A 144,179-nucleotide genomic window follows, 5' to 3' on the forward strand; every position below is an offset into this window, starting at 1 on the left:
AGCCAAGTACTCCTCTCCCAACAAGTCCTCGACCTTGAGCCCAAGACCTTCAGATATGGAGGAGGAAGAGGGGTGAAGGACATGCAAAGCCCTGAGGAGGCAGAGGAGGAATGAGTTGAAGCATCGTCTGTTGGTTCTTCAAGATGAGGTGCCGGAACTTTCTAAGAATGACAAGGCCTCAAAGTGGTCACCTTGAGAAAAGTGACAGAGTATCTTAGCAGGCTGAAGGAAGAACAACAGAAAGTAAATGCAGAGGGAGAGAAACTTCAGAAAAATCAGCAACAGATCAGACGCAAATTCTCTGACACGCCACCTAAATGATATATGGACTTTTAACCTTCTATACAGTGGTTAGCACAGCAGCCTCACAGCTCCAGCGGCCCGGGTTCAATTCTGGGTACTGCCTGTGCGGGGTTTGCAAGTTCTCCCTGTGACCGCGTGGGTTTTCGCCGGGTGCTCCGTTTTTTTCCCACAACCAAAGACTTGCAGGTTGATAGGTAAATTGGCCATTATAAATTGCCCCTAGTGTAGGTAGGTGGTAGGGGAATGGTAGGGATGTGGTAGGAATATGGGATTAGTATAAATGGGTTGTTGATGGTCGGCACAGACTTGGTGGGCCGAAGGGCCTGTTTCAGTGTTGTATCTCTAAATAAATGAAAATAAATATTACAGGATGATACAGATGGGCTGGTAAGATGGGTGGAGCAGTGGCAAATGGAATTTAATCCTGAGAAGTGTGAGGTGATGCATTTTGGGAGGACTAACAAGGCAAGGGAATACACAATGGATGGTAGGACCCTAGGAAGTAGAGGGTGAGAGGGAGCTTGGTGTACTTGTCCATAGATCACTGAAGGCAGCAGCACAGGTAGATAAGGTGGTTAGGAAGGCATAAGGGATACTTGCCTTTATTAGCCGAGGCATAGAATATAAGAGCAGGGAAGTTATGATGGAGCTGTATAAAACACTAGTTAGGCCACAGCTGGAGTACTGTGTACAGTTCTGGGCACCACACTATAGGAAGGATGTGATTGCACTGGAGAGGGTGCAGCGAAGATTCACCAGGATGTTGCCTGGGCTGGAGCATTTCAGCTATGAAGAGAAACTGAAAAGGCTAGGGTTGTTTTCCTTAGAGCAGAGAAGGCTGAGGGGGGACATGATTGAGATATACAAAATTATGAAGGGCATTGATAGATTAGATAGGAAGAAGCTTTTTCCCTTAGCTGAGGTGTCAATAACCAGGGGGCATAGATTTAAGGCAAGGGGCAGGAGGTTTAGAGGGGATTTGAGGAAAACTTTTTTTCACCCAGAGGATGGTTGGAACACACTACCTGAAGGGGTGGTAGAGGCAGGAACCCTCACAACATTTAAGAAGTATTTAGATGAGCACTTGAAACGCCATAGCATACAAGGCTCTGGGCCAAGTGCTGGCAAATGGGATTAGAATAGTTAGGTGCTTGATGGCCGGCACAGACAAGATGGGCCAAAGGGCCTGTTTCTATACTGTATAACTCTATGACTCTCTGTAAATTTCACAATTTCTATCCATGTGCAAACAATTTTGATGTTAATTAATTTTATGTTTTTTTTTCTTTTGGCATACAAGACTTGTCTTTGGAAAGAAAGGGAATGTTATATGATAGCCTTGAAGAGTGATGTCCCTTTAAGATTTTAGCATTCTCATGAGCCAAGTACCAGGATACAGTCACGTGATACATGCAAGAGTCACTCTGAAACTGTAACACCTAGAGTAAGGTTCTGTAAATTGCTCAGTACTGTATGTATATTAGCTGTGATAAATCTGTTTGAGATCTTCAGCCAGCTGAACTCCACGCATCTCATTTATGTTGCATCAGACAACATAAAGAATGCATTACACCTGGTAGGAGATGTTCTGATCTCTTCTCCACAGTGAGCACACAATGACCCAGGACATGGCTACTTCACACCTTCTTTGTTTCGGAAGAAGACAGTAAATTCTGGAATGTTTTAAGATGGGGTGTAATTGACACCTCTTAGCTTTAAGATTTGCCCTTTGTCTTTATCAGACAGTTTGAATACACAAAGGCCAGTTCCTTGTTCTTCAGCATCCATTTTGGACCATCGTTCACTTTTTAAAATAAAGGTTTATTTTTAAAAGACAAAGTCAATTTTCCATAACTCTTCAGAGTTATTCCATAATTGGTATCATCACACTTTTGATGTGCATGACAGTTGACAAGGCGCTTACACTAAATGCTTCCAAAAACATTTCCAAATCTGAGGAAGAAATCATTATTAAGTAATTCCCCACTAAAGTTTATGAAGCTTGAAACTCGCTGAAAGGCTCAACTGATCAGTGAGGCAAATAACTAGACTGTGCAGACCATGTAGATAAGCTTATCTCCTGGAGCTGAAGTAGTTGTCAGGGTGGCAGTAGGGGTTAGGGCAGTAAGAGTTTTATAATTGTCCCCAACCCCTCTTGGTTATCGGGAGAAACATTGGCTGGGTGTCTACTCCTAGTCAGTATCCAGAGACTGATATTTGTAGTTCATGTAAACCAGAAGATTTAATCCAGGTGTATCATCTGTAGCTCAGTAGGTAACACTCTCGCCTCTGAGTCAGAAGGTTTCAGATTACTGTCCCTGTACTGAGTCTTAAGAACATAATCCAGGCTGACTCTCCCAGTCCCAGAGGGAGCACTGCACTGTTGAAGCCGCAGTACTGAATGAGTGCTACATTGCTGGAAGTGGCAACGTTCAGATGAGATGTTAAACTGAGGCCCCAACTGCCCTCTCAGGTGAACATAAAAGATCCTGTGGCCACTATTTCAAAGAAGAGCAAGTGAATTCCTCGTGGTGCCCTGGCCAAAATTTAGCCTTCAACCAACATCACTAAAGAAAACAGATTATCTGGTCATTATCACATTGCTGTCTGTGGGACCTTGCTGTGTACATATTGGCTGCAGTGTGACTGCACTTCAAAAAAACTACTTCATTGGCTGTAAATTGCTTTGGGACGTCCTGAGGTTGTGAAAGGCGCCACAGAAATGCAAATTTGTCTTTTTCCGTATGTTTAATGACCAACTCAAACGGAAAGGAGGGTTGGAGAGAAAACTGGCAGAGAAAAATAGTGAAAGAAAAAGGCATTTATTATGGAATGATCAGGTTGGCTGAGAACGGTTCTGAAACCTACAGCAGTTATATAGTTTGTCTCAATTGTGAAAATAACATGGTTCAATTGACCATTGTAAAAGTAATCATCAAATGATGGGTTGTTTTGCGCTGAAACTTTCACTACTGAGAAAAATACCTTTCCGACGAAAGGCTGCAAATTGGATGCAGAGAAAGGGCATACTTACCACCTGCTTTGGAGATATTTGATACAGCGCGTATATTCCAGTATAGCGAGGCCACCTGATCACAGAAGCTTTAAATAGGAACTTGTGCCTGCTGAATGGTTACACAATTCTAAATCATATTTTAAAGAGAGATGCCTCATGTCATCCATTGCTACCTTACAATCATGTGAATCGTACTTACATTTTAAACAAGATATTTCAAAAGTCACTGAAACAGAAGAAAAGGAAGCTATATCATTAACCTTACATCCATAGAATTTATAGCACAGAAACAGGCCTTTCAACACAACAGATCCATACCAGTGTTTATGCTCCACACGAGCCTCCTCTCACCCTACTTCATCTCATCCTATCAACATATCCATGTTTTCCTTTCTCCCTCATGTGCTTATCCTTAAATGCAACCTTTTGTAAGAGTTTGACTATTTTGGTGATTTTAGTCAGACCATTTGAGGTGACTTGAGAATGGTAATGTGGATTCCGAAGGAAAGATTTTTTAAAAAGTGCTCATGATTAAGAGAAACACATCCACCCTGACAGCAAACACATATTTTCCACCTCTTTCCTATTTATCTCCATCTTCAGGAAAGGTGGACAGACTCCTTGCTTTAGCCTCAGTTTGTCCAGTGATTGAAAACATCACTTGTCTAGATCAGCAATCATCATAGATGTTTGACTAATAATTTTTCTGCCTTGCACATTAATGCCACTTGGCTAGCTTCTTTACTAGTGTTTTGTCTGTCTGGATTAAATAATAGTCTGGATTTTGCAAGGGTGGGGGTCGGGGAGGGGAATTGATGGTGAACTGTCAGCATTCGCCGTCATTACCCCTCTGAAACTGGCAACTTCAGAATGTAGGGCATTAGTGCAGAAATTCTGCAGTTATAATCTGTCACTCAGGGCTCTGCTACATGCTGCATTGTGGATTCCCCCATGGAGCTGGCAATCACTGAAATCAGTGAGAATTTCAACTTTCCCCTCCCACATTGCTGTTAGAAATGCCTTAAAAAGTTATATCTTTTTCTATCAGGTGTAACTGGCCTTTTGAAAAATGCTCTGATGAAAAAAATTTGATAAACAACTGTCCCTGAAAAAATAATTTTATAATTGTGGAGAGCTATTAAAGGATTAATTAGTAGAATTTCAACTAAATTTTTGAACAATTTAAAAAAACATGTTTTTTCAAATTATTCTACCTTCACCCCAGGTGCATGTCCCGAGCTTTAATTTGCTCTATGTAAAAGATGTTTGAAAGTGATTTTATTCCATTGCTTTTTGCTTCCTGTTTTTGGGCGGGTGGGGGGGGGGGGAGGGGGAGGGGGAGGGGGGGTGGTCTGTGAAAATCCTTTAAAGTGATTGGTTGCTTGGACAACCTGATGACATCACTCCAGCTCCATGCTAGGAATTCCCCAGTAAAGAATGCTGCAATCAGTTGCAGTACCACTGCACAGTGATAGAAGTGAAATTCTCGCCAGAAAGATTGCTAGATCTCTCAGTGAGACTTAATTCATAGTCAGCAGCGAGTGCCGTGCTTCACTCCTGACTGCAAACTCTGGGCCCAATGTCAATCATATCCCATCAGGCTATAATTGGATAGGAGTGTCCCTTACCCACCAACCTTGGGCCTGACTCCCAGTGAGATGTGATTGTGAGATGAATGAAGGATGCCTGAATTACTTTATTCCCATGAGTGAAGAGGGGCTCTATCATACAAATCATTTCTTTTAACTCCTGCATATATAAATTCAGGAATTGTTGTTCTGTTACTTGGAGAACAACCCAGGGCTGAATTTTAATGGCCCCTCGACGCCACGGGTCGGTAAAATGCTGCTGGGGGAGGTCCCCTCGACCCGCAACGACGAAAAGGGCCCGCCGCATATTACCGGCATAAGACCTAATGAATTGCAAATTCACCTACCTTCAGGCAGCAGCCATCCCACTCCGATATTACGGCCGCCGCTCGTGCTCCGCGCGCCTTCAGAACTCCGTACGGCGCTCCGGGCGAGAACCTGGTGGGGAGTGGGGGAATAATAAAATTATCAGGACGGGAAGGGTGGAGGTATGGGGAGAACACATTTTATTGGATGTGGGGATTGTGGGAAGGGGTTAGAGGCCAAATGAACAAAGGTTTGGAGGGAAAGTTTGGGAAGGGAACAAATTATTTTTTGAGAATAAATGCTGCTTAAGTGAACATTGGGGGGGGGGGGGCGTTGGGGAAGGGCCTCAACATATTTATTCATTGCCAATAAAACTTCCCGATGACTGCACCTTTAAAAATTATAATTACTTTGTAAGGGCTTAAAGCCCTTTAAAAATGGCACCGGCGCCGGATGCCATTGCCGGGGACGTGACAGCTGCTCACTTGCGTCATCGGGGGCGTACACTCCACCCCCTCTATTTAAATGAGGCCCCATGCAGCATACTCATAAAATTCAGCTCCCAGAGTTTGTTGTGATTTCTATATTAAAGAAGCAGTATATGTTTCCATTCAAAAGCTAAGTGAAACAAAACAGTACAAAGTACAGTATCACAGCTCATTTTTACACTTGAAGCAATAAGGCGCCAATCTTGCAGGGTCCGTGGAAAGGTCATCAGAAACATAGAATGATACAGCACAGAAGGAGGGCATTCGGTCCATCATGCCTGTGCCAGCTCATTGAAAGAGGTATCCAGTTAGTCCCAAACCCCTGCTCTTACCCCAAAGACCAGCAACTGTTCCCTTTTCATGCATCTATCCAATTACTATTGAATTTGTTTCCACAACCTTTCAGGCAGTGCAATCCAGAACATAACTCAGTGTACTTGTTTTTTTTTGGCAATTAATTTAAATCCGCATCCTCTGCTTACCAACCCTCCTGCTGCTGGAAACAGTTTTTTCCTTACTCTTATCAAAATCCTTCATGATTTTGAATAGGGCCTTCCTATCCACTCTATCTAGACCCCTCTTAATTTTATACACTTCAATTAAATCTTCCCTCTGTCCCAAAGAAAACAACCCTAACCTATCCACCTTTCCAATCTGCGGTGATCACGTTGGTAAGGATCATGGCTCACATGTCGTCATGTAGTAGGTGAAGGATGGTGACAAATTTCTGAGGGAAGCCAAATTTGAGGAGGACTCTCCAAAAATCCTTATGACTGACAGAGTCAAAGGCTTGCGTGAGGTCGAAAAAGGCCATGTACAGTGGTTGGTGCTGCTCCTTGCATTTTCCTGGATTTACCATGCAGTGAAGGTCATATCTGAAGTGTTGTAAGTAGTGGCTAGGCAATGTTAAATTTGGGTTTTAAAGTTTGTGGGTGGTAAGAGAAAGGCGGGACTGAGGGAGAGAAGGAATTGCAAAGTTCTAAGGTGCCAAGAATGAATGAGTTAGAGGAGACTGCTTACTGAATCTTGTTGGGTTTTTACAACAATCCCACAGTTTCAGGGTCACTTTTACTGATACCAGTCTTTTTATTTTTAACTGAATTCAATATCTCAAACTGCCCTGCTGGGATTTTAACTCACATTCCCTAGTTTAATAGTCCATGCCTCTAGATGACTAGTCCAATAACATAACCACTACACCAGCATGATCAAGCCTGATCCAGATTGTCCATTTTATATGGGAAATCTGAAAACACAGCACATTCACCATGAGAAAACCAGGGTGTTGCCCTTGTGTGGATCTACATCTCACTAACACTGATTGTAATATTCAAATAAAGCTCTCATACATTTCATGCTGTGGCACTGTAGTCCGGCCTAAAATCTCAGCCATAATGTAATGCACAGTACATGTGTGAAGATCTGTGGAGAGTAATCTATGGCTGGTTTTCCAGATTCCAAATGCCATAAGCTCTCTGATTCCCCAACACCACCCCTGATCACCAATGTCAGTCACTGTCTTGTGTGGATAACTGAAAAATGAGATAGGCTGATCGATGTTTCACTTTCCTTCAAGGTTATGATTCCAATTAAAACTACACAAGCGCATCAGTAAATTTTACAGTTCTGATGAAAAGTCACAGACCTGAAAGGTTAACTCTTTTTCTCTCCCTCCACAGATACTGCCAGACCTGAGTATTTCCAGCATTTCCTGTTTTTATTTTAGTAAATTTTAGCTATTCAACCAACTTTATCTCGGAGAGACTCTTGGCATCTGTACTTTAATGAAAAGTCAACAAGTTATATATCATTGTAGAGGGAACGATCTCAAAACTGACTATTCCTCCATGAGAGAAGGAAACCTTCCTTTGTCTGATTGGATGAAGTGGCACCATCACTGTGTCTAGGGTTCAAGTGCAGTTAAACTCACTTTACAGTCTGAATTGCATAAGGAAGTTAATCTTTACAACACATCTATTAACCAGCACACAGGAAGGTTTCACAACCCACGGAAAAAGAAATTGGGGCATATTAAAATTAGAGCTAGGCCATTCAAGGGTGATTTTTTAAAATTATTCTTTCATGGGATGTGAGCATCGCAGGCTAGGCCAGCATTTGTTGCCCATCCCTAACTGATCTTGAGAAGGTGGTGATAATCTGCCTTCTTGAACCGCTGCAGTCCATGTGGGGTAGGTACACCCACAGTGCCATTAGGAAGAAACTTCTTCACACAAAAAGGTGGTGGAAATTTGGAACTCTCTACCCATAAGTTGAAGCTGGGAAGGATGCCAACCCTGTGAGATAGACATGGAGTCTCCAGGAATTAAAAAGTATGATCCAGAACACTGTGGGAGGAAAATTATTGAGTGTCAGAAAAAAAATTGTGCCACTAAAGAAAATTTATTTAAACACTTTTACATTTAATAGTTATAGAAAACAAAATTGGACACAGAAAAAAAAGCAATTTGACTGACGGTCAAGAATCATCCAGTCAGGTAATAAAGAGAGTCGATCTGTTTTCCAATTGGCCATGGGAAGGCGGGACATCAAGAGGATTGGCCTAATAATTGGCGGGATTATGGGGCAGGGCATTTAGAGGCAGGAGGTCATGCGATGATACCTCTAGATCAATTGAAGATTTCAAAACAGAGATTGTTTTTGGGTAGGCACAGGGTATTAAGGGTTACAGAACCAAGGTGAGTAAATGGAGTTAAATTACAAATCAGCATGATCTCATTGAATGGTGGTACAGGCTCAGAGGGTTGAATGGCCTACTCCTGCTCCTATGTTCCTAGATTTTCTTGTTGCTGTGTCTTGAGCATATTGAATCTCCTCAATTAAGTACAAAAAGAGAGGAATAACTCAGGGAAGGGAGCCCACGCGATTGTCCATTCAATAGGCCAAGGGGCAACAGGAAGTTTCCCCAGCATGTCCCCATTTTTTCTGAGAAACTAAATATAACCTTTGTGAACAGACTGTGTTATGCTCAAACATTTTTTTTTTAAACGTAAAAAGATTTAGTTCAGTGCTTGTGCTTATTGTTCATTTGTTGATGTCATCTTGTCCCCAGAAGGTTGACTGCCATGAATCTCTACCTCGATCTATCCTGTGCTACCTTTACGCATTCTTCATTCATTGTATCAGTCATCCATTTTCTCCTCTCCTTCCCTCTGTTTTCCGTCAATCTTTCCGTCCAATAATTGTCTCTACCTTCTGCTTTAATGACGTGACCGAAATATTGTCTGTTGTTTTTGATGTTTTGCATTAATTTCCTCTTTTCTCCAGCCATTGCCAGCACTTCCTCATTAGGCTGTGTGTGTAGGATATGTGGAACATCCTCCTATATGTCTACATCTCGAATGCATTCAGCCCATCAGTAGTCTCTTTGCTTGTTGTCCATGTCTCCGAGGCATATAACATCAATGCCAAAAAAAAATAGCACCATAGCATTCTTTTCCTAAGACCAGGTTCAGTTTCTTTGATGTTAACATGTCTTTCATACTGACAAAGCTGGTCTTGGTTATCTCAATTCTCCTTCGGATCTCACAATCACATCTCCCATCATCTGTGATAATCTGTCCAAGGTATGTAAACCTTTTCACTTGTTCCAGGACTTGTCCATTTACTTCAGTTTTCATTTTCACTTCAAAGGAATGTCAATCCTGAGAAATGGAAGATCTCCACTTTTGACAGTCAAGCCCAAATTTTGCAAAGTTCCTACTGTTCCTTGCTGGGGTGAGTGTGGGTCACAAAATTGAGTTAGCATTCTCAATTTGCAGTGGAGAAAAATATTGACTTTTTGGAGGCTTTGTTGGTAACCAGTCTCATTATACCTAGTAACTTAAATGAAATGGATCCCAGGTTGGATTAGCATTTGTCCTTTCTGCTTCCTTTCCATTATACGAAACAGATGCATATGAGTGGACAATATGCAGAGTAGGAGATGGTTGAGGGTGCAAGGACGCAGTATTCCAGAGCTGGGAGAATGTGAATTTGGTGAGAGACACAATGCCAAAATTGAATAATAGTGGGTTCAGCCTGAAAAGGCAGACACAGAAGTTCATCATGTCAACACCAATGACATATGGAAGCTTGTGAGTGATTAAAAGGAAAGCTTCGGCCTCGTCTCTGTAACCTCCTCCAACACTACAAGATCTCTGCGCTCCTCCAATTCTGGCTTCTTTCACATCCCCAATTTTAATCCCTCCATTATTGGTAGCTGAGTCTTGGGTCTTAAGCTCTGGAATTCCCTCTCTAAACCTCTTTGCCTCTCTTTCCCCCTTTAAGTCACTCCTTAAAACCTATCTTTTTGACCAAGCTGTGGGTTACCTTTCCTAATATCTCCTTATGTGGCTTGGTGTCAAATTTTATTTGATAATGCTCCTGCAAAGTACTCTGTTCTACTCTGTTAAAAGTGCTACAGAAATGTAATTAATTGTTGAGTTTCACCTGCTACAGCAAGGAAAATTGAAATGTAGATTCCCATTCCTGTAATGTCAAGAAACAGCTGACTTCACTAAGCTTTCAACTTCCAGGCTGGAGAAGAGATTGGGTTGAAACAGATTTTCTATCTGGCACAGCAAGTTCTTTTCCAAATTTCTTTCTTGTATTTAAAAAGTAACTATAACCTTTGTAATGTTATTTTGATATCTGCAGTTGGTAACACAATAATGCCATTGTAAATGTCATGTTTACAAAACCTATGTTTCCCAACATTTCTTCACAAATCTTAGCAGTAATGATGATGCTTATTTCATAGGGTTGATAATTTTCTAACCACATCAACACCACCAACAACTTGCATTTATATAACACTTTAATCTAGTAAAAGGTCCCAAAGCTCTTCACAGGAGTGATTATCAGACAAAATTTGACACCAAGCCACCACATAAGGAGATGACCAGAATCTTGGATAAAGTGGTAGGTTTTAAAGCAACATCATAAAGAGAGGGAGAGGGATTTAGGGAGAGAATGCCTGAACTTTGGATCCAGACAGCCGAAGGGACAGCTGCCAATGCTGAAGTGATTAAAATCATATCAGAGATAAGAAAACACAGAATACAGTATTATTCATGGAACCATTGTGGGACTGGGTCAAAAGTCCTGCAATGGCATTTAATAAATTCAGAATTGTGCCATTTGTAGAGCAGGCCCATTCCTCCAGCCTCTTGTGAATATTTCTTGTTCACTGATTTTACTAAATATAATTTTCTGCAACCTACTTTTAAACTGATAGATTTTTTTGGGTAAGGGCATTAAGGGTTATGGAGCCACGGTGGGAAGTTGGGGTTAAGATACAGATGAGTTATGATGGAAGTGAATGGCGGAACAGGTTTGAGGGGCTGAAAGGACTGCTACGATTCCTATGTAACAAACTGTCCAAAACACCTTGGGGCTGATGTTTCTCCACCGTGCTGCCATCTTTACCTGTCCAGCTGTGCACCCCTAGAATAATTACCAGACGTAATCTGCACCTACTTGTGTTTCTGGGTTCAAGTCATTAACAAAAATCCAATTTATGGGCAGAGAACAGCTTCTTGTTGAGGACTGCATTAGCAGTAATTAGCTGGGACCTGTCTGATTTTAACTCATTCAAAACCCATTAATTTACAGAGAGTGAAAATCGGGTCTGTGGTGTCTAACCACAGCCCCAAAGATCAATGGGGACTTAGAAAAACAAAAAGGCCACTCACCTTTTCGGATGTTCCATGGTCTTGATGTCTGCCACTCTCATATCCACACTGGAGAGGTCGAGAGAGATGGTAGTGAGGTATAGCTGGGTGTCATCAGCATACACACATTTATGGATGATTTCGCCGAGGGATAGCATGTAGCTGAGAAATAGGAGGAAAGCAAGGATAGATCCTTGCGTACACCCGAGGTAACGGTGCAGAAGCAGAAAGAGAAGCCTTGCAAGTGATACTCTAACTACAGTTGGATGGATAGGAACGGAAATTCAAAAGCCAAAATACCACAGATGCTGGAAATCTGAAATTAAAAAAGAGAAAATGTTGGAAATACTCAGCAGGCTAGGCAGCTTCTGTGGAGAGAGAAATAGAGTTAACGTGTCAGGTCAAATGACCTTTCATCAGAACATAGGAATGGAACCAGACAAGTGCTGGATAATTGAAAAGAAGTGTTGCAGGTCGAGAAGGCTGAGTGGAGGGGGCAGGGATGGTGCACCAGTGTTACAGTCATAGAGGACGCCACTTGTGACTTGGATTCAGGTTATTTCAGTGCTGTGGCAGGGTCAGAGGCTTCACTGAAGAGTTTAAAACATGGGAGTTGAAGGAAGGATGGGCACAGGTTCAGGAGACGACAACATGTTCGAGATATTAATCAACAACTGCTGCGTTTCTAAAAATGGGAGTACATGTTCAGAAAATTGTCTCCAAGATATATGAATAATTCTGAGATGGTGCCTATAGCTGTGATTACAAAAGAGGCAATACTAACGAGATGCATGAAATTTGATTTTAAAATCAAATGGGCGGCACAGTGGCGCAGTGGTTAGCACCGCAGCCTCACAGCTCCAGCGACCTGGGTTCAATTCTGGGTACTGCCTGTGTGGAGTTTGCAAGTTCTCCCTGTGTCTGCGTGGGTTTCCTCCGGGTGCTCCGGTTTCCTCCCACATGCCAAAGACTTGCAGGTTGATAGGTAAATTGGCCATTATAAATTGCCCCGAGTGTAGGTAGGTGGTAGGGAAATATAGGGACAGGTGGGGATGTGGTAGGAATATGGAATTAGTGTAGGATTAGTATAAATGGGTGGTTGATGGTCAGCACAGACTCGGTGGGCCGAAGGGCCTGTTTCAGTGCTGTATCTCTAAATAAAAATAAAAATCACAAAATAATCCCAAAAGCATGGATTCACAGTCTATGGTGAAATGAAGAGAGGTGCAGTCATTTTCCCCCTTAAATCTAGGGTTCTGAGTGAACAGTTTGATTTAGCTAATAACAAGGTTCACTTAAAAGAACATAAGAAATAGGAGGAGACTATTCGGCCCCTTGAGACTGCTCCGTCATTCAATACGATCATGGCTGATCTTCTGCCTCAACTCCACTTTCCCCCGCCACTGCCCATGTCCTTTGATTACTTGAGAGATCAAAAATCTATCAATCTCAGTCTTGAATACGTTCTGGGGGAGATAAATCCAAAGATTCAGAAACCTCTAGGTGAAGAAATCTTTCCTCAACTCAGTCCAAAATGATCACCCCCTCTTTTATATGGAGTTTTTACATCTATGTTGCAGTTTTCATTATTTTAACAAACCAGCCTATATATAAAAGAAAATCAACAAAACAGCTTGTGTCTCCTCCAGGAATGGGTCCATTTAGTCTCTCGCCCTTGATGTTTTTGTCATACCAGTGCTGTCGCCTAGAGGGTGTTTGCTCCAAGTATTGCATTTGCAGAGTGCAAGAACGACAGCGGAAGGTTACAACGCAGTTGCAAAAGATGGCAGCGAACATTTGCGTCCGTGAAGCGAGATGAGATCTGCTGAATTTGTTTTTTTCCCCCGCGACCGTAGATCAGCATTTTTGCACAAACTAATGCACTGGCCAAAAGCGGCGAATGCAAAACAGAAAACCCCCACGATGCAGTAAAAAAAAAACAGCGATAAGAAGTGGTTTCTGAAGCAGAATCCAATGACGAAAGACCGGAGATGAGCATGTTGTAAGAGGCTGCAGTTTTTACACGCACTGATCGCACGGAGATGCAAAATAATCGATTTTATATGATTCATGGTGCACTGGTATTCGTAACAATTTATATTAAAATACTTTTTTTCTAAATAGATTGACCCATTCTGCGTGCATTCTGTTTTTGTATCTGTAATAGATTATTTTTGCATGCTTTAATAAAATTGTGTAATGGCGCGCGTGATGGTCATGTGTTAGTGATTGACAGGCAGTCAGCGCTCTGCCTTAATCGCTGTTCTTGTTTTAATTCTACGTTTTGTTTGCAACCAGCTCTGTAATCAAATAAGTGTTGACATACGGAGATTGCACATTTTTCAAATGCTGCAATGATTTGCATCATCTGAAACAATTATAAAATTGCAGCATTTGTTCCTCTTTTAAGTCATAACAGATTTACGGGGGGGGGAGAGGGGGTGCAGTGTTTAATGCACATATTTTAGATTTTAGCCACTGATTTAGTGACTAATGGAAGCCTGATCTGAGTCAATATAATTCATTATATGAATGTGTTAGTTTGGCATATGGACATATATTAAAATTTTATATCCCATCCCTCCCCCCTGCCAAGGAACAGCTTACACACAACACTTCAATCACTTCTAGGTCTGGTCAAGAAAAGCCATAGAACAGAGCTCATTCGAGAGGGTTGAAAACAACACCCTTTCTATTCATATTAATGACCTGCATAATTTATGGAGTCTTTCAGTGCGCATGGAAGGGCCTCCATATCTCTCAACCTCTGGCGAGATACCCTGTTCATTAAATTGAGAACATCCTTCTCGTTGAGAGCAAACGGTAGAGAAGGGGGATCTCCTGCCCTATAGTTTTAAGAGCCTTTCCTGGCACCGGGGGAACTTTGCACTGCAATCGTTTCATTGAAAGTTTTTAAAATATGACCAATTTTATAACTAAAGATTTTAGTCTTTTCCAACTAAGGACTTTGCCCAGGATTGTATTACCTCGAGTAGACATCTTTAACTACAGTACTGTTTAACAATCCGCCTTTCTCAACAATTCAGTGCCTGTAATATCTAATATCACGTTACAATACTAATGTGCAGGTCATAGAAATTATTAACATAAAAACACCGGAAAAATTTCATTATTCGGGAAGCACTTCCTTTTTGTGGTTAATTTGTTTTGCTTATTTTGTAATTGTTGAATATTAATTAACTTCCACTATTCCGTGGGTAAGCACAGAAATATTGCTTACGTTTTAGCTCAAATTATACTTTTTTGTGCTTGAATTGGCTTCGAGAAAGTCAAGGTTGCTGGGTCGAAGTGAGCAAATTTGCATTCCTGTGGATGCACCGGGAGGTGGTGATTGTTGAAGGTTTTCTGAAAGTAGGTCATTTTAGTTCTGTCTAGATAATTTTCGTCCTAGAACCGATGCAGATAGGAAGTCCATCTGCTGAGATAGTCTTAAAACTTAATTAAACTTGGTAGATTCTGATTTCGTGGAAATGGCATCGAGCATTATCTTCACGTCCTCTTCAGATATCCAGTGCAATTTATTAATCCGACTCCACGATATCATTATCTTAAGTTAATGTTTCATTGCAAAGTACTGGGTTATATTGATGCCTCATGGCTGAACAATACTTAATGAGAAAATTATTACAATAATAAAGGACACACCAATTGTAAAAGTTTTGCGTTGCATCTTTATGAAGGTTTTACGAAATGACCGGAAAACAAAATCGATTACAAGTACAGCCACTTACATTCACAATCAAATGTTGTCTTTGATTTTGAAATCATCAAACTGTATTTTGGTCCCGAGTACTTGAACGAATAGTCTAGTACAATCAGATGGGTTTTTACCCACTTTAAGCCGTTCCAATGTACGGGTTAAAGTATTTTAAGGTGGCCCATTGTCTTCCCTTGGGAAGGAAAAAAAAATGGCAGTTTTCCCTCTTATCCGGCACCCTTCGTTATTGCCTATTGGGTCAGCACCAGTGATGGTGGTAGCTTTTTTGAAGATCCATTAGCCCTCCTAACTGAAATAGTGTGAGTAGATGGCCCAGAGTCGTCTTCTCCCTGCTGGTGGGGGGAAGCAGATGGTGAGTGGGCTGAAATGAGACAATAATTGGGATAATTAACGTTTTTAAATGAGCATTAGGACATTTGAGTGGGCTCTTTTCAACTTTGAAATGAACGATAACTCTACATCCACTCCTTTGATTCGATGAGTAGCAGTGGAACGAAATGGACTTGGTCATGGAACCGAGTTGTTATATTCTTATCTATACATTTAAAAAAGGATCAGATGTTTTTCTCTTAAAAATACATGTTTTGTAGAAATTTATTTCCTAGATGCAAAAATTATTAATCTCATAAGAAAACTGCATGTTTATGTAACAAAAAATCCAAGCTATTTTAAAAATAATCAATTCACTATGTTCATAATTAAGTTTCATTAGTGTCATGCAGGCCCCCACCTGCCAAGGATGAGGTATTACTAATTTCACCAGGTGGACATTAAATTTCCAATTGTTGCTGGGAAGAGAAGGCCTGTGAAGGTTGCTAAGCCCCTGGCTGGAATACATTTTTGCATATTAACAGACAGTGTTTGGAACAAAGGAGCCATCCTCTGCCCCAATACAATCCACAAACAGATGTGGTCAAACCAGTTAGTCACATGACTAACCTGCTTGGCAGTCTGGGTTTTTTTCTGAATTAAACAGTTTGAATTGAGAGTCTGCAGAAAGCTGAATGCTCCTGGACTGAAGCAGACTGCCTCTCCTGTCTGTCTGCTCCCATCTCTTACTCACGGAACTCCAATACCCACTGAAGACACATGAACCCCAAGAGAGAAAAGTCTCCTGCAGTGAACAAGGTTTAAGAAGAATACTGGGTCGCAACGAAAAGCAAGATCTACCTACAATCAAGGACTCTACAGTGAGCTCGAAGCATAGTAACAAAAAACCCTCTTCAGAGATTGCTCGAACATTTCCACTTTATATTTCTTCTGCTCTTTCTGTCCCTATCTGCGTGTGTGTATCGCGTATGTATGCTAGTGTGGGCGTGTCATGTGTCCGTTAACTGAATTAGAGTTTGAGTTTAATAAATTTTCACTTTTCTTTAAACCTGAGAAACCATGTTGTGCTGGTTTCTTTGCCTTATAATTGGAAAGCAGTGAAAAAGGATTCACCAAGGTGGGGGGCTGAAAACACAGTGTGTTTAAAAATTAAACCCTGTTATTGTATGACCAGGTAAAGGTGGAAAGGGAACCCTAGACCTCTTTCTCACCTGGTCATAACAGAAATTTGGGTGCTAACGTTCAGAATTGATCCACAGACAAATGAGAGAAATTGGAAGTGGGAAGCCAAATTGTTCCCAATCAAAAAAGAGCAAGTTTTCAATACAGGTTTTCTTGTGATTGTGTGTGATTGGATACTAACATGTCTGCAACTGAAGCTAGTAGATCCCCAAGGCAGGGTGAAGTAACTTGGGATAAGTTAAAAGCACTGACTATAGAGGAGTTGAGGAAAATGGCTGAGCAGTGTGGGATCACTGCACATGGCAAGGCTAGGAAGTCTGAACTGCTAAGGCTAGTGGCCAACCATTTTTCCCTTGAATCTGAAGAAGCAGAATCAGGGTTGAAGCAGACACCGAGAGGGTATTGTTAGCAAAGATACAATTGGAACAGAGAACACTTGAATTTGATGAAAGAGAGAGCCTTCCAGATGGAACATGAAGAAAATGAAAGGCAGGAGAGGGAGCGAGAAAAAATATTCCGGAAGGAATGCAAAGAAAGAGAGCTGAAGCGGCTTGAGTTAACTAGGGGGCGACAGAGTAACCCCAGTGAAAGCATGGCCAATATGGAGGAGTGAAATTCGGGTAAAGGCCTGCTTAAGTCACCAAAAAAAACCCCGACCCGAACCCAACGGAACCACATCGGACCTGAGCCCGATCCGGCCCGAGTCCCTCCATTTTCCCCCCGAGCCCGACCCAACCCAAGCACTGCAATTTCCCCTTTACTTACCTTCCTACTCCCAATCTTCAGAAAGCTGCAGCATGAGCATGACGACGTCATAGAGATGCTCATTCACTCACTGCACACACTCAGAGTTTCCTTCTTTGACGTCCCGGACTCCCAGCTCAGCTAAGTTTTTAACTTTTAACACTTACCTGCAATTCTTGCTGTGTGTCCGGCCCAACCCGGAACAGGCCCGACCCGACTGGAGCCTGAAGGCTGAACCCGGAAGAGCAGCCCATCCTGACCTGAACATGATACGTTGTCAGACCCGTTCGGTTCGAGTTGGGAAGCAGGCCTTTAATTCAGGGCTGGGTACAAAATTATTAAAACTAGCTCCACTAATCCCAAAATTCAGTGAGGAAGATGTGGAAGCATTTTTTGTGTCTGAGAAACTGGCAAGGCAGCTAAAATGGCCAGCTGAGACCTGGTCTCTTTTACTACAAAGCAAGCTACCTGGAAAAGCCCATGAGATTTATTCCCTGTTGCCAGATGAGAGTTCATCAAATCATGAACTGACCAAAAATGCTATCCTCGGGGCATGTGAATTAGTACCTGAAGCATATCGCCAAATGTTTAGAACCCTCAAGAAGCAAGCTAATCAAACTTACCTGGAGTTTGAAAGAAGTAAGCAACTGGCTTTTGACCAGTGGCTGAGGGATCTTAAAATACAGCTCAGCTATGAGAATCTCAGAGAAGTAGTTCTGTTAGAGGAATTTAAACACTCTCTCCCACTCTATAAAGACCCATGTAGAGGAGCAGCGGGTTGGCAAGCGGCTGTTCTGGCCGATGAGTTTGCTTTAATTTATAAGTCAGTTTCCCAGGGGAGAACCTTTCCTAATCACCCCCACAAATCCAAAAAGGACAAAGAGTGGGAAGGTGATAGCAGCCCAGGGAGAGACAGGAAAGCAGGAGACACCGGGGGCCCTCCTCCAACCAGAAGGGAAGGTGCTGTGAGCAAGAGTGAGACCTGGAGACTTGTGTGCTTCCATTGTAATAAAGCAGGACATTTAAAAGCTGACTGCTGGAAACAAAAGGGAAAACTGGTACGGTTGATCAGGGCACACTCGCTCAGTGAAGACAGGACCCTGATGGAAAGCACAGCAGAACAAGCTGTGGCTTTAACTGCAGTAAGAGTGAGACCCAGGAAGCTTACTACTGCAAGTACAGGAAAATTTAATAGGATTCCTGAAGGTTATCAGGGTTTTGTGTTTGAAGAGAAAGTAACCCCATACCTCTCGAGTGGGGTGAGCAAGCCCATAGTAATTCTCAGGGACACAGGCGCCACTAGATCGTTTTTACTGGGAAATGGCCTGATCTTTCCCAAGGGAGTGCAGTGAACACCAAAATGGTGGTGAATGGTATTGGAGGGCAGTGTAGCCTGTACCTGGCACAGGGTGCACCTGGAGTGCGACCTAGTTTCGGGACCGGTGACGGTAAGTAGGGATTGACCCTAGTTTGCTGCCTGTGGATGGTGTTGACTTGCTCCTAGGTAATTATTTGGCGGGGGTGAAGGTGGTAGCCACCCCCCCCCCCCCCCCCCCACCCCCCGAGTAAGTGAAAGAAAGACAGCAGGAGGTCAGAGAGACAGGGAAGTGGTGGGAGACAGACCCCGGCAGTTTCCCTAAATGTGTAATGAATCAGGCCATGATCAAACCAGCTCCCCCAGAGGTGACTTAATTGGCACTGCAGGCAGATAACCAGGTCTGTTTGTCTGACACTTTTTTTGGAAAGTTAGGAGACCCAGGGAATGAATTAAATGGATTTTCCCTAGCTGAGGCTCAGTGAGCCAACCCAGTATCGCGGGGGTTAGCACAGGCTGCCCAGTCTGAAAGTGAAGCAGAGGGAGTCCCTGATTGCTACTATTTAAAGAATGAGGTACTGATGAGGAAATGGAGTTTCACAGACCTGAGATCAAGGAGTGGGCAGTAGTTCACCAGTTAGTGGTGCCACAGAGGTACTGGAGAGAAATATTAAGAAGGGCCCACGAGACTACAGTGGCTATATATGCCAGTATACGAAAGACCAAAGCCTGTATAAGACAGCAGTTTGACTGGCCAAAACTCCACAAGGATGTGGTGGAGTACTGCAAGAGTTGCCACGTGTGCCAGGTTGAGGGGAAACCCCAACCTACAGTGAAACCTGCACCCCCTAAGTCCTGTGTCAGGAGGACCCTCCAGCAGAGGGCTGGTGAACCTTCAGGGACCCCCGCTGAGAGCAAAAGGGGACAAGCAGGCACAAGGCTGGCAAAAGCTTAGAAAGGGAAGGGGAAAAAGTGACCAAGAAGGCAGGTTAAAGGAAGTCCGGGAGGAATCCCAGATGAAAACCCCTACTGTTCGGTCAGCCAACCCCACAAAATGTGAAAAGTTAGACCCCACATCCTCCTATGTAAATGTAGACACCGAAGCACCCCACCAGAGTTGTGAACAGCGTTTACAGGAACCTGCAAGGACAAAGAGAGACCACTAAAGGGCAGAGAAACCGTGAGGGTGATGCCTCACCTAGTCGAAGTGCCACAAGGGAGTGCAGTAGAGTCTGCACAAATACCCACAGGCAGGAGTGTCCCAGATAACAAAGGGGAGATTATTCATTCCCTGGGTCTCCTAACTTTCCAAAGAAAGTGTCAGACAAACAGACCTGGTTATCTGCCTGCAGTGCCAATTAAGTCACCTCTGGGGGAGCTGGTTTGATCATGGCCTGATTCATTACACATTTAGGGAAACTGCAGGGGTCCGTCTCCCGCCACTTCCCTGTCTCTCTGACCTCCTGCTGTCTTCCTTTCACTACTGAGGGTGGGGGGCTACCACCTTCACCCCCGCCAAATCAATACCTAGGGGCAAGTCAACACCGTCCACAGGCAAACTAGGGTCAATCCCTACCATCACCGGTCCCGAAACTAGGTTGCACTCCAGGTGCACCCTGTGCCAGGTACAGGCTACACTGCCCTCCAATACCATTCATCACCATTTTGGTGTTCACTGCACTCCCTGGGGAAAGATCAGGCCTTTTCCAGTAGTCAGAGAAAAAGGGAATCCCCTGAAGTCAAAAGCCTTTGCATGACTCAGCAAAGCACTGAAAGGGAGTTCAGGATAGACCCGCCCACTACCGATTCTCTTGGAAAAAATTCCAATTTAGGGCTAATTAAATCTAACTCCGCATCCCCCCCCCCACCCCCCTGCTTGGCAGACCTCAACAGGAACAAGGACCCTAGGCAGTCATGGCAATGTGCAAACTGAAGAAAAGCTTCCCCAAAGAACCACATGGTTACTGGGATGCCAAAAAGGGGAAATTAAAGCAGCACTGGCACCAAGAAAAGACAGTTTTAGGATTCATGAATGAATGAGAGATTCTTTTGGGCCTCCTTATCTCGAGAGACAATGGATACGCGCCTGGAGGTGGTCAGTGGTTTGTGAAGCAGCGCCTGGAGTGGCTATAAAGGCCAATTCTGGAGTAACAGGCTCTTCCACAGGTGCTGCAGAGAAATTTGTTTGTTGGGGCTGTTGCACAGTTGGCTCTCCCCTTGCGCCTCTGTCTTTTTTCCTGCCAACTACTAAGTCTCTTCGACTCGCCACAATTTAGCCCTGTCTTTATGGCTGCCCGCCAGCTCTGGCGAATGCTGGCAACTGACTCCCACGACTTGTGATCAATGTCACACGATTTCATGTCGCGTTTGCAGACGTCTTTATAACGGAGACATGGACGGCCGGTGGGTCTGATACCAGTGGCGAGCTCGCTGTACAATGTGTCTTTGGGGATCCTGCCATCTTCCATGCGGCTCACATGGCCAAGCCATCTCAAGCGCCGCTGACTCAGTAGTGTGTATAAGCTGGGGATGTTGGCCGCTTCAAGGACTTCTGTGTTGGAGATATAGTCCTGCCACCTGATGCCAAGTATTCTCCGAAGGCAGCGAAGATGGAATGAATTGAGACGTCGCTCTTGGCTGGCATACGTTGTCCAGGCCTCGCTGCCGTAGAGCAAGGTACTGAGGACACAGGCCTGATACACTCGGACTTTTGTGTTCCGTGTCAGTGCGCCATTTTCCCACACTCTCTTGGCCAGTCTGAACATAGCAGTGGAAGCCTTACCCATGCGCTTGTTGATTTCTGCATCTAGAGACAGAGAATGAGAGAAATGCATGGTTTTCTGTATCTTATATTTTCTCTCAACCCTTTTAATGAAATGCACTTTTCTCAAATCGCATTTAAGTCCCCTGGGTGCGGAGGTGTCATGCAGGCCCCCACCTGCCAAGGATGAGGTATTATTAATTTCGCCACATGGACATTAAATTTCAAATTGTTGCTGGGAAGAAGAGAAGGCCTGTGACAAGGGGTTGCCAGGCCCTTGGCTGGAAATACATTTTTGCATATTAACAGACAGTGTTTGGAACAAAGGAGCTATTCCCTGCTCCAATACAATCCACAAACAGATGTGGTCAAACCAGTTAGTCACATGACTAACCTGCTTGGCAGTCTGGGCTTTTTTCTGAATTATACAGTTTGAATTGAGAGTCTGCAGAAAGCTGAATGCTCCTGGACTGAAGCAGACTTACTCTCCTGTCTGTCTGCTCCCATCTCTTTTTCACGGAATTCCAATACCCACTGAAGTCACATGAACCCCAAGAGAGAAAAGTCTCCTACAGCGAACAAGGTTTAAGAAGAATACTGGGCCCAAGCAAAAAGCAAGATCTACCGACAATCAAGGACTCTACAGCGAGCTCAAAGCCCAGTACCAAAAAACCCTCTTCAGAGATTGCCTCGAACTTTTCCACTTTATTTTTCTTCTGCTCTTTCTGTCCCTATCTGCATGTGTATATCGCATATACATGCTAGCGTGGGCATGTCATGTATCCATTAACTGAATTAGAGTTTAAGTTTAATAAATTTTCACTTTTCTTCTTTAAACCTGAGAAACCCTGTTGTGCTGGTTTCTTTGCCTTATAATTGGAAAGCGGTGAAAAAGGATTCACCAAAGGGGGGGTGGGGGGAGCTGAAAACACAGTGTATTTAAAATTAAACCCCATTACAGTAAGACCAGGTGAAGGCTGAAAGGGAACCCTAGACCTCTTTCTCACCTGGTCGTAACATTAGATGTACTGAAAATGACAAGTTTTTTTGAACCAGAATTTACCTGCTCTATAATTTAATATCAATAAATGTCAATTATCTTACTACTAAAAATAAAAATAATAATTTACCTGATATATGCTGATTTTTACAGACATGGAAATAAAGTTGATGGTTGAATTCGTAGTGAACTTTTTAATAACTGAAAAAAACCGTTTGGTACAGGAGGATTGTTTGTTGAGGAGTAACTCCATAGCGCTATTGGTAGGCCTGTGGACCCCTTCCAATGGAAACAATTGCCAAGTGAGAACATGATTGGAATCAGGAATCAAACTAGCTGTTATCATTGAAGAATTGTTGCCAGTTTTCGAGTTGGGTTGTTACAATGAGCACTGTGCAGTGGCAGAACTGATGAAACCAACCTACTTTTCAGAAGCATATACTTTATTAACCTGATCAGGGATCAACATTGGTGACATCTGTATAAACATTTGCACCAAAAGTGTCCTGCTTTATATGCAGATAGAGGGAGCATAGCAGCAACAATCAGAATCAAGTAGTGAACCAGAACCAACCTAGGCATATGTAACATTTTAAAGTTTAAAGTTGAATAACTTACTAATTGGAATAGTAAATTTCTGTGTGTGGGAGTCAATTAAAAAAAATTGTTGATAAGGTTCTGTGCTCCCTGTAAGAGGGAAGTCTCTTGTTGATCATTCCAATGCCATCCAATCCCACTATTTGTTTGTGCAAAATAATACAATGCCACTGCATTCACCCTTGACCTTGCTTGGTGGGGCATTTCCAAAACCCCAGCAATTTTCCAATCCTTCATGTTACACACCATTTGATCATTGTTGTCTATACCTTTTTCTGTGATCTTCAATCCCATTTCCACCCCAACCAGATATTCATTGAGTTTTTAATCAATGTACCTGAACTAATTTACTTGGTGGTCTTTACCATTTTAGAGGCGTAGGGTTGACATTCCTTCCAAGCTCAAGTCACACTTTCAGTTTGTTAACATTTCTTTGAATGAGCATTTTGATTTGTAAATTTTATCACAACAGAACTGAAAGAACCTAGGCATGCATAACATTTTAAAGTATTAAAGGTTGAGAAAGTATCCTATTGTCTTTACTGTATATTCCAAGTAGGTTTGTATGGCCTTTTTTCCAAACACAACTTACCAGTGTTATATTTTACTGTGATAATTGTTACCTGTGTAACAAAATAGAACAGTGTTACAAGTTTTTCAGTACACTGGCACTCGGATTGGACAGCAAATGAAAATGTGCAATAACCAAAGTAATTCAGTGTGATTTTGGAGGTTTGGAGAACTAAGGTATTCGATGGGTTTAATTAGAAACAATATTTTCTAGGCCTACTCTTTGCAGTTAGTGCCAAAGGAACTTTATCATTCACTAAGATAATCAAGCCTGTACTGGAACAAAGATGCCTCCAATAGCCCAGGCTTCTTAGTTAAGATTTCCTAAATGAGCTCTGCAGTTCTCCGATTCTGAGGTGAGGTCACTGTCAGCTGATGTCTCTTCCTTCAAATGCATTGATGGTATGGATCTCCTGCAGGATTATTTTACCACCTCTGAGGTTGAAATACAGTGGGACACTTGTAATTTTACTTGGCCAAGAATTTCTTGGTACTAGGAATTAGGTACCACTTCACACTGCTGGCTGAAGCTGTAACTATAGGATGATTACAGGTATGGTATTACCAGATAAAGGTGCAAAGCATTTAGGATGGCGATGAAGAGGAATTTCTTCCCTCAGAAGGTGGTGAATCTTCGGAATTTTCCAGCCCAGAGAGCTGTGGAGGTTGTGTCATTGAATATATTCAATGCGGAGATAGGCAAATTTTTGAATTATACGGGAATCAAGGGTTATGGGGAACAGGCAGGAAAGTGGAGTTGAGGCCAAGATCAGATCCGTCATGATCTCATTGAATGGTGCAGCAGGCTCGAGGGGCCGAATGGCCTTCTCCTGCTCCTATTTCTTATGTTCTTATTTGGTAGTGAAATTCATTAATGGTAGAAATTAACTGGTGGCTGGGTTTGGGAAGGGAATTCTGCTTTAACATTCTTAGATGTGGGTGTGTGTGTGTTTTCTATACTTGATATCCATCGGAGGCAGTAGTGAGTCTTTTATGAGTTTTTATTCCCACCCATGGTTCGCTCGGCTCGTTCAGAGCTCTGCTGCTGTTTGGCGCCGGGGAGAGAAGTTGGCGTTTGGTCACATTACCGATACACTGAGAGTAGATCGTCAAGACTGACTCCTTGCCTGGACTACAAATTCTTCATAAACCATTTTAAATATATAAAACATGGATATGAAAAGGAGAATCCATTTGGAACTACGGAACAGAAAGCCGTCTGATGTAAGCTTCCCACCCCCTTCCTCACTGTAATTTTGTAACTACATTATTTTGGTGTTAGTTTTGTTGGCGTTACTTTCTTTTAAAAAAATTAAGGTAACCGTGACCCTTTGGTGACCACATAGTTTGCATTTTGTTTATTTTGTAGCGGAGCCGCCGTCATGTTATTTTTGAAATGCGAGTTCTTGAAGGGGAAGGGGGAATTAAAAAAAATATATAGTCATAAAACATATTTTAAGTGTAAGTAGAGAGCGGTTTAAGCGAGGCGGGAGTTGCTGTTATGTTACAGTTTAACTGTTTGAAAGCTGGATTTTGTTTTCCCTGGAGGAGCGGAATAAATGAGAACTTTCTGCTGTAGTGGGAGGCGTATCTCACCTCAGGACGTGGAGGGATGATGAAGAGATGGTCTCTCTCCTCCCTGGAAATTTTGTGCAAGGCTCTGGAAGCCATATTTGTAACATACAGTCAAGGCGCCCTTTTAAAGAGAGCATGGGGGGTTAAATCTCAATGGAGAGTTATATTTTCATTTAGAAAAAAAGTTATTGCCTTTTTTTCCTGTTGACAAAGCTCTATCCTTAAATGCGTTTTCCTGTGGAGCTGGATTACTATATCCATCTTATCGAGAATCACCACGTCGGATCTTTCGAGTGTTTGACGAATATTTGGGACGAGTCAAATAATAAATATGCAGTTTCGATTTGTGTTATCAAAGGATAATTTGCTACATGTTTTTTAAAAAAAAACTTTTAATATCGCCCGATTGCTTCTAAATGTGGAGAGGGAAAAATAGGTTGTAATTTAGTTCATTCAATTTGGGTCAATTATTTGCAAAAGGTAGATTTGCTCAGTAAACTTTTTTTTTTGAAGGAGAATTTCTCTATCGTTTTCTCTGGCGTAGGAAACGGCGGAACGGATGCTTCCCGTCACACGCGGCATTCGCTTTCCAACCTTCTTTTGCTGAGGAAAACCGGGGGTTGTCTTCCAGCCCAAAAAAACTCGAAATTATGAGGCAGTCCCAAGTTATTATCTTTTTTTTTTACTGGCAATTCGGTTTATGAAAAAACGACCTGAATTAGTGGTGCTGGTAGAGGGAGAATCTCCAGCTCAATACTTTGAGAGTTCGCCATGTTGGTGGCACACTTCCCCCACCCAAGCAGCACTTTAAAGTCTCCCCACCCCACCCCCAAATTCTTACTTAAGAGGGGAAAAATCCAACACAATAATTACGAGTAGTTTCCTGGAATTCGATGAGAAGATTGGGGGCGACGGGGGAGGGGGGGCTGTCTGGCTCTAAAATACACGCACACGCACAATTTATACATGGTGCTTGCTGTTGTGGTGAAGCAGCTCTTCTCTGCTGTGTCCAGACGGTGTAGGGCTGAAAGGTTTGTTCGCCCTGCAGTGGTTTGGCAGCCCGGAGTCCAGGGGAGCCCTTAGAAGAGGCGAGCTAGTCGCTACGTTGTAAACCGAGGGCTGCTCAGTTTCCCCATTTGCTACATCACATTCCAAATTGGAGCCTTCAGAGGCGCCGCCAAAGTATCCTCAGCGGAATGTATCCATTTTGCAAATGTCGCCGCGTTCCAATCGTTATTTTAAAGGGGAAGTGTTTTCTTTTGGTGGTTGGGGGGGGGGGGGGGGGGCAGGTGGTGAAAAAGACTGACGTCACCGGACGGTGTACGAGAGAAAAATAAAGCAGATGGTTAATAAACTTGGCCCTTTTTTCTTTTTAAGTTGATCTCACCCCCTCCCCTGCACACACACACACACAAAGTTTGCAATTGAAATGGAAAGGAAATCTACTAAGGCATAAAATATATCAAGATGATGAAAAGAAAATTTGGGGATGCATACTACGATTGGTCAATATTTGAAAAGGCAAGGTTAACCTTTACGGTGGAGATGGCTTGTCAGAACTAGTGTGAAGGGAATTGGCAATGAGCTGCCATTGATTGATTAATCCTTAACATATTTCATTTTTCCAAAATGGCATAATTTTTCAAAAGAAGAAATTGTCTTTTTAAACACGAGACTTTCAAACTAGATCCTGAGGCACGGTAAGGTCCAGGAGTGGATGCTACAATACACAAGGCCAGTGGATGTCTTGTCGGACATCAAATTTCTGTATTCGTTCAGCATTATTCCTGGAAGATGTTAGAATAGGTTCCACAGGAAAGTGTCAATGTTTCCTCTACAGTCCTCAGATCTCCGAGCTCCTCCAATTCTGGCCTCTTGAGCATCCCAATTTCTATTGCACCACCATTGGCGGCTGTGCCTTCAGCTGCCTGGACCCTAAGCTCTGGAATTCCCTCCCTAAACCCCTCATTCCTCCTTTAAGACGCTCATTAAAATACCTTTTTGACCAAGCTTTTGGTCTTCCACCCAAAATCTCCTTATGTGGCTCAGTGTCAAATTTTGTTTCATAATATCTCTGTGAAGTGGCTTCAGATGTTGTACTTGCATAGCGATTTTATCATAATAAAAGTTGTTGTTTTAACTCCTTGTAACCAACTTTACAGAGTCAGCACTGTTGATTTAGATTTCTTACTTTAAATGAAAAGTTTCACCCTCTACCTGAAATTGGTAGCACAGCCAAAGTTTTTATGGTCCAAAGTCCAATGACTGTATGAGAATAGTGAAGCCATTAACAGATTCCACAGTAAATCATGGTCATTTTTTAGAGTCAACTTCTGTTAAGCTATCAAAAATTTGGGTGTCATTCCAGCGCAGTAAGGAGTGTTGCACTGGTCAGAGGTGCTGTCTTTTGGATGAGATGTAAAACCGAGGCCCTGTCTGCCCTATTGGATGGATGTAAAAGATCCCATTGCACTATTTTGAAGAAGAGGAGGGGAGTTCTCCCTGGTGCCCTGGCCAATATTTATCCTTCAATCAACATCTCAAAAACAGATTATCTGGTCATTATCACATTGGTGTTTGTGGGATCCTGCTGTGCACAAATTGGCTGCTGCATTTCCTACATTACAACAGTGATTACTCTTCAAAAGTATATCATTCACTGTAACGTGTTTTGAGATGTCCAGTGATTGTGAAAGGCGCTATAGAAATGCAAGTCTTGCTTTTAAGTGAAATTTATGTAAAACACAATTGTACTCATGTGCAGAGGTCCTCTTGCCTCTAAACAACAATGTGTATTTATATAGCACCTTTAATGTAAAATGTTTCAAGATGCTTACACATTATCAAAAAAAAATTGACACCAAACCACATTTTAGGGACAACTTGGTCAAAGTGGTGGGTTTCTGAGGAGTGTCTTGAAGAAAGAGATACTGAGAGGTTTAGGGAGGGAATTCCAGAGCTTAGGGCCCAGGCAGCTGAAGGCACAGCCGCCAAGCATGGAGCAATTAAAATCAGGGATGCTCAAGAGGCCAGAAGTGGAGGAACTCTGATATCTTAGTGGGTTGTAGGATTGGAGGAGTTTGCAGAGATAGGGAGAGGCGAGGCCATGAAAGGATTTGAAAACAAGGATAAGAATTTTAAAATTGAGGCATTGTTTAAACAGGAGCCACTGTAGATCATAGGGGCGATGGGTGAATGGGGCAGTGCGAGTTAGGATACGGGCAGCAGAGATTTGGATGTTTAGAGAATAGAATGTAGGAGGTCAGCCAGGAATGTGTTGGAATAGTCAGGTCTTGAGGTAACAAAGGCATGGATGAGGGTTTCAGCAGCAGATGAGCTGAACGAGGGGCAGAATTGGGTGATTTTACACAAGTGGAAATAGGTGGTCTTCGTGACAGTGCGGATATGTGTTTGGAAGGTCATCTCAGGGTCAAAATTGACACCAAGGTTTCGACGTCTGGTTCAGCCTCAAGCAGTTGACGGGGAGAGGAATGAGCTGATGGCCAGGGAACGGAGTTGGTGGCCAATACAATCTAAAATCTGCCCAAATTAATGTCTTAAACTCGACCCTCATAGTCACCAGTGGGTAACACTCTCATCTGAGTCAGAGGGTTGTGTGTTCAAGTCCCACTCCAGAAAATCCAGGCTGATACTTCTAGTGGATTACTGAGGGAGTGCAGCGCTGTCCGTGGTGCCGTCTTTCGGATGAGACGTTAACCTGAGACACCTTTTGGGAACACTGTAGGTGCTTTGGGACATCCTGAGGTCGTGAAAGGTGCAATAGAAATGCAGGCCTTTCTTTCTCCACTGGATTTGATATCATAGTGGCCTTGATTCAGAGATAGTTTCTATGTACATGGATGATAGTAGAATGAAGGATATGTAGGTAGTTTGATCTTAGAGTAGGTTAAAGGGTCGGCACAGCAACGTGGGCCGAAGGGCCTGTCCTGTGCTGTACTGTTCTATGTTCTATATAACTTGATAATGGGATTGACACTAAATCATCCTGATCACACCTGCCAATTCCCACATTCCAGCTGTTGTGTAGGGCATATCTTTTTTTATTCATTTCACCATTAGGTGTGGTGCTGCTGCAGTTCACTATTTTTGGCGGTGCATAGCATCTTGCGTAACTGGACTGCTGCCATGAATCTCCCTAGTAGATTCCCCGTGCTGAGTATGGATTTTATAGCTCATTGTATAATTGGTACCAGGAAAATATTCTACCAACTGCATTTCTAAAATTTTATGTTTGGAAAGAACTTGCATTTATGTAGCACCATATCACATCCTCAGGACATCCTCAAGTATTTCAAGTGCAGTGAATTTTTTTTGATGAACAGAAGTAGGCTATTAGAGTGTTCTGCCTAATATTTATCCCTTAACCAACATCACTAAGAGATTATCTGGTCATTATCAAATTACTGTGTGTGGGATCTTTCTGTGTGCAAATTGGCAGCCTTGTTTCCTACATTACACCAGTGACTACACATTGTCTGCCTCAGTCTTTGACACCTATTTGAACAGGCAAATGCCAGACTTGATTTCACCGTTTGATCTAAAAGGTGACCCTTCTCACGAAAGATCACTCCCTGAGTAGTGCAATGAAAAGCATGTCTACATTTTGTGCTCAAACCTGAAGTGAGGCTGAAAACCACAACCATGGAATCATTTTTTTTATTTGTTTATGGGATGTGAGCATTGCAGGCAAGGCCAGCATTTATTGCCCATCCCTAATTGCTCTTGAGAAGGTGGTGGTGCGCTGCCTTCTTGAACTGCTGAAGTCCATGTGGTGCAGGAAATCATGCAGTGCTGTGAGGGAGGGAATTCCAGGATTTTGACCCAGCAGTGATGAAGAAATGGCAATATATTTTCATGTCAGGCTAGAATGTGACTTGGAGGGAAACTTGGTGGTGTTCCATGTGTCGGCTGCCCTTCTCCTTCCAGATGGTAGAGTTGCGGGTTTGGAAGATGCTGTCAAAGAAACCTTGGTGAGTTGCTGCAGTGCATCTTGTGGATGGAACACACTGCTGCCACTGTGGTGGAGGGAGGGAATGTTTAAGTTGCTGTATGGGGTGTCAATCAACAAGGCTGCTTTGTCCTGGATGGTGTTGAGCTTCTTGAGTGTTGTTGGAGCTGCAGTCATCCTGGCATGTAGGGAGTGTCTCATCACATTCCTGACTTGCACCTTGTGGATGGCGGACAGGATTTGGGGAGTCAAGAAGTGAGTCACTCACTGCAAAATTCCCAGCCTCTGACTTGCTCTTGTAGCCATAGTATTTATGTGGCTGGTTCAGTCATGCAGACAGAACAAGGCCATACGGTCCATCATGTCTCTGCCAGCTCTTTGAAAGAGCTATCCAATTGGTCCCACTCTCCTGCTCTTCCCCAGAGCCCTGCAGATATTTCTCCTTCAAGTATTTATCCAATTCCCTTTTGAAAGTTGCTATTGAATTGTCTTCCACCGCCCTTTCAGGCAGCGCATTCCAGTGCATCACAACTTGCTGTTTTTAAAAAAATTTCCTCATCTCCCGAGTGGTTCTTCTGTCCGGCCATTTATCTTCAATCAGTGTTCTCTGGTTCCTGACTCTTGTGCCAGTGGAAACAGTTTCTCCCTATCTACTCTTTAAAAACTCTTCATAATTTTGAACACCTCTATCAAATCTTCCCTTAACCACCTCTGCTGTCAGGAGAACAATTCCATCTTCTCCAGTCTCTCCATGTAATTGAAGTCTGTCATCTCTGGTATAATTCTAGTAAATCTCAGAATCACAGAATAATACAGTGCAGAAGAGGCCCTTCGGCCCATCGAGTCTGCACCGATGCATTAAAGACACCTGACCTGTCTACCTCATCCCATTTGCCAGCACTTGGCCCATAGCCTTGAATGTTATGACGTGCCAAGTGCTCATCCAGGTACTTTTTAAAGGATGTGAGGCAACCCGCCTCTACCACCCTCCCAGGCAGTGCATTCCTGACCGTCACCACCCTCTGGGTAAAAAAGTTCTTCCTCAAATCCCCCTTAAACCTCCTGCCCCTCACCTTAAACTTGTGTCCCCTCGTAACTGACCCTTCAACTAAGGGTAACAGCTGCTCCCTAGCCACCCTGTCCATGCCCCTCATAATCTTGTACACCTCGATCAGGTCACCTCTCAGTCTTCTCTGCTCCAGCGAAAACAACCCAAGCCTATCCAACTTCTCTTCATAGCTTAAATATTCCATCCCAGGCAACATCGTGGTGAATCGCCTCTGCTCCCCCTCCAGTGCAATCACATCCTTCCTATAATGTGGCAACCAGAAGTTCACACAGTACTCCAGCTGTGGCCTTACCAAAGTTCTATACAACTCCAACATGACCTCCCTGCTTCTGTAACCTATGCCTCGATTGATAAAGGCAAGTGTCCCATGTGCCTTTTTCACCACCCTATTAACCTGCCCTTCTGCCTTCAGAGATGTTTGGACAAACACGCCAAGATCCCTTTGTTTCCCGGAACCTCCCAGTGTCAGGCCATTCATTGAATTACTCCTTCCAAAGTGTATCACCTCACACTTTTCAGGGTTAAATTCCATCTGCCACTTTTCTGCCCATTTGACCATCCCGTCTATATCTTCCTGTAACCTAAGACACTGCACCTCACTGTTAACCACTCGGCCAATCTTTGTGTCATCCGCGAACTTACTGATCCTACCCCCCACAAAGTCATCTATGTCGTTTATATAAATGACAAACAATAGGGGACCCAGCACAGATCCCTGTGGTACGCCACTGGACACTGGCTTCCAGTCACTAAAACAGCCGTCTGTCATCACTCTCTGTCTCCTACCGCTAAGCCAATTTTGAATCCACCTTATCAAAATACCTTGTATCCCATGTGCATTTGCTTTCTTGATAAGTCTCCCATGTGGGACCTTGTCAAAGGCTTTGCTGAAATACATGTAAACTGCACTACCCTCATCTACACACCTGGTCACATGCTCAAAAAATTCAATCAAATTTGTTAGGCATGACCTCCCTCTGACAAAGCCATGCTGACTATTCATAGAACATAGAACAGTTCAGCACAGTACAGGCCCTTCGGCCCACGATGTTGTGCCGAACCTTTAACCTACTCAAGATCTAAGTAACTACCTACCCCTCATTCTACTATCATCCATGTACCTATCCAAGAGTCGCTTAAATGCCCCTAATGTATCTGCTTCTACTACCACCGCTGGCAGCGCATTCCACGCACCCACCACTCTCTGTGTAAAGAACCTACCTCTGACATCTCTCCGAAACCTTCCTCCAATCACCCTAAAATTATGCCCCCTGGTGATAGCCCTTTCCACCCTGGGAAAAAGTCTCTGACTATCCACTCTATCTATGCCTCTCAGCATCTTGTACCCCTCTATCAAGTCACCTCTCATCCTTCTTCGCTCCAATGAGAAAAGCCCTAGCTCCCTCAATCTTTCTTCGTAGGACATGCCCTCCAGTCCAGGCAGCATCCTGGTAAATCTCCTCTGCACCCTGTCTAAAGCTTCCACATCCTTCCTATAATGAGGCGACCAGAACTGAACACAATATTCCAAGTGTGGTCGAACCAGGGCCTTATAGAGCTGCAGCATAACCTCGCGGCTCTTAAACTCAATCCCCCGTTAATGAAAGCCAACACACCATACGCCTTCTTAACAACCCTATCAACTTGGGTGGCAACTTTGAGTGATCTATGGACATGGACCCCAAGATCCCTCTGTTCCTCCACACTACCAAGAATCCTGTCTTTAAGCCTGTATTCCGCATTCAAATTCGACCTTCCAAAATGAATCACTTCACACTTTTCCAGGTTGAATTCCATCTGCCACTTCTCAGCCCAGCTCTGCATCCTGTTAATGTCCCGTTGCAACCTATAACAGCCTTCCACACTATCCACAACTCCAGCAACCTTCGTGTCATCGGCAAACTTGCTAACCCAGCCTTCCACTTCCTCATTCAAGTCATTTATAAAAATCACAAAGAGTAGAGGTCCCAGAACACATCCCTGCGGAACACCACTGGTCACCGAGCTCCATGCTGAATACTTTCCATCTACTACCACCCTCTGACTTCTATGAGCCAGCCAATTTTGTATCCAGACAGCCAACTTCCCCTGAATCCCATGCCTCCTTACTTTCTGAATGAGCCTACCATGGGGAACCTTATCAAATGCCTTGCTAAAATCCATATACACCACATCCACTGCTCTTCCTTCGTCAATATGTTTTGTCACATCTTCAAAGAATTCAATAAGGCTTGTGAGGCATGACCTGCCCCTCACAAAGCCATGCTGACTGTCTCTAATCAAACCATGCTTTTCCAAGTAATCATAAATCCTGTCTCTCAGAATCCTCTCCAATAATTTGCCCACTACCGACGTAAGACTGACTGGTCTATAATTCCCAGGGTTATCCCTATTCCCTTTCTTGAACAAGGGAACAACATTCGCCACCCTCCAATCATCCGGTCCTACTGCAGTGGACAGTGAAGATGCAAAGATCATCGCCAAAGGCACAGCAATCTCTTCCCTCGCTTCCCGTAATATCCTTGGGTATATCCCGTCTGGCCCCGGGGACTTATCTGTCCTCATATCATTCAAAATTTCCAGCCAATCCTCCCTTTTAACCTCACCCTGTTCAAGCATATCAGCCTGTTCCATGCTGTCCTCACAAACGACCAGGTTCCTCTCACTAGTGAATTCCTAATCAAATTTTGCCTCTCCAAGTGGAGATAGATTCTCTCCTTCAGAATTTTCTCCAACGGTTTCCCTACCACTGACGTGAGACTCACTGGCTTATCTCGACAACCTTTCTTAAATAGTGGGACCACATTAGCCGTGGCCAGAGAGGAATTAAAAATTAGCGTCAGAGCCCCTGCAATCTCCATCCTCGCCTCCCACAGCATCCTGGGACACAAATCATCTGGACCTGGAGATTTGTCCATTTTTAAGCCTGCCAAAACCTCCAATACCTTGTCACTCCCTATGACAATTTGCTCAAGAACCTCACAGTCTCTCTCTCTAAGTTCCATATCTACATCCTCATTCTCTTGGGTGAAGACAGATGTGAAGTATTCGTTCAACACCCTACCAATGTCCTCTGGTTCCACCCACAAATTTCCCCCTTGGTTCCTAATGGGTCCTACTCTTTCCCTGGTTATCCTTTTCCCATGGATATACTTATAAAATATCTTGGGATTTTCCCTACTTTTACCAGCCAGAGCTTTCTCACATCCCCTCTTTGCTCTCCTAATTGCTTTCTTAAGCTTCATCCTACACTTTCTGTACTCCACTAATGCTTCCGTTGATTTGCTCTCCTTGTATTTGCTAAAAGCCTCTCTTTTCCTTCTTATCGTACCCTGAATATTTCTGGTCATTCATGGTTCTCTGGGCTTGTTGCTCCTACCTTTTACCCTAGGGGGAACATGTTGGGCCTGTACCCTCCCCATTTCCTTTTTAAATGCCCCCCACTACTCTTCTGTAGATTTCCCGACAAGTAGCTCTTTCCAGTCTACCTTGGCCAGATCCTGCCTTATTTTATTAAAATTCGCTCTTCCCCCAATCCAAAACCTTTTTTTGCAACTTGTCTATTTCTTTCTCCATAACAAGCTTAAATTGTACCATGTTGTGGTCGCTGTCACCAAAATGCTTCCCCACCAACACATCAATCACCTGTCCAGCTTCATTCCCCAGAATTAGGTCCAGCACTGCACCCTCCCTTGTTGGATCCTCTACATATTGAGCTAAAAAGCTCTCCTGTCTACATCTCCTCTGCACCTTCGCCAAGGCCTTCACATCCTTCCTAAAAGGAAGAGTTGTATTTATATAGTACTTTTCACAACCTCAGGTCCTAAAGTGCTTCACAGCCAGTGGAGTAATTTTTGAAGTACAGTCATGGTTGTAATACAGGAAATGTGGCAGCCACTTTGTGCACCGCAGGATCCCACAAACAGCAATCCGAAAATGACCAGTAAATCTGTTTTTTTTAATGTTGATTGAGAGAGAAATATTGGCTGGGACAGCGGGGTGAACTCCCCTGCTATTCTTTGAAATAGTTGGCAGAGATCTTTTGCATCCACCTGAGTGAGCCAGTGGGGCCCCATTTTAATGTTTCATCGAAAAGACGGCACGTCTGACAATTCAACAGCCCCTCGATACTGCACTGGAGAGTCAGCTTTGATCATAATGTGTTGTGCACTGAATTGGACACAGTGGTCTAGTTGAGGCCTAGTCAGTGATTCATAAATGTCTGACATAACTTCCTTGCTTTTATACTCCGTCTCTGTTTATAAAGGCAAGGAGTCTGAATTCAGTAAATGACCATGAAAGCAGCTAAGGCTGTGAACCTGACTGATTTCTTGCCATGTCTTGAGTCTTTGTGTTTTATAAATAGCGACAATTAGATTACATTCTCCAAATACAGTATTTCCTACATAACTACATTGTGGCACATGGATGATAATTTTGTATCCACACCATAAAGTTTTTTTCCCATTAGTTTCTATCCTTGATTCCATGACAAGTGGCCAGGCAGATGGCCTGTTCCCTACTTGCCCTTGTGGAGCCACCTTCATGAACTGCTGTGGTGCATGTGATGCAGGTACACCCACAGTGCTGTTAGGATGGGAGTTCCACGTTTTTGACCCAGCGATAATGATGGAACAGCGATACAGTTCCAAGTCATGATGGTGTGTGACTTGGAGAGGAACATTTTGTTTTATTCCTTCATGGAATGTGGCCGTTGCTGACTAGGCCAATGTTTATTGCCCATCCCTAATTGCCCTTGAACTGCGTGGCTTGCTAGGCCATTTCAGGAGTCACATGACGACCTGGTAAGGACAGCAGATTTCCTTCCCTAAAAGGACATTAGTGAACCAGGTGGGTTTTTACAACAATGGACATGGTTTCATGGTTACCGTTAGAGCGTTTTTTTTAAAATTCCAGATTTATTAATTGATGTGATGGGATTTGAATTCATGTCCCCAGAGCACTAGCCTAGGTTTCTGGATTATTAGTCTAGTGACATTACCACTACACCACCGCCTTCCTGAGGTGTGTGGTGGTGTTCCCAAGTGTCTACTGCTCTTAACCTTCCAGGTCAGGGGTCAGCAACCTTTTTTCCTTGAAGAGCCTTTTTAAAAAAAAAAATTGCCAAAAATAAAACTATTGAGAGCTGCAAGACAAAATTTCAGCATTTCTAAACCAAACACTTGGCAAATTGTCAAGTGTCTCTGGTAGAATGCATAATTTGCATATGTAATGAATAAAATGCATGTATTGAATTTATGAATAGAAAAAAGAAATTAAAATGGAGCTAACTCTGAATTATTGCGTTTTTTGACTTTTCTACGATAATTTTGTTAATAAAGACATCTTTAAAACAAACTATAACTTGGTAGAATTAAGATAATTGTTTGGCCATTGATGCTCATGATTAAAAATAGCTTCTAATAGCACATTCAGAATAATTTATCCTCTCAGCTATGTTCGAAACAATATTGGTTGCAATCATAAAAACCTGTTTTGGGAACTAAAGGCATTATCTATAATGATGGTGTAGCTATACCACTCGAACAAGTTTATTTAGAGCACAATGATGTTTTTCGTTAAAATAATGATTAGCCTTTTATCCCCACAATAAAAAACATGGCTGTCGTAGTCGCAGTATCTATCCGTCTGGTCCATTTCAGTTTCTGGTCAATGATGACCCCCAGAATGTTGATAGTGGGAGATTCAGCGATGGTAATGCCGCAGAATATCTAGTCTTTTAGGGCTGAATTTTCCCCATGGAGGCAAGAAATAGTAGTCAGGACTGTTTTTGTGTCCTGATCCCGCCTTCTATGGGAAACTGATTAAAGTCAAGATTTTCATGTGGGTGAGCCCTTAATTGGCATGGAGAACAGCTCCCTGTGCAATTAAGGGCAATGGGCAGGCTTCTGAAGCTGGAGGACCAAACACAGGCCATCCAGCTTCAGAGAAGCACCCAGCTGCAGTACAAGGTAAGTAACTGGGAGGGCGCTTCAACAAGAAGGTGCCCTCAGCCAACTTTTGAAAAATGTACATTAAAAATACAAAAAGCAGCCAGACCAGGACTGTGGGGCGAACCTCTCTACAGGGCAGCCTTTGTCTGCGCGCCCACCCAGACAGGCAGGGAAGGCCTGCCAGGAGCGGGGGCCATAATGGCCTGGGTCGGGAATCCAGCACACCAGCCGGCCTTGTGATTTTCGGGCCCTGTCTGTTTCTGATCCCAATGTTGGCGGGGCCCTAAAATTCGGCCCTTACTGTATGTGCATTTATATTCCAATTTATTTTATATGTTAAGAGTATTTATATAGCGCCTTTCACAATCTCAGGGGGAGGCGGTAGCGTAGTGGTAATGTCATAGGACCAGTAACCTATTGTATTGCTCTGGGGACATGAGTTCAAATCCCACCACAGCAGAAGGTGGCATTTGAATTCAATTAATAAATCTGAAATTAAAAGCTAGTCTAATGATGGCCATGAAACCATCGTCACTTGTTGTAAAAACCCATCTGGCTCACTAAAGTCATAGAGTTATGCAGCACAGAAACAGGCCCTTTGGCCCATCGTGTCTGTGTCAGCCAAGCACCTATCTATTCTAATCCCATTTTCCAGCACTTGGTCCATAGCCTTGTATGCAATAGCGTTTCAAGTACTCATCTAAATACTTATTAAATGTTGTGAGGGTTCCTGCCTCTACCACCTCTTCAGTGTGTTCCAGATTCCAATTACCCTCTGGGTGAAAAGACTTTTCCTCTAAACCTCCTGCCCCTTCCCTTAAATCTATGTCCCCTGGTTATTGACCCCTCCACTAAGGGAAAAAGTTTCTTCCTATCTGTACTATCAATGCCCCTCATCATTTTGTGTACCTCAATCAGGTCCCCTCTCAGCCTTCTCTGCTCCAAGGAAAACAACCCATGCCTATCCAGTCTCTCTTCATAGCTGAAATGCTCCAGCCCAAGCAACATCCTGGTGAATCTCCTCTGCACCCTCTCCAGTGCAATCACCATCCTTCCTATAGTGTGGTGACCAGAACTGTACACAGTACTCCAGCTGTGACCTAACTCGCATTTCATATAGCTCCATCATAACCTCTCTGCTCTTATATTCGAATGTCCTTTAGGGAAGGACATCTGCTGTCCTTACCTGGTTTGGCCTACATGTGACTCCAGACCCACAGCAATGTGGTTAACTCTTACATGCCCTTTGAAATGGCCCAGCAAGCCACTCAGTTGTATATAACTGCTACGAAGTCAATAAAAAGGAATGAAACCGGACGGACCACCTGGCATCGACCTAGGCACCGGAAACGACAACAGCAAACCCAGCCCTGTTGACCCTGCAAAGTCCTCCTTACTAACATCTGGGGGCTTGTGCCAAAGTTGGGAGAGCTGTCCCACAGACTAGTCAAGCAACAGCCTGACATAGTCATACTCATGGAATCATATCTCGCAGACAAGGTCCCAGACACTGCCATCACCATTCCTGGGTATGTCCTGTCTCACCGGCAGGACAGACCCAGCAGAGGTGGCGGCACAGTGGTATACAGTAGGGAGGGAGTTGCCCCGGAAGTCCTCAACATTGGCTCCAGACCCCATGAGGTCTCATGGCATCAGGTCAAACATGGGCAAGGTAACCTCCTACTGATTACCACCTATTGCCCTCCCTCAGCTGATGAGTCATTACTCCTCCATGTTGAACACCACTTGGAGGAAGCACAGAGGGTGGCAAGGGCGCAGAGTGTATTCTGGGTGGGGGATTTAAATGTCCATCACCAAGAGTGGCTCGGTGGCACCACTATTGACTGAGCTGGCCAAGTCCTAAAGGACATATCTGCTAGACTGGGTATGCGGCAGGTGGTGAGGGAACCAACACGAGGGAAAAACATACTTGACCTTGTCCTCACTAATCTGCCTGCCGCAGATGCATCTATCTATGACAGTATTGGTAGGAGTCCTTGTGGAGACGATGTTCCACTTTCACATTGAGGATACCGTCCATCGTGTTGTGTGGCACTACCACTGTGCTAAATGGGATAGATTTCAAACAGATCTAACAATGCAAAAGTGGGCATCCATGAGGTGCTCTGGGCCATCAGCAGCAGCAGAATTGTACTCAACCACAATCTGTAACCTCGTGGCCCGGCATATCCCCGACTCTACCATTACCATCAAGCCAGGAGACCAACCCTGGTTCAATGAAGTGCACAGAGGGCATGCCAGGAACAGCACCAGGCATACCTCAAAATGAGGTGTCAAACTGGTGAAGCTACAACACAGGACTGTCTGCGTGCCAAACTGCGTTAGTAGCATGCGATAGACAGAGCTAAGTGATCCCATAACCAACGGATCAGATCTAAGCGGTTCTGCCACATCCAGCCGTGAATGGTGGTGGGCAATTAAACAACTAACTGGAGGATTTGGCTCTGCAAATATCCCTATCCTCAATGATGGGGGAGCCCAGCACATCAGTACAAAAGATAAGGCAGAAGCATTTGCAACAACCTTCAGGCAGACGTGCCAAGTTGATAATCCATCTCTGCCTCCTCCTGAAGTCCCCAGCATCACAAATGCCAGACTTCAGCCAATTCGATTCACTCCGCATGATATCAAGAAACGACTGAAGGCACTGGATACTGCAAAGGCTATGGGTCCTGACAATATTCCGGCAATAGTACTGAAGACCTGTGCTCCAGAACTTGCCGCACCTCTAGCCAAGCTGTTCCAGTACAGCTACAACACTGGCATCTACCCTGCAATGTGGAAAATTGCCCAAGTATGTCCTGTTCACAAAAAGCAACCTGGCCAATTACCGCCCCATCAGTCTACTCTCAGTCATCAGTAAAGTGATGAAAGGTGTCATCAACAGTGCCATCAAGTGGCACTTGCTTAGCAATAACCTGCTCAGTGACGCTCCGTTTGGGTTCCGCCAGGGCCACTCAGCTCCTGACCTCATTACAGCCTTGGTCCAAGCATGGACAAAGGAGCTGAACTCCAGAGGTGAGAGTGACTGCCCTTGCGGTACAGTGGTGCAGTGGTTAGCACCGCAGCCTCACAACTCCAGCGACCTGGGTTCAGTTCTGGGTACTGCATGTGTGGAGTTTGCAAGTTCTCCCTGTGACTGCGTGGGTTTCTGCTGGGTGCTCCGGTTTCCTCCCACAGCTGAAGACATGCAAGTTGATAGGTAAATTGTCCATTCTAAATTGCCCCTTGTGTAGGTAGGTGGTAGGAGAATGATGGGGATGTGGTAGGGAATATGGGATTAATGTAGGATTAGTATAAATGGGTGGTTGTTGGTCGGCAAAGACTCGGTGGGCCGAAGGGCCTGTTTCAGTGCCGTATCTCTCTACGACTCTATGATATCAAGGCAGCATTTGACCAAATATGGTATCCAGGAGCCCAAGCAAAACTGAAGTCAATGGGAATCGGGGGGGAAAACTCTCCGCTGGATAGAGTCATACCTTGCACAAAGGAAGATGGTTGTGGTTGTTGGAGATCAATCATCTGTTTATCCATTAACCAACATCAGTAAAACCAGCTACCTGGCCATTTATCTCATTATTTGTGGGATCTTGCTTTGTGTAAATTGGCTTCCATTTCCCTACATTACAACTGTGACTTCACATAAAAAGTATTTCATTGGGTGTAAAGCATTTTGAAGTATCCAGAGGGCATGAAAGGCCCTGTCTGGATAGTCTAGAAATAGGTGGCATAGTTCTAGAGTAAGAGGATAGCCATCAAGACTGATATGAGAAATTTCCTCATAGAATGGTTACAGCACAGAAGGTGCCTATTTGGCCCGTCAAGTCCCAGCCAGCTCTCTGCAAGATCAATTTGGCTAGTCCCACTCTCCTCTTTCCCTGTGGCCCGGCAAATTTTTTCTTCAGGTGCTTATCCAATTCCTTTTTGAAAGCCATGATTGAATCTGCCTCCACTGCATTCTCAGGCAGTGCATTATAGGTCCTAATTACTCACTGTATATATAAAAAAATGTTTTCCCTCATGCCTGCTTTTGATTCTTTTGTCAATCACCTTAAATCTGTGTCCTCTGGTTCTCGGCCCTTCCACCAATGGGAATAGTTTATCTATTCTGTCTAAACTTATCATGATTCTGAAAACTTCTATCAAATCACCCCTCAACCTTCTGTAAGGAGAACAGTCCCAGCTTCTCCAATCTATACACGTAACTGAAATCCTTCATCCCTGGAGCAATTCTTGTAAATCTTTTCTGAACCTTCTCTAAAGCCTTCACATCCTTCCTAAAGTACAATGCCAAAATCGGACTCAATACTCCAGTTGAGGCCGAACCACTGTTTAATAAAGGTTCATCATAACTTACTTGCTTTTGTACTCTATGCCTCTACTTTATACTGGATCCCGTATGTCTTTTTAACCATTTTCTCAACCTGCCTTGCCACCTTCACTGATTTGTTCACGTCCAGGTCCCTCTGCTCCTACGCCCCCTTTAGAAATGTACCTTTTAATTTATATTGTCACTGCTCATTCTTCCTACCAAAATGAATCACTTCACACTTCTCTGCATTAAATTTCATCTTCCACGTGCCTGCCCATTCCACCCGCCTGCCTGTGTCCTCTTGAAGTTTATCACTATCCTCCTCACAGTTCACAATACTTCCAAGTTTTGTGTCTTTTGCAAATGAGGAAATTGTGCCCTGTGTACCCAAGTCTAGGTCATTAGTATATACCAAGAAAAGCAGTGGTCCTAACCCCTGGGGAACCCCACTGTATGCCTTCGTCCAGTCCAAAAGCAACCGTTCATGACATCTCTTTGTTTCCTGTTGCTCAACCAATTTCATATCCATGCTGCCACTGTCTTTTATTCCATGGGCTTCAACTTTGCTGGCAAGCCTGTTATGTGGCACTTTATCAAACTTGTCTCTGAGGGTTGTGAATCTTTGGAATTCTCTACTCCAGAGAGCTGTGAATAATCAATCATTGAGCATATTCAAGGCTGAGGTTGATAAATCTTTGGATTCCTGAGGGAATCAAGGAATATGGGGATTAGGCAGGAAAGTGCAGCTGAGATCGAAGATCAGCCATGATCTTATTGGATGGTGGAGCAGGCTCGAATAGCCATATGGCCTTCTCCTGATTCTATACGTTGGATAAATGAAATTTTTTTTGAGTGCTTGGAAAATATAAATATGCAGAACTTTGTAAAAGAATATCTGCACACTGTACATAATATTAAATCAGGATGATGTCTTGTTTAAGTGCATTTTGTTGTCTCCCAAGTAGCAACTGCTAGCCTTCCAAAAATACGACTGGAGTACAGTGGGATCTGGTAGATATACACTTATGTACAAATCCAAATGGCTGCATTCAATGGGAGCTGACCATATTAGTTAATTTATCTGTCTATTTCTATCCAATCTTGCATTGCTCCGTCTGTCTGAAAGTGTCATGCAGGAGCATTCTGATTCAATGTAGCCTCCTGTCTAATCTTTGACTGGTTCAGTATTTCTAAAGTTTTGGATTGGTGTCTATATCATGTTTCATTTTCTTTTTGTGATTCATGTAGTCACAAAAAATCTTTTACTAGTCGTCATTACGGTTCCCTACATCCTGGCTTTACTAAAGTTAAATATATACAGTTTTTTTGCCAAAGATAAAAACAGAAAATGCTGGAAACACTCAGCAGATCTGGCAGCATCTGTGGAGAGAGAAACAGAGTTAACGTTTCATCAGAACTGGAAGATATTCAAGATTAAGCAAATGCAGAGGCAGAGAAAGGGGTGAGGGGAGGAAGCAAGAACAAAAGGGAAGGTGTGTGATAGGGCAGAGGGCAAGAATGATCAAATGATGAGGGATGATGGTGCAAGGCAAAAGGAGTTGATAATGGGACAATTAAAGAAACAAAAGGTGGGAGGCGACTTGATTGAAACATAAGATCCTGAGGGGTCTTGACAGGGTGGATATGGAAAGGATGTTTCCCCTTGTGGGAGAATCTAGAACTAGGGGTCACTATTTAAAAGTAAGGGGTTGCCCATTTAAGCAAGAGATGAGGAGAATTTTTTTCTCTGAGGGTCAAGAGTCTTTGGAACTCGCTTCCTCAAAAGGCAGAGTCTTTAAATATTTTTAAGGCAGAGGTAGACAGATTCTTGATAAGCAAGGGGGTGAAAGTTTATCGGGGGCAGGTGGGAATGTGGAATCGAGGTTACAATCAGATCAGCCATGATCTTATTCAATGGCGGAGCAGGCTCAAGGCGCCAAGAGGCCTACTCCTGCTCCTAATTCGTATGTTCGTATAGGTCCAGAGGAGGTGGAATTGATTCTAGAATGTCAAGATAGGGGGGAAAAAAATGAATGATTAAGATCTAAAGTTGTTAAACTTGGGCTTTTCTCCAGTTGTTTCCATTCTTTCGTGCACAGCAAGTCCACTATTGTATTGCACTGCCCAGTGCTGCTTCATATCTGCTCCTCTGCAGCCTTATGCTTATGCTCATTTTTCCAATTCGGTTGCTGTTAGCAGCTGTTAACATTGGGCTTTCTGTCACTGCATATCCCCCTACTCAGCTCTTTCCCACTCATGAGCTGATGTATTGTTTCCTACTTTTGTGCTGTTAGTTGCTGGTGCCCCCAAACTCCACGGAACGGGAGCAACGCTATTCCATTAGTGTTAATTCTTGCACTGGTTGAGAACATCTAAGGTTGTGAAAACCCATGTATAAATCCAGTTATGAATGGTAAGCTAGAAACACTGGTGGTCTAAAGCAACTTAGGGATCCAGGTGCATAGATCATTAAACCATTAACAAGTACAGAAAATAATTAAAAAGACTAATGGAATGCTGGTCTTTATATATAGTATTATGCAGACCCCCACCTGCCAAGAATGAGGCATATTAATTTTGTCATTTGAACATTGATTTTAAACTGTTGCTGGAGTGAAGAAATGAAGACACTGGGCTGGAAGGACATTTGCATACTAAGACGCTGCTTGTGGAGTCAATAAACTATTCCCTGATCCAATTAACCTACATGGATTTTGATCAGCAGACATTGAAGGTGTAAGGAAGCACATTCCAGGGCCTGCGAAGAAAATGCAATCCAGAGAGATGGTTCCAAATAAGGAGCTAGTCACATGACTAACCTGCTGGGCAACTGGGGGTTTTTTGGAATTGTGCCACAGAGAAAGGAACAGAAGGCAGTGTGCAACCGAAGCTGGAACAAGGAAGCTTCTCTCTCTCTCTTGCTTTCTCCCAAGCCACCAGACCCTTGGAAGACACGTAAACCTCAAGAGAGAAAAGACTCCTACATCGGAACAAGTTGAAGTGTGAACTGGGCTCCAATGAATTGCAAGACTTACCAGCAACGAAAGACTCCACATAGAACTCAAAGGACTGTAACTACCAGATATTGCCTCAAACTTTTCCCCTTTATTCCTTCTATTTTTTTCTATCTCTATCTGTGTGTGTGTTTATCGCATATGCTTGCTAGCATGGTTGCATTGCATATTCGTAGTCGTTAACCGAATTAGAGTTTAAGATTAATAAACTTCTACCTTTCTTGTTTAAATCTAAGGAAACCTGTTTGACTTCGTAGTGAACAACAATTCACTACGGGGGAGCTAAAAAAATGGTGTTTTAGAATTAAACCCTGTTACAGTTAAGCCAGGTGTCATGCAGGCCCCCACCTGCCAAGAATGAGGCACATTAATGTCAATACATGGACATTAAATTTCAAATTGTTGCTGGGAAGACAAGAAGGTCTGTTACAAGGGCTTGCCAGGCCCCTAGCTAGAAAGACATTTTTGCATAATAACAGTGCTTGTAGACAAAGGAGCTATTCTCTGCTCCAATTCAATCCACAAAGCCAGAAATGGTTATACCAGTCAGTCACGTGACCACCCTGCTGGCCAACTTGGGGAGTTTTAAATTGTAGAGACAGTGTTTGAACTGGGAGAAAGCTATTTGCTCCTGGACTGAAGCAGACCTCCTCTGCTGTCCTGTCTGCTCCCATCGCTTTCTCACGGAACTTCAAAAGCAGACTGAAGACATGAACCCCAAGAGAGAAGTCTCCTACAGTGAACAAAGTTTAAGAAGAATACTGGGCCCCAAAGAAAAGCAAGGTCTACCTACAAAGGAACTCTACAGTGAGCTCGAAGAACCGTAACAACAACTCTTCAGATATTGCCTCAAACCTTTCCACTTTAATTTTTCTTCTCTTTTCTGTCTATATTTGCACGTGTGTATCACGTATGCATTGCTAGTGTAGGCGCGTCATGTATCCGTAGGCATCAACCAAATTAGAGTTTAAGTTTAAGAAAATTTCACCTTCTTTAAACCTAAGAAAGCATGTTTGTACTCATTTCTTTGTCTCATAATTAGAAAGCGATGAACAAGGATTCACTAAGGGGGAGCTAAAAACAGTTTAAAAATAAAACCCTGTTACAGTATGACCAGGTGAAGACTGAAAGGGACCCCTAGACCTCTTTCTCACCTGGTCGTAACACCAGGCAAAGGCTGAGAGGGAACCCCTAGATCCTTTCTCACCTTGTCATAACAATAGAGATTAGAATACAAGGGGGTAGAAGTCTGCTTCAATGATACAAAGCCCTGGTTAGAACACACCTGGAGTACTATGAGCAGTAGGAAGGATATATATTGACCTTGGAAATGGTGCAGATTTACAAGAATGATACCTACACTCCAAGGGTTAAATTATGAGGCAAGATTACACAAACTAGGGTTCTATACCCTGGAATTTAGAAGGTTCAGGGGTTATTTAATAGAAGGTTTCAAGATATTAAGGGGAACTGATAGGGGCGATAGAGAGAAACGCTTTCCACTGGTTGGAAGTCTAGGACGAGGGGGCATAGTCTAAAAATTAGAGCCAGACCTTTCAGGAGTGAAAATAGAAAACACTTCTACACACAAGGCCCTTGTAAAATTGCTAAATCTAAATCTGTGATTGATAGATATTTGTTTTGCAAAGCTTTTAAGGGATATGGGGCAAAGGCGGATGTATAGAGTTAGGTTGCAGATCTGCCATGATCTCACTGAATGGTGGAACAGGCTCAAAGGGTTAAATAGGTTCCTCTTGTTCCTATCTTCTGTATTTCACTTCAGAAGTGACTTTTATGATGTGTTTGTACTTGCACCATCCTATATATTTTTCAAGAGTGTTATATTTTGTTATCCTACTGCTCATGTTCCTCCCAAGCCACGGTATCCAATAGCTCATCTCATGGAGTGGCAATTGATGACAAATTAGTAACCTTTGCAAAATCAGATTGTATTTGTTACAACATATAGGAAATAATACCCCTCTCAAGGGCATAATGTTTGTTGTCATGTGGTTCACTGTGCATCAGCAGTTTATTTCCTTCAGTCTGGAGACATTGAGGCTTATTTGTAGCACTCCCAAGGCTGACACATTTAAAGTTGGCTAACTCAGTTACAGATTTAAGACCAAGCACAAACTACTTGCATTTATATAGCGCCTTTTATGTGGTAAAACCATCCAAAGGCACTTCACAGGAGCGTTACCAAACAAAATTTGCTGAGCCACATGAGATATTATGACAGGAGACCAAAAGCTTGGTGGAAGTGATACACTTTAAGGAACATCTTAAAGGAGTAGGGAGGGGCGGAGAGGTTCAGGGAGGAAATTCCCGTGCTTAGGGCCTAGACAGCTGACGGCACGACTACCGTTGGGGGAATGCCCAGATTCTGGGGTGTGCAAAAGGCTGGAATTGGAGGAGAACGAAGATCTTTGACAGTTGCAGGGCTGGAGGAGATTACAGAGATTGAGGTAGGAGTTTGGGTGTGTGGGGTGGCAACGAGAAGCGAGGTCATAGTGGAATTTGAAAACAAGGATGAGAATTTTAACAACAAAATACTGCAGGTGCTGGGAGTCTGCAATTGAAAGAGAAAATGCTAGAAATACTTGGGTGGGGGAGCATGACTGGGGGCAGGTAGTGGGGTTCTTGCAGCATCTTTGGAGAGAGAAGCAGAGTTAACGTTTTTGATGAAAGGTCATTGACCTGAAACGTCAACTCTGTTTCTGTCTCTACAGGTGCTGCCTGACCCGCTGAGTATTTCCAGCATTTTCTGCTTCTAGATGAGAATGTTAAAAGCTGGTCTGAATAAGTCAGTATTGCACCACTTGGTGTACTGACCTCCTAGATCATGGTCTATGATCAGTGAACTTGAATGCATTGGCTCTCATGAGAGAATTCAGATAACAAGTCTGTTACCAATTTTATGAAGCTTTCCAAGTTTTTGATTTCAATAGTAACAATCAAAAGGGAGATGGATACATAATTGATGAGGAAAAATTTGCAGGGCTGTGGGGAACAAGCAGAGGGGAGTGGGACAAATTGGATAGTGCTTTCAAAGAGTTGGCACAGGAACGATGGGTCAAATGGTCTCCTTTGCTGTAAGGTTCTGTGAATTTGTAACCAGCTAATGTATGTACAGAGTACCAGAGTCAGACTGCTTAAAGGGGAGGCAGGGGCAAGTGCATCTGTCCTTTATCCTTTTGCAAATTCCGAGCGCATTCATCTTTACATATGAGGATATAATGGGAAATGGCACATGATTTGAGGATAAACTTTAAGCAGGAATTGTAATAGGGTAGAGGGGCATTAACAGTCTTGTAAGCAGAAGGCTAATTTCTTTTTGGTTTAATCCAAAGAAAATTTATAATTGCGGGATTTTCCATATTCATTTTAATTGCTGCCTAAAGCTATCGTCTGATGGGTTTAAACTAACTTGAAGAATAGGGAGAACATATCCTATTAAAGAAAATCAAACACTGCAGAATGGGTCCAGTAGGATTTAACTTTGTCAATTCACTGCCTGAAGTGGTGCAGTGGAGGGGGGTGTTGAAGAAAAGTGGATCAGTCAGAAATGTTAATCCTTTTTCTCTTTTCTTTAGAAAAGAGAAGGCTGAGGGGTGACCTGATTGAGGTCTTTACAATTATAAAGGGGTTTGTTGGGGTCGACACAGAGAAACTGTTTCTATTTGTGGGAAGCAACCAAAGCTAGGGACCAGAAATATAAGAGAGTCACCAATAAATCCAGGAGGAAGGAATTCAGGAAAAACCTCTTTACCCAGAGAGCAGTGAAAACGTGGAACTCGCTACCACACTGAGTGGTTGAGGTGAAAAGAATAGATATTTAAGGAGAAGCTGGATAAACAAACACATGAGGGATAGAAGGATATGATAGGGTGAGATGAAGAGCAGTGAGAGGAGACTCATGTGGAGCATTACCACTGGCACAGATCAGTTGGGCTCAATGGCCTGTTTCTGTGTTGTAAAATTTTATGTAATTCTTCAGTCTTGATTACACAAGACTTAGTTTCCCATTTTATAATTGAGAGTTTTTGGAGGCACTATCAACAACTGAGCTTAATTAGTCCAAAGCTGAGCCATAGACACCAGAAAGCTGGCTGGTTTGATTTCCCAGATTTGGAGCTAGCTGATTTGAACTGCAGCAAAGTTGACAAGTATTCCAGAATTATGTTGCATTCTTCCATCTACGAAAGATAATGGACATGCAGCAAAAATCCATTTAGGTGGGGTGTCTTCTCTTGATGCACCTTTGCTGATGGCTGTGAAGACCAATCCTTGAGAGGCTGGTTCTGCCACAAGTGTCACATGTGAAGCTGCCAAGTGGCACTGTGAGTTATTTTTGATGTTGGTGCCTGTTGCCAAAGTGCTGTAGTCATTGTTTGTTGTGGTAGTGCACAGCAGTCCACAGGATGTGTCTCCATTTCCCTCTTTCGCCAACGAGTGACTCCCAGGTGCAATAGTCGACATTTAGGGCCTTCATGTCATCCTTGCAAGCATCCTTGAAGTGGAACTTTGGGCGCCCACTGGTCGTCTGGCCCCGGCTACCTCACCATACAGAAGGTCCTTGGGTATGTAACAGTCTTCCATCCTGCGGACGTTTCCGATCCACTGCAGCCGCCTCTGTTTGAGCTCTGCCTTTGAAAGGACTGCCACATTTGTGATTTTTGTCCTGCCAGGATATACCCATAATGTGCCACAGACAGCGAAGATATTGAACTTCTTTTCCTGGTAGCTGTAAGTTGCCCATGTTTCAGAACCATACAGCATGGTGCTGAGAACACAGGCCTTATAAACCATCAGCCTGGTCTTGAGGGTCAGCTTCATGTCGGCCAAAAGTGGTATCTGCTTTCCCTATGTGTGTATCGAGCTCTGCATCAAGGGACAGATTGTCACCGTGGACCCAAGGTAGATGAATTTGCTAACCACTTACAGTGAGGTGTTATTTTGTGTGATCAGCTGTGGAGATGTGACACCTTGTCCCATGACCATGCTTTTCTTGGCACTTATAGTCAAGGAGAACAAGTTACAGGCATGGGAGAGACAGTCCATGAGTCTTTGTAGCTGAGTTTCCGTGTGAGTGACTAGCACAGTGTCATCGGCGTAGAGGAGTTCTCTGATCAGGACATGATGTGTTTCTGTGTTCACTTTTAGCCTTGATAGATTGTAGAGCTTGCCGTCTGACCTAGTGTGCAAGTAGACTCCTTTTCATATCTGCAGGAAAGCAAAGGTCAGGAGCATAGAGAAGATGATGCCAAGCTGAGTTGGGGCTAGGGTACAACTCTGTTTCACTCCATTCTTCACTCTGAAACTGCCATCACCAAAGTTGCTCCCCCGAAGTCAGCAGATGGTGAAGTATGCAGATGTCCTGATGGGCTGAATACTACTGTGAGCTGTACTCCTGTGAGTCAGACTTCTCCCTGTTTGCGCTTGACACTCTCCTGCAACTTCTTGTCATGGATGAGTTAGGTGAAGAACCCTTATCACTGGAGCTCAAGAAAACCATAGAACACCTAACAAATAGAAGGGCAACTGACAAGGACGTAATCCTAGCTGAACTGTTGAAGCACGGAAAGTCCCATCCACTGCTGCACCTTTGATCTTCTCCTCTGCTGGAAAGTAGGCTCTGTACCACTGGAGATGCATGATGCCAGAATCAGCATACTATACAAAAACAAAGGTGACAGAGGAGATTGCAACAACTACAGGGCATCTCAGTCCTTAGCGTCATGTGGAAGACCTTTGCTTGGATCATAGTTAAAAGACTCCATTTACTTGCAGAATGAGTATACCCGGAAGCACAGTGCAGTTTCCGTGCAGGCAGACCTACTATGTACATGATCTTCTCCATACGCCAGCTACAAGAAAAGTGCAGGGAGCAGAGTATACCCCTTTACCTTACTTTTGTAGATGACACCGTCAGCAAAGCAGGGCTCTACAAGATTTTGGGAAAAATTGGCTGTTCACCGAAGCTCCTCAGTCTCATCCACTCCTTCCATGACAATATACACTGCACTGTCCAATTTGATGGATTCACTTTTGACAGATTCAGAGTGAAAAATGAAGTGAAACAGGGTTGTGTCCTAGCCCCCACTCTGTTTGGTATCTTCTCCACTCCAGGGTTAAGGAAGAGAATACTAGTCAGGGTTCCTGCTCCTGATCACTATTGCAAGTTTATGACAGATGAGGAAGGTTATTTGTCTCATCTTAGTTCATGCATCCAGAATAACCTAAAGAACTCATGACAGCAGCATAGATTCAGTGACCCCTGCTGCAAATGCACTTGTGTGGACACTGGTTGGGACTGTTGTCTAGCTGTAGAAAAGTCTGTCTTGGTGAAAGGATCATCACTTGGTATTAAGAACTGCCACGGGCACCTGTGGAACTGTACCCCAGCAAAGGATTGATGCTTTCAGAGGGAGAAAAATAATGTGGAGGTGAGAAGGTGAGAGGAGTAGGTGTTCTGCTCCGAGACTGCTGCCAGTACTACTTCAACAGGAGCCCAGTGTGACCCATCCCACTGGCCCTCCATCAAAGGTGTAAACTTGTCTTTTCCTCTGTGGCCCACCTTGCTGGCCAATGTATGGTGCTCCTGTACTGCCTTTTAAAGAACTGTTTACACAGAAATGCTGTCCCCATTCACCGCTTTCCACAATGTAACAAACTCTGGATCCCAATGAAAACAGGCAACTGCAGACATCGCCTTTGACAATACCATGCTGAGGCATGCGAGGTGATGTACACCCTGAGTTAGGAACACAGGAGCAAGAGGAGGCCATTTAGTCCCTCGAGCCTGTTCTGTCACTCAGTGAGATTGTTGTGGTTGTTGGAAGTTAATCATCTCAGTCCCAGGACATTATTGCAGGAGTTCCTCAAGATAGTGTCATGGCCCAACCATCTTCAGCTGCTTCATCAGTGACCTTCCCTTCATCATAAGGTCAGAAGTGGGGATGCTCGCTGCTGATTGCACAGTTCAGCACCATTCGCAACTCCTCAAATACTGAAGCAGCCCGTGTCCAGATGCAGCAAGACCTGGACAACATCCAGGCTTGGGTTAATAAGTAGCAAGTAACATTCTTGCCACACAAGTGCCAGGCAATGACTATCTCACACAAGAGAGAATCTAACCATCTCCCCTTGATGTTCAATGGCATTACCATTGCTGAATCCCCCACTATCAACATCCTGGGGGTCGCCATTGACCAGAAACTGAACTGGACCAGCCACATAAATATTGTATCTACAAAAGCAGGTCAGAGGCTGAGAATTCTGCAGTCAGCCACTCACCTCCTGACTCCCCAGTGCCTGTCCAAAATCAACAAGGCACAAGTCAGGAGTGTGATTGTATACATTCCACTTGCCTGGATGGATGCAACTCCAACAACACTCAAGAAGCTTGACACCATCCAGGACAAAGCAGCCTGCTTGATTGGCACCCCATCCACCATCTTCAACATTCACTCCCTCCACCACCAACGCACAGTGGTAGCAGTGTGTACCATCTACAAGATGCACTGCAGCAATTCACCAAGTCACCTTCGACAGCACGTTCCAAACCCGCAACCTCTACCACCTAGAAGGACAAGGGCAGCAGATATATGGGAACACCACCACCTGCAAGTTCCCCTCCAAGCCACACGCCATCCTGACTTGGAACTATATTGCTGTTCCTTCACTGTCGCTGGGTCAAAATCCTGGAACTCCCTTCCTAATAGCACTCTGGGTGTGCCTACACCCCAAGGACTGAAGCCGTTCACGAAGGCAGCTCACCACCACCTTCTTGGGCAATTCGGGATGGGCAATAAATGCTGGCCTAGCTAGCGACACCCACATCCCCCAAACAAAAAAAAAGAGATCATGGCTGATCTGCAACCTAACTCCATAATACCCACCTTTGCCACATATCCCTTCATAGCTTTGGATAACAAAAATCCATCAATCTCCAATTTAAAATTAACAATTGATCTTACATCAATTGCCATTTGTAGAAGAGAGTTCCAAACCTTCACCACCCTTTGCATGAAGAAGTGTTTCCTAATTTCACTCCTGAAAGGTCTGGCTCTAATTTTTAAAGTATGCCCCCTAGTCCTATACTCCCTAACCAGCGGACCCAGTTATTCACAATCTATATCAATGATTTGGATGTGGGGCCCAAATGTAATATTTCCAAGTTTGCTGATGACACAAAACTAGGTGGGTATATGAGTTGTGAGAGGATGTAAAGAGGCTACAAGGGGCTTTAGACAGGCTAAGTGAGCGGGCAAGAAAATGGTAGATGGAATATAATGTGAAAAAATGTGGTGTTATCCACTTTGGTAGGTAAAACAGAAATGCAGAGTATTTTTTAAATGGTGAGAGATTGGGAAGTGTTGATGGCCCAAGGGACCCGAGTGTCCTTGCTCATCAGTCACTGAAAGCTAACATGCAGGTGCAGCAAGCAATTAGGAAGGCAATTGGTATGTTGGCCTTTATTGCAAGAGGATTTAAGTACAGGAGTAAAGAAATCTTGCTGCAATTGTATAGAGCCTTGGTGAGACTGCGCCTGAAGTAGTGTGTACAATTTTGGTCGTCTTACTAAGGAAGGATATACTTGCCCGAGAGGGAGTACAATAAAGGTTCACCAGACTGATTCCTGGGATGGCAGGATTGTCTTATGAGGAAAGATTGAGGAGACTGGACCCTTTATTCTCTAGAGTTTAGGTGAATGAGAAGCATACAAAATTCTTACAGGGCTCGACAGGGTAGATGCAGGAAGGATGTTTCCCCCTGGCTGGGAGGGTCTAGAATCAGAGGACACAGTCTCAGAATAAGAGGTAGGCCATTTAGGCCTGAGATGAGGAGGAATTTCTTCATGCAGAGGGTGGTGAAACTTTGGAATTCTCTACCCCAGAGGGCTGTGGAGGTTCAGACTTTGAGTATATTCAAGACAGAGATCGATAGATTTCTAGATATTAAAGATATGCGGGGATATGGGGATAGTGTGGAAAAATGGTGTTGAGGTAGAAGATCAACCATGATCTGGTTGAATAACCGAGAAGGCTTGAGGGGATGAATGGCCTACTCCTACTCCTGCTCCTATTTCCTATGTTCCATTAGTCACATCCTGCTAATTGACTACCTGCCCATTACCCCTACTATCTGTCTCCTGTCGCTTGGCCAATATTCTAAACCGGTCAATAATTTGCCTTCAATTCCATGAGCATCAACTCTAGTTAACAGTCTCTTATGAGAAACCTTATCAAATGCCTTCTGGAAGTCCATATAAATAACATCCATAGACATTCTCCTTTCCACTACTTTAGTCTCTTCAAAATATTCAATCAAGTTTGTCAGACATGAGCTACCTTTTACAAATCCTTGCTGGCTCTCTGATCAGCTGAATATTTTCAAGGTGTTCTGTCACCCTACTCTTAATTATAGACTCTAGTAATTTCCCAACAAAAGATGTTAGACTGACTGGTCTTGTCATGCGGGCCCCCACCTGCCAATAATGAGGCATAATAATTTTGTCATATGAACATTGATTTTAAACTTGCTGGGAAGACGAGTAGGCCTGTTACAAGAGCTGCCAGACACTTAGCTGAAAAACATTTGCAGACTAACAGACTGTGCTTGTGGAGACAAAAGGACCATTCCCTGACATATTCAACCCATAATGGATTTTGATCACCAGACATTGAAGGTGTAAGGAAGAGCATTCCAGAGACTGCTAAGGTGATACAACCCACAAAAGCCAGGACTGGTTAAACCAGCTGGTCACATGACTGGTCCACGTTTTTTGAACTAGCCGCAGAGAGTTTGAACTCAAAGACTGTTTGCTCCTGGACTAAGAAGACCTCTCGGTCTGCTGCCATCTCTTTCTCACAAGCCTCTGGACCCACTGAGGACACATGAACCGCAAGAGAGAAACGTCTCCTGCATCAAACAAGGTTTAAGAAGAGTACTGGGCCCCAATGAAAAGCAAGACCTCCCTACAATCAAGGACTCTACAGCGAGCTCGAAGAACAGTAATCAAAACCATCTTCCGATATTGCCTCAGACTTTCCACTTTATTTTTCCTACTCTCTTCTGTCTCCATCTGCATGTGTGTATTGCGTATACATGCTAGCGTGGGCGCGTCACCTATCCGTAGGCATTAGCCAAATTAGAGTTTAAGTTTAATAAAATTCAACCTTTTTTCTTTAAACCTAAGAAAACCCGTTTGGCTAGTTTCTTTGCCTTATAATTGGAAAATAGTGAACAAGGATTCACTAAAGGGGAGCTAAAAAACCAAAACGGTATGTGTAAAATTAAACCCTGTTATGGTAAGACAAGGTGAAGGCTGAGAGGGAACCCTAGACCCCTTGTCACCTGGTTGTAACAGTCTATAATGCCATGGTTTCCCTCTGTCACCTTTTTAAATAGCAAGGTGACATATGCCATTTTTTCAATCTAAAGGATAATGGGATGTCCAAGTGAGCAAGTCTGTCGATAAATGTTGGTGCATGAGCTCCCATTTAGATATTGCTGAACTATTCAGTAAAGATTGTGTTGAATCAGTTTAGAACAGAAATTATGGTTTCCCCTGTTCAGTTAAAAAATTTCAAGCATGATGCAATCGTACACAAATTATGGAGCTTTCTCCTGGATGATTTCGTTTAATGTACAATATAAACCAAAGCACTGTTGTTGACATTTGCTCATTTTCTTTTGTCTTGTCAATCTGTGCTTGCGTTGCATGCACAAGTTTTCTTGTAGCTGTGGTTTTTTAATTGTGATAAGTTGGAATTTTGTTTTGTCACTGCAATAACTGTGCCAAATGCTTTACGTGCTTGTTTCTTATTTTCTTTTGTCTTTTCCTGATCCTGGACTTTTGTGGAATCATAGATTTTGTTGAAAAAAAATTAAATTCCATTCAAATCTCAATCCCAGAAAAGAATCTCTCATTTAATGGCCACGTACACTTACAGCCCCATGGATAGGAGGGGTACAAAACAAATCACAACTAGGAGAGTTCTTGAATTGCAGGGTAAGTGATCAGAATCTTATTTTATTTCAACTTCCCTGTGGGTTTGGGAGTTGATGTGATGAAGAGGTGGTTCATTGCTTAATTTAGATGACTGTTAAGAACAATATTACAAGAATGTTCTCAAGCAGAGAAGCCTAAGAAGCGATTTGATAGAGGAATTTAAAATGAAGGGTTTAGATAGTGTAAATAAAGAGGAACTGTTTCCACTGATTGCAGGGCTGATGGATTTTAGCAAGGCTTTTGACAAGGTCCCACAAGGCAGACTGATCAGAAAAGTAAGAGCCCATGGGATCCAAGAGCAAATGGCAAGTTGGATCAACAAAATTGGTTCAGTAGCAGGGAGCAAAGGGTCGATGAATGTTCTTGTGACTTGAAGGCTGTTTCCAGTGGGATTCTGCAGGGCTTAGAACTGATTTTTGTGGTATATGTAAATGATTTATCCTTAAATATAGGAGACAGGATTAAGTTTGCAGATGATGCCAAAACTGGCCGTGCAGTAGAAAGTGAGGAAGAAAGCTGTAGATGACAGGAAGATAATCAATGAACTTGTCAGGTGGGCAGAAAAGTGGAGTGTATGTCCACAGGTCCCTGAAGATAACAGGACCGGTTGATAAGGGAACATCACCTACACTGGTGTACCGCAGGGATCAGTGCTGGGACCCTTGCTGTTTGTAGTGTCCATTAATAATTTAGACGTGAATATAGGAGGTATGATCAGTAAGTTCACAGATGACACATAAATTGGTGGTGTCGTAAATAATGAGGGGGAAAGCCTTAGATTACAGGACAATACAGATGGGCTGGTAAGATGGGCAGAGCAGTGGCAAATGGAATTTAATCCTGAGAAGTGTGAGGTGATGCATTTTGGGAGGACTAACAAGGCAAGGGAATATACAATGGATGGTAGGACACTAGGAAGTACAGAGGGCGAGAGGGACCTTGGTGTACTTGTCCATAAATCACTGAAGGCAGCAGCACAGGTAGATAAGGTGGTTAGGAAGGCATATGGGATACTTACCTTTATTAGCCGAGGCATAGAATATAAGAGCAGAGAGATTATGATGGAGCTGTGTAAAATGCTAGTTAGGCTACAGCTGGAGTACTGTGTACAATTCTGAGCACCACACTATAGGAAGGATTTATTGCACTGGAGAGGGTGCAGAGGAGATTCACCAGGATATTGCCTGGGCTGGAGCATTTCAGCTATGAAGAGGGACGGAAAAGGCTAGGGTTGTTTTCCTTAGATTAGAGAAGGCTGATGGGGGACCTGATTGAGGTAGAGAAAATTGTGTGGGGCAGTGATAGATTAGATAGGAAGAAACTTTTTCCCTTAGTGGAGGTGTCAATAACCATGGGGCATAGATTTAAGGTAAGGGGCAGGAGGTTTAGAGGGGATTTGAGGAAAAATGTTTTCACCCAGAGGGTGGTTGGAATCTGGAATGCACTGCCTGAAGAAGTGGTAGAGGCAGGAACCCACATAACAGTTAAGAAGTATTTAGATGAGCACTTGAAATGCCATAGCATACAAGGCTATGGTCCAAGTGCTGGAAAATGGGATTAGAATAGTTAGGTGCTTGATGGCCAGCACAGACATGATGGGCCGAAGGACCTGTTTCTGTGCTGTTTAACTCTATGACTTCACCACTGCCTCAGCTGATCTGCACTTACCTTCCGAGAGAGGAGCAGACCTGCGGGAAGAATACGGAGCGAGGAGCGGATAAATAGAGCCCGAGGATCACAGCCTACAGCACTTATCTTCTGGGAGAGGAGCGGACCTGCGGGAAGAACACCGAACAAGTAGCGGATAAATAGAGCCCGAGGATCGCGGCCTTCAGCACTTGCCTTCCAGGTGAGCAGTGGAGAGGAGTCCAGGTGCGCCGGAGTTTGTAAACAAAGTGAACAGTGATGTCACAGGAAAGCTGCAAGGTGATTGGTTGGTGAGTAACTGCTATTAGGGAATAACTCTAATTAACTGTGTTAGTACACTACCATTAGGGTGCGTGTGTAAATAGTTTAATAATAAGGAACAAGTAAGTTGCTGGGTTTTTTTGAATAAGGTTTATTTTAACTAGTGAACTGTATTGATTTTTTAGTAGGATTTATCAATACTAGTAAGGTTTTCTTAATTCTAAGCTGTTGTAGTATTGGTAAGGTTTTTTGCAGTAGCAAAGGATCAACTAATAAATAAAGGAATGGCAGGGTTGCTTCAACCTAGAGAGTGCACCTCCTGTGCTATGTGAGAGCTCCAGGATGCTTCCTGTATCCCGGAGAACCATTTGTGCAGGAAGTGTCATCAATTGAAGTAGCTTGAGCTCTGGGTTTTGGAACTTAAACAGCCGCTGGCGACACTGTGGTGCATTCATGAGAGTGAGAGCTACGTGGATAGCACATTTATAGATGTGGTCACCTCACAGCTTAAGAGTATGGAGGGAGAGAGGGAATGGGTGACTACCAAACAGTCAAAAAGAATCAGGCAGGTAGCGCAGGAGACCCCTGAGTGCATCTCACTCTCCAACAGGCATTCAGTTCTGAATACGAGGAAAGTGATGCTTCACCTGGAGAGTGCATGGCACCATGGATGGCTCAGTTGTACAGGGGGGTACAGGAAAGACTGGAAGAGCCATAGTGATAGGTAATTCAATAATCAGGGGAACAGACAGGCGTTCCTGTGGCGACAGATGTGAATCCAGGACAGTATGTTGCCTCCCTGGTGCCAGGGTCAAGGATGTCACTGAGCAGCTACAGAGCATCCAGAAGGGGGAAGGTGAACAGCCAGCAGTCGTGGTCTACATCGGAACCATCGACATAGGTAGAAAGAGAGATGTGGTCTTGCAGTCAGAATTTAGGAAGCTAGGTAAGAAATTGGCACGTAGGACCTCAAAAGTAGTAATCTCTGGAAAATTAATGGATGAGTCTGGAAGACAGAGGAAATGAGGGTTAGAAAATAAAAAAATGTTTGGCAGTGCTCAAGGATATCTATTTCAATGCAAGGAGTATAGCAAAAAAAGCAGATAAGCTGAGGGCACAGATAGACACTTGGCAGTCTGATATCATAGCTATTACAGAAACATGGCTTAAGGAGGGACAGGAATGGCAGCTCAATGTTCTTGGTTCCAGGGTTTTCAGACATGATAGGGAGGGGGATAAGAAAGGAGGGGGAGTGGCAATTTGGTTAAGGAAACTATTACAGCTGTGAGGAGGGATGATATGTTGGAAAGTTCATCAAATGAGGCCATATGGATTGAGCTAATGAACAAAAAAGGGGTAATCACACTGCTGGGCGTATACTATTGCCCCCAAACAGTCAGAGAGAGATAGAAGAGCAGATATGTAGGCAAATCTCTGAGAAGTGCAAGAACAATAGGGCAATACTAGTAGGGGATTTTAATTACCCCAATATTAACTGGGATAGTTTAAGTGTGAACGGAGCAGAATTCTTGAGGTGCATTCAGGAGAACTTTTTTTTGGCCAGTATATAGCAAGTCCAACAAGAGAGGGTGCAGTTTTAAACTTAGTTTTAGGAAATGAAGATAGGCAGGTGGAAGGAGTGGCAGTGGGAGAGCATTTTGGTGGTAGTGATCATAATTCAGTCAGTTTTAACATATTTGTGGAAAAGGACAGAGATAGAACAGGAGTTAGATTTCTCAATTGGAAAAGGCCAATTTTACTAAACTGAGGAGTGATTTAGTGAAAGTGGACCGGAAACAGCTACTTGAAGGTAAATCAGTGGCAGAACAGTGGGTAGCATTCAAAGGGGAGATTCAAAGGGTTCAGGGTAAACATGTTCCCACAAAGAAAAAGGGTGAGGCAGCCAAATCTAGAGTCCCATGGATGTCAAGGAGCCTCCAGGATAAGATAAGGCAGAAAACGAAAGCTTATGTCTGACACCGAGAACTCAATACTACAGAAAGCCAAGAGGAGTATAGAAAGTGGAGGGGTGAAATCAAAAAGGAAATAAGGAAAGCAAAGAGAGGGCGTGAAAGAATATTGGCAAGCAAAATCGAGGTGAACCCAAAGATGTTTTATCAATACATTAAGAGTAAGAGGATAACTAAGGAGAGAGTAGGGCCCATAAAAGACCAACAAAGTAACCTATGTGTAGGAGCGGAAGATATTGGTATGGGTCTTACTGAATACTTTGCGTCATTCTTCACAAAAGAGGGGGTCGATGCAGATATTGTAATTAAGGAGCAAGAGTGTGAAGTATTGGATGTGATAAACTTAGGGAGAGAGGAAGTATTAATGGGATTAGCATCCTTGAAAGTTCATAAATCACCAGGGCCAGATGAAATGTATTCCAGGTTGTTAAAAGAAGAAAGAGAGGAAATAGCCGAGGAAATGACCATCATTTTCCAGTCCTCACTTGTTATAGGTGTGGTGTCGGAGGATTGGAGAATTGCTAACATTGTACCTCTGTTTAAAAAGGGAGCGGGGGATAGACCAAACAATTACAGATCAGTCAGTCTAACCTCAGTAGTGAGCAAATTATTGGAATCTATTCTGAGAGACAGGATAAACTGTCATTTAGAAAGGCACAGGTTAATCGAGAATAGTCAGCATGGATTTGTTAAGGGAAGATCTTGTTTGATAAACTTGATTGAAATTTTTGAAGAAGTAACAAAGAAGATAGATGAGGGTAGAGAAGTTGAGGTAGACTGCGTGGATTTTAGCAAGGCTTTTGACAAGGTCCCACATGGCAGACTGGTTAAAAAATAAAATCCCATGGGATCCAGGGAAATGCAGCAAGATGGATTCAAAATTGGCACAGTGGCAGGAAACAAAGGGTAATTGTTGACTGCTGTTTTAGTGACTGGAGGGTTGTTTCCTGTGGCGTTCCACAGGACTCAGTACTGGGTCCCCTGCTTTTTGTGGTGTATATTAACGATTTGGACGCAAATGTAGGGAGCATGATCAAGAAGTTTGAGAATAACACAGTGATTGACCGTGTGGTAGATAGTGAGGAGGATAGCTGTAGGCTGCAGGAAGATATTGATGGTCTGATCAGATGGGCAGAAAAGTGGCAAATGGAATTCAACCTGGAGAAGTGTGAGGTGATGCATTTGGGGAGGTCAAACAAGGCAAAGGAATACACAATTAATGGGAAAATACTGAGAAGTGTAGAGGAAGTAAGGGACCTTGGAACGAATGCCCGCAGATCCCTGAAGGTAGCAGGTCAGGTTGATAAGGTGGTTAAAAAGGCATATGGACTCCTTTCCTTTATTAGCTGAGGTGTAGAATATAGGAGCAGGGAGGTTATGCTGGAATTGTATAACTCATTGATTAGGTTACAACTTGAGTACTGTGTGCAGTTCTGATCACCTCATTACAGAAAGGATGTAATTGCACTAGAGAGGGTACAGAGGAGATTTACGAGGATGTTGCCAGGACTGGGAAAATGCAGCTATGAGGAAAGATTGGATAGGCTGGGGTTGTTCTCCTTGGAACAGAGAAGGCTGAGGGGAGATCTGATTGAAATGTACAAAATTTTGAGGGGCCTGGATAGAGTGGAGGTGAAGGGTCTATTTACCTTAGCAGAGAGGTCAGTGATGAGGGGGCATAGATTTAAAGTGATTGGTAGAAAAATTAGAGGGGAGATGAGGAAAAACTTTTTCACCCAGAGGGTGGTGATAATCTGGAACTCACTGTCTGAAAGGGTAGTTGAGGCAGAGACCCCCAACACATTCAAAAGGAGTCTGCATATGCACCTCAAGTACCGTAAGCTGCAGGGCTACAGACCAAATGCTGGAAGGTGGGATTAGAATAGGTGGATCGTTTTTCGGACGGCACAGACACGGTGGGCCAAGTGGCCTCTTTCTGTGCCTTAAACTTCCTATGATTCTATCTACTGAAAGCCTCATTCATGCCTTTAGTATCTCTAGACTTGACTATTCCAACACTTACCTGGCTGGCCTCTCTCATTCTACCCTCCATAAACTTGAGGTCATCCAAAACTCTCTTGCCTGTGCCCTTGCTTGCACCAAGTGCTATTCACCCACTGTGCTCGGTGTCGGGCCATGTTAGAGGTGGAAATAGGCGGTCTTAGTGATGATGCGGATTTGTGGTCGGAAGCTTGTCTCCGGGTCAAATGTGACACCAAGATTGCGAACAGTCTGGTTTAGTCTCAAACTGTTGCCAGGAAGAGGGATACAGTCGGTAGCTAGGGAATGGAGTTTGGATTGGGGACCAAAAAAAGATGCTAGTATTTAATTGGAGGAAATTTCTGCTCATTCAGTACTGGATGTCAGATAAGTAGTCTGGTAATTTAGACACAGTGGAGGAGACAAGAGAGTTGGAGATGAAGTAGGTGGCTCAGTGGGTTGCTCTGTTGCCTCTTCTGTCTGAAGGTTGTGTGTTCAAGTACCACTTTAGAGACTTGAGTGAAGAAGAGCAGGAGAATTCTCCCCGGTGTCCTGGCCAATAGTTATCCTTCAACCAACATCTCTTAAAAACAGATTATGTGGTCATTATCGCCTTACTGTTTGTGGGAGCTTGCTGTGCACAAAATTGGTCGCCACATTTTCTACATTACAACAGTGAGTACACTTCAAAATGTACTTCATTGGCTATAAAGCGCTTCGGGAAGTCCTGAGGTTGTGAAAGACGCTGCAGAAATGCAAGCCTTTCTTTCTATTAAAAACCAGAAAATTATGCCTTCAATTTGTGATCTGCACCGTCCCGACACATTCTCAGTTTCATCAGGTTACAGTAGAAGTGGTTACTCGCAACAGGTAACGAGACATAAAAAAGAAATGAAACACGTAACAACTAAATCCAAGGGACAGACATTGAATTTCAGTTGAAAACTTCAGGTCTTTGGGCACTTTGCAAGGGTTGGCACCATGATGCTGCAAGCATCCATTGTGTGAAACGGGCATAACTAGGTTCAATTTCTATGCCATTACATCTGCTTCAATGCAAGGAGTGAAGATTCTTCATGGACGGTTCCTTGGAAGGTGCATGAGCTTTGAACTCATCCCTTATCTGCTGCAGTTAACTAGCATGCAATGAGAAATTGCCCCACATTGGAATGGGAAATAGCCAGTCCTTCACGTACCATATTCAATCTACACTATCGTGGGATCCACCTAGTTTATTTAATCTAAAGGAAAGTTTAGCACAAATTTCTCTTTGACCCACTGTTAAGACTGCGGTGGGAGCAGCGCACTGTTAATTCAGTCCCGTCATTCCACAGGTCGCGACATATTTATTAATTTTTACCAAAATCAGAAAAAAAAAGTCAAATCAACACTAGTATCCCTAGAATGAAACAGACAAAACCAGGTATCTTTAGACAACAACAAATTAACTATTTATTTTAAAAATACTAAATCTTAAACACTATTAAGATAAACCTATGTCTAAGGATCTTATAACTGCTTAATTTAATCGAACTCCCGCATTCACGCACACACAGTCAAAAAGAACAGTGGTCTGGTTTTAAAGGTAGAATTTTAAAAAATTAGCTGCCCCTTGAGAATAAAATAAATGAGTAAGTTTTCTGCATTTACGTTCTTGGTGACTAAGGCCTTCTGATGTGAAGATAATTGAAATTCACTTGAAGTCTTCACTTGGATTTGATGGAAAAATACTCAGTTCTTGATAGGCAGACAATGCGGCTGCAGTAGCATTAACAGTTCCTTCCACGATAAGCACAGCAATACAAGTAATTTGTTAAGAAAGAAAAGCTTTTCTTATTAAGGAATTAATTTGGTTTGCTTCCTTGTAGAATCTTTCCTTGAGAGAGAGAGAGAACAGAACAACTCCTTTCTCCAGATTGCCTCGCTGGAAAAAAAACTCCCAGAACCAACTGCTTCAAACTGGTTTCTGCCAGCTCCCCACACAGTCAAGATGGACACATCATACCATGTAACATCTCTCTCTCTCTCTCTCTCTCTCTCTATCTGAGCTGCTGTTGCTCGGAAACCAAAATGCAGCTGTGGTACACTATGTCTCCAGAATGTTCTCCTGCCTTAAAGGTGCTCTGCTTTTAACAGTCTTAAAGGCACGCACTTTTTTTAATCTGGGGAGCAAAAGAATGATTCAAGTCCTTGATACCACCCACCCTGAATGTCAATTGAGTAAATCTGAAGAAGATATATCTATTCAGCTAGAAGCTGTCAGTGACTGGTCTAAGGAAGCTTTGAGTTATGTAGAGTGCTTCATTATCCCCTGGAATCTTAAAAACGGATGATCCTTCACAAATGCAGCAACTCCTGATCAATCTTTCCTATTGCTGATAATAACATATGCACCTCTTTCTCCCACCGTTAGCTCCCGTTGTGACCCTGGAATGGATTATTAGTTTACACCAGCTAGCAGACTACAATAACTTGCAGCTTTGAATTTCAATTGCAGGAAGGATAAGCAAGATTTCAGAGCTCTCTGACACGTAGAATTATAGAGAATTTCCAGCTCTGAAACAGCCATTCAGCCCAACTTGTCCATGCCGATGTTTATGCTCCACACAAGTCGCCTTCCATCCCTCTTCTCTCTTTATCAGCCAATCATTCTATCCCTTTCTCCCTCATGTCTTTATTCAGTTTCCCATTAAATGCATCTATATTATTTGCCTTCATGTGGTAGTGATTTTCACATTCTAACCCCTCTCTGAATTAAGAGGTTTCTCCTGAATTCCTTATTGGATTTATTAGTGACCGTCTTACATTTATGGCCCCGAGTTTTACTCTTCCCCCGCAAGTGGAAACACTTTCTCTACATCTGCACTATCAAACCCCTTCATAATTTTAGTGAGCTCGATCAGGTCACTCCTCAGTCTTCTCTTTTCTAAAGAAAAGAGCCTTAGTCTGTGGTATGACTCTTGTGGTGATTTTTGATGATAAACCTGGGGAGCAAACAATGGCAGTTGCTAGTCAGTCTTCCAACTAAGAGTATACTATGTAGGATTAATGCTACGATCAGTTTAAGTCTGTTGGAATTTTCTGAATGTTTCAAGCTGTAGTGTTCCAACAACAACTTGGCTTTTTAATATAGTAAAATCTCCCAAGGAGCAATTACCAAACAAAATTTGACACTGAGCCACATGAGATATTAGGATAGGTGACCAAAAGCTCAGTTAAAGAGGTAGGTTTTGAGGAACCTTTTAAAGGAGGAGAAAGAGGTGGAGTTGCAGAGGTTTCAGGGAGAGAATTCCTGAACTTACGGCCTGGGCAGCTGAAGGCAAGGCTGCTAATGGCAGAGTGATTAAAATCAGAGATGCTGAGGAGTGCAGATATCTCGGAGGGTGGTGGGGTTTGAGGAGATTACAGAGATGAGGACGGGTGATGCCAGGGAGGGATTTGAAAACGAGGATGAGATTTTCAAATCGAGGCATTGCTTAACCACGAGCCAATGTAGGTCAGTGAGCACAAGGGTGAAGGATGAACAGGACTTGGTGCGTGTTAGGGTACAGATAGCAAAGTTTTGAATGAGCTCAAGTTTACGGAGAGTGTAAAGTGGATGTTTTTCTGGCCATAATTTTGACTCTTCTATCTACGTGATCTATCGCTACTTTGTAGTTCTGAAAACCTAACCAAGATAAATCACTGTGCAATTTTGGTATGCAAAATATTTTCCACCAGTGTGGATACACAACGATGAGAGTTTTTCTTAACACAGTGGGTTTCTGTGATTTGGACTGCACTGCCTGATAGGGTAGTGGAAACAGATTCCACAATAACTTTCAAAGGTAATAAATATTGAAAAGGAATAGAACTGCAGGTCTACAGGAAAAGAGCAGGGGGAGTGGGGCTAATTGGATAGCTCTTTTAAACAGCCTGCACAAGCACAATAGGCCGAATGGTCTCCTTTTGTGCTCTGTGATTCTACTTTAATTTTATGTTGGTTCTGCTACCTGCCTGGTGTATTGTAGGAAATGGCATAGTAAATTCAATAGTATAAGATTAACTTTCTAATGCTATCAATACTGTAACGCATGTTGAATTGCACTTAAACCCTTAGATGCAGTGAGCCAGCACAGGCAAGATGGGGCCGAATAATTCTAGGTAAAGGCGCAGAAATGTAAGAGGAATACGTCTTTGTGTGCTTACTGAATTTCAGCCTCTGTGCAGAAATCTTGTGAGACGGTTCATGTTTTGGGTTTTGTTTCTACAGCAAGTATCTCGATTGCAAAGTCATTGTTTCTTTGTTCCAGGTGCGAGAGCTTGTTCTCGACAACTGCAGATCGAACGAAGGTAAAATTGAAGGTCTGACGGCGGAGTTTGAGAACCTGGAATTCCTTAGCTTGATAAACGTTGGGTTGATGTCCGTTACAAACCTGCTCCGTTTTCCCAAGCTGAAGAAGGTGAGTCTTGAGCACAGGGACCATTGGTCTGAATTGGGAAAAACTTATTTTCGTTACATCATAACAGTGTAATGTTCACGATGCTTATTTCGCGCTTCTGTGGTCGGGTCAGGTACGTTTATATTTTTCAGTGAAAACGTCGCTCAAGATCTTCTGGTGGAAGATATCTAAATTCCACCCTCTTGTAAACTTCAGCAAGGACATTAATTGGACTACAGCAAAAAAAGGAAGACTTGCATTTATATAGCACCTTTCACAACCTGACACAGTCTCAAAGCGCTTTACAGGCAATGAAGTTATTTTTTGAAGTATAATCATGATTGTAATTTAGGAAATGCATTTGCGCACAGCATGTTCTCACATACAATAATATGATCATGACTAGATAACTTTTTTTTAGTGATGTTGCTTGAGGGATAAATCTTAGCGAGGAAGTCAGGGTGAAATTTCCTGCTTTTCTTCAAAACAGTGGCTCTAGGATCTTTTTCCCCACCTGAGGGGCAGCTGGTGCCTCTGTTTAATGTCATATTTGAAAGATTATATCTCTGACAGTGTAGCACTCTTTCAGTACTGCACCGGGAGTGTCATCCTGGATTATGTGTTCAAATCTATGGAATGGGGGCAGATGGTGAAATTTGAATTCAATTTATAAATCTGGAATTAAAAGCTAGTGTAATGGTGACCATGAAACCATTGTTGATGGTTGTAAAAACCCATCTGGTTCACTAATGTCCTTTAAGAGAGGAAGTGTGCCGTCCCTACCTGATCTGGCCTCCATGTGACTCCAGATCATCAGCAATTGACTCTTACATGCCCTCTGAAATGGCCTAGCAAGCCACTCAGTTGTATTAAACTGCTACAAAGTGTAAGAAAATGAATGCAACTGGACGGACGACCCGGCATCGACCTTGGCACCAGAAACGACAATGGGAACCCAGCCCTGTCAACTCTGCAAAGTCCTCTTTACTAACATCTGGGGGCTTGTGCCAAAATTGGGAAAGTTGTCCCACAGACAAGTCAAGCAACAGCCTGACATAGTCATACTCACGGAATCATACCTTACAGACAATGTCCCAGACACCACCATCGCCATCCCAGGGTAGGTCCTGTCCCACCGGAGAGAGTTGCCCTGGGAGTCCTCAACATTGACACCAGACCCCATGGTTTCATGGAATCAGGGCAAACATGGGCAAGGAAACCTCCTGCTGATTACCACCTACTGTCCTCCCTAAACTGATGAATCAGTACTTCTCCATGTTGAGCACCAACTGGAAGAAACACCGAGGGTAGCATAGGTGCAGAATGTACTCTGTTGGGAATTTCAATGTTCATCACCAAGAGTGGCTTGGTAGCACCACTACTGACCGAACTGGCCGAGTCCTAAAGGACATAGCTGCTAGACTGGACTGTGGCAGGTGGTGGGGGAACCAACAAGAGGGAAAAACATACTTGACCTCGTCCTCACCAATGTACCTGTCAAAAATGCATCTGCCCAGGGCAGTATTGGTAGGAGTGACCACCTCACAGTCCTTGTGGAGAAGGCGTCCCATCTTCAGATTGAGAATACCCATCATCGTGTTGTGTGGCACTATCACTGTGCTAAATGGGATAGATTTTGAACAGATGTAACAACTCAAAACGGGACATCCATGAGGCGCTGTGGGCTATCATCAGCAGCAGAATTGTATTCAACCACAATCTGTAACCTCATGGCCTGGCAGATCCCCCCACTATACCATTACCATCAAACTGGGGTCCCATCCTGGTTCAGTGAAGAGGGCAGGAGGGCATGACAGGAGCAGCAGCAAGCATACCTAAAAATGAGGTGTCAGCCTGATGAAGCTACAACACAGGACTACTTGCATGCCAAACAACTGAAGCAGCATGTGATAGATAGAGCTAAGCGATCCCACAACCAATGGATCAGATCTAAGCTCTGCAGTCCTGCCACATCCAGTCGTGAATGGTAGTGGACAATTAAACAAGTAACAGGGGGAGAAGGCACCAAAAATATCCCTATCCTCAACAATGGGGGAGCCCAGCACATCAGTGCAAAAGACAAGGCTGAAGCATTTGCATCCATCTTCAGCCAGAAGTGTCGAGTGGATGATCCATCTTGGTCTCCTCCTGAGGTCCCCAGCATCACAGATGCCAGTCTTCAGCCAGTCCAATTCACTCGACGTGCTATTAAGAAATGGCTGAAGGCACTGGATGCTGCAAAGGCTATGAGCCCTGACAACATTCCAGCAATAGTACTGAAGACTTGTGTGCCAGAATTAGTCACTCTCCTAGCTAAGCTGTTCCAGTACAGCGACAACAATGGCATCTACCCGGCAATGTGGAAAATGGCCCAAGTATGTCCTGTACACAAAAAGCAGGACTAATCCAAACTGGCCAATTACCACCCTAGCAGTTTATTCTCAATCATCAGCAAAGTGATGGAAGGTGTCATCAACAGTGCTATCAAGCAGCACTTGCTCAGCAACAACCTGCTCACTGACACTCAGTTTGGGTTCCGCCAGGACCACTCAGCTCCTGACCTCATTACAGCCTTGCTTCAAACATGGACAAAAGAGCTGAACTCCAGAGGTGGTGAGGTGAGAGTGACTGCCCTTGAAATCAAGGCAGCATTTGATCGATTGTGGCTTCCAAGGAGCCTTAGCAAAACTGAAGTTAATGTGAATCAGGGGGAAAACTCTCCACTGGTTGGAGTCATATCCAGCACAAAGGATGATGGTTGTAGTTGTTGGAGGTCAATTATCTCAGGCCCAGGCCATCACTGCCGGAGTTCCTCAGTGTAGTGTCCTAGGCCCAACCGTCTTCAGCTGTTTCATCAATGACCTTCTCTCCATCATAAGGTCAAAATGGGGAAGTTTGCTGATGACTGCACAATGTTCAGCACCATTCAGGATTCCTCAGATATTGAAGCAGCCCATGTCCATATGCAGCAAGACCTAGACAATATCCAGGCTTGGGCTGATAAGTGGTAAGTAACATTTGTGTCAAACAAGTTCCAGGTAATGACCATTTCCAACAAGAGAGAAGCTAACCATCTCCCCTTGATGTTCAGTTGCATTACCATTGCTGAAGCCCCCACTATCAACATCCTGGGGGTTACCATTTACCAAACACTGACTGGACCAGCCATATAAATACTGTGGCTACAAGAACAGTTCAGAGGCTGGGAATTCTGCATCGAGTAACTTACCTCCTGATTTCTCAATGCCTGTCCAACATCTACAAGGCACAAGTCAGGAGTGTGATGGAATACTCTCCACTTGCCTGGATGAGTGCAGCTCCAATAACACTCGGGAAGCTCGACACCAGCTAAGACAAAGCAGTCTGCTAAATTGGCACCCTATCCACTACCTTCAACATTCACTCCCTCCACCACTGATGCACAGTGGCAACAATGTGTACCATCTACAAGATGCACTGTAGCAACTCACCAAGGCACCTTCGACAGCACCTTCCAAACCCGAGACCTCTAACATCTAGAAAGATGAGGACAGCGGATGCATGTTAACACCACCAGCTGCAAGTTCCCCTCCCAGCCACACACTATCCTGACTTGCAACTATATCGCTGTTCCTTCACTGTTGCTGCGTCAAAATCCTGGAACTCCCTTCCTACCAGCACTGGGTGTACCTACACCATAAGGAATGCAGCGGTTCAAGAAGGAAGCTCACCACCACCTTCTCAAGGGCAATTAGGATGGGCAATAAATGCTGTCCTAGCCAGCGATATCCACAACCCATGAACGAATAAAAAAAACACAAGGTGAAAGTGCAACCCACTGAGCCACAGCTTCTAATAGTGAGCCCAATCTATGTATCTGTTGGTGCTGGCTGGCCAGGATAATGTTGACTCCCAATATGTCTGTGGAAAGTGCTTCCTGCGATATGTGGAACTAGTGGAGGAATCAGTCACACCTCATTCATCCCACTGCATTGGTATCAGTGGCAATGCTGTAAAATTGGAGGATGACCTTGGGGAAATGGAAAATTTAAACACTGTCCTGTGTTTGGCAGCACAGTGTTGGGGGGTGTTGGTTTGTTTCCTCCAATTCTGGCCTTTTGCGTATTCCCCACTTCCTTCACTCCACCATTGGTAGCCATGTCTTCAGCTGTCAGCTCTGGAATTCCCTCCCTCATCCTCTCCACTCTCTTCTTTAAGATGCTTCTTTAAATCCTACCATTTTAAAGAAGCTTTTGGTCACTTTTCCTGCTATCTCCTTATAACCAACAGCTTATAACAAACAGGAAATCTGGTCACTTATCTCGTTGCTGTTTGTGGGATCTTGTGTGCTAAAGGGCTGCCGTGTTTCCCACATTACAACAGTGAGTACACTTCAGATTAGGCATGCTACAGCCTGCCAGACTGAACATTGAGTTCAATAATTCCAGAACATGACAGGTCCCCCTTTTTATGCTTAGTTATTCTTTTTTTTGTTTTCCTTTTTTATTTGGTGATTTTATTTTAGGTTTTTCAGTTTGTTTCCACTGTGCTTACCCACTGTTTTGGTTTTTTTAATTTTTTTTCTGTTTGTGCTTGGAGTGCTCCGTGCTTTCCAGTCATTCACACCCCCTCTGTGCTAACACTTTGTCTTTCAGCACACCATTAACATACCATTCGCCTTTGTTCCATGACCTTCTAGTCAGTTATTCTCTGTGACCCTGTCCTATCAACATCTTCACCTTTTGTTATCTCTTGCCCCATCCCCGCTTTAAAAGGTTTTGCTTAAAACCTTTCACATTTCTAATATTTGTCAGTTCTGAAGAAGGGTCTCTGACCTGAAACGTTAACTCTGCTTCTCTCTCCACAGATGCTGCCAGACCTGCTGAGTATTTCCAGCATTTCTTGTTTTTATTTCAGATTTCCAGCATCTGCAATATTTTGCTTTTATTATAAATCTTGAGCCTGTATTTGGGGGAAAAAAGCACAAGTAGCCAGGTGGCATTACATGTTACAAATTGAACAGATCAGTCAATTGCCTCTTCTCTTGACAACAGACTGAACTAACAACAACAACAACTTGCATTTCTATAGCACCTCTAACATAGTAAAACATCCCAAGGAGCTTCATAAGGGCATTAACAAACACAAATTTCACACCGCTTCACAGACAGAGCTTTTAGGACAGGTCGGAGAGGTAGGTTCTAAGGAGCATTTTAAAGAAGGAGTGAAATGCAGGGAGTTTTAGGGAGGGAATTCTAGAGTTTGGGGCCCAGGTAGCTGAAGGCATGGCCATCAATGATTAAAAAATCTATGTTGTCCCCTTGTTCAAGAAGGGGAGTAGAGACAGCCCTGGTAATTATAGACCTGTGAGCCTTACTTCGGTTGTGGGTAAAATGTTGGAAAAGGTTATAAGAGATAGGATTTATAATCATCTTGAAAAGAATAAGTTCATTAGCGATAGTCAGCACGGTTTTGTGAAGGGTAGGTCGTGCCTCACAAACCTTATTGAGTTTTTCGAGAAGGTGACCAAACAGGTGGATGAGGGTAAAGCAGTGGATGTGGTGTATATGGATTTCAGTAAGGCGTTTGATAAGGTTCCCCACGGTAGGCTATTGCAGAAAATACGGAAGTATGGGGTTAAAGGTGATTTAGAGCTTTGGATCAGAAATTGGCTAGCTGAAAGAAGACAGAGGGTGGTGGCTGATGGCAAATGTTCATCCTGGAGTTTAGTTACTAGGAGTGTACCGCAAGGATCTGTTTTGGGGCCACTGCCGTTTGTCATTTTTATAAATGACCTGGATGAGGGTGTCGAAGGGTGGGTTAGTAAATTTGCGGATGACACGAAGGTCAGTGGAGTTGTGGATAGTGCCGAAGGATGTTGTAGGGTACAGAGGGACATAGATAGGCTGCAGAGCTGGGCTGAGAGATGGCAAATGGAGTTTAATGCGGAAAAGTGTGAGGTGATTCACTTTGGAAGGAGTAACAGGAATGCAGAGTACTGGGCTAATGGGAAGATTCTTAGTAGTGTAGATGAGCAGAGAGATCTTGGTGTCCAGGTACATAAATCCCTGAAAGTTGCTACCCGGGTTAATAGGGCTGTTAAGAAGGCATATGGTGTGTTAGCTTTTATTAGTAGGGGGATCGAGTTTCGGAGCCACGAGGTCATGCTGCAGCTGTACAAAACTCTGGTGAGACCGCACCTGGAGTATTGTGTGCAGTTCTGGTCACCGCATTATAGGAAGGATGTGGAAGCTATGGAAAGGATGCAGAGAAGATTTACTAGGATGTTGCCTGGTATGGAGGGAAGGTCTTACGAGGAAAGGCTGAGGGACTTGAGGTTGTTTTCGTTGGAGAGAAGGAGGAGGAGAGGTGACTTAATAGAGACATATAAGATAATCAGAGGGTTAGATAGGGTGGATAGTGAGAGGCTTTTTCCTCGGATGGTGATGGCAAACACGAGGGGACATAGCTTTAAGTTGAGGGGTGATAGATATAGGACAGATGTCAGAGGTAGTTTCTTTACTCAGAGAGTAGTAGGGGCGTGGAATGCCCTGCCTGCAACAGTAGTAGACTCGCCAACTTTAAGGGCATTTAAGTGGTCATTGGATAGACATATGGATGATAATGGAATAGTGTAGGTCAGATGGTTTCACAGGTCGGCGCAACATTGAGGGCCGAAAGGCCTGTACTGCGCTGTAATGTTCTAATGTTAACTGAAGTATATTTTTGGCATCTCTTATAGAAGACTGAGGGGTGACCTAATAGCGGCCTTGAAGTTTATGAAAGGGTTTGATATAGGAACATAGAAGCAGGAGTAGGCCATTCAGCCCGTTGAGCCTGCTCCGTCAATCAGTTAGATCGTGGCTGATCATCTACTTCCACGCCACTTTCCCGCGCTATCCCCATATCGGTTGATGTCATTCGTATCCAGACATCTATCGATTTCTGTCTTGAACATGAATGATTAAGCTTTCACAGCTCTCTGGGGTAGAGAATTCCAAGATTCACCACCCTCTGAGTGAAGCAATTCCTCCTAATCTCAGTCTTAAATGGCCTACCCCTTATTCGAGACTATGTCACTTGGTTCTAGACTCACCAGCCAGGGGAAACATCCTATCTACATCCACCCTGTCACACCCTTTAAGAATTTTCTAAGTTTCAATGAGATCGCCTCTCATTCTTCGAAACTCTAGAGAATGTAGGCCCAGTTTCCTCAATCTCTCCTCATAAAACAATCCCACCATCCCAGGGATTAGTCTAGTGAACTTCCATTGCACTCCCTCTATGGCAAGTATATCCTTCCTTAGATAAGGAGACCAAAGCTGTATACAATATTCCAGGTGTAGTCTCACCAAGGCTTTATACAATTGCAGCAAGACATCTTTACTCCTCTGTACTCAAAACCCCTTGCGATGAAGGCCAACAAACAATTTGCTTCCTAATAGCTTGCTGCACCTGCATGCTAGCATTTAGTGACTCATGAACAAGGACACCCAGGTGCCTTTGGATATCAACACTTCCCAACCTCTCATCATTTAAGAAATACTCTGTCTATCTGTTTTTTATACCAAAGTGGATAACTTCACACTTATCCACATTATATTCTATCTGCCATCTTCTTGCCCATAGAAGTAGAGAAGATGTTTCAACTTGTTGGGGGAACTAAAGATAGTCATTAATAAATCCAATAGGAAATTCAGGAGAAACTTCTTTACTCAGAGAGGTGAGAATGTGGAGCTTGCTACCACATGAAGTAGTTGAGGTGAACAGCATAGATACATTTAAGGGGTAGCTGGATAAACACGAGAAAAAGGAATAGAACATAGCTGTTCAACACACTGCCCACGGGGCAGACTTCGGCCCTCCAAAGGTTTCCATCCAGCTGCCAGAATGTCGGGCAGCTATAGATTTGTTAGGACCCCTCTCCCACACAACATGGCGGCGCCCAGCAGAAAGGCAGCGTTCACAGCCTGCCTCTATTATCCGCATTTATGGTGAGTACCCAGACGAGGAGCAGGGTGTGCAGAGCGAGGAGTGAAGAGCGGGGTACAGAGAACGAGGAGTGGAGAGTGGGGTGCGAGAAGCGGAGAGTGAAGAGTGGGGTGCAGAGAGTGGCGAAAATGGAGCAGGGAGAGAGGGAGACGCACAGAAAGAGAACGGTGGAGAGAGAGACAGGGAGAGTGGGGGTGAGGGAGACCGAGAGAGACGGACACTGACAGAAAGAGAGTTAGAGACAGACAGAGAGTTGGGGAGAGACATAGTGGGGGGGGGGGGGGGGTGCGAAGAGAGAGAGGGGGGAGAGATAGATGCAGACAGGGGAGGCAGGGAGGGAGAGAGAAAGATATCAAGATCACTCCTGACAGATGGACATCTATCCGGAATACCCCACATCGCTACATCAAGCATGCAGGCAGAGATTGAACACTTAAGCAACCAAAAACAATGCCAGGTATATCACTAAATCAGTATTCAACATGCTGATGAGAAAGTAAGTCAATAAATTAGTCTTCTCATTTAAAGCTTTTCACAAAAATGCACGTTTGTTGTTGTTTTGATTGATCGTAAAATAAATTTTTAATGCCTTTATCTTACCGAAATTTTCTCACCAGCCCCCTGTGGCGGAAAAAATTATAATGTGGCTCTCCGCGCGAAAAGGTTGGACGCCCTGGAATAGAAGGATGTGCTGATAGTGAGAAGGGGTCGGGTAGGAGGAGGCTCATGTGGATAATAAACACGGGCACAAACCAGATTGGCCAAATGGCCTGTTTCTCTACTGTAAAATTCTATGTATGAAACTTGCCAGATGAAATGGGAGTAGGAATCTGCATCACATAGTTTCACTATACCATGCGTTAGAACTTGACTCAAGCTGAGGTTTAAACAAAATTGTTTTATTAGTCTTCACCTTTGGTTAATTATGGCACTCCCCCCTCCATTTCAGGTCTGTAAGCAGCTTTCATGTTACTAATTTTGAAGGGTGCTCAGACTTCAGTAATAATTAATCAGCTGCTTTTGTGGCATGGTCTTTATTTGCCACTAAAGACTTTCTGTGGTCACAAGGGCGAATGCTCTATTTTGGATCATTTCCAAAATCTGATATGTCTTAATTATAACACCAAGATAATGATTTTGTAATTATCGATGTAAAGTTATACTTCTGCAGTTCGACTGGGTTGAGTTATTGGGTGGAATCTTCCTGGGCCCACTGAGGCGGATTTGAAGGTGGGACCAGCAGGAAAGTCAGACGTGAGGGCTTTGGGTCAGCGGGCGGACATCCGCCTCCAGAGGTGGCCTGGCAGCTGTGGCCACAGTTTATTTATTTTTTAAAAAATTAAGACCTCTTCAGAAGGCACCTCAAGATGGTGATGACCTCCCATTACCTATCCTGCAGCGGTAGCACCCACCTCTGTCGGTGGAGCTGCTACCCGCCCTAGGCGGCAAGCCCTTCAGGAACCCATCTGCCATCCTTAATTGGACAGTGGACCCGGAGGCGGCCAATTAGTAGGCCGCTTCCCATAAGATAACGCTGGTGGGCGTACTGCCAGCACATGCGGGGTCAGGACCAGGTAAAACAGATGAGTTATGGGCAAGGATTGACATGTGGAATTGTGATATCGTAGCCATCACGGAGACATGGTTGAGGGAGGGGCAGGATTGACAGCTCAATATCCCGGGATATAGAATCTTCAGGCGAGACAGAGGAGGGGGTAAAAGAGGAGGGGGCATTGCAATATTAGTTAAGGAGTCAGTTACTGCAGTAAGGAGAGATGATATCTTAGAGGGGGCATCAAATGAAGCTTTATGGGTAGAGTTTAGGAATAAAAAAGGGACAGCCACATTGCTAGGTGTTTATAATAGACCCCCAGATAGTCAGCGGGTAATTGAGGAACAAATATGTGTGCAATTCACAGAGGTGTGTACAAATAGTAATAGGGTAATTATATTAGGTGATTTCAACTTTCCCAACATTAATTGGGATAGTCATCGTGTTAAGGGCTTAGATGGAGTGGAGTTCTTAAAATGTATACAGGAGAACATTTTAGCTCAATATGTAAAAGATTATTTTTTTTTATTTCCAAAATATACTTTATTCATAAACATCTGTAAAAATTACATTGCCAAACAGTTTCCAAACAGCACCAAAAAATACAAACTTTGCAAGGGAGATCAGTTTCCTTCAATACTGTCATGAGTTTCTTCCCAACCCTTCCGTTTCACAATTGTCATGTCAATTACAGTTTTACATTTACAGCAATTCAGAATATTAACGATACAGTTCGAGGGGTTTCCCATGGATCCAGCCCCTCAGTCCAGCTTGGTGGGGGAACCTTACACTGTGGTCTTTCCCCATTGAGCCTTTGCTGCGGCTGCCCCAAGCTTTAGTGCGTCCCTCAGCACGTAGTCCTGGACCTTGGAATGTGCCAGTCTGCAACATTCGGCGGTGGACAACTCTTTGCGCTGGAAGACCAGCAAGTTTCGGGCAGACCAAAGGGCGTCTTTCACCGAATTGATAGCCCTCCAGCAGCAGTTGATGTTTGTCTCGGTGTGCGCCCCTGGGAACAGCCCGTAGAGCACAGACTCCTGTGTTACAGAGCTGCTTGGGATGAACCTTGACAAAAACCACTGCATCTCTTTCCACACCTGCTTTGCAAAGGCACATTCCAGGAGGAGGTGGGCGACCGTCTCTTCCCCACCACAGCCAACGCGGGGGCACTGTGCGGAGGGGGCGAGACTTCGGGTGTGCATGAAGGATCTGACGGGGAGGGCCCTTCTCACCACCAGCCAAGCTACGTCTTGGTGCTTGTTTGAAAGTTCTGGTGATGAGGCATTCCGCCAAATGACTTTGACGGTCTGCTCGGGGAACCATCCGACAGGATCCACCGTTTCCTTTTCCCGTAGGGCCTTGAGGACATTCCGTGCAGACCACTGCCTGATGGACCGGTGGTCAAAGGTGTTTTTCCGCAGAAACTGCTCCACGAAGGATAGGTGGTACGGCGCCGCCCAACTGCATGGTGCGTTCCGCGGCAATGTGACCAGGCCCATCCTTCGCAACACCGGGGACAGATAGAACCTCAGCACGTAGTGACACTTGGAGTTTGCGTACTGGGGATCGACACATAGCTTGATGCAGCCGCACACGAAGGTGGTCATCAGGATGAGGGCCACGTTGGGTACATTTTTCCCGCCCATGTCCAGAGATTTGAACATCGTGTCCCTCCGGACCCGGTCCATTTTAGATCCCCAGACGAAGCGGAAAATGGCTCGGGTGACTGCCACGGCGCAGGAGTGGGGTATGGGCCAGACCTGCGCCACGTAGAGCAACAACGTGAGCGCCTCGCACCTGATGACGAGGTTCTTACCCACAATGGAGAGAGATCGCTGCCCCCACATGCCCAACTTTTGTCGTACCTTGGCTACTCGCTCCTCCCATGTTTTGGTGCACGCCCCGGCCCTTCCGAACCATATCCCCAGCACCTTCAGGTAATCTGACCTGACGGTGAAGGGGACAAAGGATCGGTCAGCCCAGTTCCCAAAGAACATGGCCTCGCTCTTGCCGTGGTTAACTTTGGCTCCCGAGGCCAGTTCGAACTGGTCGCAGATGCTCATCAGTCTGCGCACGGACAGCGGATCCGAGCAGAAGACGGCGACGTCATCCATGTACAGGGAGGTTTTGACCTGAGTGCCTCCGCTGCCTGGGATTGTCACCCCTCTTATGCTCGCATCCTTCCTAATAGACTCAGCAAAGGGTTCAATACAGCAAACAAACAAGACCGAGGACAGAGGACAGCCCTGTCTGACTCCAGATTTGATCGGGAAACTTTCAGATTCCCACCCGTTGATTGACACTGCGCTACTGATGTTTGTGTAGAGCAGTTGGATCCAATTGCAGATTCCCTCCCCAAACCCCATTTTGGAAAGCACGTCCATCATGTAGGTGTGCGATATCCTGTCAAAAGCCTTCTCCTGGTCCAGGCTGATGAGGCAGGTGTCCACCCTCCTGTCCCGTACGTAGGCGATCGTATCCCTGAGTAGCGCGAGACTATCAGAGATCTTCCTGCCGGGTACAGTACAGGTCTGATCGGGGTGAATCACCAACTCCAGAGCAGACTTGACTCGACTGGCTATGACTTTGGACAGAATCTTGTAATCAACATTAAGCAGTGAGATGGGCCGCCAATTTCTGATTTCTGCCCTCTCCCCCTTCTGCTTGTAAATGAGGGTGATGATGCCTTTTCTCATGGTCTCTGACATGCTGCCGGCCAGGAGCATACTCTCGTATACTTCCAGCAGGTCCGGGCCGACCCAGTCCCACAGGGCCGAGTACAACTCGACCGGTAAGCCGTCGCTCCCGGGGGTTTTACTCATCTCGAAAGACTCGACGGCCTTTGTCAGCTCGTCCAGAGTTAGCGGCTTGTCCAGTCTCTCCCTCCTGCTGTCATCTAGGACCTCTGTGATAGATGACAGGAAGGACTGGGAGGCTCTGCTGTCTGTGGGCTTCGCGTCATACAGCCCAGCATAAAAGGATTTGCTGATCCTTAGTATGTCGGACTGCGAAGACGTTACCGAGCCATCTTCTTCCTTCAGGCTGCTGATAACAGAGCTCTCTCTGTGTACCTTTTGGAAGAAGTAACGCGAGCACGTCTCATCCTGCTCGATGGAGCGGACTCTGGACCGGAAGATGATCTTGGAGGCCTCCTTGGCAAAGAGCGAGGCCTGCTGGCTCTTCACCTCTTGGAGGTCCTCCTTGACCTCGACCCCCATTGACTGCAACCGGAGTAGATTTTGCATAATTTTCTGGAGTCGGGACAGTTCCCTCTGTCTCTCTCTCGCCTTCTGAACACCTTTGTGGATGAAGAACCTCTTGATGTTCTCCTTAATCGCTTCCCACCAGTGAACTGGAGACTCAAAGAGGGGTTTCACGGTCCTCCAACCATTGTAGTCCCTTTTGAGTTCCTCAACGTTCTCTGGGGTCAGCAGTGTCGCATTGAGCTTCCACGTCCCTCTGCCAACCCGCTGGTCGTCCTGTAAGTGACAGTCGGCCAGTAAGAGGCAGTGGTCGGAGAAGAACACCGGCTTGACGTCGGTGGATCCGACCGTGACAGCACGGGACACAAACAGGAAGTCAATCCTGGAACGGGCAGACCCGTCCGATCTTGACCATGTGTATCTGCGCTGCGCTCCGTCTGCAGGTTTGCTGAAGACGTCGTGCAGTTTGGCATCCTTAACTGTTTCTATTAGGAATCTGGACGTAGCGTCCAGTTTGCTGTCGTCACTGCCGGATCGTCCAGCCGCATCGATGATGCAGTTGAAGTCACCGCCTAGGATGACCGGCCTGGACGTCGCCAGCAGCAGTGGGAGCTGCTGGAAGACGGTCAGCCGCTCGCTGCGTTGTACCGGGGCGTACACGTTGATCAACCCGAGCGGAGCGTTGTTGTACATCACGTCTGCTACGAGGATGCGGCCGCCCACCACCTCCTTAACTTCGGAGATGGTGAAGTTACCTCCCCGCAGCAGAAAACCCAGGCCGGAGGAACGGCAGTCATTACCCCCTGACCAGATCGATGGCCCGTGGGACCACCATCGCGACCACTGCCTGTAGGTGCTGAGGTGTGGTATTCCACCCTCCTGCAGAAACAGTAGGTCAATATGTAAAAGATTTTTTTTTTTTTTATTTCCAAAATATACTTTATTGATAAAAATCTGTAAAAATTACATTGCCAAACAGTTTCCAAACAGCACGAAAAAATACAAACATTGCAAAAGAGATCAGTTTCTTTCAATAATGTCATGAGTTTCTTCCCAACCCTTCCGTTTCACAATTGTCATGTCAATTACAGTTTTACATTTACAGCAATTGAGAATATTAACGATACAGTTCGAGGGGCTTCCCATGGTTCCAGCCCCTCAGTCCAGCTTGGTGGGGGAACCTTACACTGTGGTCTTTCCCCATTGAGCCTTTGCTGCGGCTGCCCCAAGCTTTAGTGCGTCCCTCAGCACGTAGTCCTGGACCTTGGAATGTGCCAGTCTGCAACATTCGGTGGTGGACAACTCTTAGCGCTGGAAGACCAGCAAGTTTCGGGCAGACCAAAGGGCGTCTTTCACCGAATTGATAGCCCTCCAGCAGCAGTTGATGTTTGTCTCGGTGTGCGTCCCTGGGAACAGCCCGTAGAGCACAGACTCCTGTGTTACAGAGCTGCTTGGGATGAACCTTGACAAAAACCACTGCATCTCTTTCCACACCTGCTTTGCAAAGGCACATTCCAGGAGGAGGTGGGCGACCGTCTCTTCCCCACCACAGCCAACGCGGGGGCACTGTGCGGAGGGGGCGAGACTTCGGGTGTGCATGAAGGATCTGACGGGGAGGGCCCTTCTCACCACCAGCCAAGCTACGTCTTGGTGCTTGTTTGAAAGTTCTGGTGATGAGGCATTCCGCCAAATGACTTTGACGGTCTGCTCGGGGAACCATCCGACAGGATCCACCATTTCCTTTTCCCGTAGGGCCTTGAGGACATTCCGTGCAGACCACTGCCTGATGGACCGGTGGTCAAAGGTGTTTTTCCGCAGAAACTGCTCCACGAAGGATAGGTGGTACGGCGCCGCCCAACTGCACGGAGCGTTCCGCGGCAATGTGACCAGGCCCATCCTTCGCAACACCGGGGACAGATAGAACCTCAGCACGTAGTGACACTTGGAGTTTGCGTACTGGGGATCGACACATAGCTTGATGCAGCCGCACACGAAGGTGGTCATCAGGATGAGGGCCACATTGGGTACATTTTTCCCGCCCTTGTCCAGAGATTTGAACATCGTGTCCCTCCGGACCCGGTCCATTTTAGATCCCCAGACGAAGCGGAAAATGGCTCGGGTGACTGCCACGGCGCAGGAGTGGGGTATGGGCCAGACCTGCGCCACGTAGAGCAACAACGTGAGCGCCTCGCACCTGATGACCAGGTTCTTACCCACAATGGAGAGAGACCGCTGCCCCCACATGCCCAACTTTTGTCGTACCTTGGCTACTCGCTCCTCCCATGTTTTGGTGCACGCCCCGGCCCTTCCGAACCATATCCCCAGCACCTTCAGGTAATCTGACCTGACGGTGAAGGGGACAAAGGATCGGTCAGCCCAGTTCCCAAAGAACATGGCCTCGCTCTTGCCGTGGTTAACTTTGGCTCCCGAGGCCAGTTCGAACTGGTCGCAGATGCTCATCAGTCTGCGCACGGACAGCGGATCCGAGCAGAAGACGGCGACGTCATCCATGTACAGGGAGGTTTTGACCTGAGTGCCTCCGCTGCCTGGGATTGTCACCCCTCTTATGCTTGCATCCTTCCTAATAGACTCAGCAAAGGGTTCAATACAGCAAACAAACAAGACCGGGGAAAGAGGACAGCCCTGTCTGACTCCAGATTTGATCGGGAAACTTTCAGATTCCCACCCGTTGATTGAGACTGCGCTACTGATGTTTGTGTAGAGCAGTTGGATCCAATTGCAGATTCCCTCCCCAAACCCCATTTTGGAAAGCACGTCCATCATGTAGGTGTGCGATATCCTGTCAAAAGCCTTCTCCTGGTCCAGGCTGATGAGGCAGGTGTCCACCCTCCTGTCCCGTACGTAGGCGATCGTATCCCTGAGTAGCGCGAGGCTATCAGAGATCTTCCTGCCGGGTACAGTACAGGTCTGATCGGGGTGAATCACCAGCTCCAGAGCAGACTTGACTCGACTGGCTATGACTTTGGACAGAATCTTGTAGTCAACATTAAGCAGTGAGATGGGCCGCCAATTTCTGATTTCTACCCTCTCCCCCTTCTGCTTGTAAATGAGGGTGATGATGCCTTTTCTCATGGATTCTGACATGCTACCGGCCAGGAGCATACTCTCGTATACTTCCAGCAGGTCCGGGCCGACCCAGTCCCACAGGGCCGAGTACAACTCGACCGGTAAGCCGTCGCTCCCGGGAGTTTTACTCGCCTCGAAAGACTCGACGGCCTTTGTCAGCTCGTCCAGAGTTAGCGGCTTGTCCAGTCCCTCCCTCCTGCTGTCATCTAAGACCTCTGTGATAGATGACAGGAAGGACTGGGAGGCTCTGCTGTCTGTGGGCTTCGCGTCATACAGCCCAGCATAAAAGGATTTGCTGATCCTTAGTATGTCGGACTGCGAAGACGTTACCGAGCCATCTTCTTCCTTCAGGCTGCTGATAACAGAGCTCTCTCTGTGTACCTTTTGGAAGAAGTAACGCGAGCACGTCTCATCCTGCTCGATGGAGCGGACTCTGGACCGGAAGATGATCTTGGAGGCCTCCTTGGCAAAGAGCGAGGCCTGCTGGCTCTTCACCTCTTGGAGGTCCTCCTTGACCTCGACCCCCATTGACTGCAACCGGAGTAGATTTTGCATAATTTTCTGGAGTCGGGACAGTTCCCTCTGTCTCTCTCTCGCCTTCTGAACACCTTTGTGGATGAAGAACCTCTTGATGTTCTCCTTAATCGCTTCCCACCAGTGAACTGGAGACTCAAAGAGGGGTTTCACGGTCCTCCAACCATTGTAATCCCTTTTGAGTTCCTCAACGTTCTCTGGGGTCAGCAGTGTCGCATTGAGCTTCCACGTCCCTCTGCCAACCCGCTGGTCGTCCTGTAAGTGACAGTCGGCCAGTAAGAGGCAGTGGTCGGAGAAGAACACCGGCTTGACGTCGGTGGATCCGACCGTGACAGCACGGGAAACAAACAGGAAGTCAATCCTGGAACGGGCAGACCCGTCCGATCTTGACCATGTGTATCTGCGCTGCGCTCCGTCTGCAGGTTTGCTGAAGACGTCGTGCAGTTTGGCATCCTTAACTGTTTCTATGAGGAATCTGGACGTAGCGTCCAGTTTTCTGTCGTCACTGCCGGATCGTCCAGCCGCATCGATGATGCAGTTGAAGTCACCGCCTAGGATGACCGGCCTGGACGTCGCCAGCAGCAGTGGGAGCTGCTGGAAGACGGTCAGCCGCTCGCTGCGTTGTACCGGGGCGTACACGTTGATCAACCGGAGCGGAGCGTTGTTGTACATCACGTCTGCTACGAGGAGGCGGCCGCCCACCACCTCCTTAACTTCGGAGATGGTGAAGTTACCTCCCCGCAGCAGAAAACCCAGGCCGGAGGAACGGCAGTCATTACCCCCCGACCAGATCGATGGCCCGTGGGACCACCATCGCGACCACTGCCTGTAGGTGCTGAGGTGTGGTATTCCACACTCCTGCAGAAACAGTAGGTCAGCTTTGACCTTGGCGAGGTAATCCAAGGTTGAAACACATCGCGTAGTCGATTTAATGCTACGCACATTAATGGAAGCAATTCTTACACCCATTTTTTACTAAAAATTAGTTGTTGCTTCCCATACCATTTGTCCTCGCTAGTCCCAGTCCTTCCCCTTCGGGATGTTCCTGCATACCCATCGTATGCGCAAGCAGTTTCACGTTGGTTGGGCTCAGAAACCCCTCCTGATTTTTCCTGCAGGGTTTGTGCCGCTCGGGTGACATCGGGGGGGTCTTGTAGGCAGAGAGGATTGGGTTGTCCTCAGCTGCTTCCATCTGTTCCTCCTCGAAAACATCACAGCTCCCGGTCTCCCGGAGCTCAGGTGCGCCAGACGTGTCTTTGCTCCCGGTGTCCCGGAGCTGAGATGCGTTGGCCACGTCGTTACGTGTGGGGAATTGGGGTTGGGGCACGCCGGGCCCATCACAGCTTCCAGTGCCCGGGGGCTGGGATGCTTGATCATCCATCTCGGAGTTCTGCCGCCTCTTTTGAAGGGGCTGTCGTTCCAGCATTTCCCCGTCCAGTGAAGAGGAGTTGTTGCAGTCTGATTCAGAAGAAAGCCTCCTCTTGCCACTGGTTTGGGTGGTGGCTTTGGGATGTTTTTTCTTTGTGGTTTTCCTCTGGACCACTTGCCACTGACCTGTTTGTCCATCTGCTGCCTCCTCCTCCATTGATTCTGTCTGTGGAGGAGGGGTTTCCGGGCGCTGGGTAGGTGCTGGGTCGTTGGTTTCAGCCGCCTCCCCTTCCTTCTCAGGTTGAAGTTCCTCACTGCGGAGAAGGTTGCTGGTCTCCTTTCGAACAGCGGACGCCTTCGTCGAACCTTCGCCCTGCCATTCCTTGGACCTTGCCGCCTGAGCATAGCTGAGACAACGTTTGGGGCAGGTCTTGTAGAGATGGCCTGCCGCACCGCACAAGTTGCAACACTTAGTCTGCTTACAGTCCTTGGTCTGATGGCCTTCCTCCTTGCAGTTCTTGCAAACAACCGTGCTGCAGTTGGCTGCCATGTGACCAGATTTGCCACAGGTGCGACAAACTCTGGGCTGCCCAGCGTAGACCAAGAAGCCTCGACTTACCCCGATAGCGAAGCTGGAGGGAGGGTGGATGATGGCTCCACTGGGATCTACCTTCAAGGTCACCTTGACCTGCCGCTTGCTGGTCCAGATCCCAAAGGGGTCCTTGACATCAGTGCTGCTGCCGGCCACCTCGACGTACCTGGCGAGAAAGGTGAGTACATCCACCACCGGAACATGGGGGTTGTAGAGGTGAATCGTCACCACCCGGTCCCGTTGTGATGGAAGCGTGAAGAGCGGCTCCGCTGTGAGGATCGACAGTGGAGCCCGGTCCCCTTTCTCCTTGAACGCCTTCAGGAACTTGATGCATCCCGCCACGTTCCGGAACGTCACGTCGAAGTATCCACTGCTGGGGAAATCCTGCAGGCAGAAGACATCCGTCGCTTGAAATCCGCAGCAATCGAAGAGAATTTTCTTGATGAAGAAGGTGCGATCGACCGGTGCATCTCCTTCCTTGTCCTTCACGACCACCCGAACGGTGTTGCGCACTCCCTGGCCCGAAGCTCGAAAATTGGTTATAGCCATTTTACTCAAAGCTTCCCCAGGATCAAAAGGCAATGATCATGGTCTCTTCTCAATCAAATAAGCACTGATAAGAACAGATACTACACTTGATCTTAGCCAAAAGGCCGAGAAGCGATCAATATGTAAAAGATCCAACAAAGGAGGGTGCAGTGCTGGACCTAATTCTGGGGAATGAAGCCGGACAGGTGGTTGATGTGTTGGTGGGAGATCATTTTGGTGATAGCGACCACAACATGGTACAATTTAAGCTTGTTATGGAGAAAGAAATAGACAAGTTGCCAAAAAAGGTTTTGGATTGGGGGAAGAGCGAATTTTAGTAAAATAAGGCAGGATCTGGCCAAGGTAGACTGGAAAGAGTTACTTGTCGGGAAATCTACAGAAGAGCAGTGGGGGGCATTCAAAAAGGAAATGGGGAGGGTACAGGCCCAACATGTTCCCTCCAGGGTAATAGGTAGGAGCAACAAGCCCAGAGAACCATGGATGATCAGAAACATTCAGGGTACGATGAGAAGGAAAAGAGAGGCTTTTAGCAAATACAAGGAGAGCAAATCAACGGAAGCATTAGTGGAGTACAGAAAGTGTAGGATGGAGCTTAAGAAAGCAATTAGGAGAGCAAAGAGGGGATATGAGAAAGCTCTGGCTGGTAAAAGTAGGAAAAATCCCAAGATATTCTATGTATATCAATGGGAAGAGGATAACCAGGGAAAGAGTAGGACCCATTAGGGACCAAGGGGAAAATCTGTGGGTGGAGCCAGAGGACATTGGTAGGGTGTTGAACGAATACTTCACATCTGTCTTCACCCAAGAGAATGAGGATGTCGATATGGAACTCAGAGAGAGAGAGACTGTGAGGTTCTTGAGCAAGTTGTCATAGGGAGTGACAATGTATTGGAGGTTTTGGCAGGCTGAAAAGTGGACAAATCTCCAGGTCCAGATGATTTGTGTCCCAGGATGCTGTGGGAGGCGAGGGTGGAGATTGCAGGGGCTCTGACCCAAATTTTTAATTCCTCTCTGGCCACAGGGAAGGTGCCAGAGGACTGGAGAACAGCTAATGTGGTCCCACTATTTAAGAAAGGTTGTAGAGCTCAGCCAGGGAACTACAGACCAGTGAGTCTCACGTCAGTGGTAGGGAAACTATTGGAGAAAATTCTGAAGGAGAGAATCTATCTCCACTTGGAGAGGCAAAATTTGATTAGGAATAGTCAGCCTGGCTTTGTCAGAGGGAGGTCATGCCTAACAAATTTGATTGAATTTTTTGAGCATGTGACCAGGTGTGTAGATGAGGGTAGTGCAGTTTACATGGATTTCAGCAAAGCCTTTGACAAGGTCCCACATGGGAGACTCATCAAGAAAGCAAATGCACATGGGATACAAGGTAACTTGATAAGGTGGATTCAAAATTGGCTTAGCTGTAGGAGACAGAGAGTGATGACAGACGGCTGTTTTAGTGACTGGAAGCCAGTGTCCAGTGGCGTACCACAGGGATCTGTGCTGGGTCCCCTATTGTTTGTCATTTATATAAACGACATAGATGACTTTGTGGCGGGTAGGATCAGTAAGTTCGCGGATGACACAAAGATTGGCCGAGTGGTTAACAGTGAGGTGGAGTGTCTTAGGTTACAGGAAGATATAGACGGGATGGTCAAATGGGCAGAAAAGTGGCAGATGGAATTTAACCCTGAAAAGTGTGAGGTGATACACTTTGGAAGGAGTAATTCAATGAATGGCCTGACACTGGGAAGTTCCGAGGAACAAAGGGATCTTGGCGTGTTTGTCCAAACATCTCTGAAGGCAGAAGGGCAGGTTAATAGGGTGGTGAAAAAGGCATATGGGACACTTGCCTTTATCAATCGAGGCATAGGTTACAGAAGTAGGGAGGTCATGTTGGAGTTGTATAGAACTTTGGTAAGGCCACAGCTGGAGTACTGTGTGAAATTCTGGTTGCCACATTATAGGAAGGATGTGATTGCACTGGAGGGGGTGCAGAGGCGATTCACCACGATGTTGCCTGGGATGGAATATTTAAGCTATGAAGAGAGGTTGGATAGGCTTGGGTTATTTTCACTGGAGCAGAGAAGACTGAGGGGTGACCTGATCGAGGTGTAACAAGATTATGAGGGGCATGGACAGGGTGGATAGGGAGCAGCTGTTCCCCTTAGTTGAAGGGTCAGTCACGAGGGGACACAAGTTAAAGGTGAGGGGCAGGAGGTTTAAGGGGGATTTGAGGAAGAACTTTTTTACCCAGAGGGTGGTGACAGTCAGGAATGCACTGCCTGGGAGGGTGGTAGAGGCGGGTTGCCTCACATCCTTTAAAAAGTACTTGGATGAACACTTGGCAAGTCATAACATTGAAGGCTATGGGCCAAGTGCTGGCAAGTGGGATGAGGTAGACAGGTCAGGTGTCTTTAATGCATCAGTGCAGACTTGATGGGCCGAAGGGCCTCTTCTGCACTGTATTATTCTGTGATTCTGAAATGGTCCTGACACACAATTATTTTTAAAGGGGACAGGATTCCGCCCATCATATTTACCCCGAGTTTTTTTTTAATGAATCGTGAACAACTGCATCTCTGCAGCTTAAATGTCAGTGAGATTGAAGTTATGCACTAAACCTTCGACACAACAGCCTGCATTTACGAGGTCTTAAATACAATAGTTAGGGAGGGAATTCTAGAGCTTTGCACCTAGGCAGCTGAAGGCATGGCTGCCGATGGTGGATTGATTAAAATCGGAGATGTGCATTGCAAGCCTATGCTTAGTTGATCAAATGTAACTTCAAAGAGTAAACAGCACAGCTGGTAGACAAATAGTGAAATGTTCAGTACTCAGGGATGAAGAATCACCTCAACAACAGCTTGCATTTATATAGCGCTTTTAACAACCAAATTGAATAAATGGAGCATTATCAATTCACAAAATTGGCACATTGCATAGAATAGTATTACATAGAATTTATAGTACAGAAACAAGTCATCTGACCCAATTGGATATGCTGATAGGTTAAGATGAAGAGGGGTGGGAGGCTCGTGTGGAACATAAACACCTGCATAGAACAGTTGGGCCGAATGATCTGTTTCTGTGCTGTCAAATTCTATGTAAAGCTCATTAAGTTCAAACTGCAGTGACGTTGGCCGTGGGGAGCAATCCTTATAGAAGGTGGGTTTTAAATGCAGTATTGCAGTGCACTTGGTCAGATCTGTGTTAATTCAGTCCAGTATTTACAAGCAGGCTGCTCCACTTAGTGCCTGTGATTTCCCAGTCCAGTGAGTTCCCAATTACAATCAATGGCACAGAGTGATGGGGCAAGCACCAACAGAGTCCTTTCCCGTTGGGTCCTGCTGTCACATTTGCTATTATGGATGATTACAGAATGCCATTGTAGGAAAACTGGTCAGCTTGTGACCAGAGAATAGTGGGGCTTTAATAACCCCTACTCTATTGGTTATAACTCAGTGAATGTACAACTTTGCTCGAAATCTTGCACATCAGTGTTTTTTGGTAGTTCATTCTTGGGTTTTGGGCGTTGCTGGTAAGGATGTCATTTATTGCCCATCCTTAGATGCCCTTTTGAAACGGTAGTGAGCTGCCCTCCTGAACCACTGCAGTCCATGTAGCGTAGATAGAGCCACAGTGCTGTTAGGGAGGGAATTCCTGGTTTTTTGACTCAGCAACAGTGATATATTTCCGAGTAAGGATGGTGTGTGACTTGGAGGGGAACTTAAGGTGGTGGTGTTCCAATGCGTCTGCTGCCCTTAATGTTCTAGGTGGTAGAGGTCATGGGTTTGGAAGAAAGAAAGAAATTGCATTTCTATAGCATGTCTTACAACCTAAAATGCTTCACAGCCAATGAGGTACTGTTGAAGTGTAGTCACTGTTGTACTGCAGGAAACGTGGCAGACAATTTGTACATAGAAAGCTCCCACAAATTGCAATTTGATAACGATCAGATCATCTGTTGCTTTAGTGATGTTGGTTGAGGGATAAATATTGGCCAAGACACCAGGGAGACCCCCCAGTAATATACAAGCAAAATACTGCAGATCCTGGAAATCTGAAATAAAAACAAAGTGCTGGAAATACTCAGCAGGTCAGGCAGCATCTGTGGAGAGAGAAGCAGAGTTAACGTTTCAGAACTGATGAAAGGTCACTGAACTGAAGCATGAACTCAGCTTCTCTCTCCACAGATGCTGCCTGATCTGCTGAGTATTTCCAGCACTTCCTGCTTTTATTTCAGACCCCTCAGTAAGTCTCCTCCCCACCTGGTCCCTGCAGTGTTCGAAGTGCTGACTTTTGAATGAGACATTAAACTGAAGCCCCATCGGGCGTAAAAGATCCCACAGTACTATATCGATGAAGAGCAGGAGAGTTCTCGCTAGTATGCTGGCCAATATGTATCCTTCAGCCAACACTTTTTAAAATTAATCCAGATTATCGGGTCATTATCACATTGCTGTTTGTGGGAGCTTGCTGTGCAAAAATTGGCCATCGTGTTTCCTACAATATAACAGTGACTACACATCAGAAGTACTTCATTGGCTGTAAAGCGCTTTGGAATGCCCTGAGGTTGTAAAGGGTGCTATATAAATGCCACTCAGCTCCTGACCTCATTACAGCCGTGCTTCAAACGTGGACAAAAGAGCTGAACTCAAGAGGTGGGGGCAGCGCAGTGGTTAGCACCGCAGCCTCATAGCTCCAGCGACGTGGGTTCAGTTCTGGGTACTGCCTGTGCAGAGTTTGCAAGTTCTCCCTGTGACCACATGGGTTTCCGCCAGGTGCTCCAGTTTCCTCCCACAGCCAAAGACTTGCAGGTCAATAGGTAAATTGGCCATTGGAAATTGTCTCTGGTGTAGATAGGTGGTAGGAGAATTGAGGGAAGGTAGGGATGTGGTAGGGGACATGGGATTAATGTAAGATTAGTATAAATGGGTGGTTGATGGTCAGCACAGACTCAGTGGGCCAAAGGGCCTGTTTCAGTGCTGTGTATCTCTATGACTAGGTGAGATGAGAGTGACTGCCCTTGACATCAAGGCAGCATTTGAGCGAGTATGGCATCAAGGAGCCTTTGTAAAACTGAAGTCAATGGGAATCGGGGAAAAACTCTCCACTGGTTGGAGTCATATCTAGCGCAAAGGAAGATGGTTGTGGTTGTTGGAGGTCAATCATCTGAGCTCCAGGACATCACTGCAGGAGTTCCTCAGGGTAGTGTCCTAGGTCCAACCATCTTCAGCTGTTCCATCAATGACCTACCCTCCATCATAAGGTCAGAGGTGGGGATGTTCGCTGATGATCGCACTATGTTCAACACCATTCACGACTCCTCAGACCCTGAAGCAGTCTGTGTAGAAATGCATCAAGACTTGGACAATAGCCAGGCTTGGGCTGATGTGTGGCACGAATGTTACGTGCCACTTAAGTGCCAGGCAATGACCATCTCCAACAAGAGAGAATCTAACTATCTCCCCTTGACATTCAATGGCATCGCTGACTCCCCCACTATCAACAGTCTGGGGGCTACCATTGATCAGAAACTGAACCATATAAATACCATGGCTACAAGAGCAGGTCAGAGGCTAGGAATCCTGCAGCGAGTAACTCATCTCCTGAGTCCCCATAGCCTGTCCACCATTTTTTTTTTTTTTTTTTTAGAATTAGAATATTACAGCGCAGTACAGGCCCTTCGGCCCTCGATGTTGCGCCGATCATCTGACCTACACTATTCCATTTACATCCATATGTCTATCCAATGACCACTTAAATGCCCTTAAAGTTGGCGAGTCTACTACTGTTGCAGGCAGGGCGTTCCACGCCCCTACTACTCTCTGCGTAAAGAAACTACCTCTGACATCTGTCCTATATCTTTCACCCCTCAACTTAAAGCTATGTCCCCTCGTGTTTGCCATCCTCATCCGAGGAAAAAGACTCTCACTATCCACCCTATCTAACCCTCTGATTATCTTGTATGTCTCTATTAAGTCACCTCTCCTCCTCCTTCTCTCTAACGAAAACAACCCCAAGTCCCTCAGCCTTTCCTCGTAAGACCTTCCTTCCATACCAGGCAACATCCTAGTAAATCTCCTCTGCACCCTTGATTGGCCCTGTTCTAACTCTTATCATTCGTTTATTCCTGATATACCTATAGAAAGCCTTAGGGTTTTCTTTGATCCTATCCGCCAATGATTTCTCGTGTCCTCTCCTTGCTCTTCTTAGCCCTCCCTTTAGATCCTTCCTGGCTAGCTTGTAACTCTCAAGCGCCCTAACTGAGCCTTCACGTCTCATCCTAACATAAGCCGCCCTCTTCCTCTTGACAAGCGCTTCAACTTCTTGAGTAAACCACGGCTCCCTTGCTCGACAACTTCCTCCCTGCCTGACAGGTACACACTTATCAAGGACACGCATTAGCTGCTCCTTGAATAAGCTCCACATTTCGTTTGTGCCCATCCCCTGCAGTTTCCTTCCCCATCCTACACATCCTAAATCTTGCCTAATCGCGTCATAATTTCCTTTCCCCCAGCTATAATTCTTGCCCTGTGGTATATACCTGTCCCTGCCCATCGCTAAGGTAAACCTAACCGAATTGTGATCACTATCGCCAAAGTGCTCACCTACATCTAAATCAAACACCTGGCCGGGTTCATTACCCAGTACCAAATCCAATGTGGCATCGCCCCTGGTTGGCCTGTCCACATACTGTGTCAGAAAACCCTCCTGCACACACTGGACAAAAACAGACCCATCTAAAGTACTCGAACTATAGTATTTCCAGTCAATATTTGGAAAGTTAAAGTCCCCCATAACCACTACCCTGTTACTCTCGCTCCTGTCGAGAATCATCTTCGCTATCCTTTCCTCTACATCTCTGGAACTATTCGGAGGTCTATAGAAAACTCCCAACAGGGTGACCTCTCCTCTCCTGTTTCTAACCTCGGCCCAGACTACCTCAGTAGACGAGTCCTCAAACGTCCTTTCTGCCGCTGTAATACTTTCCTTGATTAACAATGCCACACCCCCCCCTCTTTTACCCTCTTCTCTGTTCTTTCTGAAACATCTAAATCCCGGAACCTGCAACATCCATTCCTGCCCCTGCTCTACCCATGTCTCTGAAATGGCCACAACATCAGGATCCCAGGTACCAACCCATGCTGCAAGCTCACCCACCTTATTCCGGATGCTCCTGGCGTTGAAGTAGACACACTTTAAACCAAGTTCTTGCTTGCCAGTGCCCTCTCGCGTCCCTGTAACCTTATCCCCTACCTCACTACTCTCAACAGCCTGTACACTGGCACTGCAATTTAGGTTCCCATTCCCCTGCTGATTTAGTTTAAACCCCCCCGAAGAGCACTAACAAATCTCCCCCCCAGGATATTGGTACCCCTCTGGTTCAGGTGAAGACCATCCTGTTTGTAGAGGTCCCACCTACCCCAGAAAGAGCCCCAATTATCCAGGAAACCAAAACCCTCCCTCCTACACCATCCCTGCAGCCACGTGTTCAACTCCTCTCTCTCCCTATTCCTCTCTTCGCTAGCACGTGGCACAGGCAACAACCCAGAGATAACAACTCTGGTTGTTCTCGCTCTAAGCTTCCACCCTAGCTCCCTGAATTTCTGCCTTAAATCCCCATCTCTCTTCCTACCTATGTCGTTGGTGCCTATGTGGACCACGACTTGGGGGTGCTCCCCCTCCCCCTTAAGGATCCCAAAAACACGATCGGAGACATCACGTACCCTGGCACCTGGGAGGCAACACACCATCTACAAGGGACAAGTCAGGAGTGTGATGGAATACTCTCCACTTGCCTGGGTGAGTGCAGCTCCAACAACATTAAAGAAGCTCGACATCATCCAGGACAAAGCAGCCCGCTTGATTGGCACACCATCCACAAACATTCACTCCCTCCACCACCGACACACAGTGGCAGCAGTGTGTACCATCTACAAGATGCACTGCAGCAATGCACCAAGGCTCCTTCGACAGCACCTTCCAAACCCATGACCTCTATCAACTAGAAGGACAAGGACAGCAAATGCATGGGAACACCACCACCTGCAAGTTTCCCTCCAAGTCACACACCATCCTGACTTGGAACTGTATCGTCGTTCCTTCGCTGTTACTGGGTCAAAATCCTGGAACTCCCTTCCGAACAGCACTGTGGGTGTACCTACCCCACATGGACTGCAGTGGTTCAAGAAGGCAGCTCACCACCACCTTCTCAAGGGCAATTGGGGATGGGCAATAAATGCTGGCCTGGCCAGTGACGCCCACATCCCATGAGTGAATTTAAAAAAAAAAGTCTTTTCTTTGTAGATTTCTTTTTTTTTTCCCCGTGTAGATTTTAAACAATGTTCTACATTCAATAACCATCCTGTTCACCCTTCCTGCAAATGGCTTACTTAATTTACATTTGGTTCTCCAAGCCATACATCAGTCCTTCGTACCGTGCATTTAGCAGCAGTATGTCCCCATCCTTCACTTGCTGTACACAGTGAATCAGTCTGTTCGGTTCCTGTTTGACCCTGAGCTGAGTTTCCAACTCCGTATCCTCTCCATCACCAAGACCGCCTACTCTCGGCTCCGTAATAATGCCTGTCTCCGCACCCGCCTCAGCTCACATACTGCTGAAATGTACATCCATGCCTTTGTTCCCTCAAGACTCGACTATTCGAATGCTCTCCTGATGGGCCTCCCATCTTCCACTCTCTGTAAACTTCAGCTCATCCAAGACTCTGCTGTCTGTATCCTAATTCGCACCATGTCCTGTTCACCAATCACCTTTGTGCTTGCTGATTCACATATACCCCCAATCCGGCAACACTCCAATTTTAAAATGTTCATTCTTGTGTTCAATTCCCTCCATGACCTCAACCTACACCACACACCCTCACCCCCACTCCCCAATTCTCCCTATCTCTGTAACCTCCTCCAGCCCCATAACCCTCCAAGATCTCTGCGTTCCTTGAATTCTGGCCTCTTGCGCATCCCTGATTTTAATTGCTTCACTGTTGGCGGCTGTGCCTTTAGCTGCCTGGGCCCTAAGCTCTCGAATTCCCTCCATAAACCTCTCTGCTTCAATACTTGTTGAAGAAACTTCTTAAAACCTACCTCTTTTACCAAGTTTTTAGTCACCTGACCTAATATCTCCTTATGTGGCTTGGTGCCAAATTTTGTTTGCTAACATCACGTGTGACACTTTGGAGTGTTTTACTATGTTAAAGGCATTATATAGATATATATATTGATGTAATTTTTTTTTAATTCATGGAAATTTTTCTCTAATTCCAGCTCGAGCTAAGCGACAACAGAATTTCTGGAGGGTTAGACATCCTGGCAGAGAAACTTCCAAATCTCACACATCTAAACCTCAGTGGAAACAAACTCAAAGACATCAGTACATTGGAGCCTCTGGTACCGTCTTTGTTCTCCTCCTGTTGTTGAGTCTTAACATGTCTCACAAACGTTCTTCCTGGACCTGCTGGCTGTGAGGATGTTACAATCTGCTGTTTTCTTTTTAAGTAGATCAGCAGATTTTGTAAAAATGTGATGTCTATGACGAATGCTATTGCATTCATCTAAAACCTATCATCTGCATAAATCTAAATATAGACATGGTATATATACTGAAACCCAATCTCAGCATCATTGTATCATTACTCCCAATTTACCAACCCTTCTCTCTTACTCATTTCAACTTCGGTGGTATTCAAAGTGGTGAATACTCTCCACCATCTACAAGGCACAAGTCAGGAGTGTGATGAAATACTCTCCACCCATGTGGATTTTTTTTTATTTCCAAAATATACTTTATTCATAAAAAACTGTAAAAAATACATTACAAAACAGTTCCAAAAAGCACAAAGTCAAAAAAATCCAAGGAGTGCAAAAGAGATCAATTTCCTTCAATACAGGAGTTGCCTCACAACCCTTCCATTTCATTTTACATGCTATGTACATTTTACAGCAAACCAAATATTTTCTGGATACAGTTGAGGGGTTTTTCATTGGTCCAGCCCCTCAGTTCACCTTGGCGGGTTTTATCTTACACAGTGGTCTTTCCCCATTGAGCCTTTGCTGCGGCTGCCCCAAGCTTTAGTGCGTCCCTCAGCACGTAGTCCTGGACCTTGGAATGTGCCAGTCTGCAACGTTCGGTTGTGGACAACTCTTTGCGCTGGAAGACCAGCAAGTTTCGGGCAGACTAAAGGGCGTCTTTCACTGAGTTGATAGTCCTCCAGCAGCAGTTGATGTTTATCTTGGTGTGTGTCCCTGGGAACAGCCCGTAGAGCACAGACTCCTGTGTTACAGAGCTGCTTGGGATGAACCTTGACAAAAACCACTGCATCTCTGCCCTCACCTGCTTTGCAAAGCCACATTCCAGATGAGTACAGCTCCAACAACACTCAACAAGTTTTTCACCATCCAGTACAAAGCAGCCCACTTGACTGGCACCCCACCCACCACCTTAAACATTCACTGCCTCCACCACCAGACACAGTGGCTGCAGTGTGTACCATGTTCAAGATGCAAGAATGTTAGCAGCTGAGCCACAGCTGGCAACTAAGTGATATCAAAGTGATCGTTGAATATTCTCCTATGATGGGTGATATGCTAATGATTACTTCCAGGTGATAAACATTTGGTATGTTAATTCATTTAGTTCATTTTCAATTTCAGTGATATTTTCTCTTCTAACTGTGGAAAATTATCTTATTGTTGCAATGTGTAAGTTGTGGCTCAATGGGCAGCACTCGCACCCCTGAGTCAGATATTGTGGGTTCAAAAGACTTGAGCCCATCGGCCAAGCTGGCACTTCAGTGCAGTGCTAAGGGAGTGCTGCATTGCCGGAGGTGCTGTCTTTCGGATGAGATGTTAAACCGAGGCCCTGTCTGCCCTATTGGGTGGACGCAAAAGATCCCATGGCACTATTTTGAAGAACAGGGTGGTTAACGCTGGTGTCCTGACCAATATTTATCACTCAATCAACATCACAAAAATTATCAAACATTGCCAAATTGCTGTTTGTGGGAGCTTGCTGTGCATAAAATGGCTACCATGCTTCCTACATTGCCACAGTGACTATTTCGAAAGTACTCATTGGCTGTTAAGTGCTTAAAATGTCCTGAGGTTGTGAAAGGCATGATAAAAGTTCAAGTTTTTTGTTCTCTCTTTTTCTTTGTCTTTCTCTACAGCAAGGCTCATTTCTACATCCCACTTTGCCCTCTGCGTTCTCTTTTGCTTTGTGTTTTTTTTTATTCTTCCCTGTAGTTTATATTTCCTGTACAAGCTTTGTAGAGTTTGTTTTTCATCCCTCTCTTGTGTCTTGGCATCACTAATCCATTGAAACCGTTGACTGACGAGAGGATGAAATCCACACACAGGCTATAAAGAATTCTCAAAACTTCCCAACAGTATCACACATTATTGTAACTTTTGAATGGCTGATTTGTTTTAATTGTCAGAAAAGTTTTGATTGTGGTGTTATTGTGGCAAGACATATTGAGAGTGTGGTTAGCAAAGCATCATGGGATCTTGGGCTTCATAAATACAGGCATTGAGTACAAAAACAGGGAAGTTATGCTGAATGTTTATAAAGCTCTAGTTAGGCCTCAACTTCTGGTCACCACAAATTTAGGAAGGATGGGAGGGTCCATGAGAGGGTGCAGAGGAGATTTACCAGGATGGTGCCAGGGATGGGGGATTTTAGTTACAAGTTTAGAAAAAGCTGGAGTTGTTCTCTTTGGTAAAAGGCGATTGATGTGAGATTTGATCGAGGTGTACAAGATTATGACGTGAGGAAGAATGTTTTTACACGGCGGGTGGTAATGACCTGGAACTTGCTGCCCACGAGGGTGGTGGAAGCGGAGACAATCAATGATTTCAAAAGGAAATTGGATGGGCACCTGAAGGAAATAAAGTTGCAGGGCTACGGGGATCAAGTGCGAGAGTGGGACTGACTCGATTACTCCACGGAGAGCTGGCATTGACTCAATGGGCCAAATGGCCTCCTGTGCTGTAAATGACTCTGACTCCATTGGAACGTGTTCAGATAGAAATTAGGATCAGCCACTCTTTTGCCAGAGTGTAGTTGCATCTGCCTGGATACTCCTTTAAAAGGCGTACATCCCAGTAACACTGCCTGCCTTTCTGACTGGTCCCTTTTCATTTCCTGCCAAGACAGACAATGGAAGACCCTGGGACTGGAGTTGCTGCTTGGTTGTGTTGACTTTTTGCTGTAATCAGTGCAACAGTTTGTGGAATTTTCAGTTCCATTCAGAGCAACTCAACATTCTGTGATCTTTTGAGATAGTTGAAAAAAAATCACGCTAGAAGCAGGCCCTGCCCACAAAGCCGCCCATGCTCCCACAGTAAATTAACCATCCTTGAGAGTTTCTACTAATTCTGCTCATTTGCGGGACTCCAAGGAGGCTCCAAACATTAAGCTGGATTTTTTTTGGGCGCAAGGATACCAACATTCTGAAAGATTTTTGAATGAAATTTTAGGAACCGACTACCGAGTCTAACTAGAAAATAGTTTTCTGGCCGTCAAACTAGTCAACTAATTTTAAAGCCATTTTCGGGTTACTCACAGGTTGACGCTCTGAGCTAAAAATGCTTGTTTTTGTGAAAAACCCACTTTCAGCCAATTTAGTCAAACTTTGCCAAGTTACCACTGCTAAATGTACCAAGGAATATTTTTAAAGCAATTTTCAGTTCTAAAGCACTGCCCAGTTGTGCTAGCTCATGGCAGATTTTACATTTGCCAGTGTGCAAATGAGTGTGCAGAAACTCGGGGGAGCACTTTTGAAAATGGGTGCAATTTGTGGCGGAATGAGGGATTGCGCCCAAAGCGGAAACTCCATTTTAAAATTTTTTAGCAAAACAGAAGAGAAGAGGTGACCTGATCGAGGTGTTTAAGATTATGAAAGGGTTCAATAGGGTAGATGTAGAGAAGATGGTTCTACTTGTGTGCAAGACCAGAACTAGAGGCCATAAATATAAGATAGTCACTAATAAATCTGATTGGGGATGCAGAAGTTCCTTTACACAGAGAGTGATGAGAATGTAAGACTCACTACCGCAGGGAATGGTTGAGAAGAATAGTATAGATACATGTAAGGGGAATCAGATGAACACATAAGGGAGACACGAATAGAAGGATCTGCTGATCGTGAGATGAAGTCTGGGTGGGAGGAGGCTTGTGTGGAGCATAAACAGCAGCACAAATCTGTTGGGCCGAATGGCCTGTTTCTGTGCTGTAAATTCTATGTAATGTTTTGTTCACAGAAAAAGCTAGAAAACTTGAAGAGTCTGGATCTTTTTAACTGCGAAGTGACGAATTTAAACGATTACAGAGAAAGTGTCTTCAAGCTCCTCCCACAGCTCATGTACCTGGACGGTTACGACCAGGAAGATCGGGAAGCTCCCGACTCGGATGCAGAAGCTGATGGGGTTGATGATGACGAGGATGATGAAGGTAATAACTGCATTTCTAGAGGACAAACCAGTACAGACGGTATATTGGTGCATCCCATAATGATGTGTAAATCAAATCCAGGAGTAGATTTTCAAGTGTACTCCAGTTTCTTGCTTATATAGAATCATGCAATACAACAGGAGGCCATTTGGCCCATTGTGCCTGTGCTGGCTCTTTGAAAGAGCTATCCAATTATTCCCATTCCTTCTGCTCTTTCCCCACTGCCCTGCAAATTTTCCCTTTTGAAAGTTATTGTTGAATCCATTTCCACTGCTTTCAGGCAGCACATTCCAGATCATAACGGCTCGCTGTGTATAAAAAATTCTCCTCATCTCCCCCTCTGGTTCTTTTGATAATATCCTTAAATTTGTGTCCTCTGGTTACCGACCCTCCTGCCAGTAGAAACAGTTTCTCCTTATTTACTCCATTGAACCCCTCTCATAATTTTGAACACCTCTATCAAATCTTCTCCTTAACCTCTGCTCTGAGAACTATCCCAACTTCTCTAGTCTCTCCACATAACTGAAGTCCATCATCCCTGTTACCATTCCTGTAATTCTCCTCTGCACCCTCTCCAAGGTCTTGGCATCCTTCCTAAAGTGTGGTAACCAGAATTGAATGCAATACTCCAACTGAGCCTGAACCAGTATTTTATAAAGGTTTAACATAACTAGCTTCTGGATTAATAAAATTATATTTTGCAGCAGGTTAAGTCAGCTACATTTAAAAAGAATCAGATGCAGGCACAAAAGCAGCTATATTATTAACAAATATGTTGTGAGGTGCGAGAGTTGAGTCTGATCATCTAATTTTAAACAACCTGTTTCAAATGGAAGTAGTACAAAGGAAAGGGAATGAAAAAAATTGCAATTGTTGGACATCTGAAACAAAAACAGAAAGTGTTCAAAATACGCAGCAAATCAGGCATTGCATTAAACAGAAACAAGATTTTCTTCTCTCTCCAAATGCTGACTGACTTCTGTTTTCAGCATTTTCAATCATTTCCTTTGAAAATCTTGTTCCAACTCCGGAGAGAACTGTAAACTTCACCCAGTTTGTAATTCTGTTATTTTTTGACACTGCACACCTTAATGGGAACTCGTAACTTCTCGAAAAAAAAATACAAACCATATATGGGGTGTAGTGCAGATTCACCAGAATGATAATGGGACTAAAGATGTTAAATTGTGAGGGCAGATTTCACGGTCTGGGCTTGTGTTTCCTTGAGTTTAGAAGATTTAATGGGTGATATAATTGAGGTGTTTAAGATAATTAAAGGATTTGATAGGGTAGCTAGAGACAAACTTTTTCCTCCAGTGGGGGAGTCCAGAACAAGTGACAGAAAATTAAAATTCAAGCTAGGCTGTTCAGGGGTGATGTTAGAAAGTACCACTTCACCAGGGATAGGCACCAACATGTAGCACCAAGGACATTTGACAAAATTATTGACTCACCCATGAACGTGTGGGCAGTTAATCTGGATATAAAGTGTATAGCCAATCTGTAAGATTTTTGTGTGTTTTTGGGCAGGACATTGACTAGCCTTTGACCCACAAGGCAAAGACTCTGGTTTCTTATATCAAGATAGAGTTTATTAAGCACAGCATGAATATGCAAACAATACTTAACCAACAGCAGTTACACCGCAGAGTGTCCTCGGTTTTTGTTTCCTGAGCTGCTGTGGCACAGTCTTCTCTCTTGAGGTGTTCTGTTGACTGTAGAGTGGTCTCCTCTTCGAATCGACGTGTGCCAATGTGTCTCAGCACCTTTCAGTCTTCCCCGGCCCCCTCTGAGGGTTCCTTCATTCCATATTAGGTTATATTCCACCTTAACCTTTTCGATTGGTCAGGTATGACCTCACCTCCTATACATTGACTCTTCTTGATTATTTTATAATAGTTCGATTGGCCAGATATGACCCCACCTTTCATACATTGTCTCTGCAGATAGCTTGATGGCCTAAGTCATTGTTACACAATGGGGAATGTTTGCTATCCTCATCAACATTTCAGTTATGAATGATCTCTGAATACATTTACTTGCATTTCCATCCTCATGAGGCCTACAAGCCTATCACTTATTGTGACTCTAAGCCTGTCTTAATTGAAATGCAGTAAGGTAGTTATCAAGACATCCTGTCCCATAGCAAAACCATTTCTGCTATTGTTGCTACAGGAAACAGTCTTGCACCATCTCTCCAATACAGCACACAAATATACATTTCACATAACAAAATAATTCCAAACAAAAGGTCCATAATTTAATTCTAATATAATACATTGATACACATACAAAGTATAACTATCCCCGAGCAAAACCGCAACATTACTTAAAATCATTCTACTTTAAGACATAGCGTCTCATGTGACTTGTATCAGGCCATAAGGGTGGTGCAGTGGTTAGCACCGCAGCCTCACAGCTCCAGCAACCCAGGTTCAGTTCTGGGTATTGCCTGTGCAGAGTTTGCAAGTTCTCCCTGTGACCATGTGGGTTTCCTCCGGGTGCTCCGGTTTCCTCCCACATGCCAAAGACTTGCAGGTTGATAGGTAAATTGACCATTGTTAAAAAAAAAATTGCCCCTAGTATAGGTAGGTGGTAGGAAAATTGAGGAAAGGTGGGGATGTGAGAGGGAAAAAATGGGATTAATATAGGATTAGTATAAATGGGTGGTTGATGGTCAGCGTGGGCTGAAGGGCCTGTTTCGGTGCTGTATCTCTCTATGACTCTATAACTTGCATCGATTCATCCAACAGATTAAACATGCCAGTTGTTAACCCCTTAGTTCCTACAAATATAATGCCATCAAAACAGAGTCCCATTTAAAACACATTTCTCCCTGTTTAGTAAGATACCTGGCATTGTTTTGGCTTGGACAAGTAGTCAATGTCTGCCCACACATTTGATGTAGTGATGCAGAGAATTCAGATAGATGTCCATCTGTCAGGAGTGATCGTGATCTCTCTCTATTTCTCTTCGCTCCCCCCCCCCCCCCCCCGCGTGTCCGTCTGCCCCTGCCCCGCGTGTCCGTCTGCCCCGTGTCCATACCCCTCTCTTTCCCCCTCCCCCCTCCGTGTCCGTACCCTTCTCATCGCCCCCCCCCCCCCCCACCCCGTGTCCATACCCTTCTCTTTTCTCCACCCCCCCCCCCCCCCCCGGTGTCCGTACCCCTCTCTTTTCTCCCCCCCACCCCCCCCCCCACCGTCTCCCGTGTCCAGCCCTCTATCCCCATCTTTTCCCCCCCCCCTCACCTCCCCATGTGTCCATCCCCCTCTCCACACCCCTCTCTCTGTCCATTCCCCATCTCTTCCTCCCTCCCCCACCCACATCCTGGGCTGGTGCTTGTTTAAAGTGTTTAAAAGGCTTCCTGACACTCAGCAAGCTCCCTCCACGCTGTGCCACACCGCGTCGCACCTGTGGCTGTTTGCTGTCCTGCTTCCTCCTTCCTGCTGTTCCCTCGGTTTCCCTCACCCCCACAGTAGCCATTCCCAGCGCGCCTGCGGCACGAACTGCCAATCAGCGCTCATCCCGCCCAGGTAGCCCGCTGTCGGTCACACTCACTGAGCCAATCACAGTCAGGCGTCCACCGTCTATCAGATGCAGTTCCCGCCTCCACCTGACATACACTTTAACAGCAGAGCCGTCAATGAAAGCCAAGCCATGGGCAGCCCGCTGTCACCCAGATCATTTGTGGGCCGGATGGCAACATGGACCTCAAAATATTTTACCACGGACACTGGTGTCCATGTATGGACACCTTGCCAACCCCTGATCTTCACACGAAGGGTGGTGGAAATCTGGAACTCTTCCTCCAAAAAGAGAGTCACGAACAAAAGAACATAACCTCAAAATCAGAGTCAGGTCAATCAGGAGAGAAGTTAGGAAACACATCTTCACGCAAAGAATGGAAGAAGTGTGAAACTCTCTCCCACAAAAAGCAATAATACTAGCTTGATAATTTTATTTACAAGACCAATAGATTTTTGCTAGCCAAAGGTATTAATGGATATAGAGTTAAGATACAGATCAGCCATGATCTCATTGAATAGTGGAACAGGCTAAAGGGGCTGAACGACCTTCTGCTGTTCCTTTGTTAATTGTAACTTACAGGTACCACTGAAGCAATACAGAACTATTCAGTTCCGAAGAAGGGTCACTGACCCGAAACGTTAACTCTGCTTCTCTTTCCACAGATGCTGCCAGACCTGCTGAGTGATTCCAGCATTTCTTGTTTTTGTTTCAATACAGAACTATTCTCTCTTTACAAGAAATGTTGAGAAATGTTCCCATAATAGACTGCAGCTTTTGGTATATTGTCACAAGATATTAGCACTCTTTGTAAGTGCAGTCCTGCAGAAGTTTGGACATCATACCAGCAATTATCTAGTTATTTTCTTTTCCTGCTAAACTTAAGAGCTGTAGCTCACTGGGTAGCACTCTCACTTCTGAGTCAGAGCCATTAGGTTCAAGACCCCCTCCAGACACTTAAACACAACTCCTCAGCTGATCCCCAGGTTCAGTACTGAGGGAGTGCTGCACGGTCAGAGGTGTCGGCTTTCAGGTGAGACTTTAAACCAAGATCCCTGTCTGCCCTCACAGGTGTATGTAGAAGAACCCACAGCACTGTTTTGAAGAAGAACAGGGGAGTTCTTCATGGTGTCCTGGCCAATATTTATCCCTCAACCAACCTCACTAAAACAGATTATATAGTAATCATCACATTGCTGTGTGTGGCAGCTAGCTGTGCACAGATCGACTGCTGCATTTCAAAAATTACAACAGTGACTACACTTCAAAAGTACTCCATTGATTGTAAAATGCTTTGGGAAGTCCTGAGGTTGTGAAGGGTGCTATATAAATGCGAGTCTTTCTTCTTCCTTGTTTATCTTCTTAGGATGGGGACTGGGCAAGAAAGAAGGGAAACTTTGCTACGATTTAGGAAATGGATGTGTTGAAAACCTCACACAAATATATTAAGTACAATTGAATCCTTCAAATCCATTTATGTTCTCCTAATCTCAATGAACGAGGCAGAAGTGTGTCTTTGAAGGGGGTTAAAATACAGTTGGGACCTTTCAAGTATTCCAACTGTTGGATTGGGATATTTCTCCAGGGCAGCTGTCCCAGATTTAGATCAGTTGTGTGGAGAGTATGTGAACTCATAGTTACAGTTCATGTTAGAAAATGCAAACTTGCCAGAGATGAATGGAAATGTTTGCATGGAATAAAATTGAAGAGTTTTTAAACATTATTTGTAGAAGGAGAAGAGGAGGAAGAGGATGATGATGAAGAAGATGGAGAAGAAGAACTTGACGATGAGGAGGAGGAAGATGAGGAAGGGGAAGACGATGAAGATGAAATCAGTGCAGAGGAAGAGGTAAGAACTGAAAGGAAAAATCGAGCCAGCCATGATCATTTTGACGCTTGCTATTAGCGCTGGCTATGGAGTTTGCATTTTTTTAAAAAAACATTTGAGATTCATATTGAAGAATTTGCTTCTCTTGTTTAAATTGCACTGTTAAAGTTAGTTGAAAATCATAAGGAACAGGAATTTTAGAATTTTTGTTTATGACTGTTGGAAGTAATGAGGTGTTGAAATCAGCACAGCAGGTCAGGATTATGAAGGTGAGATTTGATGGTTATTATAGAATGATACAGCACATTTGGCCCATTGTGCCTGTGCTGGCTCTTTGAAATAGCTATCCAATTAGACCTGCTCCTCCTGCTCTTTCCCCCATAGCCCTGAAAATGTTTCTCTTTGCAAGTATTTATCCAATTCCCTTTTGGAAGTTACTATTGAATCTGACTCCAACACCCTATCAGGCAGTGCATTCCAGATCACAACAACTTGCTGCATAAAAGAAAATCCTCATCTCCCCTGATTCTTTTGCCTATTGCCTTAACCCTGTATCCTCTGGTTACTCACCCTCCTGCCAATGGAAACAGTTTCTCCTTATCGACTCGATCAAACTCATTCATAATTTTGAACACCACCTATTAAGTCTCCTCTTAACCTTGTCTGCTGTAAGGAGAATAACCAGCTTCTCCATGTTTAGCAGTGAACTTAATTGACTTGTAGAAATAAAAGGATAAATCTTTGGATGATATTCCAAGTGAAATAGAGTTATGTATTTTTTTGTGCTTATTAAGGGGAGAATTGGGGAATGGAAAACTTTCCATTGTAGGCATTCCCAGGGCAGATGCTATTCTTCCCCAACAGTATGCCTTAGCACTAATGGTGCAAGAGGAGGTGTTCCAAGGGACCAGGCTGTCTTGAGTGACATTGCTAATACAAGCAGTTGTGTGCTTTCAACACATGCCTTCTAGGAGGAATTTTTAATTAAAAAATTGTGGGCATTGCTGGCAGGCCAGCATTTGTTACCCATTCCCATTTGCCCTCCAACTGAGTGACTTGCTACGGGCCGTTATGAGTCAATCTATGGGAGTCACATGTAGGCCAGACCAGTTCAGGGCATTAGTTCAATTCCAAATTTTTATTAATTAATTGAATTAAAATTCCACCAGCTGCCCATGTCCCCAGGGCACTAGCCTGGGCCCCTGGATTGCTGGTCCAGTGACATTACCACTATGCCGCCATCTCGCCATAGACTGCATTGGGTTTGGGCAGTAACAGGCACATACGAACATACAAATTAGGAGCAGGAGTAGGCCACTCGGCCCCTTGAGCCTGCTCCGCCATTCAATAAGATCATGACCTGATTGTACCCTCAACTCCACATTCCCGCCTACCCTCAATAACCTTTGATCCCCTTGCTTATCAAGAATCTATCTACCTCTGCCTTAAAAATATTCAAAGACTCTTCCTCAAAAGGCGGTGGTAGCAGAGAGTTCCTAAGACTCACAACCCTCTGAGAGAAAAAATTTCTCCTCATCCCATATTTTTAAACAGTGACCCCTAGTTCTAGATTCTCCCACAAGAGGAAACATCCTTTCCACATCCACCCTGTCAAGACCCCTCAGGATCTTGTATGTTTCATTCAAGTCGCCTCTTACTCTTCTAAACTCCAGCAGATATAAGCCCAGCCTGTCCAACCTTTCCTCATAAGACAACCTGCCCATTCCAGGTATTCGTCTAGTAAACCTTCTCTGAACTGCTTCCAACGCATTTACATCCTTCCTTGAATAAGGAGACCAGTACTGTACACAGTACTCCAGATGTAGTCTCACCAATGTCCTGTATAGCTGCAGCATAACCTCTCTACTTTTGTATTCAATTCCCCTCACGACAAAAGACAACATTCTGTTAGCTTTCCTGATTACTTGCTGTCCCTGCATAGAACCTTTTGTGATTCATGCACTAGGATGCACAGATCCCTCTACATCTCAAAGCTCTGTAATCTCTCACCATTTAGATAATATGCTTCTTTTTGATTCTTCCTGCCAAAATGGAAACTTTCACATTTTCCCACATTATACTCCATTTGCTAGATCTTTACCCACTCACTTAACTTATCTGTATCCCTTTATAGCCTCCTTATGTCCTCTTCTTAGCTTACTTTCCTACCTATCTTTGTGTCATCAGCAAATTTAGCAACCATACCTTCGGTCCCTTCATCCAAGTCATTTATGTAAATTGTAAAAAATTGAGGCCCCAGCACTGATTTCTGTGGCACACTAATTACATCTTGCCAACTAGAAAATGACCCATTAATGCCAACTCTCTGTTTCCTGTTAGCTGGCCAATCTTCTATCCATGCCAAAATCTTACAGCATACACCATGAGCTTTTATTTTCCACAATAACGTTTGATGTGGCACCATATCAAATGCCTTCTGGAAATCTAAGTACAGTACATCCACCAGTTCCCCTTTATCCACAGCACATATTACTTCTTCAAAGAACTCCAATAAATTAGCTAAACGTGATTTCCCTTTCACAAAATCATGTTGACTCTGCCTGATTACCTTGAGTTTTTCTAAGTGCCCTGCTATAATGTATTTAATAGTAGCTTCTAACATTTTCCCTAAGACTGATAAGCTAACTGGCCTGTAGTTTCCTGCCTCTCTCTCCCCTTTTGAATAAAGGAGTTACATTCACTATTTTCCAATCTAATTGAACCTTCCCCGAATCTAGGGACATTTGGAAAATCAAAATCAATGCATCAACTATCTCACTAGCCAGTCCTTTGAGGATCCTAGGATGAAGTCCATCAGGACCCGGGGACTTGTCAGCCGCAGCTCCAACAATTTTTCAGTATCACTTTCTTGGTGATTGTAATTTTCTTGAGTTCCTCCCTCCCTTCCATTTCTTGACTCTCAGCTATTTCTGGGTTGGGCCTTCACTGGCAGCAGCCAGGAATCTTTCATTTTCTTAGTTTGTGAAAGATTTTAATGCACACCCTTGAGGTGAAAAGCTAGAGTCTAATGCATTGTATCACCCCATTCCTATCATTTATATTTCAAAATTGGTACTGTGCAGATAGTTCAGTGCAAGGACTCCAATGTAATTTGAGGCTAAATCAACTTATCATAGAATCACAGAATTGTTACAGCGCAGAAAGAGGCCATTTGGCCCATCGTGTCCGCACTGGCTCTCTGAAAGAGCAATTCCCTCAGTTCCATTCCCCTGCCTTCTCCCCAAAACCCTGCACATTCTTCCTTTTCATATAACTGTCTAATTCTCTTTTGAATGCTTCAATTGAACCTGCCTCCACCACACTCAGACAGCGCATTCCAGACCTTAACCACTCACTGCGTGAAAAAGTTCTTCTTCATGTCACTTTTGCTTCTCTTACCAAATACTTTAAATCTGTGCCCTCTCGTTCTCGATCCTTTCACGAGTGGGAACAGAATCCTCATGATTTTGAATACCTCCATCAAATCGCCTCTCAGCCTTCTCTCTTCCAAGGAAAACAGTCCTAACTTTTCCAATCTATCTTCATAATAGAAATTCCTCATCCCTGGAACCATTCTCGTGAATCTCTTCTGCACTCTCTCTCCAATGCCCTCACATCTTTCCTCAAGTGTGGAGCCCAGAACTGGACACAATACTCCAGCTGAGGCCAAACTAGTGGCTTATACAAGTTCAACATAACTTCCTTGCTCTTGTATTCTATGCCTCTTTTAATAAAGCCCAGGATACTGTATATTATATTTTTGGCAACTGGTTCCAAGGTTCATTGACATTCTCTTCCCCATCCCTTTCTGTTTCCCATGAAATAAAAAGGGAAGTTGTTGCTGCAGTTATACAAAGCTCTGGTGAGATTGTACATGAAGGACTGTGTTCAGTTCTGTGTATTGCACCTCAAGAAGGATATATTGGCCTTGGAGGGTAAAGTGCAGATTCACCAGAATGATACCGGGAATAAAGTGTTAAAATATAAGGACATTTGCATAGACCAGGCTTGTATTCCCTTGAGTATAGGAGATTAACGGGTGATCTAATTGAGGTACGCCAAGGACACTCAGCTCTACCTCAATACCACCTCTCTCTCGACGACTCCACTGTTGCTAAAGTATCAGACTGCTTATCTGGCATGCAGTACTGGATGGGCAGAAATTGCATCCCATTAAATATTGGGAAGACTGAAGCCAGTCCCTGCTCCAAGCTCTGTTCCCTAGCTGCCGATTTCATCCCTCTCCCTGGCAACATCTGAGACTAAATCAGTCTATTCACAACCTTGGAGCCATATTTGACCCCAAGCTGAGCTTCCGACCTCATTCGAGGCATCACCAAGACTGCCTGTTTCCATCTCCGTAACATCACATGACACCAACCCGTCTCAGCTTATCCGCTGCTGAAAACCTCATTCATGCCTTTGGTACCTCTAGACTTGACTATTCCAACACACTCCTGGCTGGTCTCCCACATTCAACCCTCCGCAAACCTGAGGTCATCCAAAACTCTGCTGCCTGTGTCTTAACTCACACCAAGTTCTGATCACCCATCACCCCTGTGCTCGCTCACCTACACTGGCTCCTGGTCAAACAACTCCTCGATTTATTTCTTTTGAAGAATTCTCATCCTTGTTTTCAAATCCTTCCATGGCCTTGCCCGTCCCTATGTCTGTAAACTCCTCCAGCCCCACAACCCTCTGAGATCTCTGTGGTCATCTAATTCTGGACTTTTGAGCACCTTCAGTTGCCTGGGCCCTAAACTCTGGAATGTCCTCCCTAAACGTCTCCACCTCTCTACCTCGCTTTCGTCCTTTAAAACGCTCCTTAAAACCTACCACTTTGACCAAGCTTGTCCTAATGTCTCTGTGTGGCTCGGTGTCATATTTCGTTTCATAATGCTGTTGTGAAGTGCCTTGGGACATTTTATTACGTTAAAGGTGCTACATGAATATAAGTTTTTGTTGAGGTGATTAAGATGACTAAAGGGAGAGGGCAGATAAAGAGTTGCTATTTCCTCTGGTGGGGAAGTCCAGAACAAAGGAGAGCTAGGCATTTCAGGGGTGATGTCAGGAAGTGCTTCTTCACACAAACGGTAGTGGAAATCTGGAACTTTTTTCCCCAAAAAGCTGTTGAGGCTGAGGGTCAATTGAAAATTTCAAAACTGAGGTTGATTAGATTTTTGTTAGTTATGGGTTATGGAGCCAAGGTGAGTAAATGGAATTGAGATACAGATCAACCACGATCTAATTGAATTGTGGAACAAGTTTGAAGGGCTGAATGGCCTCCTGCTGTTCCTCTGACAGCTCTTCTGTCACATTTGCTTCTGGTGAAAGGAATTTACTTGTTTTATGGGTGCAGTGCTCTAATGTGGCCTCTGATGGGTGATTGCATTAGTTTGATACAGTACTATAGCTCCTTTGTTTTGAAGAGGTGCTCTTCAGATTTGATACAGCATCTCTACAGCTTATTAATGAAGGCATGTGGCATGAAAAGGGCACACCCGAAAGGAACAGTGACCTCGGCAATCAGTGATAGAAACAGAGGATCTTGTGGCACTGAAGGAGGCCATTCGGTCCATTTTGCCAATGCCAGCTCCTGGAAAGAGCTGACCATTTTAGTCCCACACCCCACCTTCTCCCCATAATCCTGCAAATTAGTCTTCTTTCACTACATGTCTTTTGAAAGCTCCTGTGGAATCAAAGAGACTTGGGGGCCCAGGTGCATAGATCTTTAAAATGTCAAGAACAGGTACAGAAAATGATCAAAAAGGCTAATGGAATGCTGGCCTTTTTATCTAGAGGCCTTTTTTTATTTGTTTCATGGGATGTGGGCATGGCTGGCAAGGTCAGCATTTGTTGCCCTCAAGAAGATGGTGGTGAGCTGCCTTCTTGAACCGCTGCAGTCCATCTGTTGAGAGTACACCTACAGTGCTATTAGGGAGGGAGTTCCAGGATTTTGATCCAGCGACAGTGAAGAAACGGTGATATAGTTCCAAGTCAGGATGGTGTGTGACTTGGAGGGGAACTTGCAGATGCTGGTGTTCTTATGCATCTGCTGCCCTTGTCCTTCTAGGTGGTAGTGGTCACAGGTTTGGAAGGTACTGTCGAAGGAGTCTTGGTGAGTTGCTGCAGTGCATCTTGTATATGGTACACCCTGCTGCCAAGGTGTGCTGGTGATGGAAGGAGTGAATCTTTAAGGTGGCAATTGGGGTGTTGATCAAGCGGGCTGCTTTGTCCTGGATGGTGACGAGCTTCCTAAGTGTTGGAAGCGCACTCATCCAGCCAAGTGGAGAGTATTCCATCACACTCCTGACTTGTTCCTTGTAGATGGCGGGCAGACCTTGGGGAGTCAGGAGATGAGTTACTCGCTGCAGAATTCTCAGCCTCTGACCTGCTCTTGTAGCCACAGTATTAATATGGCTGCTCCAATTCAGTTTCTGATCAATGGTAACCCTCAGGATGTTGATAATGGGGGATTCAGTGATGGTAATGCCGTTGAATGTCAAGGGGTGCTGGTTAGATTTTCTCTTGGTTGGAGATTGTCATTGGTTGCTACTTGTGTGAGTGAATGTTACTTGCCATACCAGTTTTTGGGGGAACCATTTAGTAGGGGGTTGGTAGACTGTAGGACCTTTACCGAACACAAAAGTGAGACACCAATACAGACTCCATATCATGGATATGGTTACTCGTTCCCAGAGGCCAGTCCCTTGAGATCAATTTCTGCTAAGGTAGTGGTAGAGAAGTTAACCCAGTTCTTCACTAGATATGGATTACTGATTGAGGTTCAGTCTGATCAAGGTTCCAATTTTATGTCTAAAATTATCCAGGGAGTTATGAATAATTTGGGTATAACACAGTTAAAGTCTTCAATATACCACCCACAGACACAAGAGGCTTTAGAAAGGTACCATGCAACCCTCAAAATGATGATCAGGGTATACTGTCATTAATATCCCCATGATTGAGATAAAGGGCTAGAATTTCTTCTTTGCCATTAGGGATTCACCTAATGAATCTACCGGTTTTAGTCCTTTTGAATTAGTTTATGGACATGAGATAAGAGGTCCTCTAAAACTAATTAAAGAAAGGTTTTTCAAACAGAGGGATGAATACTCTGTTAGATTATGTATACCGTGTTCTGGGAACTGCCCACAAGAGCCTGAAAAGTGGCTCAGAAACACCTGAAAGCTTCCCAAACAACTATGAAGAAATGGGCAGACAAGCATGCCAAGACCCGAACATTTCAACTAGGTGATGAGGTGTTAGTGTTACTGCTTTTACAGTGTGAATCACTGAAAGCACAGTTCAGTGGTTCACATAAAATGGTCAAGGGAATCGAGCAAGTAAATTATTTGATTGACACTCCAAATCACCGGAAAAAGAATCGGCTGTGTCATATCAATATGTTGAAACAATATCATCGCCAGCGGGAGGATAAGCAAGCACAGGTATGTCAGGTATTAAGGATGAAGGATGAAAGGGATAATGAGGATGAGGCAGAAGGAGGCCTAGACAAATCTCAAATTGAACCTCCTGCTATTCCGTAAGCTGATACTGAATTGTGAGGGAGATTGGACACTATGCTTTCCTATTTAGATGCAGACGAACAAGAAGACCTACCAAGGCTACTCACAGCATTTAAAGGAGTCTGTAGGGACAAACCAGGATGTACAGCCTTAGCCAAAAATGATGTGGATGTAGGGTAATTCTTTCCTTTAAAACAGCATCCTTACTGCTTAAGTCCATATAAACAGGCCTAGGTAAAAGCAGAAATCCAATACATGTTGGCAAACCACCTAATTGAAACTATTCAAAGCAGCTGGAGTTCCCCGGCAGTGTTAGCACCTAAACCTCATGGTTCAATTAAACTTTGCATAGGCTACAGAAAGGTTAATGCAGTAACAAAGGCAGACTCCTACCCATTACCTCGCTTGGAAGACTGCATTGACAGAGTGGGCAGTGCCACATTTCTGATAAAAATAGATTTATTAAAGGGATACCGGCAGGTTCCTTTAACACCCTGAACTAAGAAATATCATTCTTTGTCACACCAGATGGTCTTTTTCCAATGCAGAGTGATGTCATTTGGGCTAAAAAAAAATGCCCCAGCAACCTTTCAGAGACTAATGAACCAAGTGGTAGTCAGTGTTCCTAATTGTGTAGTTTACCTTGATGATGTGCTGGCATACAGTGACACTTGGAAGGACCACTTGGAACAACTAGAAGTTCTGTTTATAAAATTAGAATCAGCTGATTTAGTGACAAACTTTGCCAAAAGTGAATTTGCAAAATCCAGGGGCACCTACCTCAGGCATAGAGTAGGGCAAGGATAAGAGTTGCAAGAACAGGAAAAGTACAAGCATTGTTGGAGTTCCCTTACCCCTGAGACTGAATGAGAAATCATGAGGTTTTTGGCCATGTGTGGTTTCTACCACACGTTTGCACCAAATGTTAGTGCTATAGCTGCTCCACTGACGGATTTGCTACAAAGAAAAACCAAGATAGTGTGGTCAGGGGAGTATAGAATCATAGAAAGTTTAAGGCACAGAAAGAGGCCACTTGCCCCATCGTGACTATGCTGGCCGAAAAACGATCCACCTATTCTAATCCCACCTTCCAGCATTTGGTCTGTAGCCCTGCAGATTACGGTACTTGAGGTGCATATGCAGACTCCTTTTGAATGAGTTGAGGGTTTCTGCCTCAACTACCCTTTCAGGCAGTGCGTTCCAGACCCCCACCACCCTCTGAGTGAAAATGTTTTTCCTCATCTCCCCTCTAATTTTTCTGCCAATCACTTTAAATCTATGTTTCCTTGTCACTGATCTCTCTGCTAAGCTGAATAGACCCTTCATCTCCACTCTATCCAGGCCCCTCAAAATTTTGTACATTTCAATCAGATCTCCCCTCAGCCTTCTCTGTTCCAAGGAGACAACCCCAGCCTATCCAGTTTTTCTCATAGCTGCACTTTTCCAGTCCTGGTAACATTGTCGTAAATCTCCTCTGTACCCTCTCTAGTGCAATTACATCCTTTCTGTAATGAGGTGACCAGAACTGCACACAGTACTCAAGTTGTAACCTAATCAATGAGTTATACAATTCCAGCATAATCTCCCTGCTCTTGTATTCTATACCTTGGCTAATAAAAGAGAGGATTCCATATGCCTTCTGAACCACCTTATCGACCTGTCCTGCTACCTTCAGGGATCTGTGGACATTCACTCCAAGGTACCTCACTTCCTCTACACTTCTCAGTATTTTCCCATTAATCATGTATTCCTTTGCCTTGTTTGACCTCCCCAAATGCATCACCTCATACTTCTCCAGGTTGAATTCCATTTGCCACTTTTCTGCCCATCTGACCAGACCATCAATATCTTCCTGTAGCCTACAGCTATCCTCCTCGCTATCTACCACACGGCCAATTTTTGTGTCATCTGCAAACTTCTTGATCATGCTCCCTACATTTCTGTCCAATCGTTAATATATGCCACAAAAAGCAGGGGACCCAGGGAGTGCCATGCATCTTTTGAGAGTCTGAAAGCCATTTTGATTAATGAACCTGTGTTGGCTGCTCCAAATTTCAGCAAGTCCTTCAAGATAGCGATTGATGCTAGTGACCTGGAGGTTGGTGCAGTTCTGTTACCAAGACGATGAATCAAGTATAGAAAGGCCAGTGGGATACTTTTCCAAAAAGTCAAATCAACACCAGAAAAGGTATTCAACAGTGGAAAAAGAAACCCTAGGTTTATTATTGGCTCTTAAGCATTTTGAAGTCTATGTCCTCCACGACTGCAGAGAGACACTGTATATACCGATCATAACCCCCTAGCCTTTGTGGAAAAATTCGGTGGAGTTTACTATTGCAACCTTATCACTTAAAGATTATCAACATTGCGGGGAAAAATAATGTAATTGCGGATCCTTCATTTAGAATCTAACTTTGCTTTGAGTTATCTGAGTGCAATGATGGGACAAAGCAGAACTGTATTAATTACAGGTAAAGAGTGAATGAGTGAGTGTGAAAATGTGTTTTAAAAATGTTTCCATCTTCTGTTTTTTCCCACACTTTTTGCAATGAAATGCATTTAAAATGGTGTTTCATTCCTCCAAGGGTGGGGGTATTAAGAGTGCTTTCATTTTTATTTGTTAAATTATGAGCATTTGTGTTTTAAAACTGAAAAAAGTTTCCATAGATAAACCTTTGTGTTTATTCAAAAAGAGGTATCTGAAGATCTTTTGAACTTGGCTTGTAAACAACAGTTCCTGGAAGGCACCTGTTTTCAGATAAATACCCAGCAGGGGGCTTTTTTGACTTGGAAGATTTTACAAAGAAGTGACAGGTCAAGATTTATAGGGTCCAGGAGGCTTAACTCCTGAGATCTTTTTGGTTTTGCTCTGGACAGGCAGTTGGGGTATGGAAAGTGTTCTGAAAAGGAGTTAAAGAATCAACCTGCCAAGGACAAACCCCCAACTCAGCCTATTCCAGCTCTTTGAAAAGCCTGCCAGTTTTTCCATCTCTTTAAGAAGCCCTGAGAAGCAAGCGTAAGAAACAGACTGAAACTGTTGTCACATTTCCCCTGGGAAGCTTTAGTTTTAGTTTTAGAGATACAGCACTGAAACAGGCCCTTCGACCCACCGAGTCTGTGCCGACCATCAACCACCCATCTATACTAATCCTACACTAATCCCATATTCCTACCACATCCCCACCTGTCCCTATATTTCCCTACCACCTACCTATACTAGGGGCAATTTATAATGGCCAATTAACCTAGCAACCTGCAAGTCTTTGGCATGTGGGAGGAAACCGGAGCACCCGGAGGAAACCCACGCAGACCAGGGAGAACTTGCAAACTCCACACAGGCAGTACCCAGAATTGAACCCGGGTCGCTGGAGCTGTGAGGCTGCAGTGCTAACCACTGCGCCACCCAAACTGATCTTCAATGTCACCTGAAAAGAACTCTTCTAGGAAGATCCCAGTGACAGCCGTCTAGGCGTATTTGGGATGCCAAACCGATAAAAATAAAAGGACATCTGACATCTTTCCATATCTTTTTTTTTTCTTCAAGAATTAGCAAGCATTTGGCCAAAGTATTTTTTTTTTGCAATAGAGCTCTAAAGAGAAAATCTCAATTTTTTCCGTTAACCAGTATATGTGTGTGAGGGGCTAAGGTAAAAAGGGAACTCTTGTTGTTCAATCTGGGTGTTAATGCTTTGCTTCATTACTAGTTAAGACTTGTTTTATAATAATCTGATAATTTTGTTGGTTGTTAAAGAAACCTGGTTGGTGCATTTTATTCTGGGATAAAAATAGAGTCCATGATTGACCGTATCGGTTACTGGGAAAAAATTTAAATATATGTTGTGACCTGTGGAGAAGTGGAACTAGAAAAACAGTGCACTCCTCCCACCTCGGGCGGAACAGGCTCTAGTGGCTAAATGGCCTCCTCCTGTACCTATGATTCCACCACCCTTTCAGATGGTGTGTTCACATCTTAACAAACTTCTGTGCGAAGAAGTATCTGCTCATTTTCTCCCTCATTGCTTTGGCAATTTTAAATCTATGACCACTGGTTACCAACTCACTTATTGGTGTTGCCTCCCAAGAAATCCTCTAACGGGAAGTCTGAAAATGGGAGTTCATTTTGATGTCTTTATTGGTAATTTTGTCTACTGAGTGGACTTAACTGTCAATTTTCATGCTGGAATTTAATTTGAAGGGAAAATTTTGCCTGTTTTAGTACTTTGCTATGTATGGAAATTAAGATTTTAGCTAGACTTGTTTCAAAACAATGTTTATGCATAATATATCCTTCTATTACTGGTTAGACTTTTCTGGAATGGTACCATGGAATGAGGGACTTCAGTTATGCGGAGAGACCAGAGGCGCACAAAATTGTTCTCCTTAGAGCAGAGGAAATTTAATAGGGATATTCAAAAGGGTTTCGAAGAGTGACAATTTATTTCATTTAAGAGCACCCCTGGTCAAATTCACGCGGTTGAGGAGCTACCTGGACAGTGCAGGACTCTCAGCCTGACAGATGCTCTTTTGCATCTATTCCTGAACCTCAGTCTGAATATGAAACTGTATGGTGCTGCACTACCAATTGGTGCTATTTGCTGCTTCCAGAGGTTATATGGCCCTAAAGAAAAAGAGATTTGCATTTACATAGCACCTTTTACAACCTCAGAACATCCCAAAGTGCTTTACAGGCAATCCAGTACTACTTTGAAGTGTAGTTACCGTTGTAATGTAGGAAACATGGCAGCCAAATTGGGTGCAGCAAGCTCCCACAAACAGCAATGCGATAATGACCAGATATTCTGTTTTAGTGATGATGATTGAGGGATAAATATTAGGCCAGGGCACCAAGAGAACGTCCCTGCTCTTCTTCAAAATAGTGCCATGGGGGTCTAATGTGCAAAGAGGCAGGAAATAATTACTTAGGGATGAAATTGTGATCCCTGAAGCCCCTATGGAGTTTATGTCACTCTTCAATATGTCCAACTGAAATACTTTGTAACTGAAATACCGTTCTGTGTTTTGCAGGAGGGTTATGGACAAGACGGTGAGATTGATGAAGAAGAGGAAGATGAAGAGGAGGATGAGGATGAAGGTATTATCTCACTTTTGTTTCTTGCTTATATAGAATTATAGAGCACAGAAGGAGGCCATTTAGCCCATTTTGCCCGTGCTGTCTCTTTGAAAGAGCTGTCCAATTAGTCCCACTCCCCCTGCTCTGTATCCCATAGTCCTGCAAATGTTTCCTTTCTAGTATTTATCCAATTTGCTTTTGAAAGTTACTATTGAATCTGCTTCCACCGCCCTTTCAGGCAGTGCATTTCAGATTGCAACAACTCAGAGTAAAAAAAAAAATTCCCCTCATCTCCCTTCTGGCTCTTCTGCCAATGAACTTAAATCTGTGTCCTCTGGTTACTAACCCTTCTGCCACTGGAAACATTTTCTCCTTATTTACTTTATCAAAATCCTTCATGATTTTGAACGCCTCTATCAAATCGCCCCTTAACCTTCTCTGGTGTAAGGAGGACAATCCCAGCTTCTCCAGTCTCTCTACAAAACAGAAGTTCCTTATCTCTGGGACTATTCTAACAAATCTCCTCTGCACCCTCTCCAAGGCCTTGATTCCTTGTGAAAGTGCGGTGCCCAGAATTGGACACAGTACTCCAGCTGAGACCTAGCCACTGATTTATAAAGGTTTAGCACTAACTGTTAGTTGTAACCACTAGTTAGAAGAATAAATAGGTTGAGCAACCAAGCAGAATTATGATGGGTATGTAATGGCATTTGAGCAATACTTTTGCTTTCTCTGCACTGAAACCATTTGCTGTTATTTTACAGATGAGGAGGAAAGCACTAAAGGGCAGAAGAGAAAACGAGACACAGATGACGAAGGGGAGGAAGATGATGATTAAAAATCCAAGTGATCTGAAGGACTATTTAGTACTGGATGTGCTGTAATGCACCCTTCCCCTGACGCCCCCCCCTCCGCACCCCCCCCCCCTCCAAGATTGATGACTGTTGGATAACTGCACAGCACTGAATTATCACCGAGCCAGCAGTTGCCACTGTCTTGACATTCCTTGTATTTATAAATGCAGTTAATCCATATTCCAAAACCCACATGGAGTAGTGAAACTGGGTAGAATTTGGTCCAGTGCTTTTATGATGTTGGGGTTTCTTAGGTTTCCTGCTAAGACTATTTCCATAGCAACGAGAATGGATGAGGTGATTTGGATAGTCATGTTTGTAAATGACTGCCTGTTTCAGCGAGGTTATAGCATCGATCTTTATGTAAGTCAAAAGCTTTGTAAATAAAATCTTAAAATTTTTGGTTTGTTCTTCTATATTGCAATACCATTTTGGGTGTTATTTACAAATGCAAGATGTTTCTAAACTAACAGTTTTTGGAAAGTTAATAAATGGTTTCTTTTAAAAAGACAGCATTCATTTTTACTATATGTATCTGGACAGGTTTCAGAAGTAGCACTCTCGGTGGATTTGATACAGTGGAGTAGCTGATCCATGTAGACTCGGGTTCAATCCCAGGCCTATGCAGAATTAACTGACCTCAGCCCAGTGGTAAATAATGGTGCAACAATTTGCCTTGGTGCCCCCCGATGACCCGGGTTCCCACTTTGTGATTTGTTATCCAGCGACCCTCCCCTCTGCCCCCACCCCACTAAGAGTGCAACTATGGACAGGAGTGAGGCTCCATATGGTTGGCTAGTCCCTGTCGAGACGTGTGCGCAAATAACAGCCACTTTGATGAGATACCTTGGTATCTGTAAAACTGTACTGAACAGCGAGTCAATGCATTCAGGAGAACAGAGGAAAGGTAACGAATGAGTAAAAATGTTCGTAAATCTGTCTGTGGATGCCTGGAGATTATTGTGTTCTTGAGAAGTTATCGCTAAATATCTATATACTACTGCCCAAAATGGGACACCGTACTGTATGTGTGTAGACTAGAGTCCTGACCGTGATCATTTTATATTTTTTTATATAAATACTGTATATTTATTAATAATTAATCACTCAGGACCTTCCTGGTCTCTGCATCTCAGCTGTTCACTGGATAAACTTGCAGCAAGTATTTCAGCCTGTAAAGCAGGAGTCTAGGTAATGTATAATATTTTCTGAGCCTTCGGGCAATTGCTGTGTTTATTTTAAGCAATACAGATACCGGTACAGTGTGGCACAACTCCATGGGTTTCTGTTTAACTCGTGACCAAACAATCACTGACCTTGTGGCTCCAATCTTCATCTTTTTAAACAACCTTTCAAGTCCAATTACAGTTTTTGTTGCTTATCTGCACAAACTGAAAAAGTGAAAAATGGATTTGGAATCAGAAGGTAGGTGAAGTGAACATTCCGGTGGTCGGGTTGGGCCCGGGAAAAAATGGAAGAACTGGGGCCAGGTGGGCCTCTGGTCCCATGTGGTTCTGTCGAGTTCTTGCCAGGTTTTTTTTCCGACCCAAGCAGGCCTTTAGTGTCAGGAAACTGGAAAATTGTCAAAATGACGTAGAGCGTCAGAAGAGTCACGGATGTAGGTGGGAAGAGACAGGACCAGGGAGAAAAAATAGAGTCAAGATAGGAAGAAGTAAGTTCAGTGGGTCCGGAACAGGCTGAAACAATGGGTCTACCAGGATAGTTCTGTTAGTGATTTTGGGAAGGAGGTAGAAGCGAGCTTTCTTGAGTTGTGGGACTATGAGGTTGGAAGCTGTAGAGGGAAGATCTCCAGAAGAGGTGAGATCAGTGACAGTCCTGGAGACAGTGGCTTGATGTTTGGTGGTGGGGTCTGGTCCAGGGGGAGTTAGGAAGAAGTGTCTGAGAGTTGGGGCTGAGCCTCTTCAAGGTAGAGGTCGGTATGTCAGACAACAACAGCATCACCCTTGTCAGCAGGTTTGATCACAATGTCGGGGTAAGACCTGAAAGAACGGAGTGCAGCAAGTTCAGAGGGAGACAGGTTCAAGTGAATGAAGGGAGCAGAGAAATTGAGACAACCGATGTCATGCCAACAGTTCTAAATGAAAAGATCAAGGGTGGATTACAGGCCAGAGGGAAGGCTGCAGGTGGAGGGAGACAACTCGAGGTGGATGAATGGATTCACTGGTCGGGGAGAGGACTCCTGGTTAAAGAAGTGCGCCCAGAGGCGAAGGCAACAGAAGAAGAGCTCAACGTCATGCTGAGCGTAAAGGGGATAAAACTGAGTCCTTTGTTAAGTACAGATCAGAGATGGGAAGGTTAGAGGGTATTGTGAATGCACAGCACGGAGTCCGATTAGGAGAAGGGATGGGATCAGAGGGAAATGAGGGGTAAGAAGGATCTGGAGAAGCTTCCTGTCTAAATTATGCTCACAAGTCTCTGGAGTGGGATTTGAACCATCAACTTTCACTGATACAGCAGTGAGAGTGCTACCCACTGAACCACAGCTGATACCTATAGTTAATGTTTTCTGATGGCCTTTGTCCTGGATGATGCTGAAACATTCTTGTGTTAAGTGGGATTAGTAAGCGATGACAAAGTGAAACTCATTCACCCCAACTCCCATTGGTATGAAAAGGCTGATTTTCAGCTCCGAGATTTCATGTGATTAAAAGGGAAAATACATAAGCTTATATCAAGTTATTTTTAAAAAAGTGATGCAATGATCTTAATAAGCTACTTTTAAAAGCAAAAATAACATGTCTGTATCGCGCCTATCATATCCTTGGGATGTTCCACAGAGCTTTACAACCAATGAATTACTTTTGAAGTATAGTCAGTGTAATTATGTAGGCAAATACAGCACTCAATTTGTGCACAGCAAGCTCCCACAAACATCAAATGAGACAAATGACCGAATATTTTTTTTTTAATGATGTTGGATTAAGGGAGAAATGTTAGCCAGGCTGCAAGGGAAAACTTTCCCCATCTTTCAAAATAGTATCATGGGGTCTTTTGCAAGCATTCAGAGGTTTGGTTTAGTGTCTCATCTAAAAGACGCCACCTCAGAAAATGTAGTAATTCTTCACTTCCGCACTGAAGCATCAGCCTAGATTGTGTGCTCAAATCCTCCAGTGTGATTGAACCCACAACCTTTTGACTCAAGACGGCATGGGAATGAGATAGAAAATCAAACTCCAAAACCACGGTTTTCACAGTCTAGTGAGAATTACATTGGGACTTCAGTTTTGGAGACAATCTCTTCTGGAGGTCATCACAGAAGAATTGATGGAACCAATTAAGGAACTTCCCACTCCAGAGTGTGTTGAAAGATGAAATCATTAGGGTGATGTTGGTGGAGAGGAAGAGCAACTAACACTGTCTGCTGGACTCAAACTACCTTTGACGAGGATATCCTCTTTCTCCAAAGGTTATAAACACTGTGATTTGGGGGTATGCATTTTATTGAGGAGATGTTCAGAGTCTGATGGATCTTAATGCTGCCAGTCATATTTAAATTGTGCCTTTAGTAATAGTGTTAAATAACCACCACTTCACTAAACCAGTCAATTCATATTTGTTAACCTATATTGGTGTTGATTTGCGAGTTGCCTAGCCATGGATCTGGAAATTATTCATCCCTTTCTGTCTGTTGACACCCGAGGTGGACTGATATTTGGCCTAATTATCCCTAATGCTCACAAGAGAATAGTCCATCATACAGAAGTGTGGTTGTAATAAAATGGTATTGTCCTCACTACAATATATGCCCAAAGAAACACTTAACAGCAGTGCATTGTGTGTGTGTGTGTATTTGGTGCCAAAATTGTGACATTAAAATATTCTTAAGGAGCCTAAATTTGAGAGTTTTCATCTTTAGTAACAGGTCCTATAAATACAAACTCTACTGCTTTGCAATTGTCTCCTTTTTAAAAGAAAACAATCTGTAGCAATTGATTTGCACTGTTTGAAATGAGAAGTAGGCTACTTTTAATTGTGTCTTCTGTAACAGGGTATCTGTAAAACAGCATTGTCAGGCAATCCTTATTTACTATTTGGGTTTATCTGAAAAGTTTTGCAGAGTTATTATGGAAGATAATAATGATGGTAAATTACTCATTTCTAAATTTCAAATGATTATGATTTATATTAAATTTCCTACCAGTCTCCCTTCTAGAACTCAATCTAGAGTTGCTCGTTTCTCAGGTTTTAATACCTCACCTATGTTCAAATTGATTTTAATGATTAATATTAGTATAAAGCCTCCTGTATGCTAAACAATAATGAAAATCAGTACAGATGGTTTCAAAAGTAATCAACTAATCAGCTTACTGAGAGCTAATGAATGCAGATTTACCAGTAACTTTGAAATATGCTTACACTGAATCTGTTTATATTGAGAAGCTTGCACAAGGCACAATGGTAAAGAGTTAAGTATTTTAAAAATGTATTAAAGGATTGGGACAGAGTATGATTAAGTGTTGTTCAGGAGGTTCACTAATATGTTTCCCTTTCAGGGTCCTGATGCTTAGATTAACCTGGCTTTACTTCTGTGTTTGGTTATCTTTGCTTATCAACTATAGGCACTAGAAAAAATGGAGGGTTTGGAACTTTTTGCCTAACTTTGTGCTAGTTGGACTGACTACAAAAATAAGTCAGTCAACAGGTAAGTTGGTGGTATACATTTATAGTTTGAAAATGGCAATTGCATGAGATCTGCTTTCAAAGAAACAAATGTCCATTTGATTTTCCAGTTGCAAGACTTCCCTTAATTGTGATTCATATAGGGTTCAATGAATGAGTACTACTGCAGATAGAGATGTAACATAATCACTTCATACTATAAGGGGAGGAACATAGGACATAAGAAGATAGGAGGAGGAGGAGGCCATTTATCCCCTCGAGCCTGTTCTGCCATTTAGTGAGAACATGGCTGATCTGTGACCTAATTCCATATATTTGCCTTTACCCCATATCCCTTAATACCTTTGGTTACCAAAAATCTTTCAATCTCGGATTTTAAAATTAACAATTGATCTGACATCAATTACCGTTAATAGATTTTACTCTGTCCAATATTTCATGACCTGGTTTGTCATTCCAGATTGGCATCTGAAGCAATCCTTTTTAGCACTTTTCAATGATTTTGGCCTAATGATTTGAGCAGTATGCAGCGGAGAGACCAAATTCTGGGTCACAATTTTTATTCTAGAATGTTCTCTCTCGTAATGTTGTAGCAATAGTGACCATTTATCTGGAGAAATTGTGGAGTTTTAAAAAAAAAAATAAACAATAGTTTGACATAGTTCTATGGGAATGGGTCCAAAGGTGAGTGTTGGTAACTCCAAGTGAGGTGAAAATAAATAAATACGTTTTTTGATTTATTGCACAATATGCTCACTGATTGATTTAACTTGGTTTCTGTAATAAGATCTGCTCTCTGTAACACCCAATGATCACTATATGTGTATTCAAATGTAATTACTGTTGGGGGAGAGGGGTGGTGGGGGTAGAAATGATTTATACGTATTGTTATGAACCCCGTGGAGATCAACAAACAAAAAGAACCGAATTTACTTTTATTACTTTTACTCCAACAATCAAACCAAAATCAACAAAAATTAACATGAAATTACAGTTAAATCACGGTCAATATATATAGTTTACAGATTACACGCTAACTATCCATCACAGTATAGAAAATGTATACATCTAATAAAGTACAAATGGACTTGCATCTACTATTTAAGGGTAGGATGGCAGATTGGAAACTCAAAGTTCATCTGCTAATAAGCATGTCAAGATTCAAATATAAAATGCCATACATCTGTTTGAATTCTTTCTGCTGTGAGGTTTTGAAGGGGTTTGGAATTAGCATTTATTTTTATATCATACAGAATACTGAAGAAATACTTTCAATAACAAACCTTTGTGTTTGTATGTTTATGGTTATCTCTCTACATTATCTATCAATTGTAGCCAGCAGACTGATTAAATGCACTTGAAGCCATACTATGGGGTCAATGGCATCACTTTGGTGCAGGATGTTCCTGTTTATTGCACTGTTTTTGTTAAGCAGGAAATGGGAAGGAAACTAATGTGACAATTTAATCCTGTGGAAGTAACAATCAAAATTGTAACAGAATCCAAGAAGCCAACAAAGACCAACTACAGTGATAAAGAATTTTGTTGCGATGGCTGGGCTCCTCCAATTCTGGCCTCTTACGCATTCCTTATTTCCTTTGCCCCATCATTGGTGGCCGCGCTTTCAGCTGCCTGGGCCGTAAGCTCTGGGATGCCTCTCTCCTCTTTATAGATGTGCCTTAAAACCTACCTTTTTGACCAAGCTTTTGGTCACCTGTTCTAATGTCTCTTTATCTGTTTAGGTGTCAAATTTCACCCGAGAACGCTCCTGTGAAATGTCTTAAGATGTTATACTATGCAAAACAATTAAGTTCTTGCTTCTCTGGACTTGACAAAACTTGATATATGAAGCTTATTTCTTTAAACTTGTCTTCCAGCATTTGGATTTTAATCTGAATGTTACTCCTTAGCTAATTTGTGGTATGCCTTCTTGAGCGCACTCTTTGTGGCTGCAGCCGCGACTCAAAAGATCGCGTAGAGCCTTGAGTCGGGTACAGATGCAGTCGTGACAGAGGGGTGCTGTATAAGTTGTTGCTGTTGTGTTGTGACTCTCAGATGGTATTGCTGGCCAAGTTTAAGTTTTTGTGTTTAAGTGGAATAAGTTGAAAATGTGCCCCCCTCTCCCCCTCCCTCTCCCTGCCCCCTCTCCTTCCCTCTACATACCCTCTCACTCCCTCTCTCCTCACCCTCTTTCCCCATTCTCCCTCCCTCCTCTTACTCCTTCCCTCACTCTCTCGCCCTCCCTCTTCTTTCCTCCTCCTCTCTTCCTCCCTCCCGCATACACTGAAGGATCATGGTAGCTCTCTACCCTCCTATTCTTCATGTCTGGACCTTGTTATTTTGAATGTGTGTATGCAGTTCCCAGCAGAGATTGCCAGATAGCGACCAGGAGCCAAAGCACGCCCCACACCACCAACCCCTCCACCCCCACAATCCCTTTCCCTCACCAGGAGATGAAACCATTTAAAATCTCCTTATACTGAGGCTGGACTGGGATTGACCATTGCAGCACAGGCAAGGGATCTGCTGTTTGACTCAGAGCCATACCTATTGTGTGTACCCCAGTCTTCCAACAGCATTAAGTGCAGCTCCTAAAAAGCAGATATCTGCCTCGATTCTAACCCCCTTCCTTTACCCAGTGAATGGTGCATGGGGGAAGGGGTTAAAATTAGGCCGAATCTGTTCAGATCGCTCCATTCCCACCCAGCACTGTTTCAGCCTTCTGCTAAAGACAGGTGAGGGCCTACTTTATATTCGAGAGACCTGATCTTAACTTCACGCCAGGGGGAGTCCCGCACTCTCTGTAGTCTGGCAGCAAAATGAGGCAGGAAAAGGCCACAGTAAGTTTGAGAAATTTTCCTCAGCTTGAACTCCTTGTAGGGCAGGATGCACCAAAGTGCGCTCCGCCCTCAGGTCCACAAGAATCCTTGAGCCTCCCCCACCTTTGTTACTTTTTCAGACAGCTTTGTAGATTTCTTCTGTCTGTCGACATTGAGTTGACAAGAACTATATTCTCAGGAGTTTAGAGGAATGAGTGTTCATCTCATTGAAACATGTAAAATTCTTCAGGGGATTGACAATAGATGCTGAGAAAATGTTTCCCCTGGCTGGGAATGTAGAACATGGGTTCACAGTCTCAGGATGGCCATTTTGGACTATGATGAGAAGAAATCTCTTCACCCAAAGCATTGTAAATCTTTGGAAATCTCTACTCCTGAGAGCTGTGGATTTTCAGTATTCGATAGATTTGTGGATACTAAGGAAATTGAAAGATATGGGTGTTATAACTTAGATAGCCAGGTGGTAAAGAATAGTACTAGAGCCTAGTCTTTATACATTTACATGCTTTTATTTACAGAGACACATATTACATATCTCCAACCAACAATCGCACTTTCAACCCATATATCCATATATATTTTTTTTATATATATATATATATATATATATAATATATAAAAGCACCCCAATTAATGCCAACTACCTGAATACAATTAACAATGGTGATAGTCCTGGAAGATGTCACTGACGTAGAGGTCAGCCATGATCTTGTTGAATGGCGGAGAGGCTTGAAGGGCCCAATGGCCTACTCCTGCTCCTACTTCTTATGTTCTTATCAGCCTGTGTCGCATAGCTTCTCTAGTTAAACAGACATTGCTGTTAATATTCAAAGATGCCATTTTCTCAAGTTTTTTAAAATTATACTTTCACATAAATAAAATTAAGAATAAATCATTTTAAAACATTATGTTGAAAGTTTCTTCCAACATTTCAGTCAAGTTTTTATTCTGTGCCTCTGTATAGAATCATAGAAGGAGGCCATTTGGCCTGTCATGTCAGTGCCAGCTTTCTACAAGAGCAACTCGCCTAGTCCCGCTCACCTGCCTCTTCCCCGTAGCCCTGCAATTTTTTTCTCTTCAGAAATTAGCCAATTCCCTTTTTGTTATGGCCAAGGTGGGAGCAGTGCACTGTTTATTCTAATCCCACTTCTCCGCAGGTCACAACATACATTTAAATTTTCCCACTTACTGATACGGTCAGTCATATACTCTATTTTTCCCAGAATAAAACACACCAACCAGGTTTCTTTAATAAAGAACAAAATTCAGATTGAAATATTACAGTTCCCTTTTTACCTTAGCCACTCACACTCACACACACATACACCGGTTAACCAGGGAAATAAAACGGATTGTTGTTTAGAGTTCTGTTACTCAAAAAATAGACAAAAAAAACACTTAGTTTGAATACTTGCTCATCCTTGAAGGAAAAAAAAAGATATGTTGTGTTCCAAAACTGGCATACAGTCTCGCCTCCGAGTACACGTAGACAGGCCACTGGGATCTTTTAGAACAGTTCTTTTCAGGCGGCATTGAGAATTAATTTAGCAGGCTTTTCTTCAAAGACAGGAGATGAGATGAATGGACACATTGGACTTCTCAGGGTCTTTGAGAGAGCTGCTGGAAAGCTGTACTGGTTTGTGGTCTTCTGCAGACTTTTTAAAGAGATGGACCATGCCGGACTGAGCTGGGGTTCTGCCCTTCCATTTAAAAAAAAACTCCAACCCCTTTTAAACAGTTCATTCCCAACTCCAAACAATTCAAAAGAGAAACCAGAAACAGAAAGTCCACCTTCTGACCGATCACTTCTCTGCACACATCTTCCCCAGTTACCAGGGTTTTTCTGTTCTATTTTTAACTTGAGTCATGTGACAACCAGTAATATTGTTGTCAAACAAGTCCTTTCAGTGTCCTCTTGACCCTCTTTAAAAAAAAAACTGGTCCAACATTTCTTCAGTTTGACTATGAATCCTCAAAAATATTTTTAACAAAACTAGAAGCACCTTCGTAACACTTTTGAAAGCCTCGATTGAATCTGCCTCCACCATGCTCTCAGGTGGTGCATTCCAGATCCTAATCACTCACTGTTTAGAAAAACATTTTTCTTCATGTTGCCTCCAGTTCTTTTGCCAATCACCTTAAATCGGTGTCCTTTGGTTCTTGACCCTTCCGCCAATGGCAACAGTTTTTCTCTATCTACTCTGTCCAGATCCCGCAAAGCAAAAAAAAACTATTTTAAGGGAGTGGGGCTGAATTCTTTTTCAAAGAGCTGGCACAGGCACAATGGGTCGAATGGCCTCCTTATGCTATGTAGTTCTATTTAGTAATACTTTGTGTGAGTTAATCTTTCTCTGAAAAACCTTGGGACAAGATGCCTGTTTTTATAGGAAAGGGAGTGTATTCTTTCTTTCTTTTGGGCCTCCTTATCTCGAGAGACAATGGATACGCGCCTGGAGGTGGTCAGTGGTTTGTGAAGCAGCGCCTGGAGTGGCTATAAAGGCCAATTCTGGAGTGACAGGCTCTTCCACAGGTGCTGCAGAGAAATTTGTTTGTTGGGGCTGTTGCACAGTTGGCTCTCCCCTTGCGCCTCTGTCTTTTTTCCTGCCAACTACTAAGTCTCTTCGACTCGCCACAATTTAGCCCTGTCTTTATGGCTGCCCGCCAGCTCTGGCGAATGCTGGCAACTGACTCCCACGACTTGTGATCAATGTCACACGATTTCATGTCGCGTTTGCAGACGTCTTTATAACGGAGACATGGACGGCCGGTGGGTCTGATACCAGTGGCGAGCTCGCTGTACAATGTGTCTTTGGGGATCCTGCCATCTTCCATGCGGCTCACATGGCCAAGCCATCTCAAGCGCCGCTGACTCAGTAGTGTGTATAAGCTGGGGGTGTTGGCCGCTTCAAGGACTTCTGTGTTGGAGATATAGTCCTGCCACCTGATGCCAAGTATTCTCCGAAGGCAGCGAAGATGGAATGAATTGAGACGTCGCTCTTGGCTGGCATACGTTGTCCAGGCCTCGCTGCCGTAGAGCAAGGTACTGAGGACACAGGCCTGATACACTCGGACTTTTGTGTTCCGTGTCAGTGCGCCATTTTCCCACACTCTCTTGGCCAGTCTGGACATAGCAGTGGAAGCCTTACCCATGCGCTTGTTGATTTCTGCATCTAGAGACAGGTTACTGGTGATAGTTGAGCCTAGGTAGGTGAACTCTTGAACCACTTCCAGAGCGTGGTCGCCAATATTGATGGATGGAGCATTTCTGACATCCTGCCCCATGATGTTCGTTTTCTTGAGGCTGATGGTTAGGCCAAATTCATTGCAGGCAGACGCAAACCTGTCGATGAGACTCTGCAGGCATTCTTCAGTGTGAGATGTTAAAGCAGCATCGTCAGCAAAGAGGAGTTCTCTGATGAGGACTTTCCGTACTTTGGACTTCGCTCTTAGACGGGCAAGGTTGAACAACCTGCCCCCTGATCTTGTGTGGAGGAAAATTCCTTCTTCAGAGGATTTGAACGCATGTGAAAGCAGCAGGGAGAAGAAAATCCCAAAAAGTGTGGGTGCGAGAACACAGCCCTGTTTCACACCACTCAGGATAGGAAAGGGCTCTGATGAGGAGCCACCATGTTGAATTGTGCCTTTCATATTGTCATGGAATGAGGTGATGATACTTAGTAGCTTTGGTGGACATCCGATCTTTTCTAGTAGTCTGAAGAGACCACGTCTGCTGACGAGGTCAAAGGCTTTGGTGAGATCAATGAAAGCAATGTAGAGGGGCATCTGTTGTTCACGGCATTTCTCCTGTATCTGACGAAGGGAGAACAGCATGTCAATAGTCGATCTCTCTGCACGAAAGCCACACTGTGCCTCAGGGTAGACGCGCTCAGCCAGCTTCTGGAGCCTGTTCAGAGCGACTCGAGCAAAGACTTTCCCCACTATGCTGAGCAGGGAGATTCCACGGTAGTTGTTGCAGTCACCGCGGTCACCTTTGTTTTTATAGAGGGTGATGATGTTGGCATCGCGCATGTCCTGGGGTACTGCTCCCTCGTCCCAGCACAGGCATAGCAGTTCATGTAGTGCTGAGAGTATAGCAGGCTTGGCACTCTTGATTATTTCAGGGGTAATGCTGTCCTTCCCAGGGGCTTTTCCGCTGGCTAGGGAATCAATGGCATCACTGAGTTCCGATTTGGTTGGCTGTATGTCCAGCTCATCCATGACTGGTAGAGGCTGGGCTGCATTGAGGGCAGTCTCAGTGACAGCATTCTCCCTGGAGTACAGTTCTAGGTAGTGCTCAACCCAGCGGTCCATCTGTTTGCGTTGGTCAGTGATTATGTCCCCCGATTTAGATTTGAGGGGGGTGATTATTAGATATTTATATTGGTTTTCTAAGCAGAGTTTTAACTGAGCAGGTGCCAAATAATTTTATTACATATCTCATCTTATCCATGTTCTGTGTACCGTGCAGTAACCCTCATTGGGGAAAAAAAATGAGTCACTGCTGTACTTAAGTGGGAGTGATCCATTCGTTTTATTATGTGAAACATAATACATGTAATCAATTGCATGGAAATTATGTCACACTTCAACATTTAAAAGTCAGAAAGTTATCAGCACTTCCTTCCAGGTAAAATCTCTTCCTGTCATTTCTAATAGATCCATCTTTATCATAGAATCTTACAGCACAGAAGGATGCCATTCAGCCCATCATGCCTATGCTGGCTCTTTGATAGAGCTATCCAAATAGTCCCACTCCTCTGCTCTTTTCCCATAGCCCTGCAGATTTTTCCTTCTCAAGTATTTATCCAATTCCACGTTGAAAGTTACTATTGAATCTGCTTACCACTGCCCTTTCAGGCAAATTCCAGATCACGACAACTTGCTGTGAAAAAAATTCTCCTCATCTCCCCTCTGGTACTTTTGCCGATTATCTTAAATCAGTGTGCTCTGGTTACTGATCCGCCTGCTTCTAAACGTTTCGTCTTAAACAATTAAATGATGAACACCATTATGTAATATCACCAAATGGAAACTTTTTTTAAAAAAAGAAGCTTGAAAAGCGAAAGCTACTGTTGAGGAAGTGGGAGAAATAATTGTCCAGTTGAGCCATGATTGTCCAACCTACGTCCTATGGGCCAGAATCCCGCCCGTCAAAGGTTTCTATCTGGCCCGACAAACCTGTGTGACGAAAATTAGAGTGCCAGTGCCTAAGGAGTGACTATTGGACTAATAACAGCAGACAGGCAATGCTTTGTTGGAGATGATAAAAATTGCAAAGGGGAGCAGCGCCAGGTGAGAGCACCACGTTCACCGCTGCGGCAGGCAGACAGTGTACTGTTTGTTGGTTCCCATGGAGACTGCACTGTCCGGACGATCATGTGATTGCGCCGACCCTAGCAGCAAAGTAACGTCTTCAGCCCCCACGTCACATGTATCAACTAACAGGCTGAGCTCATGAGCGGCGACACCAGGAGGGGGAGAGCTGACAGCAGCTGCAGGTACAAGACACTGTCTAGCAATTAATTTAAATCGATCAGGTGCCAATTCTTTTGCTATTGCTGTTATGTCATCAGAAAAGGAGTCAGTGCCTTACAATTGTGAATATCACATTCCTTATCTCTAAGTTTACCCTTTTAAAAAAAGAAATAAAACTTGCTATTGTCTTTCATCAATTCTAAACAATTTTGTTTTCTGGCAAATAGAAAATAAAAGTTTTATTTTCCTCCTTATGCTAGCAAAGCAAAATACAGTGTCACGGAACCGTATTGATTTTCTCCTCAGATTAAGACAGTGTGCCTTTAAGACTATGCTAAAAATAGTGTACATTTAAGATGGCACAGTGGTTAGCACTGCAGCCTCACAGCTCCAGGGACCTGGGTTCGATTCTGGGTACTGCCTGTGCGGAGTTTGCAAGTTCTCCCTGTGACTGCGTGGGTTTTTGCCGGGTGCTCCGGTTTCCTCCCACAGCCAAAGACTTGCAGGTTGATAGGTAAATTGGCCATTGTAAATTGCCCCTAGTGTAGACAGGTGGTAGGGAATATGGGATTACTGTAGGGTTAGTATAAATGGGTGGTTGTTGGTCGGCACAGACTTGGTGGGCCGAAGGGCCTGTTTCAGTGCTGTATCGCTAAATAAATAAAGACAGAGAGAGAAGCTTTTGGATTTCTGAGGCACAGGGTGCCAGTTGCATTTTGTTACCTAGGTGACAGCAGGAGATTGGAGAGGTCACATGGTATAATGTTTCAATTTGACTGTGTGTCAAACTGGCAAAAACTGGCTGAAACCAGTTTTGAGAGACTCTCCAGTGAAGCATGCTACTGAAGAGAAGAGCTGTCTATTTTTCTCAGTAAAAATTCTACAAGGAGCTACAGACCTAGTTAATTGCCTAAGGAGGAAATAAACCTTTGAAAAGACCGAAGTAAAGTAGCGACTGAGAGACTGTTGGTTTTAAAATTCATGTTATCCTATTGCTGTGCTCGTCATTGAAAGAAGTGTTTGATGCCTGCTGCAGCCAAAGTGTTTTGAATGCTTATCATGAACTGACTATTTCATCAAATCCGCGTGGAGACTTCGAATAGCATTTGATTATTTTCACATTAGAACACCTCACCCATGAGGAACATAACCCACAAATACTTACTTATTTATTTATTCTTAAGAAACAGCTTTTTTTTTTAAAACACCACTTTTAAAACTGTTTAACTGTTAGTTTTGAGGTATGTGTGTGATTGGGGAGTTGGGTTAAAATAAGAAGTTATAAGGTCTTGAGACATAGGTTTATCTTAATAGTGTTTCAGATTTAGTCTTAATAAATAGTTAATTTGTTGTTGTCGTCTAAAGATACCTGGTTTGGTCTGTTTTATTCCGGGGGTTACTCGAGTGTTTAATTTGGCTGTTTTCCGGTTGGTTGGGAAATCTTTAATAATATGCTGCAACCTGTGGAGTGATGGAACTGAATTGACGGTGCATTGCTCCCACCCGGTCGTAACAAGTGTAATCAAAACTTTACAGGATGCATTTTCGTACTGACACCACTGGTGTTGAGCAGGCTTATAAGGAAGAGGTTTAATATGCTTCCACTAATAGTTTCAGATCAACAGGCTGTAATGAACTGAGTTCCACTGCCCCTTCCTATTGACTATGATGGCTTTGCACTTCCCTATCTATAATCTTCTCCAGCCCTCCAACCCTCTGAGAACTCCAATTCTGGCCTTTTGTACATTTGTCAGTCTTCACGCCAGCACTGGCAGCCATGCTTTCAGCCATTAGCACTGGAATTCCCTCCCTAAATCTTTCCACCTCACTTTTTTGTTATTTCTCTATGCTTGTAAATTCTCTGAAAGGTCGGGGTGGGAGAGCTTCAGAGCAGTAGGGTACTTCTGGCCATGTACTCCCAATGCCCTTGATGCTTGGGTGGGAGAAAGTTTGCTCTGATACTTTGAGGCCTGCAGGTGCTGTGACAATCATTTTTTTTGTTAAATCATGGCTGTCCTTTTATACTAGTTTCACTCTGAAATCAATTGTATTCGCTCCCTGGACCAAACTTCGAATTTTTAAATTATACCTCCCTCCATGACCATAGCAACACTACTCATGGTATCCCTGGCATCCAGAATTACTAAAGGCGTAATCAAATTCTGCCCCAAACTCAGAAGCATAGTGAGCAATTCTTTTGGGCCTCCTTATCTCGAGAGACAATGGATACGCGCCTGGAGGTGGTCAGTGGTTTGTGAAGCAGCGCCTGGAGTGGCTATAAAGGCCAATTCTGGAGTGACAGGCTCTTCCACAGGTGCTGCAGAGAAATTTGTTTGTTGGGGCTGTTGCACAGTTGGCTCTCCCCTTGCGCCTCTGTCTTTTTTCCTGCCAACTACTAAGTCTCTTCGACTCGCCACAATTTAGCCCTGTCTTTATGGCTGCCCGCCAGCTCTGGCGAATGCTGGCAACTGACTCCCACGACTTGTGATCAATGTCACACGATTTCATGTCGCGTTTGCAGACGTCTTTATAACGGAGACATGGACGGCCGGTGGGTCTGATACCAGTGGCGAGCTCGCTGTACAATGTGTCTTTGGGGATCCTGCCATCTTCCATGCGGCTCACATGGCCAAGCCATCTCAAGCGCCGCTGACTCAGTAGTGTGTATAAGCTGGGGATGTTGGCCGCTTCAAGGACTTCTGTGTTGGAGATATAGTCCTGCCACCTGATGCCAAGTATTCTCCGAAGGCAGCGAAGATGGAATGAATTGAGACGTCGCTCTTGGCTGGCATACGTTGTCCAGGCCTCGCTGCCGTAGAGCAAGGTACTGAGGACACAGGCCTGATACACTCGGACTTTTGTGTTCCGTGTCAGTGCGCCATTTTCCCACACTCTCTTGGCCAGTCTGAACATAGCAGTGGAAGCCTTACCCATGCGCTTGTTGATTTCTGCATCTAGAGACAGGTTACTGGTGATAGTTGAGCCTAGGTAGGTGAACTCTTGAACCACTTCCAGAGCGTGGTCGCCAATATTGATGGATGGAGCATTTCTGACATCCTGCCCCATGATGTTCGTTTTCTTGAGGCTGATGGTTAGGCCAAATTCATTGCAGGCAGACGCAAACCTGTCGATGAGACTCTGCAGGCATTCTTCAGTGTGAGATGTTAAAGCAGCATCGTCAGCAAAGAGGAGTTCTCTGATGAGGACTTTCCGTACTTTGGACTTCGCTCTTAGACGGGCAAGGTTGAACAACCTGCCCCCTGATCTTGTGTGGAGGAAAATTCCTTCTTCAGAGGATTTGAACGCATGTGAAAGCAGCAGGGAGAAGAAAATCCCAAAAAGTGTGGGTGCGAGAACACAGCCCTGTTTCACACCACTCAGGATAGGAAAGGGCAATACAGCTCCGCATAAGGCATGTGAATGCAATGCCATCATCCTAATTAGCATTGCATAGAGACACCTTATATCCAAAGAACATGCACAATTTTTTTTGTTTTGATTAATAGTAAGATAAATTTCTAATGCCTTTATCTCTCCGAAATTTGCTCACTGGCCCCCTATATAGGACAAAAATTGTAATGTGGCCCCTCACGTGAAAAGGTTGGACACCCCTGTGTTAAACCAATAAAGGGTGTCTGGAAGAAGAGAATGAAGAAACTTGTTTCTAAACCTAGTTTGGCAGAATCCAACAATGTGTCCAGGAAAATTATAAGTTCAGTTGAAGGGTGTTTGCTAATCCCAGCAGAAAATTGAATTAAAAAAATTGTGTGTGTGTATATATATATAGATATATATATATATATATAAAAAAGTGAACAGCAATAAAATGGTACTCTTTACATTTTTGATGCATCCAAACATCTTATTTAAAAATGAATTCTTTGTAATTTCCTGTGAAATACAGGTATGAGAAGGGGTTAGATGTGAAGGCTGAAAATCAGAACAGATTGAAACTGGGCAAGACAAAATTGCAGGCTGCTGTTGTTTGAACTGCTGCAAATGAAAGGATGTTATCCCATTATCTTTGTTCCAAAGCAAACATATTATTTCTGTTATCACTGAGGAAGGTTTGCCTGCAATACAAATAGAGTACATAAATTTGCTTAGAATAAAATCTTCACAAGTACAAAATGCAATGCCTTCATAATGTGATTAGTCTGGTAGAAGGGGAAATGGATATGTAGACTCTCAATGGCTTCTCATTTGGTTCGTGTGCAGCATAAACACTAGAATGGACCAGTTGGGCCAAATGGCCTTGTTCTGTGATGTAGACTTTATATGGCAAATGGATTGGTAAGAGATTTATTAAAAAACCAACAATTGTACATCTCTACCATAGACTCTGATTATAAGAGTTGGTTTGTAAATAATTGTTTCACGACATTAAAAAGTGAACACAGGAACAGGAGGAGGCCATTTGGCCCCTTTAGCCTGTTCCACTATTCAATTAGATCATGACTGATCTGTATCTTAACTCCATCCACCTGCCTTGATTCCATAATTCTTAATAGCAAAAATCTATTGATCTCAGTCTTGAAAGTTTCAATTAATCAGTAAGGAAGAGGGTTCCCAATTCTCTCTATTCTTTGTGTGAGGAAGTGCTGTGTGACTTCATTCCTAAATATCCTGGCTCCAATATAAAGGCTATTTCCTCTCGCTCTGGAGGATTCCCCAAGCAGGGGAAATAGTTTCTGTAGAGCTGCCCTATTGAATCTGCTTAATATGGAACGCAGATTGTAATTTCTAGACAAAAACATGATGATGTGCTCAGAGTCTGCTTGCAGCCCTGTGAGATTCTTAATCGAATGTTGTTATATGGGGTCATTTCTGATTGTTACAATCTGATGTTATCATAAAGATTCCTCTGAGTTTGCTATTACAAAGGTAGCATGATGATAAGGCAGGATATCTTATCTGTGTAGGTCAATGCAATTTGAATTGTTTTAGTCTTAGACAACAGCGCAGAACTTGCAAATGGTTTCACCCATCTGTGTAATGTATTGTAGTCCTTGGTGCCAATTACAAGCACGTGCATAATAACGGTAACAGTAATTGTGGGAGTTGGAGTAGTTAGTCTCTTGCATATCCCTGAATTTCATGACACCATCAGCCTTCAGCTGCGTAGACACTAAGCTCTGGAATTCCCTCTCTAAACCTTTCAACCTCTCTCTCCTCAAGACGCTCCTTAAAACCTACCTCTTTGACCAGCCTTTTGGTCACCTGTCCTAATATCTCCTTATGTGACTTGGTGTCAAATTTTGTTAATCCTTGGGACATTTTACTACCGTTATGACCAGGTGAGAAAGGTTACTATCGTCACCTGGTCTTATTGCAACAGGGTTTAATTTTAAACACTGTTTTGAGCTCCCCCTTTGTGAATCCTTGTTCACAGCTTTCCAATTATAAGGCAAAGAAACCAATTCACACAGGTTTTCTTTAGGTTTAAAGACGAAATTTATTAAACCTTAAACTCTAATATAGTTAACGCCTAGGGATATATGATGCGCCCATGCTAGCAAGCACATGCGATACACACATGCAAATAAGGACAGAAAAGAGAGGAAAATATAGTAGAGAGGGGTTTGAGGCAATATAGTTTAGTTTAGTGATACAGCACTGAAACAGGCCCTTCGGCCCACCAAGTCTGTGCCGACCATCAACCACCCATTTATACTAATCCTACACTAATTCCATATCCCTACCACATCCCCACCTGTCCCACCTACACTAGGGGCAATTTATAATGGCCAATTAACCTATCAAACAGCAAGTCTCTGGCATGTGGGAGGAAACCGGAGCACCCAGAGGAAACCCACGCAGACACAGGGAGAACTTGCAAACTCCACACAGGCAGTACCCAGAATTGAACCCGGATCGCTGGAGCTATGAGGCTGTGGTGCTAACCACTGCGCCACTGTGATGCCCAGAACAGTTTCTTGTTTACCGTGCTTTGACCTCACTTGATTGTCGGTAGTCTTGCCATTCGTTGGGGCCCAATGTTCTTCTTCAACCTTGTCTTTTCTCTCTTTGAGGTTCATGTGTTTTCATAAGATTCAGTTCTGTGGGAAAGAGATGAAGGCAGGCAGGACTAGAGAGGAGGTTCTGTTCCAACTGGGAGCACAGGGCTTTCTCAGTTCAAATCCTCTGTTGGAAGTTCAAATTCAAGACCTCCAACAGTCAGTTAGTCATGTGACCAAAGCTGGTCTGACCACTTCTTCTGTGTATTGGGGAAGCAACGACTGGGTCCCCATTGCTCCAACACTGTCTGTTACTATTCAAATGTCTTTCCAGTCAGGGGCTTGCAATTTTAAGTTTTAATGTTCATGTAGCGAAATCATGTGTGCCTCAGTCTTGGCAGGTGAGGGTATGCCTGACACCACATTAAAGGCACTATATAAATGAAAGTTGTTGTTGTAACTTGGGCATGCTATATGAAAGCATAACTGACTTGTCATAAGTTGAAGGTTATAATGCAAAATGAAAAAAAGTTAAGAAAGACGTTTGGTGACTTGAAACTATAGCATCCAAAGCTCTTCTCCATTGGGGGTTTTCCTCACCTCATATCTGGATTTGTTGCAGACTCTGACGGAGATCGATTGCTATGATTAGTCAACAACCCCGTTGTCATTATATCATGCAACTACCAGGATGGTAGAAAATGAGCAAGATGCACTTTGCTCTTTATTTGTCCAGCAGTTTCTATAGCTGGAATTTTACACTCCCCCGCCCTCCACCACCCCCCCCCCCCCCCCTCCACATCTGGGAGCTGGGAGGCAGGAGCTGGGCGTAGAATCGAGTGGGAGGCAAGAGGTGCCATGCCCATTGCTTATCCACCCCACTGCTATTTCACTCGTGGCTGGAAAGGTGACAAATGGTTGGCTCACCCTCAGGCCAATTGAGGCCCTTAAGTGGCCAATTAATAGTCACTAAAGGGTCTCTTTCCACCCCCACTGGTATTTTACCAGTGACAGAACCATTTTGCCACCTGAGAGAGCTGCCTAGTAATACATGGTCTCCTGATCGGACATCCTGAGCCCAATGGAGGGCCCCCCAGCAGCACAGGGTGCCCCTGCTAAAAACAACACCCACTTGCCCTACACTCTGACCACCACTGCATACCCCCCTCCCCCCAAATTCGCCCGGGCCTAGCCGATTGTCCCTGGCGAGGCCTGACTGCCAACTTACCTGATCTGAGGCCGAAATCCATGGTTCTTTTCTGGCTGGGTGCAGTCCCAGCAGTGGCCACTGCTCCCTGCGGCGCCGCTGGGACTGAAGAGCTGCCAGCCCACTGGTTGGCTGGCAGCTCTTGGAGGTAGGACTTCCTGCCTCAGAGGGGTGGAAGCCACTCAAGGGCCTGAGTGACACAAAATAGTGTGGCTTTCTGGCTTGGTGGAGGTGGGCTTGCCCCAGGTTTTCCAACCAGTGGGCGGGACCACCTCCTCACCATTAAATTCCAGCCAATGCGCCTATGAAAACAAAGCAATGACGTATACCCTGATCTTGTTGGATGGAGTTGCTGCTTTTACCTGCCATTCACTCATCAACTTCTCAGGGACCTATATTACAATTCCCAAACACAAACACAACTGCGTTATCACATCTTCCTCTACTCGTGCTTTTTCATTTTGTTATTACTCCTGTTCCTTTTTTTCTCTTTCTCAATCAAAATCGCTTTCCTTCCCTCACTTTATTCTTCTTTCTGTCTCTATATTTTGTTTGACTCTAAAGCATTCTATTTCCTTCTCCATCTTGTGCTCTGTGTTTCTTTCTCCACTCCATTCTTTCATTGGTCAAGGAGGTGGACCATCGGGCACAGCGTTCATGAGGTCCCAGATATGACTGCACTGTTATCATATTAATCTTCCAGCAATTTGTGACACAATTATAGCACAATGTCGATGGTGAGTGCAAAAGTCTAATTAACGTCATTCCCTCCCAAACACACCATTGCAGCAATGCGTTAATTCATTCTTGGGTTGAGGGTATTACTGGCAAGGCTTGCATTTATAAGGCATCCCTCGTTGCCCTGAGTGGTTTTATACAACTGAGTAGCTTGCTAGGCTACTACAGAGGGCAATTAAGAGTCAACAACATCGGTGTGGGACAGGAGTCACAAATAGACCAGACTGGGAAAGGACGACATGTTTCCTTCCTTAAACAACAATAGCAACAATATTACAACAATAAAAGCAAAATACTGCAGATGCTGGAAATCTGAAATAAAACCAAGAAATGCTGGAAATACTCAGCAGGTCTGGCAGCATCTGTGGAGAGAGAAGCAGAGTTAATGTTTCAGGTCAGTGACCCTTCTTCAGAACTGACAGATACAAGAAATGTAAAATATTTTAAGCAGTAAAGTGGGGGTGAGGCAAGAGATAACAAAAGAGAAGATGTTGATAGGACAAGGTCACAGAATAGCTGACCAGAAGGTCATGGAGCAAAGGCAAACAATATGTTAATGGTTTTTATAACAACATGACAGCTTCGTGATCACTTTTACTGATATCGACTTTATTTTAAACTGAATTCAAATTCTCAAGCTGCCTTGCTGCAATTTGAACCCATGTTCAAATGAATTATTAGTCCAGGGCCTCTGGATTACTAGTCCAGCAACACAACTAGTGCACAGCCATACCTTTTGATTCTACCAAAAACAATTTTTACAGCATTGCATCCTGGAATATACTTAATTTTTAAACTGCAATCTATAGTTGTCTCTTCATAGGTTTAGAAAAGTTATGGAAAAGGACAAGGAAAAATCAAATGTCAAAACATTAAAGAGGAGGGCTGATTTCAGAGAGTTGAAAAGGCCCAGGTGGATTGGAATCAAAGATTGACAGGTAAAACAGCAGTTACTTTTCATGAGGGAGATAGGAAGGGCTTCCAAAGCTAGAGACCTTGGATGACTAAAGACAGTGTCATGCCAATGTGCTTTTGTTGAATGATAATTTTCTTTAATCCACTGATTGGAGATCTGAACTTATATTTTTTGAAGAAATTTTTAAAAGAACAGATAAAAAAGATGACTTTGCTGGCAGTTTAGGATGGCCACCTAGTTTGCAACACTGTATCCTATATTGCAAGGCCTGTGAGGAGGGAGATGGAATGTCTGCTCATGCCCCAGCGAGAAGCAAGACCCAGGAAGTTTCAGAGAACTACCTGTTCTTTTTAGGAAGAAGAAATACTGCTAACTGCTATGTTTAGAACACTGAGTGACTGTCATGTAACAAGCCCCTCCTCATCTGTGGTTTTAGGCTGATGTTTTCTCTGCAGCAGAGGAGAAGCAACTGGACTCTGACACATGCAGACCCAAGTGGGGAGGTGGGGGGGGGGGGGGGAGGCATCCCTCCCTCCCTCCCTCCCTCTATCTCTCCCTCCCTCCCTCTATCTCTCCCTCCCTCTCTCTCCCAATTTCAGCTTACAAGCTTTGAACTCTGCCTGTTGACTAACCACCTTTACATACTCTGGCTACAATCAGAAACCCCATTGGAGGAAATCATCCACATCACTATCTCCAAGAGAGCCACTGAGCCAGTCATCTACCCCTTCAAACTAAAAGCCACAGGACCACCGAACTGACCAAGAAGCCAGCAGAATCACCAGACGCCATAGACTGTATACCTCTTTTTTCCAAGAACTCTAACTCAACCAATCTACCTTTCCCTATTCTGTAACCTATTTCTGTCTGTGTAAACCTCTAGTATGTGCCTGTGTGAAAATTAGCGCGTAGTTTATTATTTTCATTAGTTCGGTATAGGTACAATAAAGTTAACCTCTTTCTTTGTTAAACTCAAGAAAACCTGTTCGATTGGTTCTCGATATGATCATAGCAAGTAAGTAATCAAACACCTACTGAATTGGCCAGTACATTCACTTTTAAAAACAATTAAACCTGTTGTGGTCAAACAAGGAGAGGGAAAAGAGGGAAGCCCTTCAACCTCTCCTCACTTGTCCGTAACAGAAATTTGCGGGCTCACATCTGGGATTAAACCCAAAGACAAATGGGAAATTTAAAGCAGGAAACTAAATTGATCCCTAGCAAAAAAAAATTAAATTTCAATACAGACTTTCTTGTGCTTTTCAGTGCTAGAGTACTAAAATGTCCACATTTTATCAACACATTATGAGTAAGAAGATAACTGAGGAGAGAGTAGGGCCCATAAAAGACCAAAAAGGTAACCTATGTGTAGGGGTGGAAGATGTTGGTATGGTTCTTAATGAATACTTTGTGTCTATCTTCACAAAACAGGGGACTGATGCAGATATTGTAGTTAAGGAGGAAGAGTGTGAAGTATTGGATGTGATAAATATAGGGAGAGAGGACGTATTAATGGGATTAGCATCCTTGCAAGTTGATAAATCACCAGGGCCAGATGTAATGTACCCTAGGCTGTTAAAAGAAGCAAGACAGGAAATAGCAGAAGGTCTGACCATTATTTTCCAGTCCTCACTGGATACAGGTGTGGTGCCGGAGGATTGGAGCACTGCTAATGTTGTATCTCTGTTTAAAAAGGGAGCGAGGGATAGACTGAATAATTACAGGTCAGTCAGTCTAACCTCAGTAGTGGGCAAATTATTGGAATCTATCCTGACAGACAGGATAAACTGTCACTTAGAAAGGCACAGGTTAATCAAGGATAGTCAGCATGGATTTGTTAAGGGAAGATCTTGTTTGATCAACTTGATCGAGTGTTTTGAAGAAGTAACCAGGAAGATAGATGAGGGTAGTGCAGTTGATGTGGTCTGTATGGATTTCAGCAAGGCTTTTGACAAGGTCCCACATGACAGACTGGTTAAAAAATAAAATCCCATGGGATCCAGGGAAATGCAGCAAGGTGGATACAAAATTGGCTCAGTGACAGGAAACAAAGGGTAATTGTTGACGGCTGTTTTTTGTGACTGGAGAGCTGTTTCCAGTGGCGTTCCACAGGGCTCAGTACTGGGTCCCCTGCTTTTTGTGGTATATATTCACAATTTGGACGTAAATGTAGGGGGCATGATCAAGAAGTTTGTCGACGACACAAAGATTGGCTGTGTGGTAGATAGTGAGGAGGATAGCTGTAGGCTGCAGGAAGATATTGATGGTCTGGTCAGATGGGCAGAAAAGTGGCAAATGGAATTCAACCTGGAGAAGTGTGAGGTGATGCATTTGTGGAGGTCAAACAAGGCAAAGGAATACATGATAAATGGGAAAATACTGAGAAGTGTAGAGGAAGTGAGGGACCATAGAACCATAGAAAAATTGGAGTTAATGTCCACAGATCCCTGAAGGTAGCAGGACAGGTCGATAAGGTGGTTAAGAAGGCATATGGAATCCTTTCCTTTAATAGCCGAGGTATAGAATATAAGAGCAGGGAGGTTATGCTGGAATTGTATAACTCATTGGTTAGGCCACAACTTGAGTACTGTGTGCAGTTCTGGTCACCTCACTACAGAAAGGATGTAATTGCACTAGAGAGGGTACAGAGGAGATTTACGAGGATGTTGCCAGGACTGGAAAAATGCATTTATGAGGAAAGATTGGATAGGCTGAGGTTATTCTCCTTGGAACAGAGAAGGCTGAGGGGAGATCTGATTGAAATGTACAAAATTTTGAGGGGCCTGGATAAAGTGGAGGCAAAGGGTCTATTCACCTTAACAGAGAGGTCAGTGACTAGGGGGCCTAGATTTAAACTGATCGGTAGAAAAATTAGAGGGGAGATGAGGAAAAACTTTTTCACCCAGAGGGTGGTGGGGGTTTGGAACTCATTGCCTGAAAGGGTAGTTGATGCAGAGACCCTCAACTCATCGGAAAGGAGTCTGGATATGTACCTCAAGTGCCGTAATCTGCAGGGCTCCGGACCAAATGCTGGAAGGTGGGATTAGAATAGGTGGCTTGTTTTTCGGCCGGCACAGACACGATGGGGCAAGTGGCTTCTTTCTGTGCCTTAAACTTTCTATGATTCTATGATTCCAGGCCAGTAATTTACCTCTGTCTTCACTAGAGAAGAGGATGCTGCCAATGTCACAGTATAGGAGAAGATAGTAGAGGAATTGTTTGGGATAAAAACAGATAAAGAGGAGGTACTTGTAAGATTGGCAGCATCACAGAAGAAAAGTTTGAATGGGATGTATCCTAGGTTACTGAGGGAAGTAAGGGTGGAAATTCCAGAGGCTCTGGCCACAATCTCCCAATCCTGTTTAAATATGGGGTGGTGCCAGATGACTGGAGGATTACAAATGTCACACTCCTATTTAAAAAAAGGGAGAGGGATACTCTGAGCAACTACAGGCCAGTCAAACTAACACTGGTGGCGGGGAACCTTTTGGAGACATTAATCTGAGACAAAATGAATTGGCATTTGGAAAAATATGGGTTAATCAATGAAGGCCAGCATGGAGATGTTAAAGGCAAATTGTGTTTGACTAACTTGATTGAGTTCTTTGATGAGGTAATAGAGTTGATGAAGATAGTGCGGTGGATGTTGTATATATAAGACTTTCAAAAAGCATTTGATAAAGTACTAAATAATATACTTGTTAACAAAATGAAAGCCCAGGGGATTAAAGGGATAGTGACTGTGTGCATATGAAATTGACTGAGCAACAAATCAGAGACCAGCAGTGAACAGTGGTTTTTTTAGACCAGAAGGAAGTATGCAGTGGTGTTCCCCAGGGGTCGGTATTAGATCCAATGCTCTTCTTCCTAATCATTAATGACCTGGACTTGGGTATACAGAACATTATTCCAAAGTTTGCAGATGACACAAAACTAGGAAATGTAGTAAACAGTGAGAAGGATAGTAACAGACTTCAGGAGGACATAGATAGGCTGGTCAAATAGGCAGACACATTCCAGATGAAATTTAATCTAGAGAAGTGAGATTCATTTTGATAGGAAGAATGAGCAAAGGCAATGTAAACTAAACGGTGCAATTTAAAAGGGGGTACAGGAATAAAGAAACCTGGGGATGTCTGTGCACAAATCTTTGAAGGTGTTGGGACAAGTTGAGAAGGTTGTTAAAGGCTTTATAAATAGAGGCATAGCATACAAAAGCAAGGAAGTTATGCTAAAACTTTATAAAATGCTGGTTAGGCCCCAGCATTGTATCTAATTCTGGGCACCACACTTTAGGAAGGATGTCAATGCTTTGCAGAGGGCACAGAGGAGATTTAATAGAATACCACAGACAAGGGACTTCAGTTATGTGGAAAGACTGGAGAAGCTGGGATTGTTCTCCTTTCAGCAGAGAAGGCCAAGGGAAGGTTTAATAGCGATGTTCAAAATTATGTAGGGTTTTGACAAAGTAAAAAAAAAAGGAGAAACCGTTTCCAGTAGTGAGGAAGGTGGTGGGGTCGGTAACCAGAGGACACAGATTTAAGGTGATTGGGTAAAGGACCAGAGGAGAGATGAAGGAACTTTTCTTTCACACAGTGAAGGGGATGAGGAAAACAAATTTCCACAGTAAGTTGTGACCTGGAACGCGCTGTCTGAAGGGGCGATGGAAGCAAATTCAATAATAACTTTCAAAAGGGAATTGGATAAATACTTGAAGGGAGAACGGCAAGATGGGCCGAATGGCCTCCTTCTGTGCTGTATCATTTTATGATTCTACATGCATATCGCAGAACTTTGTGAATTGACCAAAACATATTTGCATTACAGTGGCCCTCCCAATAAATAGTGTTGGTGTTGTTATGCTCTAGTAACAGCATCTCATCTACCGATTAAGCACACTACAGCCTGCTGGACTGAACATTGAGTTCAATAATTTCAGAGCATGACAGCCCCCCATTTTACTTTCATTTTTAGTTGTTTTTTCGTTTTCCTTTTTTGCATTTTTTACCAGCTTTTTTTGCATTTATTTCATTTCATCGTAGTTTGTTCAGTTTGCTTACCCACTGTTTTTTCTTTCATGTTTGCACTTGCTGCTGTTCAATATTCAGTCCGTCAACACCTTTTCTGTACACACGCTTTGTCTTTCAACACACTATTTACATATTGTTTGCCTTTGCTCCATGACCTTTTGGTCAGCTATGTGGCCTTGTCCAATCTACACCTTCTCCTTTGTTATCTCTTGCCCCACCCCCACCTCACTTGCTTATAACCTGTGACATTTTTAATATTTGTCAGTTCCGAAGAAGGGTCACTGACCCGAAACGTTAACTCTGCTTCTCTTTCCACAGATGCTGCCAGACCTGCTGAGTGGTTCCAGCATTTCTTGTTTTTATTTATTATATTGTTATGCCTACTTTGTTTTTAAGACATTTCCAGTTCTGATGAAAGATCATGA

The 144,179-nt window shown here is 44.1% G+C and overlaps 1 protein-coding gene and 1 pseudogene across 1 annotated transcript; one reads left to right on the forward strand and one right to left on the reverse strand.

Annotated features, from left to right (window-relative positions):
* The first annotated feature begins 24,610 nt into the window (after nucleotides 1-24,610).
* anp32b (acidic (leucine-rich) nuclear phosphoprotein 32 family, member B) lies at nucleotides 24,611-117,458 on the forward strand. The gene is made up of 7 exons (XM_068030542.1): nucleotides 24,611-24,836; nucleotides 65,697-65,846; nucleotides 93,958-94,080; nucleotides 97,954-98,143; nucleotides 103,399-103,517; nucleotides 116,051-116,117; nucleotides 116,861-117,458. The coding sequence occupies exons 1-7, from the start codon at nucleotides 24,783-24,785 to the stop codon at nucleotides 116,932-116,934; spliced, it is 777 nt and encodes a 258-aa protein (XP_067886643.1). The 5' UTR covers nucleotides 24,611-24,782; the 3' UTR covers nucleotides 116,935-117,458.
* LOC137369479 (U2 spliceosomal RNA) lies at nucleotides 84,689-84,797 on the reverse strand (annotated as a pseudogene).
* Nucleotides 117,459-144,179: the final 26,721 nt, after the last annotated feature.

This window comes from Heterodontus francisci, chromosome 4, assembly GCF_036365525.1.
Source record: "Heterodontus francisci isolate sHetFra1 chromosome 4, sHetFra1.hap1, whole genome shotgun sequence".
In the NCBI taxonomy this organism is placed as follows: domain Eukaryota; kingdom Metazoa; phylum Chordata; class Chondrichthyes; order Heterodontiformes; family Heterodontidae; genus Heterodontus; species Heterodontus francisci.

Excerpts from the sequence above, each read along its gene's own strand:
- anp32b (XM_068030542.1), top strand. The coding sequence starts at position 24,783 with ATGGATATGAAAAGGAGAATCCATTTGGAACTACGGAACAGAAAGCCG. Across the intron at positions 98,144-103,398 it reads TGATGACGAGGATGATGAAG|AAGGAGAAGAGGAGGAAGAG; the intron begins GTAATAACTGCA and ends CATTATTTGTAG. Across the intron at positions 103,518-116,050 it reads AAATCAGTGCAGAGGAAGAG|GAGGGTTATGGACAAGACGG; the intron begins GTAAGAACTGAA and ends TGTGTTTTGCAG.